This window comes from Genypterus blacodes, unplaced genomic scaffold, assembly GCF_046128005.1.
Source record: "Genypterus blacodes isolate CSIRO-AG114 ecotype Tasmania unplaced genomic scaffold, CSIRO-AGI_Gbla_v1 ptg000120l_1, whole genome shotgun sequence".
NCBI classification, from domain to species: Eukaryota; Metazoa; Chordata; class Actinopteri; order Ophidiiformes; family Ophidiidae; genus Genypterus; species Genypterus blacodes.
The window spans coordinates 2,232,892-2,357,500 of NW_027466923.1; the positions used below are offsets into that span (position 1 = coordinate 2,232,892).

Genomic DNA, 124,609 nt, shown 5'->3' on the forward strand with positions numbered 1-124,609 from the left:
CCTGGCGTCCTGCCGCTGCTGATGTCGAAGATTTCAGCGCTCTAGCTCTTAAATTGACCGAGATACGGGCATTTGAAAGAGACCAACAATTTGGTCCATGGTTACACTGTTTTTCTTTGAAAATTGGACCAAAAATGAAATTTTCCCCAAACTTACAGAACATGATCCTTGCGTCCTGCCGCTGCTGATGTCGAAGATTTCAGCGCTCTAGCTCTTAAATTGACCGAGATATGGGCATTTGAAAGAGACCAACAATTTGGTCCATGGTTACACTGTTTTTCTTTGAAAATTGGACCAAAAATGAAATTTTCCCCAAACTTACAGAACATGATCCTGGCGTCCTGCCGCTGCTGATGTCAAAGATTTCAGCGCTCTAGCTCTTAAATTGACCGAGATACGGGCTTTTGAAAGAGACCAAGAATTTGGTCCATGGTTACACTGTTTTTCTTTGAAAATTGGACCAAAAATGAAATTTTCCCCAAACTTACAGAACATGATCCTGGCGCCCTGCCGCTGCTGATGTCGAAGAATTCAGCGCTCTAGCTCTTAAATTGACCGAGATATGGGCATTTGAAAGAGACCAAGAATTTGGTCCATGGTTACACTGTTTTTCTTTGAAAATTGGACCAAAAATGAAATTTTCCCCAAACTTACAGAACATGATCCTGGCGCCCTGCCGCTGCTGATGTCGAAGAATTCAGCGCTCTAGCTCTTAAATTGACCGAGATATGGGCATTTGAAAGAGACCAAGAATTTGGTCCATGGTTACACTGTTTTTCTTTGAAAATTGGACCAAAAATGAAATTTTCCCCAAACTTACAGAACATGATCCTGGCGTCCTGCCGCTGCTGATGTCGAAGATTTCAGTGCTCTAGCTCTTAAATTGACCGAGATACGGGCTTTTGAAAGAGACCAAGAATTTGGTCCATGGTTACACTGTTTTTCTTTGAAAATTGGACCAAAAATGAAATTTTCCGCAAACTTACAGAACATGATCCTGGCGTCCTGCCGCTGCTGATGTCGAAGATTTCAGCGCTCTAGCTCTTAAATTGACCGACATATGGGCATTTGAAAGAGACCAACAATTTGGTCCATGGTTACACTGTTTTTCTTTGAAAATTGGACCAAAAATGAAATTTTCCCCAAACTTACAGAACATGATCCTGGCGTCCTGCCGCTGCTGATGTCGAAGAATTCAGCGCTCTAGCTCTTAAATTGACCGAGATACGGGCATTTGAAAGAGACCAAGAATTTGGTCCATGGTTACACTGTTTTTCTTTGAAAATTGGACCAAAAATGAAATTTTCCCCAAACTTACAGAACATGATCCTGGCGTCCTGCCGCTGCTGATGTCGAAGAATTCAGCGCTCTAGCTCTTAAATTGACCGAGATACGGGCATTTGAAAGAGACCAAGAATTTGGTCCATGGTTACACTGTTTTTCTTTGAAAATTGGACCAAAAATGAAATTTTCCCCAAACTTACAGAACATGATCCTGGCGCCCTGCCGCTGCTGATGTCGAAGATTTCAGCGCTCTAGCTCTTAAATTGACCGAGATACGGGCTTTTGAAAGAGACCAAGAATTTGGTCCATGGTTACACTGTTTTTCTTTGAAAATTGGACCAAAAATGAAATTTTCCCCAAACTTACAGAACATGATCCTGGCGTCCTGCCGCTGCTGATGTCGAAGATTTCAGTGCTCTAGCTCTTAAATTGACCGAGATACGGGCTTTTGAAAGAGACCAAGAATTTGGTCCATGGTTACACTGTTTTTCTTTGAAAATTGGACCAAAAATGAAATTTTCCCCAAACTTACAGAACATGATCCTGGCGTCCTGCCGCTGCTGATGTCGAAGATTTCAGTGCTCTAGCTCTTAAATTGACCGAGATACGGGCTTTTGAAAGAGACCAAGAATTTGGTCCATGGTTACACTGTTTTTCTTTGAAAATTGGACCAAAAATGAAATTTTCCCCAAACTTACAGAACATGATCCTGGCGTCCTGCCGCTGCTGATGTCGAAGATTTCAGCGCTCTAGCTCTTAAATTGACCGAGATATGGGCATTTGAAAGAGACCAACAATTTGGTCCATGGTTACACTGTTTTTCTTTGAAAATTGGACCAAAAATGAAATTTTCATTTCGAAGAATTCAGCGCTCTAGCTCTTAAATTGACCGAAAATGGACCAAGAATTTGGTCCATGGTTACACTGTTTTTCTTTGAAAATTGGACCAAAAATGAAATTTTCCCCAAACTTACAGAACATGATCCTGGCGTCCTGCCGCTGCTGATGTCGAAGATTTCAGTGCTCTAGCTTGACTAAATTGACCGAGATACGGGCTTTTGAAAGAGACCAAGAATTTGGTCCATGGTTACACTGTTTTTCTTTGAAAATTGGACCAAAAATGAAATTTTCCCCAAACTTACAGAACATGATCCTGGCGTCCTGCCGCTGCTGATGTCGAAGATTTCAGCGCTCTAGCTCTTAAATTGACCGAGATATGGGCATTTGAAAGAGACCAACAATTTGGTCCATGGTTACACTGTTTTTCTTTGAAAATTGGACCAAAAATGAAATTTTCCCCAAACTTACAGAACATGATCCTGGCGTCCTGCCGCTGCTGATGTCGAAGATTTCAGCGCTCTAGCTCTTAAATTGACCGAGATACGGGCTTTTGAAAGAGACCAAGAATTTGGTCCATGGTTACACTGTTTTTCTTTGAAAATTGGACCAAAAATGAAATTTTCCCCAAACATACAGAACATGATCCTGGCGTCCTGCCGCTGCTGATGTCGAAGATTTCAGTGCTCTAGCTCTTAAATTGACCGAGATACGGGCTTTTGAAAGAGACCAAGAATTTGGTCCATGGTTACACTGTTTTTCTTTGAAAATTGGACCAAAAATGAAATTTTCCCCAAACTTACAGAACATGATCCTGGCGTCCTGCCGCTGCTGATGTCGAAGATTTCAGCGCTCTAGCTCTTAAATTGACCGAGATATGGGCATTTGAAAGAGACCAACAATTTGGTCCATGGTTACACTGTTTTTCTTTGAAAATTGGACCAAAAATGAAATTTTCATTTCGAAGAATTCAGCGCTCTAGCTCTTAAATTGACCGAAAATGGACCAAGAATTTGGTCCATGGTTACACTGTTTTTCTTTGAAAATTGGACCAAAAATGAAATTTTCCCCAAACTTACAGAACATGATCCTGGCGTCCTGCCGCTGCTGATGTCGAAGATTTCAGTGCTCTAGCTTGACTAAATTGACCGAGATACGGGCTTTTGAAAGAGACCAAGAATTTGGTCCATGGTTACACTGTTTTTCTTTGAAAATTGGACCAAAAATGAAATTTTCCCCAAACTTACAGAACATGATCCTGGCGTCCTGCCGCTGCTGATGTCGAAGATTTCAGCGCTCTAGCTCTTAAATTGACCGAGATATGGGCATTTGAAAGAGACCAACAATTTGGTCCATGGTTACACTGTTTTTCTTTGAAAATTGGACCAAAAATGAAATTTTCCCCAAACTTACAGAACATGATCCTGGCGTCCTGCCGCTGCTGATGTCGAAGATTTCAGCGCTCTAGCTCTTAAATTGACCGAGATACGGGCTTTTGAAAGAGACCAAGAATTTGGTCCATGGTTACACTGTTTTTCTTTGAAAATTGGACCAAAAATGAAATTTTCCCCAAACATACAGAACATGATCCTGGCGTCCTGCCGCTGCTGATGTCGAAGAATTCAGCGCTCTAGCTCTTAAATTGACCGAGATACGGGCATTTGAAAGAGACCAAGAATTTGGTCCATGGTTACACTGTTTTTCTTTGAAAATTGGACCAAAAATGAAATTTTCCCCAAACTTACAGAACATGATCCTGGCGTCCTGCCGCTGCTGATGTCGAAGATTTCAGCGCTCTAGCTCTTAAATTGACCGAGATACGGGCTTTTGAAAGAGACCAACAATTTGGTCCATGGTTACACTGTTTTTCTTTGAAAATTGGACCAAAAATGAAATTTTCCCCAAACTTACAGAACATGATCCTGGCGTCCTGCCGCTGCTGATGTCGAAGAATTCAGCGCTCTAGCTCTTAAATTGACCGAGATACGGGCATTTGAAAGAGACCAAGAATTTGGTCCATGGTTACACTGTTTTTCTTTGAAAATTGGACCAAAAATGAAATTTTCCCCAAACTTACAGAACATGATCCTGGCGCCCTGCCGCTGCTGATGTCGAAGATTTCAGTGCTCTAGCTCTTAAATTGACCGAGATATGGGCATTTGAAAGAGACCAAGAATTTGGTCCATGGTTACACTGTTTTTCTTTGAAAATTGGACCAAAAATGAAATTTTCCCCAAACTTACAGAACATGATCCTGGCGTCCTGCCGCTGCTGATGTCGAAGATTTCAGTGCTCTAGCTCTTAAATTGACCGAGATACGGGCTTTTGAAAGAGACCAAGAATTTGGTCCATGGTTACACTGTTTTTCTTTGAAAATTGGACCAAAAATGAAATTTTCCCCAAACTTACAGAACATGATCCTGGCGTCCTGCCGCTGCTGATGTCGAAGATTTCAGCGCTCTTGCTCTTAAATTGACCGAGATATGGGCATTTGAAAGAGACCAACAATTTGGTCCATGGTTACACTGTTTTTCTTTGAAAATTGGACCAAAAATGAAATTTTCCCCAAACTTACAGAACATGATCCTGGCGTCCTGCCGCTGCTGATGTCGAAGATTTCAGCGCTCTAGCTCTTAAATTGACCGAGATACGGGCTTTTGAAAGAGACCAAGAATTTGGTCCATGGTTACACTGTTTTTCTTTGAAAATTGGACCAAAAATGAAATTTTCCCCAAACTTACAGAACATGATCCTGGCGTCCTGCCGCTGCTGATGTCGAAGAATTCAGCGCTCTAGCTCTTAAATTGACCGAGATACGGGCATTTGAAAGAGACCAAGAATTTGGTCCATGGTTACACTGTTTTTCTTTGAAAATTGGACCAAAAATTAAATTTTCCCCAAACTTACAGAACATGATCCTGGCGCCCTGCCGCTGCTGATGTCGAAGATTTCAGCGCTCTAGCTCTTAAATTGACCGAGATACGGGCTTTTGAAAGAGACCAAGAATTTGGTCCATGGTTACACTGTTTTTCTTTGAAAATTGGACCAAAAATGAAATGTTCCCCAAACTTACAGAACATGATCCTGGCGTCCTGCCGCTGCTGATGTCGAAGATTTCAGTGCTCTAGCTCTTAAATTGACCGAGATACGGGCTTTTGAAAGAGACCAAGAATTTGGTCCATGGTTACACTGTTTTTCTTTGAAAATTGGACCAAAAATGAAATTTTCCCCAAACTTACAGAACATGATCCTGGCGTCCTGCCGCTGCTGATGTCGAAGATTTCAGCGCTCTAGCTCTTAAATTGACCGAGATACGAGCTTTTGAAAGAGACCAAGAATTTGGTCCATGGTTACACTGTTTTTCTTTGAAAATTGGACCAAAAATGAAATTTTCCCCAAACTTACAGAACATGATCCTGGCGTCCTGCCGCTGCTGATGTCGAAGATTTCAGTGCTCTAGCTCTTAAATTGACCGAGATACGGGCTTTTGAAAGAGACCAAGAATTTGGTCCATGGTTACACTGTTTTTCTTTGAAAATTGGACCAAAAATGAAATTTCCCCCAAACTTACAGAACATGATCCTGGCGTCCTGCCGCTGCTGATGTCGAAGATTTCAGCGCTCTAGCTCTTAAATTGACCGAGATATGGGCATTTGAAAGAGACCAACAATTTGGTCCATGGTTACACTGTTTTTCTTTGAAAATTGGACCAAAAATGAAATTTTCCCCAAACTTACAGAACATGATCCTGGCGTCCTGCCGCTGCTGATGTCGAAGATTTCAGCGCTCTAGCTCTTAAATTGACCGAGATACGGGCTTTTGAAAGAGACCAAGAATTTGGTCCATGGTTACACTGTTTTTCTTTGAAAATTGGACCAAAAATGAAATTTTCCCCAAACTTACAGAACATGATCCTGGCGTCCTGCCGCTGCTGATGTCGAAGATTTCAGTGCTCTAGCTCTTAAATTGACCGAGATACGGGCTTTTGAAAGAGACCAAGAATTTGGTCCATGGTTACACTGTTTTTCTTTGAAAATTGGACCAAAAATGAAATTTTCCCCAAACTTACAGAACATGATCCTGGCGTCCTGCCGCTGCTGATGTCGAAGATTTCAGCGCTCTAGCTCTTAAATTGACCGAGATATGGGCATTTGAAAGAGACCAAGAATTTGGTCCATGGTTACACTGTTTTTCTTTGAAAATTGGACCAAAAATTAAATTTTCCCCAAACTTACAGAACATGATCCTGGCGTCCTGCCGCTGCTGATGTCGAAGATTTCAGTGCTCTAGCTCTTAAATTGACCGAGATATGGGCATTTGAAAGAGACCAACAATTTGGTCCATGGTTACACTGTTTTTCTTTGAAAATTGGACCAAAAATGAAATTTTCCCCAAACTTACAGAACATGATCCTGGCGTCCTGCCGCTGCTGATGTCGAAGATTTCAGCGCTCTAGCTCTTAAATTGACCGAGATACGGGCTTTTGAAAGAGACCAAGAATTTGGTCCATGGTTACACTGTTTTTCTTTGAAAATTGGACCAAAAATGAAATTTTCCCCAAACTTACAGAACATGATCCTGGCGTCCTGCCGCTGCTGATGTCGAAGATTTCAGCGCTCTAGCTCTTAAATTGACCGAGATACGGGCTTTTGAAAGAGACCAAGAATTTGGTCCATGGTTACACTGTTTTTCTTTGAAAATTGGACCAAAAATGAAATTTTCCCCAAACTTACAGAACATGATCCTGGCGTCCTGCCGCTGCTGATGTCGAAGAATTCAGCGCTCTAGCTCTTAAATTGACCGAGATACGGGCATTTGAAAGAGACCAAGAATTTGGTCCATGGTTACACTGTTTTTCTTTGAAAATTGGACCAAAAATGAAATTTTCCCCAAACTTACAGAACATGATCCTGGCGCCCTGCCGCTGCTGATGTCGAAGATTTCAGCGCTCTAGCTCTTAAATTGACCGAGATACGGGCTTTTGAAAGAGACCAAGAATTTGGTCCATGGTTACACTGTTTTTCTTTGAAAATTGGACCAAAAATGAAATTTTCCCCAAACTTACAGAACATGATCCTGGCGTCCTGCCGCTGCTGATGTCGAAGATTTCAGTGCTCTAGCTCTTAAATTGACCGAGATACGGGCTTTTGAAAGAGACCAAGAATTTGGTCCATGGTTACACTGTTTTTCTTTGAAAATTGGACCAAAAATGAAATTTTCCCCAAACTTACAGAACATGATCCTGGCGTCCTGCCGCTGCTGATGTCGAAGATTTCAGCGCTCTAGCTCTTAAATTGACCGAGATATGGGCATTTGAAAGAGACCAAGAATTTGGTCCATGGTTACACTGTTTTTCTTTGAAAATTGGACCAAAAATTAAATTTTCCCCAAACTTACAGAACATGATCCTGGCGTCCTGCCGCTGCTGATGTCGAAGATTTCAGCGCTCTAGCTCTTAAATTGACCGAGATACGGGCTTTTGAAAGAGACCAAGAATTTGGTCCATGGTTACACTGTTTTTCTTTGAAAATTGGACCAAAAATGAAATTTTCCCCAAACTTACAGAACATGATCCTGGCGTCCTGCCGCTGCTGATGTCGAAGAATTCAGCGCTCTAGCTCTTAAATTGACCGAGATACGGGCATTTGAAAGAGACCAAGAATTTGGTCCATGGTTACACTGTTTTTCTTTGAAAATTGGACCAAAAATGAAATTTTCCCCAAACTTACAGAACATGATCCTGGCGTCCTGCCGCTGCTGATGTCGAAGATTTCAGCGCTCTAGCTCTTAAATTGACCGAGATACGGGCTTTTGAAAGAGACCAAGAATTTGGTCCATGGTTACACTGTTTTTCTTTGAAAATTGGACCAAAAATGAAATTTTCCCCAAACTTACAGAACATGATCCTGGCGTCCTGCCGCTGCTGATGTCGAAGATTTCAGCGCTCTAGCTCTTAAATTGACCGAGATACGGGCTTTTGAAAGAGACCAACAATTTGGTCCATGGTTACACTGTTTTTCTTTGAAAATTGGACCAAAAATGAAATTTTCCCCAAACTTACAGAACATGATCCTGGCGTCCTGCCGCTGCTGATGTCGAAGAATTCAGCGCTCTAGCTCTTAAATTGACCGAGATACGGGCATTTGAAAGAGACCAAGAATTTGGTCCATGGTTACACTGTTTTTCTTTGAAAATTGGACCAAAAATGAAATTTTCCCCAAACTTACAGAACATGATCCTGGCGTCCTGCCGCTGCTGATGTCGAAGATTTCAGCGCTCTAGCTCTTAAATTGACCGAGATACGGGCTTTTGAAAGAGACCAACAATTTGGTCCATGGTTACACTGTTTTTCTTTGAAAATTGGACCAAAAATGAAATTTTCCCCAAACTTACAGAACATGATCCTGGCGTCCTGCCGCTGCTGATGTCGAAGAATTCAGCGCTCTAGCTCTTAAATTGACCGAGATACGGGCATTTGAAAGAGACCAAGAATTTGGTCCATGGTTACACTGTTTTTCTTTGAAAATTGGACCAAAAATGAAATTTTCCCCAAACTTACAGAACATGATCCTGGCGCCCTGCCGCTGCTGATGTCGAAGATTTCAGCGCTCTAGCTCTTAAATTGACCGAGATATGGGCATTTGAAAGAGACCAAGAATTTGGTCCATGGTTACACTGTTTTTCTTTGAAAATTGGACCAAAAATGAAATTTTCCCCAAACTTACAGAACATGATCCTGGCGTCCTGCCGCTGCTGATGTCGAAGATTTCAGTGCTCTAGCTCTTAAATTGACCGAGATACGGGCTTTTGAAAGAGACCAAGAATTTGGTCCATGGTTACACTGTTTTTCTTTGAAAATTGGACCAAAAATGAAATTTTCCCCAAACTTACAGAACATGATCCTGGCGTCCTGCCGCTGCTGATGTCGAAGATTTCAGCGCTCTTGCTCTTAAATTGACCGAGATATGGGCATTTGAAAGAGACCAACAATTTGGTCCATGGTTACACTGTTTTTCTTTGAAAATTGGACCAAAAATGAAATTTTCCCCAAACTTACAGAACATGATCCTGGCGTCCTGCCGCTGCTGATGTCGAAGATTTCAGCGCTCTAGCTCTTAAATTGACCGAGATACGGGCTTTTGAAAGAGACCAAGAATTTGGTCCATGGTTACACTGTTTTTCTTTGAAAATTGGACCAAAAATGAAATTTTCCCCAAACTTACAGAACATGATCCTGGCGTCCTGCCGCTGCTGATGTCGAAGAATTCAGCGCTCTAGCTCTTAAATTGACCGAGATACGGGCATTTGAAAGAGACCAAGAATTTGGTCCATGGTTACACTGTTTTTCTTTGAAAATTGGACCAAAAATGAAATTTTCCCCAAACTTACAGAACATGATCCTGGCGCCCTGCCGCTGCTGATGTCGAAGATTTCAGCGCTCTAGCTCTTAAATTGACCGAGATACGGGCTTTTGAAAGAGACCAAGAATTTGGTCCATGGTTACACTGTTTTTCTTTGAAAATTGGACCAAAAATGAAATTTTCCCCAAACTTACAGAACATGATCCTGGCGTCCTGCCGCTGCTGATGTCGAAGATTTCAGTGCTCTAGCTCTTAAATTGACCGAGATACGGGCTTTTGAAAGAGACCAAGAATTTGGTCCATGGTTACACTGTTTTTCTTTGAAAATTGGACCAAAAATGAAATTTTCCCCAAACTTACAGAACATGATCCTGGCGTCCTGCCGCTGCTGATGTCGAAGATTTCAGCGCTCTAGCTCTTAAATTGACCGAGATACGAGCTTTTGAAAGAGACCAAGAATTTGGTCCATGGTTACACTGTTTTTCTTTGAAAATTGGACCAAAAATGAAATTTTCCCCAAACTTACAGAACATGATCCTGGCGTCCTGCCGCTGCTGATGTCGAAGATTTCAGTGCTCTAGCTCTTAAATTGACCGAGATACGGGCTTTTGAAAGAGACCAAGAATTTGGTCCATGGTTACACTGTTTTTCTTTGAAAATTGGACCAAAAATGAAATTTTCCCCAAACTTACAGAACATGATCCTGGCGTCCTGCCGCTGCTGATGTCGAAGATTTCAGCGCTCTAGCTCTTAAATTGACCGAGATACGGGCTTTTGAAAGAGACCAACAATTTGGTCCATGGTTACACTGTTTTTCTTTGAAAATTGGACCAAAAATGAAATTTTCCCCAAACTTACAGAACATGATCCTGGCGTCCTGCCGCTGCTGATGTCGAAGAATTCAGCGCTCTAGCTCTTAAATTGACCGAGATACGGGCATTTGAAAGAGACCAAGAATTTGGTCCATGGTTACACTGTTTTTCTTTGAAAATTGGACCAAAAATTAAATTTTCCCCAAACTTACAGAACATGATCCTGGCGCCCTGCCGCTGCTGATGTCGAAGATTTCAGCGCTCTAGCTCTTAAATTGACCGAGATATGGGCATTTGAAAGAGACCAAGAATTTGGTCCATGGTTACACTGTTTTTCTTTGAAAATTGGACCAAAAATGAAATTTTCCCCAAACTTACAGAACATGATCCTGGCGTCCTGCCGCTGCTGATGTCGAAGATTTCAGTGCTCTAGCTCTTAAATTGACCGAGATACGGGCTTTTGAAAGAGACCAAGAATTTGGTCCATGGTTACACTGTTTTTCTTTGAAAATTGGACCAAAAATGAAATTTTCCCCAAACTTACAGAACATGATCCTGGCGTCCTGCCGCTGCTGATGTCGAAGATTTCAGCGCTCTTGCTCTTAAATTGACCGAGATATGGGCATTTGAAAGAGACCAACAATTTGGTCCATGGTTACACTGTTTTTCTTTGAAAATTGGACCAAAAATGAAATTTTCCCCAAACTTACAGAACATGATCCTGGCGTCCTGCCGCTGCTGATGTCGAAGATTTCAGCGCTCTAGCTCTTAAATTGACCGAGATACGGGCTTTTGAAAGAGACCAAGAATTTGGTCCATGGTTACACTGTTTTTCTTTGAAAATTGGACCAAAAATGAAATTTTCCCCAAACTTACAGAACATGATCCTGGCGTCCTGCCGCTGCTGATGTCGAAGAATTCAGCGCTCTAGCTCTTAAATTGACCGAGATACGGGCATTTGAAAGAGACCAAGAATTTGGTCCATGGTTACACTGTTTTTCTTTGAAAATTGGACCAAAAATGAAATTTTCCCCAAACTTACAGAACATGATCCTGGCGCCCTGCCGCTGCTGATGTCGAAGATTTCAGCGCTCTAGCTCTTAAATTGACCGAGATACGGGCTTTTGAAAGAGACCAAGAATTTGGTCCATGGTTACACTGTTTTTCTTTGAAAATTGGACCAAAAATGAAATTTTCCCCAAACTTACAGAACATGATCCTGGCGTCCTGCCGCTGCTGATGTCGAAGATTTCAGTGCTCTAGCTCTTAAATTGACCGAGATACGGGCTTTTGAAAGAGACCAAGAATTTGGTCCATGGTTACACTGTTTTTCTTTGAAAATTGGACCAAAAATGAAATTTTCCCCAAACTTACAGAACATGATCCTGGCGTCCTGCCGCTGCTGATGTCGAAGATTTCAGCGCTCTAGCTCTTAAATTGACCGAGATACGAGCTTTTGAAAGAGACCAAGAATTTGGTCCATGGTTACACTGTTTTTCTTTGAAAATTGGACCAAAAATGAAATTTTCCCCAAACTTACAGAACATGATCCTGGCGTCCTGCCGCTGCTGATGTCGAAGATTTCAGCGCTCTAGCTCTTAAATTGACCGAGATACGGGCTTTTGAAAGAGACCAACAATTTGGTCCATGGTTACACTGTTTTTCTTTGAAAATTGGACCAAAAATGAAATTTTCCCCAAACTTACAGAACATGATCCTGGCGTCCTGCCGCTGCTGATGTCGAAGATTTCAGTGCTCTAGCTCTTAAATTGACCGAGATACGGGCTTTTGAAAGAGACCAAGAATTTGGTCCATGGTTACACTGTTTTTCTTTGAAAATTGGACCAAAAATGAAATTTTCCCCAAACTTACAGAACATGATCCTGGCGTCCTGCCGCTGCTGATGTCGAAGATTTCAGCGCTCTAGCTCTTAAATTGACCGAGATACGGGCTTTTGAAAGAGACCAAGAATTTGGTCCATGGTTACACTGTTTTTCTTTGAAAATTGGACCAAAAATGAAATTTTCCCCAAACTTACAGAACATGATCCTGGCGTCCTGCCGCTGCTGATGTCGAAGAATTCAGCGCTCTAGCTCTTAAATTGACCGAGATACGGGCATTTGAAAGAGACCAAGAATTTGGTCCATGGTTACACTGTTTTTCTTTGAAAATTGGACCAAAAATGAAATTTTCCCCAAACTTACAGAACATGATCCTGGCGTCCTGCCGCTGCTGATGTCGAAGATTTCAGCGCTCTAGCTCTTAAATTGACCGAGATATGGGCATTTGAAAGAGACCAACAATTTGGTCCATGGTTACACTGTTTTTCTTTGAAAATTGGACCAAAAATGAAATTTTCCCCAAACTTACAGAACATGATCCTGGCGTCCTGCCGCTGCTGATGTCGAAGATTTCAGCGCTCTAGCTCTTAAATTGACCGAGATACGGGCTTTTGAAAGAGACCAAGAATTTGGTCCATGGTTACACTGTTTTTCTTTGAAAATTGGACCAAAAATGAAATTTTCCCCAAACTTACAGAACATGATCCTGGCGTCCTGCCGCTGCTGATGTCGAAGATTTCAGCGCTCTAGCTCTTAAATTGACCGAGATACGGGCATTTGAAAGAGACCAACAATTTGGTCCATGGTTACACTGTTTTTCTTTGAAAATTGGACCAAAAATGAAATTTTCCCCAAACTTACAGAACATGATCCTGGCGTCCTGCCGCTGCTGATGTCGAAGATTTCAGCGCTCTAGCTCTTAAATTGACCGAGATACGGGCTTTTGAAAGAGACCAAGAATTTGGTCCATGGTTACACTGTTTTTCTTTGAAAATTGGACCAAAAATGAAATTTTCCCCAAACTTACAGAACATGATCCTGGCGTCCTGCCGCTGCTGATGTCGAAGATTTCAGTGCTCTAGCTCTTAAATTGACCGAGATACGGGCTTTTGAAAGAGACCAAGAATTTGGTCCATGGTTACACTGTTTTTCTTTGAAAATTGGACCAAAAATGAAATTTTCCCCAAACTTACAGAACATGATCCTGGCGTCCTGCCGCTGCTGATGTCGAAGATTTCAGCGCTCTAGCTCTTAAATTGACCGAGATATGGGCATTTGAAAGAGACCAACAATTTGGTCCATGGTTACACTGTTTTTCTTTGAAAATTGGACCAAAAATGAAATTTTCCCCAAACTTACAGAACATGATCCTGGCGTCCTGCCGCTGCTGATGTCGAAGAATTCAGCGCTCTAGCTCTTAAATTGACCGAGATATGGGCATTTGAAAGAGACCAAGAATTTGGTCCATGGTTACACTGTTTTTCTTTGAAAATTGGACCAAAAATGAAATTTTCCCCAAACTTACAGAACATGATCCTGGCGTCCTGCCGCTGCTGATGTCGAAGATTTCAGCGCTCTAGCTCTTAAATTGACCGAGATACGGGCTTTTGAAAGAGACCAAGAATTTGGTCCATGGTTACACTGTTTTTCTTTGAAAATTGGACCAAAAATGAAATTTTCCCCAAACTTACAGAACATGATCCTGGCGTCCTGCCGCTGCTGATGTCGAAGAATTCAGCGCTCTAGCTCTTAAATTGACCGAGATACGGGCATTTGAAAGAGACCAAGAATTTGGTCCATGGTTACACTGTTTTTCTTTGAAAATTGGACCAAAAATGAAATTTTCCCCAAACTTACAGAACATGATCCTGGCGCCCTGCCGCTGCTGATGTCGAAGATTTCAGCGCTCTAGCTCTTAAATTGACCGAGATACGGGCTTTTGAAAGAGACCAAGAATTTGGTCCATGGTTACACTGTTTTTCTTTGAAAATTGGACCAAAAATGAAATTTTCCCCAAACTTACAGAACATGATCCTGGCGTCCTGCCGCTGCTGATGTCGAAGAATTCAGCGCTCTAGCTCTTAAATTGACCGAGATACGGGCTTTTGAAAGAGACCAAGAATTTGGTCCATGGTTACACTGTTTTTCTTTGAAAATTGGACCAAAAATGAAATTTTCCCCAAACTTACAGAACATGATCCTGGCGTCCTGCCGCTGCTGATGTCGAAGATTTCAGCGCTCTAGCTCTTAAATTGACCGAGATACGGGCTTTTGAAAGAGACCAAGAATTTGGTCCATGGTTACACTGTTTTTCTTTGAAAATTGGACCAAAAATGAAATTTTCCCCAAACTTACAGAACATGATCCTGGCGTCCTGCCGCTGCTGATGTCGAAGATTTCAGCGCTCTAGCTCTTAAATTGACCGAGATATGGGCATTTGAAAGAGACCAACAATTTGGTCCATGGTTACACTGTTTTTCTTTGAAAATTGGACCAAAAATGAAATTTTCCCCAAACTTACAGAACATGATCCTGGCGTCCTGCCGCTGCTGATGTCGAAGATTTCAGCGCTCTAGCTCTTAAATTGACCGAGATACGGGCTTTTGAAAGAGACCAAGAATTTGGTCCATGGTTACACTGTTTTTCTTTGAAAATTGGACCAAAAATGAAATTTTCCCCAAACTTACAGAACATGATCCTGGCGTCCTGCCGCTGCTGATGTCGAAGATTTAAGCGCTCTAGCTCTTAAATTGCCCGAGATATGGGCATTTGAAAGAGACCAACAATTTGGTCCATGGTTACACTGTTTTTCTTTGAAAATTGGACCAAAAATGAAATTTTCCCCAAACTTACAGAACATGATCCTGGCGTCCTGCCGCTGCTGATGTCGAAGATTTCAGCGCTCTAGCTCTTAAATTGACCGAGATACGGGCATTTGAAAGAGACCAAGAATTTGGTCCATGGTTACACTGTTTTTCTTTGAAAATTGGACCAAAAATGAAATTTTCCCCAAACTTACAGAACATGATCCTGGCGCCCTGCCGCTGCTGATGTCGAAGATTTCAGCGCTCTAGCTCTTAAATTGACCGAGATACGGGCTTTTGAAAGAGACCAAGAATTTGGTCCATGGTTACACTGTTTTTCTTTGAAAATTGGACCAAAAATGAAATTTTCCCCAAACTTACAGAACATGATCCTGGCGCCCTGCCGCTGCTGATGTCGAAGATTTCAGCGCTCTAGCTCTTAAATTGACCGAGATACGGGCTTTTGAAAGAGACCAAGAATTTGGTCCATGGTTACACTGTTTTTCTTTGAAAATTGGACCAAAAATGAAATTTTCCCCAAACTTACAGAACATGATCCTGGCGTCCTGCCGCTGCTGATGTCGAAGATTTCAGTGCTCTAGCTCTTAAATTGACCGAGATACGGGCTTTTGAAAGAGACCAAGAATTTGGTCCATGGTTACACTGTTTTTCTTTGAAAATTGGACCAAAAATGAAATTTTCCCCAAACTTACAGAACATGATCCTGGCGTCCTGCCGCTGCTGATGTCGAAGATTTCAGCGCTCTAGCTCTTAAATTGACCGAGATATGGGCATTTGAAAGAGACCAACAATTTGGTCCATGGTTACACTGTTTTTCTTTGAAAATTGGACCAAAAATGAAATTTTCCCCAAACTTACAGAACATGATCCTGGCGTCCTGCCGCTGCTGATGTCGAAGATTTCAGTGCTCTAGCTCTTAAATTGACCGAGATACGGGCTTTTGAAAGAGACCAAGAATTTGGTCCATGGTTACACTGTTTTTCTTTGAAAATTGGACCAAAAATGAAATTTTCCCCAAACTTACAGAACATGATCCTGGCGTCCTGCCGCTGCTGATGTCGAAGATTTCAGCGCTCTAGCTCTTAAATTGACCGAGATACGAGCTTTTGAAAGAGACCAAGAATTTGGTCCATGGTTACACTGTTTTTCTTTGAAAATTGGACCAAAAATGAAATTTTCCCCAAACTTACAGAACATGATCCTGGCGTCCTGCCGCTGCTGATGTCGAAGATTTCAGTGCTCTAGCTCTTAAATTGACCGAGATACGGGCTTTTGAAAGAGACCAACAATTTGGTCCATGGTTACACTGTTTTTCTTTGAAAATTGGACCAAAAATGAAATTTTCCCCAAACTTACAGAACATGATCCTGGCGTCCTGCCGCTGCTGATGTCGAAGATTTCAGTGCTCTAGCTCTTAAATTGACCGAGATACGGGCTTTTGAAAGAGACCAACAATTTGGTCCATGGTTACACTGTTTTTCTTTGAAAATTGGACCAAAAATGAAATTTTCCCCAAACTTACAGAACATGATCCTGGCGTCCTGCCGCTGCTGATGTCGAAGATTTCAGCGCTCTAGCTCTTAAATTGACCGAGATATGGGCATTTGAAAGAGACCAACAATTTGGTCCATGGTTACACTGTTTTTCTTTGAAAATTGGACCAAAAATGAAATTTTCCCCAAACTTACAGAACATGATCCTGGCGTCCTGCCGCTGCTGATGTCGAAGATTTCAGCGCTCTAGCTCTTAAATTGACCGAGATACGGGCTTTTGAAAGAGACCAAGAATTTGGTCCATGGTTACACTGTTTTTCTTTGAAAATTGGACCAAAAATGAAATTTTCCCCAAACTTACAGAACATGATCCTGGCGTCCTGCCGCTGCTGATGTCGAAGAATTCAGCGCTCTAGCTCTTAAATTGACCGAGATACGGGCATTTGAAAGAGACCAAGAATTTGGTCCATGGTTACACTGTTTTTCTTTGAAAATTGGACCAAAAATGAAATTTTCCCCAAACTTACAGAACATGATCCTGGCGCCCTGCCGCTGCTGATGTCGAAGATTTCAGCGCTCTAGCTCTTAAATTGACCGAGATACGGGCTTTTGAAAGAGACCAAGAATTTGGTCCATGGTTACACTGTTTTTCTTTGAAAATTGGACCAAAAATGAAATTTTCCCCAAACTTACAGAACATGATCCTGGCGTCCTGCCGCTGCTGATGTCGAAGATTTCAGCGCTCTAGCTCTTAAATTGACCGAGATACGGGCTTTTGAAAGAGACCAAGAATTTGGTCCATGGTTACACTATTTTTCTTTGAAAATTGTACCAAAAATGAAATTTTCCCCACACTGACAGATCATGATCCTGGCGTCCTGCCGCTGCTGATGTTGAAGATTTCAGAACTCTAGCTCTTAAATTGACCGAGATACGGGCTTTTGAAAGAGACCAAGAATTTGGTCCATGGTTACACTGTTTTTCTTTGAAAATTGGACCAAAAATGAAATTTTCCCCAAACTTACAGAACATGATCCTGGCGTCCTGCCGCTGCTGATGTCGAAGATTTCAGTGCTCTAGCTCTTAAATTGACCGAGATACGGGCTTTTGAAAGAGACCAAGAATTTGGTCCATGGTTACACTGTTTTTCTTTGAAAATTGGACCAAAAATTAAATTTTCCCCAAACTTACAGAACATGATCCTGGCGTCCTGCCGCTGCTGATGTCGAAGATTTCAGCGCTCTAGCTCTTAAATTGACCGAGATATGGGCATTTGAAAGAGACCAACAATTTGGTCCATGGTTACACTGTTTTTCTTTGAAAATTGGACCAAAAATGAAATTTTCCCCAAACTTACAGAACATGATCCTGGCGTCCTGCCGCTGCTGATGTCGAAGAATTCAGCGCTCTAGCTCTTAAATTGACCGAGATACGGGCATTTGAAAGAGACCAAGAATTTGGTCCATGGTTACACTGTTTTTCTTTGAAAATTGGACCAAAAATGAAATTTTCCCCAAACTTACAGAACATGATCCTGGCGCCCTGCCGCTGCTGATGTCGAAGATTTCAGCGCTCTAGCTCTTAAATTGACCGAGATATGGGCATTTGAAAGAGACCAACAATTTGGTCCATGGTTACACTGTTTTTCTTTGAAAATTGGACCAAAAATGAAATTTTCCCCAAACTTACAGAACATGATCCTGGCGTCCTGCCGCTGCTGATGTCGAAGATTTCAGCGCTCTAGCTCTTAAATTGACCGAGATACGGGCTTTTGAAAGAGACCAAGAATTTGGTCCATGGTTACACTGTTTTTCTTTGAAAATTGGACCAAAAATGAAATTTTCCCCAAACTTACAGAACATGATCCTGGCGTCCTGCCGCTGCTGATGTCGAAGAATTCAGCGCTCTAGCTCTTAAATTGACCAAGATACGGGCTTTTGAAAGAGACCAAGAATTTGGTCCATGGTTACACTGTTTTTCTTTGAAAATTGGACCAAAAATGAAATTTTCCCCAAACTTACAGAACATGATCCTGGCGTCCTGCCGCTGCTGATGTCGAAGATTTCAGCGCTCTAGCTCTTAAATTGACCGAGATATGGGCATTTGAAAGAGACCAACAATTTGGTCCATGGTTACACTGTTTTTCTTTGAAAATTGGACCAAAAATGAAATTTTCCCCAAACTTACAGAACATGATCCTGGCGTCCTGCCGCTGCTGATGTCGAAGATTTCAGCGCTCTAGCTCTTAAATTGACCGAGATACGGGCTTTTGAAAGAGACCAAGAATTTGGTCCATGGTTACACTGTTTTTCTTTGAAAATTGGACCAAAAATGAAATTTTCCCCAAACTTACAGAACATGATCCTGGCGTCCTGCCGCTGCTGATGTCGAAGATTTCAGCGCTCTAGCTCTTAAATTGACCGAGATACGGGCTTTTGAAAGAGACCAAGAATTTGGTCCATGGTTACACTGTTTTTCTTTGAAAATTGGACCAAAAATGAAATTTTCCCCAAACTTACAGAACATGATCCTGGCGTCCTGCCGCTGCTGATGTCGAAGAATTCAGCGCTCTAGCTCTTAAATTGACCGAGATACGGGCATTTGAAAGAGACCAAGAATTTGGTCCATGGTTACACTGTTTTTCTTTGAAAATTGGACCAAAAATGAAATTTTCCCCAAACTTACAGAACATGATCCTGGCGTCCTGCCGCTGCTGATGTCGAAGATTTCAGCGCTCTAGCTCTTAAATTGACCGAGATACGGGCTTTTGAAAGAGACCAACAATTTGGTCCATGGTTACACTGTTTTTCTTTGAAAATTGGACCAAAAATGAAATTTTCCCCAAACTTACAGAACATGATCCTGGCGCCCTGCCGCTGCTGATGTCGAAGATTTCAGCGCTCTAGCTCTTAAATTGACCGAGATACGGGCTTTTGAAAGAGACCAAGAATTTGGTCCATGGTTACACTGTTTTTCTTTGAAAATTGGACCAAAAATGAAATTTTCCCCAAACTTACAGAACATGATCCTGGCGTCCTGCCGCTGCTGATGTCGAAGAATTCAGCGCTCTAGCTCTTAAATTGACCGAGATACGGGCATTTGAAAGAGACCAAGAATTTGGTCCATGGTTACACTGTTTTTCTTTGAAAATTGGACCAAAAATGAAATTTTCCCCAAACTTACAGAACATGATCCTGGCGCCCTGCCGCTGCTGATGTCGAAGATTTCAGCGCTCTAGCTCTTAAATTGACCGAGATATGGGCATTTGAAAGAGACCAACAATTTGGTCCATGGTTACACTGTTTTTCTTTGAAAATTGGACCAAAAATGAAATTTTCCCCAAACTTACAGAACATGATCCTGGCGTCCTGCCGCTGCTGATGTCGAAGATTTCAGCGCTCTAGCTCTTAAATTGACCGAGATACGGGCTTTTGAAAGAGACCAAGAATTTGGTCCATGGTTACACTGTTTTTCTTTGAAAATTGGACCAAAAATGAAATTTTCCCCAAACTTACAGAACATGATCCTGGCGTCCTGCCGCTGCTGATGTCGAAGAATTCAGCGCTCTAGCTCTTAAATTGACCGAGATACGGGCATTTGAAAGAGACCAAGAATTTGGTCCATGGTTACACTGTTTTTCTTTGAAAATTGGACCAAAAATGAAATTTTCCCCAAACTTACAGAACATGATCCTGGCGTCCTGCCGCTGCTGATGTCGAAGAATTCAGCGCTCTAGCTCTTAAATTGACCGAGATACGGGCATTTGAAAGAGACCAAGAATTTGGTCCATGGTTACACTGTTTTTCTTTGAAAATTGGACCAAAAATGAAATTTTCCCCAAACTTACAGAACATGATCCTGGCGTCCTGCCGCTGCTGATGTCGAAGATTTCAGCGCTCTAGCTCTTAAATTGACCGAGATACGGGCTTTTGAAAGAGACCAACAATTTGGTCCATGGTTACACTGTTTTTCTTTGAAAATTGGACCAAAAATGAAATTTTCCCCAAACTTACAGAACATGATCCTGGCGTCCTGCCGCTGCTGATGTCGAAGAATTCAGCGCTCTAGCTCTTAAATTGACCGAGATACGGGCATTTGAAAGAGACCAAGAATTTGGTCCATGGTTACACTGTTTTTCTTTGAAAATTGGACCAAAAATGAAATTTTCCCCAAACTTACAGAACATGATCCTGGCGTCCTGCCGCTGCTGATGTCGAAGATTTCAGCGCTCTAGCTCTTAAATTGACCGAGATACGAGCTTTTGAAAGAGACCAAGAATTTGGTCCATGGTTACACTGTTTTTCTTTGAAAATTGGACCAAAAATGAAATTTTCCCCAAACTTACAGAACATGATCCTGGCGTCCTGCCGCTGCTGATGTCGAAGATTTCAGCGCTCTAGCTCTTAAATTGACCGAGATATGGGCATTTGAAAGAGACCAACAATTTGGTCCATGGTTACACTGTTTTTCTTTGAAAATTGGACCAAAAATGAAATTTTCCCCAAACTTACAGAACATGATCCTGGCGTCCTGCCGCTGCTGATGTCGAAGATTTCAGCGCTCTAGCTCTTAAATTGACCGAGATACGGGCTTTTGAAAGAGACCAAGAATTTGGTCCATGGTTACACTGTTTTTCTTTGAAAATTGGACCAAAAATGAAATTTTCCCCAAACTTACAGAACATGATCCTGGCGTCCTGCCGCTGCTGATGTCGAAGATTTCAGCGCTCTAGCTCTTAAATTGACCGAGATACGGGCTTTTGAAAGAGACCAACAATTTGGTCCATGGTTACACTGTTTTTCTTTGAAAATTGGACCAAAAATTAAATTTTCCCCAAACTTACAGAACATGATCCTGGCGTCCTGCCGCTGCTGATGTCGAAGATTTCAGCGCTCTAGCTCTTAAATTGACCGAGATATGGGCATTTGAAAGAGACCAACAATTTGGTCCATGGTTACACTGTTTTTCTTTGAAAATTGGACCAAAAATGAAATTTTCCCCAAACTTACAGAACATGATCCTGGCGTCCTGCCGCTGCTGATGTCGAAGAATTCAGCGCTCTAGCTCTTAAATTGACCGAGATACGGGCATTTGAAAGAGACCAAGAATTTGGTCCATGGTTACACTGTTTTTCTTTGAAAATTGGACCAAAAATGAAATTTTCCCCAAACTTACAGAACATGATCCTGGCGTCCTGCCGCTGCTGATGTCGAAGATTTCAGCGCTCTAGCTCTTAAATTGACCGAGATACGGGCTTTTGAAAGAGACCAAGAATTTGGTCCATGGTTACACTGTTTTTCTTTGAAAATTGGACCAAAAATGAAATTTTCCCCAAACTTACAGAACATGATCCTGGCGTCCTGCCGCTGCTGATGTCGAAGAATTCAGCGCTCTAGCTCTTAAATTGACCGAGATACGGGCATTTGAAAGAGACCAAGAATTTGGTCCATGGTTACACTGTTTTTCTTTGAAAATTGGACCAAAAATGAAATTTTCCCCAAACTTACAGAACATGATCCTGGCGCCCTGCCGCTGCTGATGTCGAAGATTTCAGCGCTCTAGCTCTTAAATTGACCGAGATAAGGGCATTTGAAAGAGACCAACAATTTGGTCCATGGTTACACTGTTTTTCTTTGAAAATTGGACCAAAAATGAAATTTTCCCCAAACTTACAGAACATGATCCTGGCGTCCTGCCGCTGCTGATGTCGAAGATTTCAGCGCTCTAGCTCTTAAATTGACCGAGATACGGGCTTTTGAAAGAGACCAAGAATTTGGTCCATGGTTACACTGTTTTTCTTTGAAAATTGGACCAAAAATGAAATTTTCCCCAAACTTACAGAACATGATCCTGGCGTCCTGCCGCTGCTGATGTCGAAGAATTCAGCGCTCTAGCTCTTAAATTGACCGAGATACGGGCATTTGAAAGAGACCAAGAATTTGGTCCATGGTTACACTGTTTTTCTTTGAAAATTGGACCAAAAATGAAATTTTCCCCAAACTTACAGAACATGATCCTGGCGTCCTGCCGCTGCTGATGTCGAAGAATTCAGCGCTCTAGCTCTTAAATTGACCGAGATACGGGCATTTGAAAGAGACCAAGAATTTGGTCCATGGTTACACTGTTTTTCTTTGAAAATTGGACCAAAAATGAAATTTTCCCCAAACTTACAGAACATGATCCTGGCGTCCTGCCGCTGCTGATGTCGAAGATTTCAGCGCTCTAGCTCTTAAATTGACCGAGATACGGGCTTTTGAAAGAGACCAACAATTTGGTCCATGGTTACACTGTTTTTCTTTGAAAATTGGACCAAAAATGAAATTTTCCCCAAACTTACAGAACATGATCCTGGCGTCCTGCCGCTGCTGATGTCGAAGAATTCAGCGCTCTAGCTCTTAAATTGACCGAGATACGGGCATTTGAAAGAGACCAAGAATTTGGTCCATGGTTACACTGTTTTTCTTTGAAAATTGGACCAAAAATGAAATTTTCCCCAAACTTACAGAACATGATCCTGGCGTCCTGCCGCTGCTGATGTCGAAGATTTCAGCGCTCTAGCTCTGAAATTGACCGAGATACGGGCTTTTGAAAGAGACCAAGAATTTGGTCCATGGTTACACTGTTTTTCTTTGAAAATTGGACCAAAAATGAAATTTTCCCCAAACTTACAGAACATGATCCTGGCGTCCTGCCGCTGCTAATGTCGAAGATTTCAGTGCTCTAGCTCTTAAATTGACCGAGATACGGGCTTTTGAAAGAGACCAAGAATTTGGTCCATGGTTACACTGTTTTTCTTTGAAAATTGGACCAAAAATGAAATTTTCCCCAAACTTACAGAACATGATCCTGGCGTCCTGCCGCTGCTGATGTCGAAGATTTCAGCGCTCTAGCTCTTAAATTGACCGAGATATGGGCATTTGAAAGAGACCAACAATTTGGTCCATGGTTACACTGTTTTTCTTTGAAAATTGGACCAAAAATGAAATTTTCCCCAAACTTACAGAACATGATCCTGGCGTCCTGCCGCTGCTGATGTCGAAGATTTCAGCGCTCTAGCTCTTAAATTGACCGAGATACGGGCTTTTGAAAGAGACCAAGAATTTGGTCCATGGTTACACTGTTTTTCTTTGAAAATTGGACCAAAAATGAAATTTTCCCCAAACTTACAGAACATGATCCTGGCGTCCTGCCGCTGCTGATGTCGAAGATTTCAGTGCTCTAGCTCTTAAATTGACCGAGATACGGGCTTTTGAAAGAGACCAAGAATTTGGTCCATGGTTACACTGTTTTTCTTTGAAAATTGGACCAAAAATGAAATTTTCCCCAAACTTACAGAACATGATCCTGGCGTCCTGCCGCTGCTGATGTCGAAGATTTCAGCGCTCTAGCTCTTAAATTGACCGAGATACGGGCCTTTGAAAGAGACCAAGAATTTGGTCCATGGTTACACTGTTTTTCTTTGAAAATTGGACCAAAAATGAAATTTTCCCCAAACTTACAGAACATGATCCTGGCGTCCTGCCGCTGCTGATGTCGAAGATTTCAGCGCTCTAGCTCTTAAATTGACCGAGATACGGGCTTTTGAAAGAGACCAAGAATTTGGTCCATGGTTACACTGTTTTTCTTTGAAAATTGGACCAAAAATGAAATTTTCCCCAAACTTACAGAACATGATCCTGGCGTCCTGCCGCTGCTGATGTCGAAGATTTCAGCGCTCTAGCTCTTAAATTGACCGAGATACGGGCTTTTGAAAGAGACCAAGAATTTGGTCCATGGTTACACTGTTTTTCTTTGAAAATTGGACCAAAAATGAAATTTTCCCCAAACTTACAGAACATGATCCTGGCGTCCTGCCGCTGCTGATGTCGAAGAATTCAGTGCTCTAGCTCTTAAATTGACCGAGATACGGGCTTTTGAAAGAGACCAAGAATTTGGTCCATGGTTACACTGTTTTTCTTTGAAAATTGGACCAAAAATGAAATTTTCCCCAAACTTACAGAACATGATCCTGGCGTCCTGCCGCTGCTGATGTCGAAGATTTCAGCGCTCTAGCTCTTAAATTGACCGAGATACGGGCTTTTGAAAGAGACCAACAATTTGGTCCATGGTTACAAAGTTTTTCTTTGAAAATTGCACCAAAAATGAAAGTTTCCCCAAACTTACAGAACATGATCCTGGCGTCCTGCCGCTGCTGATGTCGAAGATTTCAGCGCTCTAGCTCTTAAATTGACCGAGATACGGGCATTTGAAAGAGACCAACAATTTGGTCCATGGTTACAAAGTTTTTCTTTGAAAATTGGACCAAAAATGAAATTTTCCCCAAACTTACAGAACATGATCCTGGCGTCCTGCCGCTGCTGATGTCGAAGATTTCAGTGCTCTAGCTCTTAAATTGACCGAGATACGGGCATTTGAAAGAGACCAACAATTTGGTCCATGGTTACACTGTTTTTCTTTGAAAATTGGACCAAAAATGAAATTTTCCCCAAACTTACAGAACATGATCCTGGCGTCCTGCCGCTGCTGATGTCGAAGATTTCAGCGCTCTAGCTCTTAAATTGACCGAGATACGGGCATTTGAAAGAGACCAAGAATTTGGTCCATGGTTACACTGTTTTTCTTTGAAAATTGGACCAAAAATGAAATTTTCCCCAAACTTACAGAACATGATCCTGGCGTCCTGCCGCTGCTGATGTCGAAGATTTCAGCGCTCTAGCTCTTAAATTGACCGAGATATGGGCATTTGAAAGAGACCAACAATTTGGTCCATGGTTACACTGTTTTTCTTTGAAAATTGGACCAAAAATGAAATTTTCCCCAAACTTACAGAACATGATCCCTGCGTCCTGCCGCTGCTGATGTCGAAGATTTCAGTGCTCTAGCTCTTAAATTGACCGAGATACGGGCTTTTGAAAGAGACCAAGAATTTGGTCCATGGTTACACTGTTTTTCTTTGAAAATTGGACCAAAAATGAAATTTTCCCCAAACTTACAGAACATGATCCTGGCGTCCTGCCGCTGCTGATGTCGAAGATTTCAGCGCTCTAGCTCTTAAATTGACGGAGATACGGGCTTTTGAAAGAGACCAACAATTTGGTCCATGGTTACACTGTTTTTCTTTGAAAATTGGACCAAAAATGAAATTTTCCCCAAACTTACAGAACATGATCCTGGCGTCCTGCCGCTGCTGATGTCGAAGATTTCAGCGCTCTAGCTCTTAAATTGACCGAGATACGGGCTTTTGAAAGAGACCAACAATTTGGTCCATGGTTACAAAGTTTTTCTTTGAAAATTGGACCAAAAATGAAAGTTTCCCCAAACTTACAGAACATGATCCTGGCGTCCTGCCGCTGCTGATGTCGAAGATTTCAGCGCTCTAGCTCTTAAATTGACCGAGATACGGGCATTTGAAAGAGACCAACAATTTGGTCCATGGTTACAAAGTTTTTCTTTGAAAATTGGACCAAAAATGAAATTTTCCCCAAACTTACAGAACATGATCCTGGCGTCCTGCCGCTGCTGATGTCGAAGATTTCAGCGCTCTAGCTCTTAAATTGACCGAGATACGGGCATTTGAAAGAGACCAAGAATTTGGTCCATGGTTACACTGTTTTTCTTTGAAAATTGGACCAAAAATGAAATTTTCCCCAAACTTACAGAACATGATCCTGGCGTCCTGCCGCTGCTGATGTCGAAGATTTCAGCGCTCTAGCTCTTAAATTGACCGAGATACGGGCATTTGAAAGAGACCAAGAATTTGGTCCATGGTTACACTGTTTTTCTTTGAAAATTGGACCAAAAATGAAATTTTCCCCAAACTTACAGAACATGATCCTGGCGTCCTGCCGCTGCTGATGTCGAAGATTTCAGCGCTCTAGCTCTTAAATTGACCGAGATACGGGCATTTGAAAGAGACCAAGAATTTGGTCCATGGTTACACTGTTTTTCTTTGAAAATTGGACCAAAAATGAAATTTTCCCCAAACTTACAGAACATGATCCTGGCGTCCTGCCGCTGCTGATGTCGAAGATTTCAGCGCTCTAGCTCTTAAATTGACCGAGATACGGGCATTTGAAAGAGACCAACAATTTGGTCCATGGTTACAAAGTTTTTCTTTGAAAATTGGACCAAAAATGAAATTTTCCCCAAACTTACAGAACATGATCCTGGCGTCCTGCCGCTGCTGATGTCGAAGATTTCAGCGCTCTAGCTCTTAAATTGACCGAGATACGGGCATTTGAAAGAGACCAACAATTTGGTCCATGGTTACAAAGTTTTTTCTTTGAAAATTGGACCAAAAATGAAATTTTCCCCAAACTTACAGAACATGATCCTGGCGTCCTGCCGCTGCTGATGTCGAAGATTTCAGCGCTCTAGCTCTTAAATTGACCGAGATATGGGCATTTGAAAGAGACCAACAATTTGGTCCATGGTTACAAAGTTTTTCTTTGAAAATTGGACCAAAAATGAAATTTTCCCCAAACTTACAGAACATGATCCTGGCGTCCTGCCGCTGCTGATGTCGAAGATTTCAGCGCTCTAGCTCTTAAATTGACCGAGATATGGGCATTTGAAAGAGACCAACAATTTGGTCCATGGTTACACTGTTTTTCTTTGAAAATTGGACCAAAAATGAAATTTTCCCCAAACTTACAGAACATGATCCTGGCGTCCTGCCGCTGCTGATGTCGAAGATTTCAGCGCTCTAGCTCTTAAATTGACCGAGATACGGGCTTTTGAAAGAGACCAAGAATTTGGTCCATGGTTACACTGTTTTTCTTTGAAAATTGGACCAAAAATGAAATTTTCCCCAAACTTACAGAACATGATCCTGGCGTCCTGCCGCTGCTGATGTCGAAGATTTCAGCGCTCTAGCTCTTAAATTGACCGAGATACGGGCTTTTGAAAGAGACCAACAATTTGGTCCATGGTTACACTGTTTTTCTTTGAAAATTGGACCAAAAATGAAATTTTCCCCAAACTTACAGAACATGAACCTGGCGTCCTGCCGCTGCTGATGTCGAAGATTTCAGCGCTCTAGCTCTTAAATTGACCGAGATACGGGCTTTTGAAAGAGACCAAGAATTTGGTCCATGGTTACACTGTTTTTCTTTGAAAATTGGACCAAAAATGAAATTTTCCCCAAACTTACAGAACATGATCCTGGCGTCCTGCCGCTGCTGATGTCGAAGATTTCAGCGCTCTAGCTCTTAAATTGACCGAGATACGGGCATTTGAAAGAGACCAACAATTTGGTCCATGGTTACAAAGTTTTTCTTTGAAAATTGGACCAAAAATGAAATTTTCCCCAAACTTACAGAACATGATCCTGGCGTCCTGCCGCTGCTGATGTCGAAGATTTCAGCGCTCTAGCTCTTAAATTGACCGAGATACGGGCATTTGAAAGAGACCAAGAATTTGGTCCATGGTTACACTGTTTTTCTTTGAAAATTGGACCAAAAATGAAATTTTCCCCACACTTACAGAACATGATCCTGGCGTCCTGCCGCTGCTGATGTCGAAGATTTCAGCGCTCTAGCTCTTAAATTGACCGAGATACGGGTTTTTGAAAGAGACCAACAATTTGGTCCATGGTTACACTGTTTTTCTTTGAAAATTGGACCAAAAATGAAATTTTCCCCAAACTTACAGAACATGATCCTGGCGTCCTGCCGCTGCTGATGTCGAAGATTTCAGCGCTCTAGCTCTTAAATTGACCGAGATACGGGCATTTGAAAGAGACCAACAATTTGGTCCATGGTTACAAAGTTTTTCTTTGAAAATTGGACCAAAAATGAAATTTTCCCCAAACTTACAGAACATGATCCTGGCGTCCTGCCGCTGCTGATGTCGAAGATTTCAGCGCTCTAGCTCTTAAATTCACCGAGATACGGGCTTTTGAAAGAGACCAAGAATTTGGTCCATGGTTACACTGTTTTTCTTTGAAAATTGGACCAAAAATGAAATTTTCCCCAAACTTACAGAACATGATCCTGGCGTCCTGCCGCTGCTGATGTCGAAGATTTCAGCGCTCTAGCTCTTAAATTGACCGAGATACGGGCATTTGAAAGAGACCAACAATTTGGTCCATGGTTACAAAGTTTTTTCTTTGAAAATTGGACCAAAAATGAAATTTTCCCCAAACTTACAGAACATGATCCTGGCGTCCTGCCGCTGCTGATGTCGAAGATTTCAGCGCTCTAGCTCTTAAATTGACCGAGATATGGGCATTTGAAAGAGACCAACAATTTGGTCCATGGTTACACTGTTTTTCTTTGAAAATTGGACCAAAAATGAAATTTTCCCCAAACTTACAGAACATGATCCTGGCGCCCTGCCGCTGCTGATGTCGAAGATTTCAGCGCTCTAGCTCTTAAATTGACCGAGATAAGGGCATTTGAAAGAGACCAACAATTTGGTCCATGGTTACACTGTTTTTCTTTGAAAATTGGACCAAAAATGAAATTTTCCCCAAACTTACAGAACATGATCCTGGCGTCCTGCCGCTGCTGATGTCGAAGATTTCAGCGCTCTAGCTCTTAAATTGACCGAGATACGGGCTTTTGAAAGAGACCAAGAATTTGGTCCATGGTTACACTGTTTTTCTTTGAAAATTGGACCAAAAATGAAATTTTCCCCAAACTTACAGAACATGATCCTGGCGTCCTGCCGCTGCTGATGTCGAAGAATTCAGCGCTCTAGCTCTTAAATTGACCGAGATACGGGCATTTGAAAGAGACCAAGAATTTGGTCCATGGTTACACTGTTTTTCTTTGAAAATTGGACCAAAAATGAAATTTTCCCCAAACTTACAGAACATGATCCTGGCGTCCTGCCGCTGCTGATGTCGAAGAATTCAGCGCTCTAGCTCTTAAATTGACCGAGATACGGGCATTTGAAAGAGACCAAGAATTTGGTCCATGGTTACACTGTTTTTCTTTGAAAATTGGACCAAAAATGAAATTTTCCCCAAACTTACAGAACATGATCCTGGCGTCCTGCCGCTGCTGATGTCGAAGATTTCAGCGCTCTAGCTCTTAAATTGACCGAGATACGGGCTTTTGAAAGAGACCAACAATTTGGTCCATGGTTACACTGTTTTTCTTTGAAAATTGGACCAAAAATGAAATTTTCCCCAAACTTACAGAACATGATCCTGGCGTCCTGCCGCTGCTGATGTCGAAGAATTCAGCGCTCTAGCTCTTAAATTGACCGAGATACGGGCATTTGAAAGAGACCAAGAATTTGGTCCATGGTTACACTGTTTTTCTTTGAAAATTGGACCAAAAATGAAATTTTCCCCAAACTTACAGAACATGATCCTGGCGTCCTGCCGCTGCTGATGTCGAAGATTTCAGCGCTCTAGCTCTGAAATTGACCGAGATACGGGCTTTTGAAAGAGACCAAGAATTTGGTCCATGGTTACACTGTTTTTCTTTGAAAATTGGACCAAAAATGAAATTTTCCCCAAACTTACAGAACATGATCCTGGCGTCCTGCCGCTGCTAATGTCGAAGATTTCAGTGCTCTAGCTCTTAAATTGACCGAGATACGGGCTTTTGAAAGAGACCAAGAATTTGGTCCATGGTTACACTGTTTTTCTTTGAAAATTGGACCAAAAATGAAATTTTCCCCAAACTTACAGAACATGATCCTGGCGTCCTGCCGCTGCTGATGTCGAAGATTTCAGCGCTCTAGCTCTTAAATTGACCGAGATATGGGCATTTGAAAGAGACCAACAATTTGGTCCATGGTTACACTGTTTTTCTTTGAAAATTGGACCAAAAATGAAATTTTCCCCAAACTTACAGAACATGATCCTGGCGTCCTGCCGCTGCTGATGTCGAAGATTTCAGCGCTCTAGCTCTTAAATTGACCGAGATACGGGCTTTTGAAAGAGACCAAGAATTTGGTCCATGGTTACACTGTTTTTCTTTGAAAATTGGACCAAAAATGAAATTTTCCCCAAACTTACAGAACATGATCCTGGCGTCCTGCCGCTGCTGATGTCGAAGATTTCAGTGCTCTAGCTCTTAAATTGACCGAGATACGGGCTTTTGAAAGAGACCAAGAATTTGGTCCATGGTTACACTGTTTTTCTTTGAAAATTGGACCAAAAATGAAATTTTCCCCAAACTTACAGAACATGATCCTGGCGTCCTGCCGCTGCTGATGTCGAAGATTTCAGCGCTCTAGCTCTTAAATTGACCGAGATACGGGCCTTTGAAAGAGACCAAGAATTTGGTCCATGGTTACACTGTTTTTCTTTGAAAATTGGACCAAAAATGAAATTTTCCCCAAACTTACAGAACATGATCCTGGCGTCCTGCCGCTGCTGATGTCGAAGATTTCAGCGCTCTAGCTCTTAAATTGACCGAGATACGGGCTTTTGAAAGAGACCAAGAATTTGGTCCATGGTTACACTGTTTTTCTTTGAAAATTGGACCAAAAATGAAATTTTCCCCAAACTTACAGAACATGATCCTGGCGTCCTGCCGCTGCTGATGTCGAAGATTTCAGCGCTCTAGCTCTTAAATTGACCGAGATACGGGCTTTTGAAAGAGACCAAGAATTTGGTCCATGGTTACACTGTTTTTCTTTGAAAATTGGACCAAAAATGAAATTTTCCCCAAACTTACAGAACATGATCCTGGCGTCCTGCCGCTGCTGATGTCGAAGAATTCAGTGCTCTAGCTCTTAAATTGACCGAGATACGGGCTTTTGAAAGAGACCAAGAATTTGGTCCATGGTTACACTGTTTTTCTTTGAAAATTGGACCAAAAATTAAATTTTCCCCAAACTTACAGAACATGATCCTGGCGTCCTGCCGCTGCTGATGTCGAAGATTTCAGCGCTCTAGCTCTTAAATTGACCGAGATACGGGCTTTTGAAAGAGACCAACAATTTGGTCCATGGTTACAAAGTTTTTCTTTGAAAATTGCACCAAAAATGAAAGTTTCCCCAAACTTACAGAACATGATCCTGGCGTCCTGCCGCTGCTGATGTCGAAGATTTCAGCGCTCTAGCTCTTAAATTGACCGAGATACGGGCATTTGAAAGAGACCAACAATTTGGTCCATGGTTACAAAGTTTTTCTTTGAAAATTGGACCAAAAATGAAATTTTCCCCAAACTTACAGAACATGATCCTGGCGTCCTGCCGCTGCTGATGTCGAAGATTTCAGTGCTCTAGCTCTTAAATTGACCGAGATACGGGCATTTGAAAGAGACCAACAATTTGGTCCATGGTTACACTGTTTTTCTTTGAAAATTGGACCAAAAATGAAATTTTCCCCAAACTTACAGAACATGATCCTGGCGTCCTGCCGCTGCTGATGTCGAAGATTTCAGCGCTCTAGCTCTTAAATTGACCGAGATACGGGCATTTGAAAGAGACCAACAATTTGGTCCATGGTTACACTGTTTTTCTTTGAAAATTGGACCAAAAATGAAATTTTCCCCAAACTTACAGAACATGATCCTGGCGTCCTGCCGCTGCTGATGTCGAAGATTTCAGCGCTCTAGCTCTTAAATTGACCGAGATATGGGCATTTGAAAGAGACCAACAATTTGGTCCATGGTTACACTGTTTTTCTTTGAAAATTGGACCAAAAATGAAATTTTCCCCAAACTTACAGAACATGATCCCTGCGTCCTGCCGCTGCTGATGTCGAAGATTTCAGTGCTCTAGCTCTTAAATTGACCGAGATACGGGCTTTTGAAAGAGACCAAGAATTTGGTCCATGGTTACACTGTTTTTCTTTGAAAATTGGACCAAAAATGAAATTTTCCCCAAACTTACAGAACATGATCCTGGCGTCCTGCCGCTGCTGATGTCGAAGATTTCAGCGCTCTAGCTCTTAAATTGACGGAGATACGGGCTTTTGAAAGAGACCAACAATTTGGTCCATGGTTACACTGTTTTTCTTTGAAAATTGGACCAAAAATGAAATTTTCCCCAAACTTACAGAACATGATCCTGGCGTCCTGCCGCTGCTGATGTCGAAGATTTCAGCGCTCTAGCTCTTAAATTGACCGAGATACGGGCTTTTGAAAGAGACCAACAATTTGGTCCATGGTTACAAAGTTTTTCTTTGAAAATTGGACCAAAAATGAAAGTTTCCCCAAACTTACAGAACATGATCCTGGCGTCCTGCCGCTGCTGATGTCGAAGATTTCAGCGCTCTAGCTCTTAAATTGACCGAGATACGGGCATTTGAAAGAGACCAACAATTTGGTCCATGGTTACAAAGTTTTTCTTTGAAAATTGGACCAAAAATGAAATTTTCCCCAAACTTACAGAACATGATCCTGGCGTCCTGCCGCTGCTGATGTCGAAGATTTCAGCGCTCTAGCTCTTAAATTGACCGAGATACGGGCATTTGAAAGAGACCAAGAATTTGGTCCATGGTTACACTGTTTTTCTTTGAAAATTGGACCAAAAATGAAATTTTCCCCAAACTTACAGAACATGATCCTGGCGTCCTGCCGCTGCTGATGTCGAAGATTTCAGCGCTCTAGCTCTTAAATTGACCGAGATACGGGCATTTGAAAGAGACCAAGAATTTGGTCCATGGTTACACTGTTTTTCTTTGAAAATTGGACCAAAAATGAAATTTTCCCCAAACTTACAGAACATGATCCTGGCGTCCTGCCGCTGCTGATGTCGAAGATTTCAGCGCTCTAGCTCTTAAATTGACCGAGATACGGGCATTTGAAAGAGACCAAGAATTTGGTCCATGGTTACACTGTTTTTCTTTGAAAATTGGACCAAAAATGAAATTTTCCCCAAACTTACAGAACATGATCCTGGCGTCCTGCCGCTGCTGATGTCGAAGATTTCAGCGCTCTAGCTCTTAAATTGACCGAGATACGGGCATTTGAAAGAGACCAACAATTTGGTCCATGGTTACAAAGTTTTTCTTTGAAAATTGGACCAAAAATGAAATTTTCCCCAAACTTACAGAACATGATCCTGGCGTCCTGCCGCTGCTGATGTCGAAGATTTCAGCGCTCTAGCTCTTAAATTGACCGAGATACGGGCATTTGAAAGAGACCAACAATTTGGTCCATGGTTACAAAGTTTTTTCTTTGAAAATTGGACCAAAAATGAAATTTTCCCCAAACTTACAGAACATGATCCTGGCGTCCTGCCGCTGCTGATGTCGAAGATTTCAGCGCTCTAGCTCTTAAATTGACCGAGATATGGGCATTTGAAAGAGACCAACAATTTGGTCCATGGTTACAAAGTTTTTCTTTGAAAATTGGACCAAAAATGAAATTTTCCCCAAACTTACAGAACATGATCCTGGCGTCCTGCCGCTGCTGATGTCGAAGATTTCAGCGCTCTAGCTCTTAAATTGACCGAGATATGGGCATTTGAAAGAGACCAACAATTTGGTCCATGGTTACACTGTTTTTCTTTGAAAATTGGACCAAAAATGAAATTTTCCCCAAACTTACAGAACATGATCCTGGCGTCCTGCCGCTGCTGATGTCGAAGATTTCAGCGCTCTAGCTCTTAAATTGACCGAGATACGGGCTTTTGAAAGAGACCAAGAATTTGGTCCATGGTTACACTGTTTTTCTTTGAAAATTGGACCAAAAATGAAATTTTCCCCAAACTTACAGAACATGATCCTGGCGTCCTGCCGCTGCTGATGTCGAAGATTTCAGCGCTCTAGCTCTTAAATTGACCGAGATACGGGCTTTTGAAAGAGACCAACAATTTGGTCCATGGTTACACTGTTTTTCTTTGAAAATTGGACCAAAAATGAAATTTTCCCCAAACTTACAGAACATGAACCTGGCGTCCTGCCGCTGCTGATGTCGAAGATTTCAGCGCTCTAGCTCTTAAATTGACCGAGATACGGGCTTTTGAAAGAGACCAAGAATTTGGTCCATGGTTACACTGTTTTTCTTTGAAAATTGGACCAAAAATGAAATTTTCCCCAAACTTACAGAACATGATCCTGGCGTCCTGCCGCTGCTGATGTCGAAGATTTCAGCGCTCTAGCTCTTAAATTGACCGAGATACGGGCATTTGAAAGAGACCAACAATTTGGTCCATGGTTACAAAGTTTTTCTTTGAAAATTGGACCAAAAATGAAATTTTCCCCAAACTTACAGAACATGATCCTGGCGTCCTGCCGCTGCTGATGTCGAAGATTTCAGCGCTCTAGCTCTTAAATTGACCGAGATACGGGCTTTTGAAAGAGACCAAGAATTTGGTCCATGGTTACACTGTTTTTCTTTGAAAATTGGACCAAAAATGAAATTTTCCCCACACTTACAGAACATGATCCTGGCGTCCTGCCGCTGCTGATGTCGAAGATTTCAGCGCTCTAGCTCTTAAATTGACCGAGATACGGGTTTTTGAAAGAGACCAACAATTTGGTCCATGGTTACACTGTTTTTCTTTGAAAATTGGACCAAAAATGAAATTTTCCCCAAACTTACAGAACATGATCCTGGCGTCCTGCCGCTGCTGATGTCGAAGATTTCAGCGCTCTAGCTCTTAAATTCACCGAGATACGGGCTTTTGAAAGAGACCAAGAATTTGGTCCATGGTTACACTGTTTTTCTTTGAAAATTGGACCAAAAATGAAATTTTCCCCAAACTTACAGAACATGATCCTGGCGTCCTGCCGCTGCTGATGTCGAAGATTTCAGCGCTCTAGCTCTTAAATTGACCGAGATACGGGCATTTGAAAGAGACCAACAATTTGGTCCATGGTTACAAAGTTTTTTCTTTGAAAATTGGACCAAAAATGAAATTTTCCCCAAACTTACAGAACATGATCCTGGCGTCCTGCCGCTGCTGATGTCGAAGATTTCAGCGCTCTAGCTCTTAAATTGACCGAGATATGGGCATTTGAAAGAGACCAACAATTTGGTCCATGGTTACAAAGTTTTTCTTTGAAAATTGGACCAAAAATGAAATTTTCCCCAAACTTACAGAACATGATCCTGGCGTCCTGCCGCTGCTGATGTCGAAGATTTCAGCGCTCTAGCTCTTAAATTGACCGAGATACGGGCATTTGAAAGAGACCAAGAATTTGGTCCATGGTTACACTGTTTTTCTTTGAAAATTGGACCAAAAATGAAATTTTCCCCAAACTTACAGAACATGATCCTGGCGTCCTGCCGCTGCTGATGTCGAAGATTTCAGCGCTCTAGCTCTTAAATTGACCGAGATACGGGCTTTTGAAAGAGACCAAGAATTTGGTCCATGGTTACACTGTTTTTCTTTGAAAATTGGACCAAAAATGAAATTTTCCCCAAACTTACAGAACATGATCCTGGCGTCCTGCCGCTGCTGATGTCGAAGATTTCAGCGCTCTAGCTCTTAAATTGACCAAGATACGGGCTTTTGAAAGAGACCAACAATTTGGTCCATGGTTACACTGTTTTTTTTTGAAAATTGGACCAAAAATGAAATTTTCCCCACACTTACAGAACATGATCCTGGCGTCCTGCCGCTGCTGATGTCGAAGATTTCAGCGCTCTAGCTCTTAAATTGACCGAGATACGGGTTTTTGAAAGAGACCAACAATTTGGTCCATGGTTACACTGTTTTTCTTTGAAAATTGGACCAAAAATGAAATTTTCCCCAAACTTACAGAACATGATCCTGGCGTCCTGCCGCTGCTGATGTCGAAGATTTCAGCGCTCTAGCTCTTAAATTGACCGAGATACGGGCATTTGAAAGAGACCAACAATTTGGTCCATGGTTACAAAGTTTTTTCTTTGAAAATTGGACCAAAAATGAAATTTTCCCCAAACTTACAGAACATGATCCTGGCGTCCTGCCGCTGCTGATGTCGAAGATTTCAGCGCTCTAGCTCTTAAATTGACCGAGATACGGGCATTTGAAAGAGACCAACAATTTGGTCCATGGTTACAAAGTTTTTTCTTTGAAAATTGGACCAAAAATGAAATTTTCCCCAAACTTACAGAACATGATCCTGGCGTCCTGCCGCTGCTGATGTCGAAGATTTCAGCGCTCTAGCTCTTAAATTGACCGAGATATGGGCATTTGAAAGAGACCAAGAATTTGGTCCATGGTTACACTGTTTTTCTTTGAAAATTGGACCAAAAATGAAATTTTCCCCAAACTTACAGAACATGATCCTGGCGTCCTGCCGCTGCTGATGTCGAAGATTTCAGCGCTCTAGCTCTTAAATTGACCGAGATACGGGCTTTTGAAAGAGACCAAGAATTTGGTCCATGGTTACACTGTTTTTCTTTGAAAATTGGACCAAAAATGAAATTTTCCCCAAACTTACAGAACATGATCCTGGCGTCCTGCCGCTGCTGATGTCGAAGATTTCAGCGCTCTAGCTCTTAAATTGACCGAGATATGGGCATTTGAAAGAGACCAACAATTTGGTCCATGGTTACACTGTTTTTCTTTGAAAATTGGACCAAAAATGAAATTTTCCCCAAACTTACAGAACATGATCCTGGCGTCCTGCCGCTGCTGATGTCGAAGATTTCAGCGCTCTAGCTCTTAAATTGACCGAGATACGGGCATTTGAAAGAGACCAAGAATTTGGTCCATGATTACACTGTTTTTCTTTGAAAATTGGACCAAAAATGAAATTTTCCCCAAACTTACAGAACATGATCCTGGCGTCCTGCCGCTGCTGATGTCGAAGATTTCAGCGCTCTAGCTCTTAAATTGACGGAGATACGGGCTTTTGAAAGAGACCAACAATTTGGTCCATGGTTACACTGTTTTTCTTTGAAAATTGGACCAAAAAAGAAATTTTCCCCAAACTTACAGAACATGATCCTGGCGTCCTGCCGCTGCTGATGTCGAAGATTTCAGCGCTCTAGCTCTTAAATTGACCGAGATACGGGCATTTGAAAGAGACCAAGAATTTGGTCCATGGTTACAAAGTTTTTCTTTGAAAATTGGACCAAAAATGAAATTTACCCCAAACTTACAGAACATGATCCTGGCGTCCTGCCGCTGCGGATGTCGAAGATTTCAGCGCTCTAGCTCTTAAATTGACCGAGATACGGGCTTTTGAAAGAGACCAAGAATTTAGTCCATGGTTACACTGTTTTTCTTTGAAAATTGGACCAAAAATGAAATTTTCCCCAAACTTACAGAACATGATCCTGGCGCCCTGCCGCTGCTGATGTCGAAGATTTCAGCGCTCTAGCTCTTAAATTGACCGAGATACGGGCTTTTGAAAGAGACCAAGAATTTGGTCCATGGTTACACTGTTTTTCTTTGAAAATTGGACCAAAAATGAAATTTTCCCCAAACTTACAGAACATGATCCTGGCGTCCTGCCGCTGCTGATGTCGAAGATTTCAGCGCTCTAGCTCTTAAATTGACCGAGATATGGGCATTTGAAAGAGACCAACAATTTGGTCCATGGTTACACTGTTTTTCTTTGAAAATTGGACCAAAAATGAAATTTTCCCCAAACTTACAGAACATGATCCTGGCGTCCTGCCGCTGCTGATGTCGAAGATTTCAGCGCTCTAGCTCTTAAATTGACCGAGATACGGGCATTTGAAAGAGACCAAGAATTTGGTCCATGGTTACACTGTTTTTCTTTGAAAATTGGACCAAAAATGAAATTTTCCCCAAACTTACAGAACATGATCCTGGCGTCCTGCCGCTGCTGATGTCGAAGATTTCAGCGCTCTAGCTCTTAAATTGACCGAGATACGGGCTTTTGAAAGAGACCAAGAATTTGGTCCATGGTTACACTGTTTTTCTTTGAAAATTGGACCAAAAATGAAATTTTCCCCAAACTTACAGAACATGATCCTGGCGTCCTGCCGCTGCTGATGTCGAAGATTTCAGCGCTCTAGCTCTTAAATTGACCGAGATATGGGCATTTGAAAGAGACCAACAATTTGGTCCATGGTTACACTGTTTTTCTTTGAAAATTGGACCAAAAATGAAATTTTCCCCAAACTTACAGAACATGATCCTGGCGTCCTGCCGCTGCTGATGTCGAAGATTTCAGCGCTCTAGCTCTTAAATTGACCGAGATACGGGCATTTGAAAGAGACCAAGAATTTGGTCCATGATTACACTGTTTTTCTTTGAAAATTGGACCAAAAATGAAATTTTCCCCAAACTTACAGAACATGATCCTGGCGTCCTGCCGCTGCTGATGTCGAAGATTTCAGCGCTCTAGCTCTTAAATTGACGGAGATACGGGCTTTTGAAAGAGACCAACAATTTGGTCCATGGTTACACTGTTTTTCTTTGAAAATTGGACCAAAAAAGAAATTTTCCCCAAACTTACAGAACATGATCCTGGCGTCCTGCCGCTGCTGATGTCGAAGATTTCAGCGCTCTAGCTCTTAAATTGACCGAGATACGGGCATTTGAAAGAGACCAAGAATTTGGTCCATGGTTACAAAGTTTTTCTTTGAAAATTGGACCAAAAATGAAATTTACCCCAAACTTACAGAACATGATCCTGGCGTCCTGCCGCTGCGGATGTCGAAGATTTCAGCGCTCTAGCTCTTAAATTGACCGAGATACGGGCTTTTGAAAGAGACCAAGAATTTAGTCCATGGTTACACTGTTTTTCTTTGAAAATTGGACCAAAAATGAAATTTTCCCCAAACTTACAGAACATGATCCTGGCGTCCTGCCGCTGCTGATGTCGAAGATTTCAGCGCTCTAGCTCTTAAATTGACCGAGATACGGGCTTTTGAAAGAGACCAAGAATTTGGTCCATGGTTACACTGTTTTTCTTTGAAAATTGGACCAAAAATGAAATTTTCCCCAAACTTACAGAACATGATCCTGGCGTCCTGCCGCTGCTGATGTCGAAGATTTCAGCGCTCTAGCTCTTAAATTGACCGAGATACGGGCATTTGAAAGAGACCAACAATTTGGTCCATGGTTACAAAGTTTTTTCTTTGAAAATTGGACCAAAAATGAAATTTTCCCCAAACTTACAGAACATGATCCTGGCGTCCTGCCGCTGCTGATGTCGAAGATTTCAGCGCTCTAGCTCTTAAATTGACCGAGATACGGGCATTTGAAAGAGACCAAGAATTTGGTCCATGGTTACACTGTTTTTCTTTGAAAATTGGACCAAAAATGAAATTTTCCCCAAACTTACAGAACATGATCCTGGCGTCCTGCCGCTGCTGATGTTGAAGATTTCAGAGCTCTAGCTCTGAAATTGACCGAGATACGGGCTTTTGAAAGAGACCAAGAATTTGGTCCATGGTTACACTGTTTTTCTTTGAAAATTGGACCAAATATGAAATTTTCCCCAAACTTACAGAACATGATCCTCGCGTCCTGCCGCTGCTGATGTCGAAGATTTCAGCGCTCTAGCTCTTAAATTGACCGAGATACGGGCTTTTGAAAGAGACCAACAATTTGGTCCATGGTTACAAAGTTTTTCTTTGAAAATTGGACCAAAAATGAAAGTTTCCCCAAACTTACAGAACATGATCCTGGCGTCCTGCCGCTGCTGATGTCGAAGATTTCAGCGCTCTAGCTCTTAAATTGACCGAGATACGGGCATTTGAAAGAGACCAACAATTTGGTCCATGGTTACAAAGTTTTTCTTTGAAAATTGGACCAAAAATGAAATTTTCCCCAAACTTACAGAACATGATCCTGGCGTCCTGCCGCTGCTGATGTCGAAGATTTCAGCGCTCTAGCTCTTAAATTGACCGAGATACGGGCATTTGAAAGAGACCAAGAATTTGGTCCATGGTTACACTGTTTTTCTTTGAAAATTGGACCAAAAATGAAATTTTCCCCAAACTTACAGAACATGATCCTGGCGTCCTGCCGCTGCTGATGTCGAAGATTTCAGCGCTCTAGCTCTTAAATTGACCGAGATACGGGCATTTGAAAGAGACCAAGAATTTGGTCCATGGTTACACTGTTTTTCTTTGAAAATTGGACCAAAAATGAAATTTTCCCCAAACTTACAGAACATGATCCTGGCGTCCTGCCGCTGCTGATGTCGAAGATTTCAGCGCTCTAGCTCTTAAATTGACCGAGATACGGGCATTTGAAAGAGACCAAGAATTTGGTCCATGGTTACACTGTTTTTCTTTGAAAATTGGACCAAAAATGAAATTTTCCCCAAACTTACAGAACATGATCCTGGCGTCCTGCCGCTGCTGATGTCGAAGATTTCAGCGCTCTAGCTCTTAAATTGACCGAGATACGGGCATTTGAAAGAGACCAACAATTTGGTCCATGGTTACAAAGTTTTTCTTTAAAAATTGGACCAAAAATGAAATTTTCCCCAAACTTACAGAACATGATCCTGGCGTCCTGCCGCTGCTGATGTCGAAGATTTCAGCGCTCTAGCTCTTAAATTCACCGAGATACGGGCTTTTGAAAGAGACCAAGAATTTGGTCCATGGTTACACTGTTTTTCTTTGAAAATTGGACCAAAAATGAAATTTTCCCCAAACTTACAGAACATGATCCTGGCGTCCTGCCGCTGCTGATGTCGAAGATTTCAGCGCTCTAGCTCTTAAATTGACCGAGATACGGGCATTTGAAAGAGACCAACAATTTGGTCCATGGTTACAAAGTTTTTTCTTTGAAAATTGGACCAAAAATGAAATTTTCCCCAAACTTACAGAACATGATCCTGGCGTCCTGCCGCTGCTGATGTCGAAGATTTCAGCGCTCTAGCTCTTAAATTGACCGAGATATGGGCATTTGAAAGAGACCAACAATTTGGTCCATGGTTACAAAGTTTTTCTTTGAAAATTGGACCAAAAATGAAATTTTCCCCAAACTTACAGAACATGATCCTGGCGTCCTGCCGCTGCTGATGTCGAAGATTTCAGCGCTCTAGCTCTTAAATTGACCGAGATATGGGCATTTGAAAGAGACCAACAATTTGGTCCATGGTTACACTGTTTTTCTTTGAAAATTGGACCAAAAATGAAATTTTCCCCAAACTTACAGAACATGATCCTGGCGTCCTGCCGCTGCTGATGTCGAAGATTTCAGCGCTCTAGCTCTTAAATTGACCGAGATACGGGCTTTTGAAAGAGACCAAGAATTTGGTCCATGGTTACACTGTTTTTCTTTGAAAATTGGACCAAAAATGAAATTTTCCCCAAACTTACAGAACATGATCCTGGCGTCCTGCCGCTGCTGATGTCGAAGATTTCAGCGCTCTAGCTCTTAAATTGACCGAGATACGGGCTTTTGAAAGAGACCAACAATTTGGTCCATGGTTACACTGTTTTTCTTTGAAAATTGGACCAAAAATGAAATTTTCCCCAAACTTACAGAACATGATCCTGGCGTCCTGCCGCTGCTGATGTCGAAGATTTCAGCGCTCTAGCTCTTAAATTGACCGAGATACGGGCTTTTGAAAGAGACCAAGAATTTGGTCCATGGTTACACTGTTTTTCTTTGAAAATTGGACCAAAAATGAAATTTTCCCCAAACTTACAGAACATGATCCTGGCGTCCTGCCGCTGCTGATGTCGAAGATTTCAGCGCTCTAGCTCTTAAATTGACCGAGATACGGGCATTTGAAAGAGACCAACAATTTGGTCCATGGTTACAAAGTTTTTCTTTGAAAATTGGACCAAAAATGAAATTTTCCCCAAACTTACAGAACATGATCCTGGCGTCCTGCCGCTGCTGATGTCGAAGATTTCAGCGCTCTAGCTCTTAAATTGACCGAGATACGGGCATTTGAAAGAGACCAAGAATTTGGTCCATGGTTACACTGTTTTTCTTTGAAAATTGGACCAAAAATGAAATTTTCCCCAAACTTACAGAACATGATCCTGGCGTCCTGCCGCTGCTGATGTCGAAGATTTCAGCGCTCTAGCTCTTAAATTGACCGAGATACGGGCTTTTGAAAGAGACCAAGAATTTGGTCCATGGTTACACTGTTTTTCTTTGAAAATTGGACCAAAAATGAAATTTTCCCCAAACTTACAGAACATGATCCTGGCGTCCTGCCGCTGCTGATGTCGAAGATTTCAGCGCTCTAGCTCTTAAATTGACCGAGATACGGGCTTTTGAAAGAGACCAACAATTTGGTCCATGGTTACACTGTTTTTCTTTGAAAATTGGACCAAAAATGAAATTTTCCCCACACTTACAGAACATGATCCTGGCGTCCTGCCGCTGCTGATGTCGAAGATTTCAGCGCTCTAGCTCTTAAATTGACCGAGATACGGGTTTTTGAAAGAGACCAACAATTTGGTCCATGGTTACACTGTTTTTCTTTGAAAATTGGACCAAAAATGAAATTTTCCCCAAACTTACAGAACATGATCCTGGCGTCCTGCCGCTGCTGATGTCGAAGATTTCAGCGCTCTAGCTCTTAAATTGACCGAGATACGGGCATTTGAAAGAGACCAACAATTTGGTCCATGGTTACAAAGTTTTTCTTTGAAAATTGGACCAAAAATGAAATTTTCCCCAAACTTACAGAACATGATCCTGGCGTCCTGCCGCTGCTGATGTCGAAGATTTCAGCGCTCTAGCTCTTAAATTCACCGAGATACGGGCTTTTGAAAGAGACCAAGAATTTGGTCCATGGTTACACTGTTTTTCTTTGAAAATTGGACCAAAAATGAAATTTTCCCCAAACTTACAGAACATGATCCTGGCGTCCTGCCGCTGCTGATGTCGAAGATTTCAGCGCTCTAGCTCTTAAATTGACCGAGATACGGGCTTTTGAAAGAGACCAAGAATTTGGTCCATGGTTACACTGTTTTTCTTTGAAAATTGGACCAAAAATGAAATTTTCCCCAAACTTACAGAACATGATCCTGGCGTCCTGCCGCTGCTGATGTCGAAGATTTCAGCGCTCTAGCTCTTAAATTGACCGAGATATGGGCATTTGAAAGAGACCAACAATTTGGTCCATGGTTACACTGTTTTTCTTTGAAAATTGGACCAAAAATGAAATTTTCCCCAAACTTACAGAACATGATCCTGGCGTCCTGCCGCTGCTGATGTCGAAGATTTCAGCGCTCTAGCTCTTAAATTGACCGAGATACGGGCATTTGAAAGAGACCAAGAATTTGGTCCATGATTACACTGTTTTTCTTTGAAAATTGGACCAAAAATGAAATTTTCCCCAAACTTACAGAACATGATCCTGGCGTCCTGCCGCTGCTGATGTCGAAGATTTCAGCGCTCTAGCTCTTAAATTGACGGAGATACGGGCTTTTGAAAGAGACCAACAATTTGGTCCATGGTTACACTGTTTTTCTTTGAAAATTGGACCAAAAAAGAAATTTTCCCCAAACTTACAGAACATGATCCTGGCGTCCTGCCGCTGCTGATGTCGAAGATTTCAGCGCTCTAGCTCTTAAATTGACCGAGATACGGGCATTTGAAAGAGACCAAGAATTTGGTCCATGGTTACAAAGTTTTTCTTTGAAAATTGGACCAAAAATGAAATTTACCCCAAACTTACAGAACATGATCCTGGCGTCCTGCCGCTGCGGATGTCGAAGATTTCAGCGCTCTAGCTCTTAAATTGACCGAGATACGGGCTTTTGAAAGAGACCAAGAATTTAGTCCATGGTTACACTGTTTTTCTTTGAAAATTGGACCAAAAATGAAATTTTCCCCAAACTTACAGAACATGATCCTGGCGCCCTGCCGCTGCTGATGTCGAAGATTTCAGCGCTCTAGCTCTTAAATTGACCGAGATACGGGCTTTTGAAAGAGACCAAGAATTTGGTCCATGGTTACACTGTTTTTCTTTGAAAATTGGACCAAAAATGAAATTTTCCCCAAACTTACAGAACATGATCCTGGCGTCCTGCCGCTGCTGATGTCGAAGATTTCAGCGCTCTAGCTCTTAAATTGACCGAGATATGGGCATTTGAAAGAGACCAACAATTTGGTCCATGGTTACACTGTTTTTCTTTGAAAATTGGACCAAAAATGAAATTTTCCCCAAACTTACAGAACATGATCCTGGCGTCCTGCCGCTGCTGATGTCGAAGATTTCAGCGCTCTAGCTCTTAAATTGACCGAGATACGGGCATTTGAAAGAGACCAAGAATTTGGTCCATGGTTACACTGTTTTTCTTTGAAAATTGGACCAAAAATGAAATTTTCCCCAAACTTACAGAACATGATCCTGGCGTCCTGCCGCTGCTGATGTCGAAGATTTCAGCGCTCTAGCTCTTAAATTGACCGAGATACGGGCTTTTGAAAGAGACCAAGAATTTGGTCCATGGTTACACTGTTTTTCTTTGAAAATTGGACCAAAAATGAAATTTTCCCCAAACTTACAGAACATGATCCTGGCGTCCTGCCGCTGCTGATGTCGAAGATTTCAGCGCTCTAGCTCTTAAATTGACCGAGATATGGGCATTTGAAAGAGACCAACAATTTGGTCCATGGTTACACTGTTTTTCTTTGAAAATTGGACCAAAAATGAAATTTTCCCCAAACTTACAGAACATGATCCTGGCGTCCTGCCGCTGCTGATGTCGAAGATTTCAGCGCTCTAGCTCTTAAATTGACCGAGATACGGGCATTTGAAAGAGACCAAGAATTTGGTCCATGGTTACACTGTTTTTCTTTGAAAATTGGACCAAAAATGAAATTTTCCCCAAACTTACAGAACATGATCCTGGCGTCCTGCCGCTGCTGATGTCGAAGATTTCAGCGCTCTAGCTCTTAAATTGACCGAGATACGGGCTTTTGAAAGAGACCAAGAATTTGGTCCATGGTTACACTGTTTTTCTTTGAAAATTGGACCAAAAATGAAATTTTCCCCAAACTTACAGAACATGATCCTGGCGTCCTGCCGCTGCTGATGTCGAAGATTTCAGCGCTCTAGCTCTTAAATTGACCGAGATATGGGCATTTGAAAGAGACCAACAATTTGGTCCATGGTTACACTGTTTTTCTTTGAAAATTGGACCAAAAATGAAATTTTCCCCAAACTTACAGAACATGATCCTGGCGTCCTGCCGCTGCTGATGTCGAAGATTTCAGCGCTCTAGCTCTTAAATTGACCGAGATACGGGCATTTGAAAGAGACCAAGAATTTGGTCCATGATTACACTGTTTTTCTTTGAAAATTGGACCAAAAATGAAATTTTCCCCAAACTTACAGAACATGATCCTGGCGTCCTGCCGCTGCTGATGTCGAAGATTTCAGCGCTCTAGCTCTTAAATTGACGGAGATACGGGCTTTTGAAAGAGACCAACAATTTGGTCCATGGTTACACTGTTTTTCTTTGAAAATTGGACCAAAAAAGAAATTTTCCCCAAACTTACAGAACATGATCCTGGCGTCCTGCCGCTGCTGATGTCGAAGATTTCAGCGCTCTAGCTCTTAAATTGACCGAGATACGGGCATTTGAAAGAGACCAAGAATTTGGTCCATGGTTACAAAGTTTTTCTTTGAAAATTGGACCAAAAATGAAATTTACCCCAAACTTACAGAACATGATCCTGGCGTCCTGCCGCTGCGGATGTCGAAGATTTCAGCGCTCTAGCTCTTAAATTGACCGAGATACGGGCTTTTGAAAGAGACCAAGAATTTAGTCCATGGTTACACTGTTTTTCTTTGAAAATTGGACCAAAAATGAAATTTTCCCCAAACTTACAGAACATGATCCTGGCGTCCTGCCGCTGCTGATGTCGAAGATTTCAGCGCTCTAGCTCTTAAATTGACCGAGATACGGGCTTTTGAAAGAGACCAAGAATTTGGTCCATGGTTACACTGTTTTTCTTTGAAAATTGGACCAAAAATGAAATTTTCCCCAAACTTACAGAACATGATCCTGGCGTCCTGCCGCTGCTGATGTCGAAGATTTCAGCGCTCTAGCTCTTAAATTGACCGAGATACGGGCATTTGAAAGAGACCAACAATTTGGTCCATGGTTACAAAGTTTTTTCTTTGAAAATTGGACCAAAAATGAAATTTTCCCCAAACTTACAGAACATGATCCTGGCGTCCTGCCGCTGCTGATGTCGAAGATTTCAGCGCTCTAGCTCTTAAATTGACCGAGATACGGGCATTTGAAAGAGACCAAGAATTTGGTCCATGGTTACACTGTTTTTCTTTGAAAATTGGACCAAAAATGAAATTTTCCCCAAACTTACAGAACATGATCCTGGCGTCCTGCCGCTGCTGATGTTGAAGATTTCAGAGCTCTAGCTCTGAAATTGACCGAGATACGGGCTTTTGAAAGAGACCAAGAATTTGGTCCATGGTTACACTGTTTTTCTTTGAAAATTGGACCAAATATGAAATTTTCCCCAAACTTACAGAACATGATCCTCGCGTCCTGCCGCTGCTGATGTCGAAGATTTCAGCGCTCTAGCTCTTAAATTGACCGAGATACGGGCTTTTGAAAGAGACCAACAATTTGGTCCATGGTTACAAAGTTTTTCTTTGAAAATTGGACCAAAAATGAAAGTTTCCCCAAACTTACAGAACATGATCCTGGCGTCCTGCCGCTGCTGATGTCGAAGATTTCAGCGCTCTAGCTCTTAAATTGACCGAGATACGGGCATTTGAAAGAGACCAACAATTTGGTCCATGGTTACAAAGTTTTTCTTTGAAAATTGGACCAAAAATGAAATTTTCCCCAAACTTACAGAACATGATCCTGGCGTCCTGCCGCTGCTGATGTCGAAGATTTCAGCGCTCTAGCTCTTAAATTGACCGAGATACGGGCATTTGAAAGAGACCAAGAATTTGGTCCATGGTTACACTGTTTTTCTTTGAAAATTGGACCAAAAATGAAATTTTCCCCAAACTTACAGAACATGATCCTGGCGTCCTGCCGCTGCTGATGTCGAAGATTTCAGCGCTCTAGCTCTTAAATTGACCGAGATACGGGCATTTGAAAGAGACCAAGAATTTGGTCCATGGTTACACTGTTTTTCTTTGAAAATTGGACCAAAAATGAAATTTTCCCCAAACTTACAGAACATGATCCTGGCGTCCTGCCGCTGCTGATGTCGAAGATTTCAGCGCTCTAGCTCTTAAATTGACCGAGATACGGGCATTTGAAAGAGACCAAGAATTTGGTCCATGGTTACACTGTTTTTCTTTGAAAATTGGACCAAAAATGAAATTTTCCCCAAACTTACAGAACATGATCCTGGCGTCCTGCCGCTGCTGATGTCGAAGATTTCAGCGCTCTAGCTCTTAAATTGACCGAGATACGGGCATTTGAAAGAGACCAACAATTTGGTCCATGGTTACAAAGTTTTTCTTTAAAAATTGGACCAAAAATGAAATTTTCCCCAAACTTACAGAACATGATCCTGGCGTCCTGCCGCTGCTGATGTCGAAGATTTCAGCGCTCTAGCTCTTAAATTCACCGAGATACGGGCTTTTGAAAGAGACCAAGAATTTGGTCCATGGTTACACTGTTTTTCTTTGAAAATTGGACCAAAAATGAAATTTTCCCCAAACTTACAGAACATGATCCTGGCGTCCTGCCGCTGCTGATGTCGAAGATTTCAGCGCTCTAGCTCTTAAATTGACCGAGATACGGGCATTTGAAAGAGACCAACAATTTGGTCCATGGTTACAAAGTTTTTTCTTTGAAAATTGGACCAAAAATGAAATTTTCCCCAAACTTACAGAACATGATCCTGGCGTCCTGCCGCTGCTGATGTCGAAGATTTCAGCGCTCTAGCTCTTAAATTGACCGAGATATGGGCATTTGAAAGAGACCAACAATTTGGTCCATGGTTACAAAGTTTTTCTTTGAAAATTGGACCAAAAATGAAATTTTCCCCAAACTTACAGAACATGATCCTGGCGTCCTGCCGCTGCTGATGTCGAAGATTTCAGCGCTCTAGCTCTTAAATTGACCGAGATATGGGCATTTGAAAGAGACCAACAATTTGGTCCATGGTTACACTGTTTTTCTTTGAAAATTGGACCAAAAATGAAATTTTCCCCAAACTTACAGAACATGATCCTGGCGTCCTGCCGCTGCTGATGTCGAAGATTTCAGCGCTCTAGCTCTTAAATTGACCGAGATACGGGCTTTTGAAAGAGACCAAGAATTTGGTCCATGGTTACACTGTTTTTCTTTGAAAATTGGACCAAAAATGAAATTTTCCCCAAACTTACAGAACATGATCCTGGCGTCCTGCCGCTGCTGATGTCGAAGATTTCAGCGCTCTAGCTCTTAAATTGACCGAGATACGGGCTTTTGAAAGAGACCAACAATTTGGTCCATGGTTACACTGTTTTTCTTTGAAAATTGGACCAAAAATGAAATTTTCCCCAAACTTACAGAACATGATCCTGGCGTCCTGCCGCTGCTGATGTCGAAGATTTCAGCGCTCTAGCTCTTAAATTGACCGAGATACGGGCTTTTGAAAGAGACCAAGAATTTGGTCCATGGTTACACTGTTTTTCTTTGAAAATTGGACCAAAAATGAAATTTTCCCCAAACTTACAGAACATGATCCTGGCGTCCTGCCGCTGCTGATGTCGAAGATTTCAGCGCTCTAGCTCTTAAATTGACCGAGATACGGGCATTTGAAAGAGACCAACAATTTGGTCCATGGTTACAAAGTTTTTCTTTGAAAATTGGACCAAAAATGAAATTTTCCCCAAACTTACAGAACATGATCCTGGCGTCCTGCCGCTGCTGATGTCGAAGATTTCAGCGCTCTAGCTCTTAAATTGACCGAGATACGGGCATTTGAAAGAGACCAAGAATTTGGTCCATGGTTACACTGTTTTTCTTTGAAAATTGGACCAAAAATGAAATTTTCCCCAAACTTACAGAACATGATCCTGGCGTCCTGCCGCTGCTGATGTCGAAGATTTCAGCGCTCTAGCTCTTAAATTGACCGAGATACGGGCTTTTGAAAGAGACCAAGAATTTGGTCCATGGTTACACTGTTTTTCTTTGAAAATTGGACCAAAAATGAAATTTTCCCCAAACTTACAGAACATGATCCTGGCGTCCTGCCGCTGCTGATGTCGAAGATTTCAGCGCTCTAGCTCTTAAATTGACCGAGATACGGGCTTTTGAAAGAGACCAACAATTTGGTCCATGGTTACACTGTTTTTCTTTGAAAATTGGACCAAAAATGAAATTTTCCCCACACTTACAGAACATGATCCTGGCGTCCTGCCGCTGCTGATGTCGAAGATTTCAGCGCTCTAGCTCTTAAATTGACCGAGATACGGGTTTTTGAAAGAGACCAACAATTTGGTCCATGGTTACACTGTTTTTCTTTGAAAATTGGACCAAAAATGAAATTTTCCCCAAACTTACAGAACATGATCCTGGCGTCCTGCCGCTGCTGATGTCGAAGATTTCAGCGCTCTAGCTCTTAAATTGACCGAGATACGGGCATTTGAAAGAGACCAACAATTTGGTCCATGGTTACAAAGTTTTTCTTTGAAAATTGGACCAAAAATGAAATTTTCCCCAAACTTACAGAACATGATCCTGGCGTCCTGCCGCTGCTGATGTCGAAGATTTCAGCGCTCTAGCTCTTAAATTCACCGAGATACGGGCTTTTGAAAGAGACCAAGAATTTGGTCCATGGTTACACTGTTTTTCTTTGAAAATTGGACCAAAAATGAAATTTTCCCCAAACTTACAGAACATGATCCTGGCGTCCTGCCGCTGCTGATGTCGAAGATTTCAGCGCTCTAGCTCTTAAATTGACCGAGATACGGGCTTTTGAAAGAGACCAAGAATTTGGTCCATGGTTACACTGTTTTTCTTTGAAAATTGGACCAAAAATGAAATTTTCCCCAAACTTACAGAACATGATCCTGGCGTCCTGCCGCTGCTGATGTCGAAGATTTCAGCGCTCTAGCTCTTAAATTGACCGAGATATGGGCATTTGAAAGAGACCAACAATTTGGTCCATGGTTACACTGTTTTTCTTTGAAAATTGGACCAAAAATGAAATTTTCCCCAAACTTACAGAACATGATCCTGGCGTCCTGCCGCTGCTGATGTCGAAGATTTCAGCGCTCTAGCTCTTAAATTGACCGAGATACGGGCATTTGAAAGAGACCAAGAATTTGGTCCATGATTACACTGTTTTTCTTTGAAAATTGGACCAAAAATGAAATTTTCCCCAAACTTACAGAACATGATCCTGGCGTCCTGCCGCTGCTGATGTCGAAGATTTCAGCGCTCTAGCTCTTAAATTGACGGAGATACGGGCTTTTGAAAGAGACCAACAATTTGGTCCATGGTTACACTGTTTTTCTTTGAAAATTGGACCAAAAAAGAAATTTTCCCCAAACTTACAGAACATGATCCTGGCGTCCTGCCGCTGCTGATGTCGAAGATTTCAGCGCTCTAGCTCTTAAATTGACCGAGATACGGGCATTTGAAAGAGACCAAGAATTTGGTCCATGGTTACAAAGTTTTTCTTTGAAAATTGGACCAAAAATGAAATTTACCCCAAACTTACAGAACATGATCCTGGCGTCCTGCCGCTGCGGATGTCGAAGATTTCAGCGCTCTAGCTCTTAAATTGACCGAGATACGGGCTTTTGAAAGAGACCAAGAATTTAGTCCATGGTTACACTGTTTTTCTTTGAAAATTGGACCAAAAATGAAATTTTCCCCAAACTTACAGAACATGATCCTGGCGCCCTGCCGCTGCTGATGTCGAAGATTTCAGCGCTCTAGCTCTTAAATTGACCGAGATACGGGCTTTTGAAAGAGACCAAGAATTTGGTCCATGGTTACACTGTTTTTCTTTGAAAATTGGACCAAAAATGAAATTTTCCCCAAACTTACAGAACATGATCCTGGCGTCCTGCCGCTGCTGATGTCGAAGATTTCAGCGCTCTAGCTCTTAAATTGACCGAGATATGGGCATTTGAAAGAGACCAACAATTTGGTCCATGGTTACACTGTTTTTCTTTGAAAATTGGACCAAAAATGAAATTTTCCCCAAACTTACAGAACATGATCCTGGCGTCCTGCCGCTGCTGATGTCGAAGATTTCAGCGCTCTAGCTCTTAAATTGACCGAGATACGGGCATTTGAAAGAGACCAAGAATTTGGTCCATGGTTACACTGTTTTTCTTTGAAAATTGGACCAAAAATGAAATTTTCCCCAAACTTACAGAACATGATCCTGGCGTCCTGCCGCTGCTGATGTCGAAGATTTCAGCGCTCTAGCTCTTAAATTGACCGAGATACGGGCTTTTGAAAGAGACCAAGAATTTGGTCCATGGTTACACTGTTTTTCTTTGAAAATTGGACCAAAAATGAAATTTTCCCCAAACTTACAGAACATGATCCTGGCGTCCTGCCGCTGCTGATGTCGAAGATTTCAGCGCTCTAGCTCTTAAATTGACCGAGATATGGGCATTTGAAAGAGACCAACAATTTGGTCCATGGTTACACTGTTTTTCTTTGAAAATTGGACCAAAAATGAAATTTTCCCCAAACTTACAGAACATGATCCTGGCGTCCTGCCGCTGCTGATGTCGAAGATTTCAGCGCTCTAGCTCTTAAATTGACCGAGATACGGGCATTTGAAAGAGACCAAGAATTTGGTCCATGATTACACTGTTTTTCTTTGAAAATTGGACCAAAAATGAAATTTTCCCCAAACTTACAGAACATGATCCTGGCGTCCTGCCGCTGCTGATGTTGAAGATTTCAGAGCTCTAGCTCTTAAATTGACCCAGATACGGGCTTTTGAAAGAGACCAAGAATTTGGTCCATGGTTACACTGTTTTTCTTTGAAAATTGGACCAAAAATGAAATTTTCCCCAAACTTACAGAACATGATCCTCGCGTCCTAACTCTGCTGATGTTGAAGATTTCAGAGCTCTAGCTCTTAAATTGACCGAGATACGGGCTTTTGAAAGAGACCAAGAATTGGGTCCATGGTTACACTGTTTTTCTTTGAAAATTGGACCAAAAATGAAATTTTCCCCAAACTTACAGAACATGATCCTGGCGTCCTGCCGCTGCTGATGTTGAAGATTTCAGAGCTCTAGCTCTTAAATTGACCCAGATACGGGCTTTTGAAAGAGACCAAGAATTTGGTCCATGGTTACACTGTTTTTCTTTGAAAATTGGACCAAAAATGAAATTTTCCCCAAACTTACAGAACATGATCCTCGCGTCCTGCCGCTGCTGATGTCGAAGATTTCAGCGCTCTAGCTCTTAAATTGACCGAGATACGGGCTTTTGAAAGAGACCAACAATTTGGTCCATGGTTACAAAGATTTTCCTTGAAAATTGGACCAAAAATGAAATTTTCCCCAAACTTACAGAACATGATCCTGGCGTCCTGCCGCTGCTGATGTTGAAGATTTCAGCGCTCTAGCTCTTAAATTGACCGAGATACGGGCTTTTGAAAGAGACCAAGAATTTGGTCCATGGTTACAGAGCTCTAGCTTTTGAATTGACCGAGATACGGGCTTTTGAAAGAGACCAAGAATTGGGTCCATGGTTATCCTGTTTTTTTTGAAAATTGGACCAAAAATGAAATTTTCCCCAAACTTACAGAACATGATCCTGGCGTCCTGCCGCTGCTGATGTTGAAGATTTCAGAGCTCTAGCTCTGAAATTGACCGAGATACGGGCTTTTGAAAGAGACCAAGAATTTGGTCCATGGTTACACTGTTTTTCTTTGAAAATTGGACCAAAAATGTAATTTTCCCCAAACTTACAGAACATGATCCTGGCGTCCTGCCGCTGCTGATGTTGAAGATTTCAGAGCTCTAGCTCTTAAATTGACCGAGATACGGGCTTTTGAAAGAGACCAAGAATTGGGTCCATGGTTACACTGTTTTTCTTTGAAAATTGGACCAAAAATGTAATTTTCCCCAAACTTACAGAACATGATCCTGGCGTCCTGCCGCTGCTGATGTTGAAGATTTCAGAGCTCTAGCTCTTAAATTGACCGAGATACGGGCTTTTGAAAGAGACCAAGAATTGGGTCCATGGTTACACTGTTTTTCTTTGAAAATTGGACCAAAAATGAAATTTTCCCCAAACTTACAGAACATGATCCTGGCGTCCTGCCGCTGCTGATGTTGAAGATTTCAGAGCTCTAGCTCTTAAATTGACCGAGATACGGGCTTTTGAAAGAGACCAAGAATTGGGTCCATGGTTACACTGTTTTTCTTTGAAAATTGGACCAAAAATGAAATTTTCCCCAAACTTACAGAACATGATCCTGGCGTCCTGCCGCTGCTGATGTTGAAGATTTCAGAGCTCTAGCTCTTAAATTGACCGAGATACGGGCTTTTGAAAGAGACCAAGAATTGGGTCCATGGTTACACTGTTTTTCTTTGAAAATTGGACCAAAAATGAAATTTTCCCCAAACTTACAGAACATGATCCTGGCGTCCTGCCGCTGCTGATGTTGAAGATTTCAGAGCTCTAGCTCTTAAATTGACCGAGATACTGGCTTTTGAAAGAGACCAAGAATTTGGTCCATGGTTACAGAGCTCTAGCTCTTAAATTGACCGAGATACGGGCTTTTGAAAGAGACCAAGAATTGGGTCCATGGTTACACTGTTTTTCTTTGAAAATTGGACCAAAAATGAAATTTTCCCCAAACTTACAGAACATGATCCTGGCGTCCTGCCGCTGCTGATGTTGAAGATTTCAGAGCTCTAGCTCTTAAATTGACCGAGATACGGGCTTTTGAAAGAGACCAAGAATTGGGTCCATGGTTACACTGTTTTTCTTTGAAAATTGGACCAAAAATGAAATTTTCCCCAAACTTACAGAACATGATCCTGGCGTCCTGCCGCTGCTGATGTTGAAGATTTCAGAGCTCTAGCTCTTAAATTGACCGAGATACTGGCTTTTGAAAGAGACCAAGAATTTGGTCCATGGTTACAGAGCTCTAGCTCTTAAATTGACCGAGATACGGGCTTTTGAAAGAGACCAAGAATTTGGTCCATGGTTACACTATTTTTCTTTGAAAATTGTACCAAAAATGAAATTTTCCCCACACTTACAGATCATGATCCTGGCGTCCTGCCGCTGCTGATGTTGAAGATTTCAGAACTCTAGCTCTTAAATTGACCGAGATACGGGCTTTTGAAAGAGACCAAGAATTTGGTCCATGGTTACACTGTTTTTCTTTGAAAATTGGACCAAAAATGAAATTTTCCCCAAACTTACAGAACATGATCCTGGCGTCCTGCCGCTGCTGATGTTGAAGATTTCAGAGCTCTAGCTCTGAAATTGACCGAGATACTGGCTTTTGAAAGAGACCAAGAATTTGGTCCATGGTTACAGAGCTCTAGCTCTTAAATTGACCGAGATACGGGCTTTTGAAAGAGACCAAGAATTTGGTCCATGGTTACACTATTTTTCTTTGAAAATTGTACCAAAAATGAAATTTTCCCCACACTGACAGATCATGATCCTGGCGTCCTGCCGCTGCTGATGTTGAAGATTTCAGAACTCTAGCTCTTAAATTGACCGAGATACGGGCTTTTGAAAGAGACCAAGAATTTGGTCCATGGTTACACTGTTTTTCTTTGAAAATTGGACCAAAAAGGAAATTTTCCCCAAACTTACAGAACATGATCCTGGCGTCCTGCCGCTGCTGATGTTGAAGATTTCAGAGCTCTAGCTCTGAAATTGACCGAGATACGGGCTTTTGAAAGAGACCAAGAATTTGGTCCATGGTTACACTGTTTTTCTTTGAAAATTGGACCAAAAATGAAATTTTCCCCAAACTTACAGAACATGATCCTGGCGTCCTGCCGCTGCTGATGTTGAAGATTTCAGAGCTCTAGCTCTTAAATTGACCGAGATACGGGCTTTTGAAAGAGACCAAGAATTTGGTCCATGGTTACACTGTTTTTCTTTGAAAATTGGACCAAAAATGAAATTTTCCCCAAACTTACAGAACATGATCCTGGCGTCCTGCCGCTGTCGATTTCAGAGCTCTAGCTCTTAAATTGACCGAGATACGGGCTTTTGAAAGAGACCAAGAATTTGGTCCATGGTTACACTGTTTTTCTTTGAAAATTGGACCAAAAATGAAATTTTCCCCAAACTTACAGAACATGATCCTGGCGTCCTGCCGCTGCTGATGTTGAAGATTTCAGAGCTCTAGCTCTTAAATTGACCGAGATACGGGCTTTCGAAAGAGACCAAGAATTTGGTCCATGGTTACACTGTTTTTCTTTGAAAATTGGACCAAAAATGAAATTTTCCCCAAACTTACAGAACATGATCCTCACGTCCTGCCGCTGCTGACGTTGAAGATTTCAGAGCTCTAGCTCTGAAATTGACCGAGATACGGGCTTTTGAAAGAGACCAAGAATTTGGTCCATGGTTACACTGTTTTTCTTTGAAAATTGGACCAAAAATGAAATTTTCCCCAAACTTACAGAACATGATCCTGGTGTCCTGCCACTGCTGATGTTGAAGATTTCAGAGCTCTAGCTCTTAAATTGACCGAGATACGGGCTTTTGAAAGAGACCAAGAATTTGGTCCATGGTTACACTGTTTTTCTGTGAAAATTGGACCAAAAATGAAATTTTCAAAGAAAAACAGTGTAACCATGGACCAAATTGTTGGTCTCTTGAGGTACCATTTTTCTCCTTCAGTTCCTTCAGCACATACCTCTTCAACGTCACCCCTCTCAATGATGTCCTTCATGTAGTTCACATAATCATTCTTGTACCTTTCATTTGCAATGAACTTTCTTTTCAGGTCATTGAGTCTCACGACAGCAAGCTGTTTGTTATCCAGTAAGCATGGCCCTTCTTTAAATGGGAGTGGCATTCCATAATGTCCATCTTTGTTTTTCTTTATGTTTTCTTTTAATTTGTCGAGAAAGATCAAATCAGCTTGAGAGACTGTTGTGTCATCTCCCTGAGTGTCGAGAATTCTGATGGCATCCAAGGGGGTCGCTGCAGGTAGCTCTTTCACGGTTACTCTGTGGCAGTGACCGGTTGACAGCTGTGAATTAGAGTGGGGTCCTGAACAGCCGACAATACCCCACTCCAAGTCTGTGGGTGAAGAAACTGTACAGGGCGATGTGCTTTTGGAGTAGAGTGAGTGATTCGTGAGCAGGCAGAGTCTCGGTCAGGAGACTCGTTGGGATGGAGTGAGGTCAAGGAGAAGACAGGTTATGATGCAACAACAGCTTTTATTGTTCTTGTTCTTTGGCTTTTAGCTCTATGCTCGTGTGAGCTGCATCAAAGAGAGAAAGACATAAACTGGTAATAAATCTCCAACAATAAACAAATCATAAACTTAACCCACCAAAACCAATATACAACATTCACTAGTCAGATAAATGTACACAATAACCATCAATTGCTAGTGAACAAATCAGTACAAACAATTCCCATGGCACATGTCCGGAAACAAAGGGCATTCCAGTTAGCAGCAACATGCCAATTCTTACTGACGTTAACTGTGAAGACGCACACAGGAGACACAGGACTCGGGTATGCCGCATGAAGGTGAACAAATGGGTGAACAAAGGTTGGCAAGGGTGAAGTGGGTGTGGTTTGGTGGCTTGCTGTCTGGAGTCTGTTGGAGTCTTTTCAGTGAGTATGGCAAATGATTCGGCCTTCCCTGCTACTACTACCGTCTGGGTACGAGTCTTCTTGGACAATTGTAGCCGATGAGCAAACCCACTTCGCAACTAAGAAGCGGTGGCAATCGGTCTGCAATTGTGGTGAAATGACCTTTTTGTGTGTTGGAATATGCTCCCTGTTCACAGGTATACATTACATTACAGCCGATGAGCAAACCCACTTCGCAACTAAGAAGCGGTGGCAATCGGTCTGCAATTGTGGTGAAATGACCTTTTTGTGTGTTGGAATATGCTCCCTGTTCACAGGTATACATTACATTACATTATGATCATTTGGCAGACGCTTTTATCCAAAGCAACTTAAATTACATCACCACAGAGGGGGGAGCAATTGAGGGTTCAGTGCCTTGCTCAGGGGCACCTGGGCAGGGACTCGAACCGGGGACCCTCCGGCTCCCAAGCGGAAGCTCTACCGACTGAGCTACTGCCTCCCTCAGTCTTTGGCGTAAGCAGGGGGCAGGTTAATGTGCACTGTGGAATTGAAGCCTCTCACACGTGGACCAGATGCTCTTTCACTTTTCAGGACCATATCTTCTCCTATCATAGTGGTGAGTTTCAGTTTAACTGGAAATTCGGTCAGCTGCAGTTCATTACTTAAGTCTTGTTCAACAAAAGTTGTGTCACTTTGTGTATCCAGCAAGGCATACACACGTTTCTCTCTGGAGGGATCCTTGTTGTTCGAGACCCACACCGGCACTATCATGGTGGTATTTCCTGACTGACCTTGGCTGGTGACGTTGAGGGATAGAGCAGTTGTTGGTTCCGTTTCACTGTGTTGTGCTGGATTTCCTTGGTTGCCTCTCTGTAGCTGCCGTCGTGAAGACAGGTCGGATGCCGTCCTTTACATGAGTCACGTGTGTGGCGATGTCGGCATTCCTTTGCGTTGTGACCGGGTTTTAGGCATCCATAACACAGTCTGTTGTCTTTCACATAGGACCTTCTGTAATCCAATGTTCCTTGTTTCTGGATCAACTTCTGATTTTCCTCACAGTCATTTAATATGGATAAGCCTTGTACATGGGGCATGGCCTCCAAACAAGCATTTAAGAAATCCGATAAGTTTCTCAGTCCTTCAGCATCCTTTGACTGGATTCTGGGCCAGTTGGATAACCTTTTCCTAAAAGCCCTTTGGATGGTAAACGGCTGTCCACACCTCTGGTTGAGCTTGTTCCAAGCATTGCTGTATGCTTCATTGTCACTGCGATAGAAAGTCCCTTCTAAGCTTTTGTGAGCTGTGCCACCTACATAACGCTTAAGGTAGTGCAGTTTGTGAGCGGTGGAAATGTTCTTTCTATCTCTGAGTGACATAAATGAGGCTTTCCACTCAATAAAGTCAACTGGATTGCCTATATACACAGTGGGCTCGGGCATTGGAATTCGATTGATAGCAATGCTGTCCTGAATAGCTCGCGCTAGGCAAGTCACATCGATGGAAGATGGAGTGATGGCAGTGTGAAGATGCGTTGTGGCTGGAATATGGCTGGGTGGCATAGGGTCATGAAAGGACTGAAAGGATTGGGCGTCAGACTCCCTTTTTTTTTCTTTGTTGAAGGCTACAAGTCTGGCTTGAGCGGCCTTTAAGTCTCTTTCGGCTTGTAAGTGTTTCAATTCAGCCTTGTGCTTTTCCAATTCTCTCATGCTTCTCTCTCTTATTTTCTCCCTTTGTCTCTTTTCTTCAAGAAACGTGTTATATTCAGCCTCCTTTGCAGCTACTTCTGCCGCCGCTTCTGCCCGCCTTGCTGCAACACTTGAGTCCTTCGAATGACGACTGGTCAGTTCGGAGGCAGAACCATAAATGGATCGAGCATAGTCAGGCTCGAGCAGCTCCCGTAAATACCGTCCTTCAAGTTCTGCATCATATTCGCCATTTACGCCGGTCAGTCTTTCATTTACGATTTTTAGGATGTCACTTGTTGCTGCAACACAAGCATCAACCTTTCGCCTGAGCTCCACATCCAGTGTGCCTTGCACTCTCAGTTCGCCATAAAGTTTCATCATGTGATCTCTCCCATTTTCCAGTTCTTCTGCAAGGAACGCCAGGTGCTTTTCTGTTAGCTCAGATTTTAATTCTTGCCGTGTTGTACGAGCTTGGCCTTTCCATTGTTCATAAAGGCTAGCAAATCCTTTTTCCTTATTGCTCTGTTCTACTCTAAGATATGCTAACATTTTTTTAGTCGGATTTCGTGTCCGCCCATGATGCTTACGTAAATCTAAATCATCTTCATCATCATTTAACAGTTCGGCAAGAATTTTCTGCTAATATTATAATGTCTCTTTTAGTTTTTGGATGACAGCACCTTGTTCTATCATTTCCTTGCATTCTTCATTTACCTTTCTCAGAATAGCGATCTGCTCCTGCTTATCTGTCGTTAGCCTCCATGCTTTCTTCGATCGGGCCCTCGTCCTCCTCTCCCATTAGCTCCTGGTCAGCGGACTGGGGGAAAACCCCATCCGCCGCCGTGTCCAGGTCCAGTGAGGACTCTCCGGCAAGAACCTCTTCCTCCAGCGCGGCATGCAGGCGGTCCATCCGATCGGCCACCAGCCCCTTGTCCGAAAGATTACGTTTCTTCAGCTCGCCCCTCAGCTCATTCACTTTGTTTGTTCACGTTAATTGCGCTCATGGTGATTTGGATGCATTTTAACAATTGTGACAGCATAAAGGCAGAATGCAGAATTTGCAGAATGAAGCTGTCATGTCGAGCAGGGTGCACAAAAAACCTTCACAGACATGAGAACTGTGCATCCAACAGGTCAGTTGGAAGAAGAAAGAAGTTCCACCCAGGCTCTAAATCCAGTGTATTTTAATTCCTCATGAAACTCACTAACATCAGAACAGACTGAATGCATGTGAAGCACAGATGAGATGGGAACTACAGGGAATTCCCTGAATTACAGGGAATGTGAAGGGAAGTTGTGACAGTGATATGTGGACAGATAGAAAATGAGAAATATGAAAGGTATAGTTTTGGTAAAATGGTAAAATAAGTAATAACATTGTTTTGTTTTTTTACGAGATTAATATGATGTGAATTCATTAGTGTGGGCTGAAAATGTATACAGAAAAAAAACAAGCTCATGGTGCTGAATTAGAGTGTATTTTGATACAAAATGTGAGAGTTGGATATCAACATTTTGTAACTGTTCACACAAAAGACGCTAATTCAGCTGGTTTGGGTGGAGGAGACGGTTGGAGACCCCTGGTTTAACACGATGTAGTAATAAGTAATTACCATGATTATTGCTGATCGCAGTGCAAATTGTGAAGCGGCTCTTAAGGAGATACATTTAGAAACATTTGTCTTTTTTGGCTCTGTCAGTTAAAAAGGTTGCCGATCCCTGGACTAACCGCTTCCGTTGTCCTTTTCCTCCGGAGAAGCGTTCCTTTTTATCCGTTGAAGTCGTCCTTTCCCAGAAGTCGTTAGCTGCAGCAGGTTAGCCGGAGAGGTGAAGCTCTTACTGTAAAGGATCCCCGTAATGCGTGATGGCAATGATCTTTGACTGTTGGTGAAGTTCAACGTTTATTTTCTTTCACAAGATACATTACAAATAAACTGGTAAACTTCTTTTTCTTGCGCATGAGCTCAAGCGCTCTATTGACCTAATCAGTGCACAGGTGGGTACCGGAACATAAACCAACTGCGCTTGACTTTTACCAAAATAAAAGCATACCTGTCAACATTCAAAACACTAACATCAGCAATAATCAATTTTCACTTCCTTGCGTCATTGATTATTCACTGAGCGATCGTATAATTTGTTGAAAGGAACATCAGGCTTACAGGTTATTGAGAGGAAGAGCCCCTGATAAGAGCGCTGCACATTGTTTCCGCTATTTCATTATTACCGTTGGCCATTAGGACTTAACAGTGATATCTAGTGGTCATTTATAGTTACTACATGTCCCCATCGCTCTTTCTAAGGAGAGAGAGAGAGAGCGAGAGAGAGAGAGAGAGAGAGAGAGAGACAGAGCGAGAGAGAGAGAGAGAGAGAGAGAGAGAGAGAGAGGGAGAGAGAGAGAGAGAGAGAGAGAGAGAGACAGACAGACAGAGAGAGAGAGACAGAGCGAGAGAGAGAGAGAACAATAATTTGAGCGGGCGGGTCCCTTTGCATCGCCACTCCTGATTGGCTACGCTGTTGAACACTCTAGACGCTGTCGCCAACGCGCGCGCGTGATTGGTCGATCGCGGCGCGCCAAAATACACGTGATCCCGTTTTCGCGCGAAACTGTGCCGCAAAGTGTGTTCTCCCGCGAGCTGTGTGGAGAGGAGAGCCTGTTGCTGTGTCCCTGTCAACCATTTTCAGCTTTTTGTGTTCCACTTTCACTGATTTCAAGCATGGACGTCGCTGCTGCCAACGCGGAAAATGCCGGGGAGACGGTCAAAGACGAGCTGGCTGAGAAATGCCAGAAGTTATTCCAGGCTTTCTTGGAAGAGTAAGTCTCGAAATACCACGCTTTGTTTTCCAGACACACGGAAAGCAGTTCCATGCCTTGTATTGTGTCATGTTGTGTGTTATGTGTTGTTAATCTGTTGTCTGCGGCGGTGTGCAGGTTCCAGGGAGAGGACGGGGAGGTGAAGTATGTCCGGGAGGCTGAGGAGCTGATCAGGCCTGAGAGGAACACTCTGCTGGTGAGCTTTACGGACCTGGAGGGCTTCAACCAGGAACTGGCAACCACTATCCAGGAGGAATTCTATAGGTAAAGAACTTATTTAAAAGTATTCAAGTGTCGATTTAAACGAACTGCTATTGTTGTGATGCAGCTGTGGTTTATTATCTCTAAACTGGAGCCAGCAGCACATGGAGACTGGGCCTCTGGAATAAAGACATAAGGGTTCACATACATGTTAGGATCTCTTTTTATGTTTCAATACGAAGCCAGTAATTGCGTGTTCTTAGAAATGCAGATGCTGATTAATAACACTAGCTTCACCACAACTGGATTGATAGCAATGTTGTTATACTGGATTCTACAGTTGTATCTAATAAGGGGCCACTGAGTGTATTTACAACATACCTGCTTATGACCTAGAGTATGTTGTTGTCCGGCATCCGAAGGTTCTCTGCAGTGCCTCATCCAGTTATGTCTCAAACTGGGAGCATAACTGGATGAGAATAGTGTTTCATAAAACTTGTTCTCTGCTGTTGTTGCTGAGCTTTGTTCCTGTTCTCCCCTCAGAGTGTATCCGTTCCTCTGTCGAGCCGTGCGAAACTTTGCTCGGGATCACGGGAACGTTCCCCTCAACAAAGAGTTCTACGTTTCCTTACAGGATCTGCCCACCAGACACAAGTAAGACAAAAAACCAATGCAATCTAATACTGAAAATCAAACTGTAATCTCTGTTACATATGAATCACACATGTGTATTTTAGGATCCGTGAGCTGTCATCCATGCGTATCGGCACACTGGTGAGGATCAGTGGTCAGGTGGTGAGGACACACCCTGTGCATCCTGAACTGGTATGACTTTATACGCATGTGAAGAGAAATACGGACACTTCTTGGTCACAGAGACGTTAAACAGTGTGTTTATTGTTTCATGGCTGCAGGTGAGTGGCACGTTCCTGTGCATGGACTGCCAGGCTCTGATCAAAGATGTGCCTCAGCAGTTCAAATACTCTCCACCAACCATCTGCAGAAACCCCGTCTGCAGCAACCGTGCCCGCTTCCACCTCGACACCCACAAATCCAAGTTCATCGACTTCCAGAAGGTAAACTTGGTGTATATTTGTGTAATCGATACAAAGCCAACACGTCTCTGTGTGATGAATCTGAAGTTCTGATTTACCTTTTCTGTCTGGGACGAAAGGTCCGTATCCAGGAGACCCAGGCCGAGCTACCCCGCGGGTCGATCCCTCGCTCTCTGGAGATCATCCTGAGGGCCGAGGCTGTAGAGACAGCACAGGCCGGCGACCGCTGCGACTTCACCGGGACCCTCATAGTGGTGCCAGACGTCTCTCAGCTCACCACTCCGGGTACGACTGTCTGCGCTGTTCTTACCCAGAGGCATCCAATATGTGAATGTCTAGTGTCTTACTGTGTGTCCTTGTGTCCTCTGTGCAGGTGTGCGGGCGGAGACCAGCTCCCGTGTAACCGGAGGGGGCCAAGGGTTTGAGTCGGAGGGCTTGAGGGGCCTGAAAGCTCTGGGAGTCAGGGAGCTGTCATACAGACTGGCCTTCTTGGCCTGCAACGTGGCCCCGACTAACCCACGAGTAAGAAACACACATCATTTTATACCTGAGAACTTAAAACAGCATTTTAGAGCAAATGGTTAAGTTGTTGTTGTTGTTTTTGCACTTGTAGTTTGGTGGTAAGGAGATCAGTGAGGAGGAGCAAACTGCAGAAAGCATCAAGAGCCAGATGACTGAGAAAGAGTGGGAGAAAGTGTTTGAGATGAGCCAAGACAAGAACCTTTACCACAACCTGTGCACCAGCCTCTTCCCCACCATCCATGGTCAGTGCCTGTCTAACTCTCACTGAGTCTGTCCTGGGGAGCTTCTGTCGCTCAACCTAAAGGCATCTACATAGTGGATCTCTAACACGCTTGCGTTGGTTATGCAGGCAACGATGAGGTGAAGCGCGGCATCCTGCTCATGCTGTTTGGAGGCGTTCCCAAGACGACCATGGAGGGAATCTCACTGAGAGGAGACGTCAACGTCTGCATTGTGGGAGACCCCAGCACAGCTAAGAGCCAGTTCCTCAAGTATGTGAATCATGCGAGTCATGCTTCATAATGGAGCCAACAAACCTGACCTGAATTGTCTGCTGTGAATGTTTTGGATTGGAAGTCACGGGTTTTGGTCAGTTTTATAGTGAAGAATGTGTGTGTTTCTGTGTGCACAGGCACGTGGAGGAGTTCAGTCCCCGAGCAGTTTACACGAGCGGCAAAGCCAGCACGGCCGCAGGTCTGACAGCCGCCGTGGTCCGAGACGAAGAGTCGCACGAATTTGTCATCGAGGCTGGAGCTCTGATGCTGGCTGACAATGTGAGTTTGAGTCTTTGAGCCTGTGACACACACCCACACCCACACCACTCCAAATGATCCGTTTCAGTGTTTGGTTGCGCTGGTGTGTGGAGAACACACTTTTAGCACACAACATAATCCAAGAGTGGATATTAAATGAGGGAAGTCTTGACCTCCAGTTCCTCTTCAGTTGTCTCTATTGGGTGTTAATAACAGGCTTTGTCTCCAGGGTGTGTGTTGCATTGATGAGTTTGACAAGATGGATGTGAAGGACCAGGTGGCCATTCATGAAGCCATGGAGCAGCAGACCATCAGCATCACCAAGGCTGGAGTCAAGGTAACGGCTCATCCAGCCTTATTTCTATTACACTATTCTCACTTAAAAAGCCATTGAGACCACAACAAATAAAGAAAGAATAAATTAAAATACTGTCTGATTAACATCTCTCTCTCTCTCTCTCTCTCTAGGCCACTCTGAATGCTCGCACGTCCATCCTGGCTGCAGCTAACCCCGTCAGCGGGCGCTACGACCGCAGCAAGAGCCTGAAGCAGAACGTCAACCTGACGGCGCCCATCATGAGCCGCTTCGACCTCTTCTTCATCCTGGTGGACGACTGCAATGAGGTACGGCTAATGACCTGTTATTCCCATTTAATCCATCTCAGACATTTGTTTTATGATCTGCTGTTAAAAAAGGGACACTTCAAATGAATTTCTTCTTGATGAATCTTGTAGGTTACAGATTACGCCATCGCCAGACGCATTGTGGACCTGCACACCCGTGTGGAGGAGTCAGTGGACCGGTTGTACTCTCTGGATGAGATCCGCAGATATCTGCTCTTTGCCAGGCAATTCAAACCGAAGGTGTGTGTGTGCCCACTGTGTATATGTGGGAGTGAACTGAACGATCGCCATGAGTATAAACTGTTGAGCGTCTCCTGCTCTAGATCTCCAGCGAATCAGAGGAGTTTATCGTGGAGCAGTACAAGCATCTTCGTCAGCGCGACGGCTCCGGCGGTGTCTCCAAGTCAGCCTGGCGAATCACGGTGCGGCAGCTGGAGAGCATGATCCGCCTCTCTGAGGGGATGGCACGTATGCACTGCTGTGACGAGGTACACACACACACACACACACACCAAAGTTGCTGATGTTCTGTCTTTAAACTTCGATTCTGGAAGGTAACATGATTTTTGTCTTTCCGTCTCCAGGTGCAGCCCAAACACGTGAAGGAAGCTTTCCGTCTCCTGAACAAGTCCATCATCAGAGTGGAGACGCCGGACGTCAACCTGGAGCCTGAGGACGAGATGGAGGAGGATCAGCCGGAGGAAGGTACTATTCATTCACACACACACACACACACACACACACACACACACACACACACACACACACACACACACACACACACACACACACACACACACACACACACACACACACACACACACACACACACACACACACACACACACACACACACTGCTTTGTACATGATGTCTGAGGTCGGCGATGCACAGATGGATCATAAAAACTATAATGGAATAAAATCTACTGCCCAACCGTGCAAATCATCTGGCATCATTATCATATTGTGAACCGTCTTTGCAGAGCACAACGTTCCTAATGGAGTAAACGGAGTCAACGGCCACGGTGACGGCGACGGGACCAACGGTGTGAACGGCCACGCGGAGCCTAGCAGCCAATCCAAGCCGTCCCTCCGCCTGTCTTTCAACGAGTACAGACGCGTCTCCAACCTGCTGGTTCTGCACCTGCGCAAGGCGGAGGAGGGTACGAGTCCATCCCAACCAGAGAAGCATTTCAGGCCACTCGGTTCTGCTTCCGTTCTGTAATTTGTGCTCTGCCTTTGTCACAGCTGAAGAAGAGGAGGAGCTGAAGAAGAGCGCGGTGGTGAACTGGTATCTGAAGGAGATCGAGTCCGAGATCGACTCTGAGGAGGAGCTGGTCAATAAGAAGGGTCTGATCGAGAAAGTCATCCACAGGCTGGTGCACTACGTGAGTCCACCTTTTTGTTAAACATTTACCCACAATGCCCTCTGCTTTACATGTCCAAACCCTCTGCTCTGCTGAGCGGCTACAGTCACTCATCTCCATCTTTGTTTTCCCAGGATCACATCCTCATCGAGCTCTCTCAGACGGGGCTGAAGGGCTCAGAGTCCGCCAGCACAGAAGAGGAAGTGGTTTTGGTCGTCAACCCCAACTACAACCTGGAAGACTGAACACGTCCCTCCATCTGTTTGGTTTTCGCGACTTCAAAACGTCCTTGGTTGCAGACATGACGCTCACAGCTATGATGTCTCTGAATGCTCATATGTAGGAGCTACATAACAGCAGCATTTGGAACGTTGTTACACTTGAGTTTACGTCTCTACTGTACAGAGAATTCAGGCCCTTGTAGTCAAACTTTGATGTATGTAAATATGCTGCTTTCCTTCCATTTCCTTGCTGTCTTTTGTTTGGCTCTGGGTCATTGGACCAGCTTTGACATGCATAATCACTCTTATTGTGTCCTTTATTGTTCAATAGAGGCACAAAGGTCTGCTTTCAGGGCGTTTGTTGTGTAAAAATAGATCACTTTGTAAAATTTTGATGAAGCGTAAATGAAAATGTTGGTTCAGTGAATAAAATGTTAATGTTCTCACACACCTGGCTCATGTTTGGCACAACTTGCTTATTTCTGACATCAGGGAACACTGCAATCATTGTTGTAAAACAATTTATATACCTAACTGAATGGCTTATTGTTACAATCACATTCAAATAGAAATGAATACCTAACAATTTCTCTACATGGGGAATATGAAAGACAGCACTGTCCCATAATAGGGCCACATGCATGAACCCCAAGATAGCCCCACCCTCCACATTAACTTTTTCTCAAATGTGTACGCATACATTTATATTTAAAAATGAGAATACTGTCAGACAAATTTTGTTTTCTATTATCAACTTGCTTCATAACCAACATTTCTTACAGATGAATAATGCAATGTGACAAACAAGCTTATCAATGCACGTGTGTATTTATAACGATAGGTCTACATTTATCCACTAGATGGCAGCAGCAACAGTTTTGAAAAGTAGACCACTGCGCATGTGCAATCCAGCCTGACAGTCACAATCCCAAACAAACATGGCGGCGTCCTACGTGAGAACTCTAAGGACAGTGATTAAAGGTAAACTCCAGAGTTAAAATGACGCCTCCTTCTAAAACACTGTCACCTCTAATGGATTCGCTAATTTATACAATTCCGTCTCCTGTCCCGTCGGGAGTTGTGTTTGTTCCCTTCTGTCATAACTTGCTGATGTTTTGCTTCTCCAGGCGTCAGTTTCGTTCGGAGCCGCTGGTTCGGCACGCAGAGCCCGGCACTGAGCGCGTGTGTGCGGCCACAGGCTGCTCTGTGCCGGCCGCTACATGTCTCCATGTTCAGCTCTAAGACGGAGAGCCGGAGGGACGAGAAGAGACTCGAGGAGGACGAGGGCCCTGAGTACATCCCGAGGAGGAAGGCCAAGAACCCCATGATTAAGATTGGCTATGCATGGTGAGCTTCCTCTCTTCTCTTCTCTCTGCAACTTGGGTTTAGGAAAAAGATGAATTGTTGTATGTTAAGTGCCTTCAGATAACCTTTGTTGCTGTATAAATAAAGTTGAATTGAATTGTTGTGTTATTAAGATGACTACGTAGGACCCTGGCTGTTTTACGTTAGAATGACGACGTCATTATTTTACCATCCTCAGTGTTTTAAACTCTGTGGTTCTGACCCTGATACAATTCAACTTTATTTATATAGTGCCAAATTACAACAAACATTATCCAGAGGCACAGATATTAAAGAGAAATCCAACATTTCCCCCATGAGCAATCACTTGGAAAAACTCCCCTTTAATGGGAAGAGTTCAGTTTGTTATCTGCAGAGCGGAGGGAGTGGCAGTGAGTGCGAGGGTGGAGGTGGTCAGTGAGTCACTTTGACAGAATGACGCAGATAAATGCCTCTATTAAAAGATTGTTCCATAACTCTTCCATCCTCCTTTAGATCCATTGATCAGCCTTTCCCCCACGCAGCCATTTAAGTTGTATATCTGTGTTTGTCCCCTCCTGCAGGATGATTGGCATGCCCACAGGTATAATCGGCTTCATCCTGGCCAAGCGACAGGTGGACAAAAACCGACTGAAGCAGCTGAGGATTCGACAGAGAATGAAAACATCAAATGAGGGAGACTATGAAGGGAGTCGATACCGCAATAAAATGCAGGATGTTAAACTGGACCGGTAATATGAGAGGCATGATGGATGGACCATACCACAACATTGCTGCAGAGGATTGACAGAAGCTTATGGAGCCTCTAACACCCAGAAACTTGAGATGATTCAGCCAAATCGGCACCTTTTCAAATCAGCACCTTCTTCTTATAAAGGATGACACCATGAATGGAGGGTCATGTTAAGGGACTTCACTGCTTTATTGGTAATGTGAATCACTGTTCAATATGTGTGCAACAACACTTTTGTTGGTGTTGAAATGTTTGCCAAACTACAACCGACCTTTATGACATCACAGAGGTCACTTTATTTATTTAATCTGTTGAAATCGTCCATCAAATGTAAAGCTCAGGCTCCATCATGCGACCTCAGAGTCCTCCAGTCTAGGACAAACTATTCTTCAGAGATTAATTTTGACTTCTTCGCAAACAATAATGAGCCTTATTGACGTCTCTTCTTGTGAGGTTTATGTGAGGATGATCTTGTGGTGGGCAAAGGTTTGGTGTAGATTTGTTGTAAGTAATGCAGCCTATTGTGTCTTTTCCTGATTTAGCCTAGACTACATCTACCTGCATACTTGAGAACCAGAATTTAACTTTAATCCATCGATACAGTCTCATGCTGCTTTGCACTGATTTGGATCACGTTTATTCTGCAATATTAAATCAGTGGAGTCCTCTTTCATGGGAAGACAAATGTATTTGTTTTGATGCCTTATCTGCATAAATGACAAACACAAAATCGTGTGAAGTAAACAATTGTACATAGACCACATCACAACTCACAGATAAAACTTTATTTGTTATGAAAATGCAGTAGCTATATGTATTTCTACAAGTGATTGTTCTACACCAGGGGTGTTCAATGTTTTTCAGGCCAAGGACCCCCAAACTGATGGAGAGATGGAGTAGGGACCCCCTCCTATATAATTCATATTGTGTTTTATATCAAACTGGGCCTAGTGCCATGTATAAACACAGCTAACCTGTTATTGTGCATTCAATTCTGAGCTATTCAGTGACGTGCGGTGAGGTTCGTGGCTGGAGAGGCGCTGACTCTTACAAAGTCACATTTACAAATATATGAATTCAGCAGAGAGAAATGAGCTCTCTCAAATTTGCAGCAACTTGCAACAAATGAGCCTAGTGCTATAAAGATGATGTGTTTGGAATATTGGAGCTCTCGCATTTTCCTTCTACAAATGACCCATTTGGTCCATGGTTATAATCATGTTTCCCGAATTTGATCAAAATTTTAATTTGCCCCAAACTTGCAACAAATGATCCTAGTGCCATCTACATGACGCCATTGCAGCCTGGAGGCTATGTCTGAAATTTTAGCTCTCTAGCTCCTTCCTTGTCGAAGATATTGGCTTTTCTGGTTTTCTCTAGTTTTACAAAACGATGACCGCGGGGTCAATTCTTTCAGAATTTTGTCAATATTCCCCAATTTGTCCCATGTTGGGTTCATGTTAACGTGTATTCAGACATTTAAATTTGATGGGAAAAAATTTATTTGAAAGAAAAATTTTAAATAAAAAAAATTGTCTTAACCACAAATTTCGTGACCCCCCTATTGAAGACCTCTGTTCTACACTGATTGATTGTCAACTTCAAATACAAAACATCTGCTGTGTGAAAGACGCCACACGAGCAAGAACTTTTGAACTTTCGAGACCTGACTCCAAACAGACTCAAGTGGCCACTCCGTGTTTGGCCCAAAGCTGCTCGTCTCATGAGACCTGGAGTGCTCATCTAGAGTCTAACTGTTGCAAAAAAGGACAAATGTAACGGTGCTATAAAAGCTTAAAGACTATAATCCTGTACATCTCAAAAAATAATCTCAGAAACATCTTTGTAGTAGGACACTAGTTTGTGCAAATAGTAACTTGATGTATTCAAACCTCCTGAGACCCGGATATTTAATTTGTAGGCCTTTTCAATTTCTCTTAGATATTTGGGATTAGTGGGACCTGATAAGTATTAAAAAAAGTGAAGTGTGTGTGATCATATGTGTACTTAATATGAACACAAAGGGTATAACAAGTTTCCTCCTGTCTGTTTTCTAGTGACCCAATGTGGTATTCAAACCTATAGTGGGGAGCAAAAAATGACCAGACATGAGGACATCAGGTTTAAGTCAAGTACAATATTGTATATGGGGTAGGGAAGGAAAAATGTAATGTCCTCATATGAGGACACAGGGTCTCAGGAGGTTAGAGACCATCGGGCCGGTAGCTGAAGCCAGGAAATGTTCCAAGATCTGAGGCATGATTATGTTGTGGCAGTATGACGTCCAATCATTCATACCAGCATTTCCCCCCCATCAGTTTTGGGCTTTCACTTAACAAAAACGTTTGCCCTTTCAATCCCGTTATATAGAGATGGAAACAAGCTTACATTTAAAGAAGAATGGATGACATTAGCTGAAGGTGAGTACATGTTAAAGCTGCCATTCCAGTGTCTATAGATATTGTACATTTGTTTATATTACTGATAATCTAATTGCATAATGTATAAATGTAGATTTGAGGAGAAAGTGCATATTATGTGCATAGGAATGACCAATACTTCCACAAGTTCTGAATCTGAGCCCTTTGGTTGTTTCATAAAGGGTTGGGTGACGTGACAGTTTGACATTACAAGTGAGAGACTTTGCTTTAGCCTTTACACAGAAGAAGCTCTGCCACAAACACGTCTGCTGTGCTGGAGTGCTGTGATCATGTTTGTCTGTACACACCGTGAATGCAAAGCCAATGAATTAACTCCAAATGTTGTGGTGTTTCTGCAGTGCATTGTTGTTCACCAGAAACAGGAAAGACATTTCCGGTAATAACTACCTGAGCTGACTTTGTGTGCGTTTGTCACAGTCTCAGCTTAGTTCAGAAGATCTAAACGCTTGCTTCTAAACAACAGTCAGTGTGCATGGTGGTGGGAACAGAATCCTGTGGACAGTAGAGCAGAAAGAAGAAATCAGCAAATCAGCTATGCGTCCACTAGAGATCATACCACCCACCAAGCAGAATAAGAGTTTAAGTGGCCGAATATTGAAATACTCTTAAAAAGCCTTAAAACAGCACAGTAGGCCAGAATGTCCTCTCTCTCTCTCTCTACCAACACCTGATGAACTGTCAGTATCCATATCGCCCAACCCTAATATCAATGTAATGTTTGACTTCTGACATGAATTGACACCAAAATGATGGACAACACTGAATCCTGGTCTTTGTGTACCACAGCACTGGTTATGTTCCGTCTCTCCCTGCAAAGATCAAGGGTTGGTACCTCCCAGACCATCAGACTGTGTTGTGGTACTGGAGGAGCAGGATTCACAACGTAAAGCTACACCTATACATCTATTGTTACAATTTATGTCTGCTAATTCAAGGCAAGTCTGACAGTGAAATTGTCTAAACTAACATCAGTAACTGGGCAGAGGACAGATCGGACTCCTCTGGCAAAAACAGAAAACCAACAACAAAGCGAAAGGTTTGACAAAGATCATGGAACGGTCTTGCCCCCCGTTCACCCAGGTGGAGTGTGGACTGTGTCTCCCATTTATTTGGACGAGGCGCCGATGATCTGCAGCAGGAAGAGGAAGATCTGTATGATGTCGACGTAGATGGAGAGCGCGGCGAACACGTACTCCTCGGGACTGATGGAGTACTTCCTGTTTCCTATCAGCAGCTGTGTGTGGTACGCCAGGAACTACAGGGCGAACAGAAGAGTTCAAACGGATTAAGGCGAGTATGTGTGCAAGACAGAATGAATAGGAATATACGTGACACATTGTGTAATATGAGTACAAGGGGAGTGTGGGTGGAGGTGTCTTATTCTAAATCTTAAACCTCTGTCTTAAATAAATCAACTTCCAATTGCATAATCTAAGAATGATGTGGAGTAGCACTACAGTGTACACGGGACACTTGAATCTGTACCTCTTTAATCCACATGCTAATGTACTAATTTACTTAATTTTGTGGTACACCCTAATTCTTCTGCCCACTATTTTTTAAATTCTTTAAATACAGTTTGCAGTTTTGCCATTCTTAAGCAGCTCAGTAAAATACTCACCAGGGTGAAGCCTATGGCTCCCAGGGCTGCATACAGCATGTGAAGCCAATAAATCTACAAAAACACACACTCATCATCAGCATGACAGGAGCAGTTAAGTGTGCGTAACAGCAGTGACGAACCAAATGTGTTTGCACTCACATATTTGAAAGACAGCACAATGGTTGTGATGATACCCGTCACAAATATTACAATCCCCAGTATACAGAACAGGCCGTGGCACTTAGTGAGGTCGACCTAGAAAGAAGGAACGGACAAACACACACAGGCATACCATTTGAATACACGTGACAACGCCCACTTCCTCACACTGGCCATTTTAAGCTGATAAGCAGTTGCACACACTCTACCTTTGTCTGGAAGCAGAAGACGGTGACGGCGATGCAGACAACAGCAGTGATACCCAGAGCCAGAAACACAGCTTTGGTATCGTAGTAACTAAAAATATACCGACACACAGTTAGTACTGACACACACACTGCAGGTAAAGAGCTGAGGTAAGTTTGTTACTTACCTGGATATGGTTCCAGTCATAAAGGACAAAGCCAGAGTCTGGAAAAATAAAGAAACAACTGACCAATACATCAATCAATCAATGTATGTTTCTGTAGAACCTTTCAAATGATGGCTGATTGTAAAAAAGAGAAAATATCAGATAAAAGAAGAATGTGGAGAGCAAAGAGTATGATAAATGACAAAATCAGGAATAATATAATACATTAAAAAAATAATATAATACAAGTAAGAATTAAAATATGATGAGTTAGGAAATTAAATAAGTCAATAATAAAGTTAAAATAAATCAAATAAAAGGTAAAATAAATGATATATTATTGAAGATAAATTAATACCAGACTAATATGAAAAAACAGTATTCAAAAAAGAAAAGTGGTATTTTTCACTTTTGGATATGTTTTGTAACTTTACTGGCAAAAAAACTGAAACCCTGACAATTTGCTTACACCCAACATTTTCCAGAGCTAAACCATGTTGTACAAGTGTGACCTCCAGACTGACAAACTACTAGACCATCACGATGTATGTGATGGCTGCTGGCCACGGTTTAAATTCCTCCCCTCAGACATCTTCCTGAACATGGAAAATGCTTAAGCTGGAATCTGTTTGATCTCAGCTTTGTAGGAGTTTTGGACAGTGAAGGAACAGAATCCAGTGAAAGTGAACTCTATGCTCGACTCAGAAGTTATCCATCAACCCTCATACTGCAGCACAGATCTCCACTGAGAGAGCTATTTTAGTCCAGGATCAGACTTGACTGAGGAAACTGGATGGCTGGTCTCCATTTCTAAGTCACCCATTTGTTATCGTTAACTTACAAATATGAACAGCAGGATGACATTCCATGGGAACTTCCTCCTAAAGAGCGAGAGATTGAAAAATTCATTGCAGGCTCTACAGAAGTTCACTTAATGTTGTGCAATCAAATGATGAAAATAAAAAAATCTAAATCCCACTCACCGGGGGCCCTTACAGCAGACCAGCACAATGTGGACCACAAAGTACACAGCACTGAAATGACACACACATGTATATGACTATCATTTGAATTTGGATTCGGATAAATGATGTGAAATTTAGAGAGACATGGGAAGTAACAGTGTCAAACTCACTATGATGTCCAGTAGACAGCTGGGTTTCGTTGCACAAAGTGTGTGACAGGTTTGCTATCAGAGAGAGAATCAAAATAACAGGATGATACACATGGACAAGTATACAAAAAGACACACACATTCACTTTAGATAATAATAACTCTGTTTTATATTAATGTAAACCAAATCACATTGAAATCGGTCTGAATCGATGCTGGTGTATCAGATCAATTTAATCAAACAACTAAACTTTGCATGGAATAGAGGGGCTGGACCTGAGAAGTGTATTTGCTGTTCTTTCAAACAAGCATTCAAAAGCTTGTCCAACAAAACTGATACATTGTTTACCAATAATCATCAGTCACAGTCGCTACAGTTTCCAAGAGTCAGTGGGTTTACTTGTCCTGATAAGAGGTGAGATGCAATAGGCTTTGAAACACCTCTATCAAATGGAGCTTGCAGCCAATAACGCGTCATTTCCAACATGTCAGAGTTGTTGCCCTGGAGGCAGACTGACACAGATAAGGCCATTGTAGGACCTCCATGACGAGTTACAACCAAGTATTCCAACACTCACAGAGGAGGAGCCAGCGCTAGTATTTAGTGAACAAAGGAAACCCATTCATGCTTACTGTATATACTCGCCACCTTGTTGCCTAAATCCTAGTACAGACAAAACATGCATAGTGTGCATGTAAGCATGATGAAGGACAGTATACTCACACAAATGTGAAAACGGCAACAATAGCTGCTGTGACAATGAGCTGAGATGCCAAAACCAAATACACCTGAAACACACACAAACAAACAGGAAGACGTCACACTTCATCCTACTCATTATTCATCATACTGACCTAGGGCGTTGTGTATTTCTGTAAGCTTGTGACAAAGTTAGGCGCTATACCTTCCTGATGAAGGCGTGTCGAATGCTCACACTGTCCCAACCGCTTCCACTCGCTGCGAACTCCTCATCACCTGTCGCATTGGCAGAGCAAAAAAATGAACACGTCAACACCAACAGCAGCACGGCACACACAGCTCATCTGTACTGAGGTTTACACAGCAGCGCAACCATGACGACGAATGAAAAGAGCTTCAGTAAGTGCTGTGTGTCGCCCCTCATGAATAACGCAGGAAATGCTTCAGCCAATCAGTAACAGATCATACCTCAAACCGTTAATGCTCAAGTTGTTTTTTGAATATTATAATTCGATCAGAATCTGACTTTTATTTGCTGCCTAAAAAGCTGCACTGCAAAAATATCCCCATCTGAACAGGACGACAACTTTGGCTTGTAAAATATTGACATTTCTGGGGTGCCTTTAAACAACAAACGAGGCCTTGTTTGCTGTAATGGAGTCAAGTCTGCAAGAATATTCTATAAATAGAACTAAAATCAGATTCATAAGACTTTTTTTTCAAGATTTGCCACGTAGCATTATTTTTCAATACGTCAACAACAAGTATGTTTTTGCTTCCCACAGTTCTGTCTGTTCCTATTGTATTCCAGTAGTCTGTTGTTTCAATTGCTTCAATAGTTATAAAGTCGGGACCGCTAACTAAGTTCCATCAAACGTGATTCTACCTAGATATGTTGGTCGTTACAAACACCGTTTAGCAAACACTGATCTGCTTTAACCCACCAAAGACCCCCAGACTTACCTGAGCTCAGAACATCTGACGGTATGGTTGGCGGGATGATGGGGGGCATGGGAGGGGGACTGGGGTAGCCATGTCCTGGAGCCCCAGCGGGATAAGGCTGTCCTGGGTACCCCCCTGGCTGTCCTGGGTAACCCCCTGGCTGGTTTGGGTAGCCCCCTGGCTGGTTAGGGTACCCCGCTGGCTGGTTTGGGTACCCCCCTGGCTGGTTTGGGTATAGAGGGGTGTTGGGCCCAGCAGGGTAGGGAGCAGACGGCTGGCCTGGCTGGGATCCACCAAAGCCGGGGAAGCCATAGGCGGGGGGAGGGTAATTCCCACCCTGAGGGCCGTACATTGGGGGAAGGGAGTCATCGTACCCCGGTGGGTAGTCTGACCTGGACATGTCACCTGGGAGAGGAGGCAAAGAGGAGCATCCATGTTAAAACTATTGGATTTAGAAACAGAAAATGTGGTTCCATCTGTTCCAAAGCACAGAGAACCAACAAAGACTTTTACACTCACGTAATAATGATAATACACATTATTCCTTTCCAGACTTACATTGTTAAAGTGCTTTACAATAAAGTGCAATGACTATAATGCAGACCACAAGCCAACCACAAACACACCCACACAATTCCAAATTTGCACACACAAAAAAATGCACAAACCAGCTGTCATCAATCAAGAAAGACCAGAAACCTTTATTTGTTTTATTGTATGCTTGTGTGTGCTGTTGTTGGTGTGTGTTTTGCAGGATTTGCGTTGAGTAATAATCATACTTGCATACTGTTTGTGTGTGTGTGTGTGTCAGGTTTCAGTGAATAAAAAGGGTCTGCTTAGCGATGCAGTTTATCAACACCAGAAGAGGAAGTTACTATTAATACACACACGCACATACCCATGCCACACTGTCAAAACATTTTTACTGCATTTTAACCCTTTGTGGTCCTCAACAAGGAAAACATTATGCTTTATAATAATAACATATAACAATCGTGTTGAAGGAGCAGCTTGTCGCCCAGCAGAAGCACTGAAGGGCAGCGATGCATTTTCTTGTGTAACATGTGACAATTAACGATGTGGTGTGATCCGAAACTAAAACAAAGCATCACAACCAGCTTACAGTTGCCCCATTGCTCATTCAAGGGCCCAGAAACTGTTTTATAGAAATATTTACAATGACAACAAGGTGGCAACAAGGTGGCAACAGGGTGGCAACAGGGTGGCAATTTCACAGTGTTGATCATAGACCTTTGCCCTGGATACAATGATTTATTTTCATCCTCTTTCTGGATTGGTATCGGACATTGAGCCTTCACTCTTTACTTACAGGGGAGGGTCTCAATGTTTATGCTGTGATTTCATGCTGACCGCTGTTGAAAAGCATGTGGAAAGAGCCATGGGTGGAAATGCCTCTAACTTGATGAGGAAAGGCTTGATTTACACAAGAATTGATAGATTGTCAGAACTCCTAAATGGAACTTTTTGTGTTAAAAATCTATTAATCACTAGTATAAATTACTGTACAAAAGAAAGATTTAAATGAGTTTGGAAAATGTGTTTCTGGGATAGTTTCTGGCTCCTTTAAATATGCTTGTAGAACAGTGACCGAAAAAATGAACTTGATTGAAATCTCCTGAACAAAAGATACATTGTGTTTAATACAAAATTTCTGATTGAACTCAGTATGACAAGATCTATGCAGGTTAAATCTAAATACTAGTGCCAATTACAGATCTCTCAGGGTAAACATGTCACTTCCTGAATGGCGTATAATGCAGGCTAAAGCAAAGGGCCCCACCCCAACTGTACCCATCAGTCGTGTGTGTGGGTATATCAACTGTGATATCATTCATCAGGTCATTACAACTGGCACGCCTGCCCTGACCCTCCTTTGTTGTCTCCATTGACAACTGTGATCGTCATCTATACTATAAATAATATAAACTATAATTTGTTAAACGCCCTATGCACATCTTGGACCCATGAACAATGTTTCTGCCAAGGAGGCGATTGGAGCAATTATAGTATTAAGATGAGATAAACTTTTGAGTTCACTCATTGACCTATAAAATAAACGATACATGTAGTGTGTTAGTAAGTAAGTAATCAGATTCCTTTTACTCTGTTGTTTAGAAAATGCAAAACGTCTTCTGAGCTGAATTTCCATGGGGACATTTAGGGGAATACACCCATGCACAGTGAAGGAATTCAAGAGCTGGCTCCACCTCACGCTGCCATTACATCATCTCCCCAGCACTAAGCAACAGGAGGGAAAACACAAAATGGAAAATGTGTTTCAGAGTTTCTGTAGTGAAACAGTGACAGAATGACCCACAGATCTGATCACTTCTCTATTCATTCTAAGGCTAAGTGAGCCGATAAGAGGGTGAACGGTAGGTGTGTGTGTTTGACTAAAGGGATGTGAGCACTAGCAGAAGTCAAAAGCCACCGCGCAACATACACAAACATCTGATTATGGCTTCTGTAATGTTTTCACCAAGTCATCGCAAGGCTGAGTCAGTGTGATAAATAACTGACTTTGACGATCGGCCAAACAAAAGCAGAAGAAGACCCTCAGATATCTGCTCCACTGGCACAGAGGCCACGTTCTCACATCTCAAGCCTGTCAGTAGGTGGACACGAGCAGAAACACCCAACAAAACAATACAATCAAAAACATCTGGGAGAGGCTCGAGATGTTTGCTTATTTTCCTGAGACTTGATTGAGCCTGTGGTTTGTACTGTTAATAAGTAAATGAGTGAAAAAGTGAAAGTCAACTGCAGTGATCTGTTATACTGTTTTCCTCTATGTGGCCTTTATTATTTAATTTTAATTTCTCCTCCTGAATTCTTAAACATTATTCTCAACTTCTTTAAGGCTTCATAACAGTCAGCCTTGTTTGGATGTAGCAGTAGAAAGCCTACAAAAAAGAACTGTGACACACCTGAGTGGAATGCAGCGAAAATAAACAAGTTAAAAGAAAGACGCAAGATATGTAATGAAAGTAAAACTAAATGAGGACAGAAAACGGGATCAGCTGCATTGCTTTCACCTGCACAGGTGCAACAATGTTTACAGTGCCTACAGTCCTAAAGGGGTTGCTCAAAAGCACGAGGGAAGCTGAGAATGTCAAATGTGCATTATCGGGTTCTAACCTTTAGAGTTTAGAGTTGAATAAAGGCTGGGTGGGGCCAATTTCCTCACTGATTCTGTAATTTGTGTATGATAACTACATCAATTTGCAGGTGTGTACTGGTCTACTGCAGTGTACTAAGGTCTGCACACTGCAATAAAATAAAATAATCTTTGCAAGCAGGACAGTGTGAATGTGCTGTATGGAGTGAAAATAATGATTTATGGGATCATTGATTAAGCTATCTTGGAATTGATTTTATGGATTAGTTTAGAGTATCTTAACCTGTGGTATGAGTACCACCTGTGGTACTTGAAGCATCCCCTGGTGGCACAGTAGCTCACTAGGGAAACATCAGCAGAGAATCCAAATATGTGAAATATATGGAAGTTCGATTACTGTGTCAATTGATTTGTTACGCTTTTAGAAGTTAATGTATTATTCTCTTATATCATTACGAATTACATGCCCAGATTATTAGGCTTGAACATGATCTACTTCCATTCAATGTTACTTTTTGATTTACTTGTGGTGTATTAAATACATAAATACGAGATCAAACACACAGTATAACCTTTGTTGTCAATTTGCTTTGTCTGTAATTAATATTTTTCAACAGTCAGACGTTATCAAAGCTACTGCCTGACATTAGGAGGATAACTTGAGTGTCTCATAGCAACTAGCTAGTTATGAGATCAACCAATGAGTCTCCCGGCGCTGCTTCTACCCTGAAGCTGACAACATTACGATTATATGGAAATGTATTTCCATGAGTTTTCCAAAACTTTTATCTCGTCACATTACAAATGATCCCATTTTCAAACTCTGTGAACTATAAGCTTTACAAAACGACTGAAACACGGGCCTAAAGCCAGAGAAATGACCAATACAGTTTCAAAAGAGTTCGTTATATCCAATATCACAAAAAGCCTTTTCAGGTTCAGGTTAACTGCAGCACACACACGCACGCACACACACCCTGGCCACCATCAACGTGATCACACGAACACATAACTAATGAGACGAACCGTGGAAATGTTTGCGGTAAACATTAAACTAGTTCAGGCTGTAATATGAAGATCAACCCTTAAACAAACCGAACTTACCGGATCAGAGAGTCCAAACAGAGGAGCGGTCCGCCCGGAATGTTTCCAACTGGGACTAACGAGGAAAAATATCAGGATTCACGCCGTGTTCTGCCCACAAAACGCTCCAAAGTACCGCACAGATCCGCTAAAACGGTTTCTTGTGGATTTCCTGCGTGTTTCCAGACCGACGCGAGTTTGAACGTGACGGCGTGTGAGTGTGTGTGATAATCGGCATACGTGAAGCTTCAGGTTGCAGAGGGAACATTTCCTGTTCGAGTGAAGTGGAGAGCAGGGTGGAGTCCAGCGGAATCTGCCTGAGAGCCTCACACAGCTGACTCACTGTACTGACACACACCAGAGGTTCACACAACACACAACACACATTTGTTTACTCTCTAAAAAAACGTATGGAAAATAAAATCATCCTTCTAAACTATGTAGTAGTCTAAATGTTATTATTGATTTAATTATCAAAGTAAATGTAATTAAATTATTTCTAATTGTTTTTGTTGGTTTAAACATGTTTTATCTGTACTCGTTTTGCTGTTGATCTTATCTAATATTTTATGTTTGACTAATGTTGACATTACTGCCCCCTTTGATTTCTCTTGGTATTGCACGTAGTGCATTTCTTGAGGATGCACACACGCACACACTTGACAGCTGTGGCAGGGCCAGTCAGTCAGTCACTCTTGGTTAAGCCTTGCAAACTGTCTTCCAAAAAGCATTTGAGACAACGTAACCTCCTTTTGATTGTTTATTTTGGAAATTATCACGTTAAAAGCACCATATTCTAATTCTAATGTACATCCAAATGTGCTGTCGCTTCTAATGTTGCTGACTTCAGTATCAGACACTAGAGCTCCTCAAATAAACAATGTTGGCATCAGTCTAGGAGTGATGTTATCTAAGATACAACAATGATGTCCTATTAATACATAACTGTGAAGCCAAAAAGAGGCCTAGAAATGAGTTTTCGTTCCACCACCTCAGAACTACTTGCTCTTTGTGGTTTTCTAATCTTAAATATGTCCTAAACCATGGGTAAAAAGTTCTCCGTGTGAATCCTACCCGGTTTTGAGAAATCAAAGACAATAAATGAAGTTTTGAGGGAAAAACGTCAAAATTTGGCCTTGGAGCACTTTTCACGCCCTCATAAAATTCTCATTTTTGGACTTACAACCATGATTTTTTGGATTTCATCAGCCATTACAACTTGCAGCAAATGTGCAAAGTATCAATACTTTTCATTGTTCTGTTGTAAAAAATATGTTAAAGTGAAAATGGTACTTTCTGTGATTACAACATTTGTCACTTAGCACAAGTAATTCTTCAATTCTCTTTTGCTTTTCTGTCCAATTCTTATATTATGAAGAATTTAATGTCCATGCAGGTGTAATGTATATTTAGACAGACCTTAAAATGGCATATACCAAATATATAATGTATCTATATACAATAATAGGCCAAATCTAAAACCAATTTTAATGCTTCAAAGAAAACATTAAGGACATTCTAGTGAATTTCAAATACAACCTTTTATTTAACAGAAATGAATTAATAATCGGCATCACTTTCATCGGTTTCACTGTCTGACAGGTCATCTATGCCATCTGAGGTCTGCAGAGACACTTCATCAAGGGTAACAACACAGTTCTCACAGTTCACACATTTGCTGGAGAATGAACAAGACACTTTTGCTTTTAGACAAGAGCATTTACCCTGAGAACAGTTTCCAACTTTGCAAGAACAACGAGACAAATGTAAAACCAAATCTGGAGCAGCAGCTAGAGTCATCCATTTCACAGACAATACTCCATCCAATAAGATCCAGCCATGGCTCTCTGGTGAAGGAGCACAGATCTGTGGCTCAAGTGATCTCCGGTGAATAGCTGCTTGATAATTCGCTCGTAAGCTGTGCTGATACAGGGCATCTTTTGTAGGAGGCAAGAGCTTCTCTGATGGCGTTGATACACAAAATAAGTTGTATCGGGCTTCATTGACACTTGATCCTTCCTGACCGTACAAATGACAAACAAATCTTTCCAACTCAGAAAACTCTGTCAAATCAAAGCTCTGGCCTAGCTTAATGTAAGCATCACAGAAACAGTCTTTTTTGGTCAATAATTCAAATGCTTTCTTTTTACCCTTATCAAAGAAAGCGCTGACTGAGTCACAGCCTGTAAATACATGAAGCCCTATAAATGCTTCACTCATCTTCGCACCAAGAAAAGCAGTAACTCTTCCAATATCAATCATGCGAGTGCATTGTTGGGTACCAGTAAGAAAGAACAGCTTCAAGTCTTCTGGCAAGCAAGATTTTAGTGAGATGGTAGAGTACTGCTACGTCTGTATCAGGATTGCTGATAATGATGGAGCTAAACGTCTCAGCAGCATCCTTCGCATGAAGTATCAGTCAGGTGTCTGCTTCTTGGTGGTCACATGAAGTCAACTCTGGTACAACAGACAAACAGACTTTACCACCCATAATTGTCAAGAGATGGCATTCCTTTCCATGAGTCACAAATATGGCAATGTCCTGTTTTAGTGAACTGAAATCAGCATCCTTACATGCAGAGAAGAGGAATTCTACAAGGGCCTCTTTATTGTCACCATCTGAAAGGAATTTATTCCACTGTTTGGGAGTCTTCTGATCTTTACTGTAGATGCTTATCTTTTGGGTCCCCAAAGAACTACGACGTGATCGCTCAACGTTTTTTTTGTTGTGGATCTCAACTTTTTGGGAGATGATGGCACAGTAGAGGATGTACACTCGTGGTCAGATGCTCCACTGTCATCATCACAGGCAGTAAATTTTGAAGCATTTTTCTCAGCACTTGTAATTCGTTTCGAGTCAATAAAACGTCTATAGACCCTTTTTATTGACAAAGAACACAGAAACAGAATTTGATTGGATACTATCAAGGCCTTCCATACATTCAAAAACAGGCATGTGTCCATATAAGGAAATCGCATGTCTACACACTGTGATCAACACATACTATCTTCACTCTGGACACGTGTTAAGGGGGCGACTGAGCCTCAAACCTCTGCTTCCATCAGAGGACAGCCAGAGCCCCCCATTCCCTAAACAATGGGCTCTGAACTGATACAGAAGAGGACAGATTAAATAATAAAACCAAGTATTAAACGTACTTGACTTTTACAAGGCCATGGGTTAGGGTTAGGTCACACACACTTCCCAGCTGTGTGTGAGCTTTTGTAACAGTGAACTAAACTTTTTTTTCACAGCTCAAAGGACACACCCATAAATGCGCATGTGTATCTGTTTGTGGTTCATTTATCATTTAGAAATATCAGTTTTAGCATTTCTGCTGAATCTTACTGAGCATTTCACAACTTTCCTCTTCCTTTCTGTCTCATCATGTGGCCCAAATGTCAATGCAACTTTTTTTAAATGTTTTTTTCTCACCATTTCAGTGTCGACCACAGCACATTAACAGCTGCGATGTAATAGTTTTTGTATATTGAGTCCGGTAAATGATGTAAAAGAAGCTTGAAGATCTGGAAATGTTTGAAATGCCAGGAATAAAACACTAACATTTGAATAAAATAGTTTTAATAACAGTGGTAAACCAAACTGCTTATCAAAACAGAAAGTAATACAAAAAGCAACCACTGCTGATCTGCAGAGGTGATAGAGATGAGTCAAACACCTCAGAACAGGATGTTTTTGCAGGAATGTGTTATCTATAAACCTTAGCGGAAAAAGAATAAGCTAAACATCAGCTTTACCATCATTGCTACAGAATTCAAAAGTAGTTTTAAAAGTATAATGACTCATTTTATAAAACACAATGATTATTAAACGTTTCGTATTCAAACATGGACAAAAAAATCGCAAAAGATGATCTATGATTTGTTTTACATTTATAATATTATAATTCAAATTTAGATGAATGCTTATACTCATTAGCTAGGTTAAGGGACCCAAGTAAATGTCCACCTTTGCTGAAACTCATTTCATTTCACTGACACCGTCACATTCAGTTGAGTATCAGTAAATCGTAAAGGAAAACAGTCCAAATAGAGTGGAATTAGAACAGGTTTCATTTGTGGTGGTCAAAGCTCTGAAATTCAACATCTGAGAGCATATTGCAAACACTGCATGGATATATAAATGTATAAGAGAGACATACCTTGTGAAATTTGACTGATGTTTTTTGCTGTATATGACCTTCATGTGCTAATGATCAATACATTTGAATGGTTACCAGTGGAGGCTTTGTTGTTTGCCCTGGTAATACAATTTAAGTACATATACACTCTTGATGTTCATTAGAGATGAGAGGTTTGGTGGTCAGGTGTTTGGTGTGTTGTTCAAAAGGTTTTCAATCCACTGCTGTCAGTAGATTATGAGAAACAAAGGTTTCCCACTACCAGTCTTGAATCTAATTTGGCGTATATTTTGTGGTGCTTCTACTAGTTTGGCTGACAGAAATGAACTTACTTATCTGAGGGAAGCGTTTCACCAGCAGCTGTCCAAAGTGGTTCTGGAACTTTTTCCCAACAAATGTGTAGAAGAGGGGACAGATGCAGAAGTAAATGTAGGCAAAGCTACGGGTTATTTGAAGCACTTGAGCCATTGTCTGCCTCTCCTGACATGTGGCCATGCCACCACGGTGAATCAGTAACACAATGTTGTACGGGGCCCAGCACACAAAAAACAGCAGAACGATGACACATATCAGTCTGACTGTTTTGAACTTGGACACTATCTTTGATAACAGAACAGTGATGGCGATCCTGATGTAGCAGTATATGATTACAACCAGAGGGAAGAGAAAGAACAGGAAAATCTGAATGTAAAAGTCAGCTGATCTCAGGACGGACAAATTGATTGAATTGAAATATGCAGTACTCAAAGTAAACTCTTCACAGTACACTGCACTGTCAAGATAAGTGAAAGTGGTGTAGAGCATGATTGGTTTCATACATGCCAAGATACTGACCAGCCACACGCAAACACAGGATGCGACTGCGTAACTTTTGCTCCTCATACGAAATGCAGCTAAGGAGTAAACAACTGCAAGGTGGCGGTCAAAGGTCAGGAGAGTCAGGAAAAGGACAGAAGTGTACGATCCCAGGAAGTACGCGCTACCTACAAACTTGCACAAAAATTTGCCAAAAATCCACTCGCCCAGTTGCTGGTAGACTGCCCAGAAGGGAAGGCTGCACGAGAAGATCAGGCAGGACACCACCAGGTTCAGCAGGAAGATGTTGGTCACAGTGGTCAGTTTCTCAAACCTAAACAGAAAAATGTCATGGTAACCATGGACAAAATGCGTAATTTTGTAAAAAGACCATAATTTGGCAGTGGAAAAGTCTGAGCGCAATGATTGAAACAGAAATAGCGAAAATTGCTCAGTTGGGAGAGCGTTAGACTGAAGATCTACATGTCCCTGGTTCAATCCTAGGTTTCAGCAGAAATCATCCTTGTCACAAAAATGTCAGTGTAACCATGGATCAAATAGGTCATTTTGGTCCGTATCTTGGACAAGGTAAGAGCGAGACCTCTAGAAATTCAACCACATCATCTAGATGGAGCTAGGATCATTTGCTGCAAGTCTGGGGCAAATTTAAATTTTGATCTTAGTCTGGAAAAATGTCATAGTAACCGTGGACCAAATGTGTCATTTTTGTAAAAGGCCAATATCTTGGACAAGAAAAGAGCTAGAGCTCCAGAATTTCAACCACATCATATAGATGGCACCAAGATCATTTGCTGCAAGTTTGGGGCAAATTCAACCACATCATCTACTGTAGATGTGGTTGAAGCTTCAACCACATCTAGATTCAACCACATCATCTAGATGTGGAGAGCGCATTTCTCTCTGTTGAATTCATATATTTGTAAATCTGACTTTGAAAGAGTACATGCCTCTCCAGCCACGAACCTCACCGCACGTCACTGAATAGCTTAGAATTGCATGGACCATAACAGCGTAGCTATGTTTATACATGACACTGGGCCCAGTTTGATATAAAACACAATTTTATACAATATATAAAGTAGGGCGTCCCTGCTCCATCTCTCCATCAGTTTGGGGGTCCTTGGCCTGAAAAACGTTGAAGACCCCTGCTCTAGATCATGTTGTGACCAGATTAATAGATTCATTGCATAATGGTTTTTAGACCCTAAGTTCAGGTGAGATCATTTAATCTTTATTTGTTTTTCATGTTTGCTCTCTTCCTCCATGTCACAAGGGGGGCCAGGACAATGAGAACTCTGAGCCGTTATCTGTTCTGTTTATGAAATTCAGTTGACGGTGTGGTCTTTTCTCATTAAAAAGCAAGTATTTTTCTGGCCTGAAATATTACAAACGAATGAACAGAACTTTTTACATGTATGGTTTTTATTTATTAGTTTTAACTCCTGCCTGCAGTGTTTGAGTTTAGGCAGTTGGGCTTGTACTCACCGGTAGATGATGAGCAGGACCAATCCATTGCTGAAAAGGCTGAAGAGAAACATCCCATAATATAGGGGGGCCAGATGAGCTCCAAGGTTGTTTTCCCCATCGACATCACATGGAGACACTGGAGTGTAGTTAGATTCGTCACAGTCGTAACAATCTGTCATGTTTAATGACATTGTGATATCTGTCAAAAACACAAGTGTAGCTGTCATGCATTGCATTGATAATCACAACATGATTCAGTCAGGATAGATGTGTATAAGTACGTGTATTATTATAATAATCAGTCCATAATGAGAAAGAGCTAAAGCAAATAAAAACCAAAACAAATATGAAGACATGAAACATAAAGAGATGAAAAAAAATGAAAGAGTATAGAGCAAAGTTGATCAAACTTACAGTCTGGCTGTCTGAGGACTGCTGCTTGTTGTCCAACACTGAAGGTCAAAGCTGTCTGACTCACGGTGAGCTCAAGTCACTCAATGATAAGTCAGACCACGAGAAGGAAGTAGCAGTGTGTGTCGTATGTCGTGTGTGTGTGTGTGTGTGTGTGCCTGTGAGTGTGTAGGACGAGACTGAACTTGATGGTCATGCAATAATGCAGCACACCCTTTGGCACTGCAACTCCCAAAGCCTAATTGACGTCATTGTTTTATATGTTGATCGCACCAACAACCAGAAAAAATCCTTTTAAGTGTAAACTTAATTGGCAATAAAAGCTTTTCTGATTCTGATTCTGATTGTAATTCCAGGTTATCATATTAGACAAGTTTCCCATATTCCAAGTATTAGCAACAGCGCAACACACGTAACATGCACAGCAGCTTGTTGCGCAACATTTCCATTGTATTATGAGTTCTCTCCAGTTCTCTTCAGAAGGCTTCAAGTGTTTAAGTGTTAAACTGCTTTACTGTAACTTCACTGTAACAAATAACAAAGACACTCATCCAAACATTGTTGACGCAATTATATTGGCTTTAATATTTCTCTCAATGACTCAATGGAATATTTACAGGTAATTAAACAATTTTTGGACAAATTACTTGATTGAAGTTGATTGTGACACATATTGTTTGGATTGAGACATCAGCTCCTCGACCCAACAGGAAAAACATTGATAAAGTTAATCATAATCATCAATAATCATAAATTCATGCATCGTTAATCTTTAAAGACACACTGTCACACCCTCAGCTAAAGTTGTGGTACCACTGATCCATTGTCCCGTCAGCTCAGACGTGCTTCAGGACCAGTTTCTTGGTGAGGGTGTATTTCGGCTCCGGCATCTGCTTGCAATTCAGATAAACTCCTCTGCTCACTTCCCTGTTCACACGTGTCAAAACTGTAAGAATATCATCCGGCGCCGAGCTGCAGAACACAATCAAACACAGGGAAACATTAGACTGGGACATGATGCACATTACTATATGAATCTGACAAAGTCTGATTGAAAAGTTCTGAGCTTGACGTGAAAAAGGAAGTAAGAAAGGGCTGTGTTTGTTGGATATGACTCCATTTTTACTCTTTGGGTGCATTGCTTTGAGCTCTGTGAGATAAGCAAATGCCTCGCCTGCACACATACTGTATCATGTACTCATAGCTGCTCCGATTGTGGCTTTGACCAAGCTCAGCACTCACATGCATTTGTGGGAACCTCGGCCTTTCACCATTTCCCAAACATGAAAATGTCTGTATCAGGAACTGCTCGGCTTCTCTCTTACACACAAGAGCAGCACTGTGCCAGCCAATCGCCTCTTACCTTCCAGCTGACTTCTCCAGCTGCCTGCACAGCTCCTGGATGTAGATGGATCCTGTGGAAGTGTTTCGAAACGACTTGTATTCTTGCACAGTGGCCATGCCAAGCAGGAAGTCTGCGTCAAATGGCACCGTCTCACCCTGGATAGGCCCCGCGTCTTCCTCCAGGCCGCTCTGTCTGTCCCCCTCCCCCCCAGCTGGGTTTGGAGGACATGGGAATGCACCTTTCTGGGACTGTTTGCCCTGACACGCCTGGATGAAGAACAGCTTGGGCTTTCCTGCCAAGGTGTGGGCCTTCTCACTGGTGAACAGCTTAGTCAGTTCTCGCAGCAAAACTTCTTTGCCATCTATCCCAAAGACACATCCTACTTCCCCATGAGACAGCACGCAGACCACCTACAAACAGAGGGTTGGCATCTGTGATTATTAGGTACCAATTATAGGGGAGTCTGGCTTCTATAGTAGCTGGTTTATCTTCTTCCCATCTATGTATGCAGTGTACTACACAAATACACATTTTTTGAAGATGCTGAAGACACACACACACACAGAAGCCAGAGCTGTGTGAAACTACACTGAATGCTTCTCTGTGACTCTCCTCACCAAGGCGTCATGCTGCAAAAAATTCTGTCTGCTTAACTCTGCCACTTCTTTGCGCATAGCCGCAGCGGTCAGATCTCTGCGTATCTCCACCTTAAAGCCGAGCGAGGAGAAGACTTCACGCAGAATCACTGTGTGACAAAACAGAAGTATCTCATTTTCACTTCACATGGGTGATGCAATTTAGGAGCGGTCAGTCAAAGCAAATCCTGAGAAGCAGAGTCCCAGCTTTTAGGGGGCAACATGGCCAAAGCCTGGAAAAGACACACAAAAACCAGAGACACTTACTCTCATCCTCTTTAGTCCCCGGTCGATTTCTCAGCTCAGGTCCTACGAATGTCTCATTGCTGATGATCATACACACACCACGAGGATTATGAGTGAGACTGTAGTAGTCCTAAAAGACATTTGCACACAGATACAGAAAACATAAACACAACAGTCTTAATAAACACAGAATGAGAGGTGTCGGTGCTTATGTGAAGCCTTACTGGGTCATGAGGGGGGGCCAGCTCTGGGTTTGAGCTCGCATCCGGGTATAGACTCTGTCCCTCCTCCACTAAACCAAAACAGCACAGAATTAGAGAGGGAGGGAGAGGGGGAGGAGGGGTCACAGTAGAGAGAGGGACTTACAGTTTGGTTGAGTTTCTATTACAGACAAAGAAGTTTTTAGCGATGGACGTGTGTTGAAATCTCTCTGTTGGAAGAGACAATGTGATCAGAGTCAGTTAACTGGCTTTTTGCTTTATTACATGATTAGACACACACACACACACACACACACACACACACACACACACACACACACACACACACACACACACACACACACACACACACACACACACACACACACACACACACACACACACACACACACACACACACACACACCTGTTGATCTAAGGTGAAATTGGGGGCTGATCCTGGTGGGGCTGATCCTGGTGGATTCCATGAGGGACAGGCGCCTACAAAGACAACCCACATTTGATCAGTATTGCACTGATACAAGACATATACTCTATGTGAATGTGTGTGTGTGTGTGTGTGTGTGTGTGTGTGTGTAATACCGTCTATGTAGCTCTGTACTTTCAATGCCAGTGGACGATCACACTCCTCCAGTAGTATACGTAGCCGCTCTAGGTTGGTGTTGGAGAGTAAACAAGCCTTCTCCATTTCAGCAAACATGTCCAAAGCTGTCTGCAGTAAACACAGACGACAGGTTAGCTTTAGGAAACACACTGTGCTAATCTGCACTTAATGTCTTACATCTCTGTATGAAAATGTGTCTACTGCCTCAGGGAGGCAGTAGTCGAGTGGGTAGAGCTTCCGCTTGAAGAACCGGAGGGTTGCCGGTTCGAGTCCCTGCCGAGCAAGGCACCGAACCCTCAATTGCACCCCCCTCTGCGAAGGGTGGTAATATAATGTAATGTAAGTCGCTTTGGATAAAAGCGTCTGCCAAATGATCGTAATGTAATGTCATGTAATGTAACAGTCCGATATAAGCTAAATGTTTGGGTGTGTGTGTGTATTCTCACCCTACAATTCTCTGTTTGTCTTCTTCCCAGATCTTCTTTCAAGAGAAACTTCAGCTTGTCAACATTCATCTCAGTCAGATCTTCATAGATTTCGTACAGCATTACCCTGAGAGACCAGCAGAGGGGGGGGAAAGGGAAACACTCAAACTGATTTGACTGTCAATCAATCAAACCAGTCCAAACCTTCGATTGCTTGTACCTGTAATCGGACAGAATAGGAGATGAATCCACTTGTGGGCCGGCACTTTCCTCTGGACATCTGCTGTCGGCCTCCAAGATGTAGAGTAAATCCGCTCGACGGATCGTGCGAAGCAGCTGGGAAAGGAAGACGTTGTTGTCCAGCAGGCCTCTCTCCTCTAGTCTCAGGAACAGATCTCTCCCACTGCGTACCTGCATGAAAAAAAAAAAGAAAATTGAGAAACTCACACACACTTGTTCTGGATCTGACTCAATGCAACCTCAATGCAAAGTCAACTCTGTGAGGGCTCACCGTCGCCAAGCGTTTCCTGTTGAGTACGTCGCAGCACAGGAAGCAGAGAGCAGCCACTTCAGAGGATACCAGCTCCTCGTCTATGTGGGACAATCTGCGCAAATCCATGATGTCCTGTCCAGCCTGCAGAGAGGGAGAGACACCAGCAAAACAACAGCAACAGATGAGATCAAATGGAATGGTTTGTCTGTGTGATGTTTGCCATAGAGCAAAACAAGCCAAGTTTTAGTTTAGTTGTAGTTTCGTTTCTACCTAGGTACAGCACTACTATGCACACCGAGTGAAAAAAGTGAACACTTCAGGTTCCTTTCTGCTGTTCTGAACACTGACATGGCAGCCGAGGTCTCACACACTACCACAGTACTCTGTGTGTGTCTAATCAAGTGTGCAAGTGAACACAGGTGGGTACAGAAGTAAACAACCAATCAAAGCAAACTTTCAGCTTTTTGGACCAGGACATTTCTCTTATCATGACAAAGTTCTTGCTCTTACTGGATGAATTTCTGTAGCCTTTTGACAGATTGACAATGCTCAACAAAAACTCCACCTTTCACTTTCTAAACTCAGAGTATTTCAAGAATAAATAAAAATGTTATGTAACACGGAAGGGCAGCTTAAAAATATATACTCATTTACACCACAGCGGGTTCTTACGTTTGTTTACCAATTATAACAGCTCTTAACGTATCGTTTAATAAGCTCTAAGTTCTTTCAACGGCGTATTTATTTAGCCAGAATACAAAACTTATATATTTTAATACAGTAAAATAGTCAACTTTTACACTGAGACTTCAAAATACGTTCAAACTTACCTCAGTTAAAATAGCTTTTGGACTTGTGGCCAACAAGTCGAACAGCGATTGCTATAACAAGTGACAAATTTCACAAAAGCAAAAATACATTTAAAAAGGTTAAGCTCTAAAAGTTCGGCGTCTTCAATTCGCTCCAGTCTAAACTTTCACTTGGGGAGGAAATGACGAAGACACGACGCGACTGCAACAGCTGACACTTCCGCTTACCATGTTCGAAGAATTCCCCTCAAGAATAGAAAATGTTTCGTTTTTTTTTATGTTTAATTTATTTTTTACTGTTACTACACTCATTTATTTAATAATTTTCGACGGAGAATTTCACAATTTTGAGCTAGAGAGTTCTACCAAAGGAGTTCTGATGAACGCATAAAGGTTTTAATGGAACCAGTTACCATCACTTAACATTTTTCATGTCGTAAATACCATTGATAGCGGTGGTTTGTTAAAGTGAAAGACCCAGCACAAGATAATTGGGTATAGAGAATTGATGGATGATAATCATATATCACGGCAAATGTAACTTTTTTTTTAACGTTTTGAAACATCAAACAGCATAACAATGAGTGTATTTAATATCGTGATTTTGCGATGTTATTGACTCCTCCTGGATGAAAATACAGGAATTTACACCCAAACTGTGCAACGTTAGTTTGGTTCCTGGAGTTCTCGCTGTAGCAGTTACATACATTTGACCGATAGAGGCCACCAATCTGTCGTATTGAGCTTTTCGAAAAAAATTAAACAGTGAACAATGTGTCTGCCAAGTTCGAAGGCTATTAGAGGAATGATGCTTATTGTAACTCATAATAAACACGTTGTTAACACCCACAGCCTCAAAAAGCATGATCATCTAGCATTAATGCATTAATGAACCAAACAAACACTGGGTTGGAAACAAACACTTTATTTCATACTAGACCAAATATATTCCCACTATCACACCCTTCTCTGCACCCTTTGAGGCCACAAATTATCTCATTATCTAACTAATTCGTTTCAATGTCTTTTTCATAATTGAAACAATAAAATCTGCCCAAACTGTAACTTTAAAAAGATTAAAACTGCTCCTGACATGCACTGTGATATAGTAGTGTGTGTGTCAATGACGTCATTAACAACTGTGACATCATTCATATTGATGTCATCCATTCACGTCTACCATCTCCTACTACTATCATTTGCATTGCTACAATTTGTATATTGCATCTAAAACATGTTTAAAAATGTAAACAATGTTAATAAGATGAAAAGCAGCCTATGCACATACCAGACCCCTGAACATACATCATTTTCTGAAGCAAGCTGAAGCTTTTTCTGATGAGCAGGATAAGTGATAGATATGATGTACATATCCAGTAATGGCCACGTATTAATACCAACCAAACACAAACACTGTGTCGGAAACAAACACTATTTCATATTACACCAAACTTTTTTCCACTATCACACATCAGCGGTGAGTCTCTGTCCGTTCATTCTCCACATTCTTTGATACCAGTAAGTATCTAACCTCAAAAGACGAAAACAAAAGGCTAAGCAAAATATTCTTTTGTCTTAATTTAAAGTAAAAAGTTAAGAAGTTAGTTGAAGTTTCAAGTAATTAAAACGTGTGTGCTTTTAGAGTGAGGGGCTTGTTTCTGGAATCTGATGGGAGACATAGGGGAGGAAGTACTCTTGAGCAAACTGGAAGACATCATCAGGTTTCTTCAGCAGTAAGAACTGCAGGAAGTCAGCAACAAGGGCACGGATCTCTGGATGCCGTCTCAGGTATGAGGCATGTTCTGCCTTCAGCTCCTCCTGACACAGGAATACAATAAAAATGGTTGATTGATAAGTTCTGAGCCCAACATCAGAAGCTATAACTCAGCAGTGTTTAAGTTGTTCATTAGTCATCATAATCTCCCACCAACTAAAGACAATACTGGAGGCATTGTTTCAACAGTTTCGTAGGTGTCCTTAAGTTGGCCTTCCAAAAAAAATCTGTGACAGCACGTATAATTTCCATGCAAGGGAAATGCTAATAGGTTCTACATGATGTCCCTTTCATAACTGGAAAGTGGTGAAGGTCTGCGGGTCCAAATCAGATGATTAAGGTGAATACGGAACTACTTCAAAGCCACAATCATAGAAACCATCAATTCCAAAACTGTACTGCAAAAACACGAAGAGAACTACATGCTTTGCTCACTTCTCCAGGTTCAGAACGTATCAGTCAACCCACATACACACATACATATTCTGCACAGATTAGGTTAAATGCATGGTTGGATATTGGTGTAGTCAGCAGCAGTCCAGGCTGAGATGAATACACACCAGTTATTAATTCAGCTGCTTTAACACATATTTTGATTACCTTTCTGTCCAGGAACTTTGAGCGCAACTGCATATCTTCTGTCCACACCAGTGAAGTCTTCTCAAAGCCTAACACACACAGATCCATCAGTCATTATCATTGACTTTGATACATATCACACTGTATTTGTGTGTGTTAGAGAGTGACCTTTCTCCTGCTCCTGCTGGAATGAAAGCTGCAGAAGCCTCATTGTGACCGGTGATCCCAGCTGCACCCTGCTGGCCAAGTGCCTGATGGGACAAAATCAGCTCTTTATACAAAAGTTGCATAAACAGTCCATTTGTCACCATCTGTCAATCTGAAAGTGTATATACTGAGCTTACCCATCAGACAGGAAGTAGCAGTGCCAGGTAGTGGGACTGTCCTCCACAGAATGAACTGTTCTCTCCACCCCAAACACCTCCAACATCTCTCCCCCCACATCAAGCTGCTTCAGACCCAACTGGCTCTGACCACAGACACACAGATAACGTGGACTTAGCATCCAAATAGGACACTTAGAGATCTAAGACAGAGACAAAATACTAACATAGGTGGTGCTGATGATATGTGAATCCTTGTCGAAGGAGATGAAGGTCATGTTTTCTGACACCTCCTTCCTCAAAGCAATCAGACGCATCAACAGTAAGCCGGACCCCTCAGTCACCAGCCCTCGTAGGTCCGACATGGGATAAGAAACACTCTCCTTTGTCACGTCCTGCATAAACATATACACAGACAAACAAATGGAAATGTAAATGGATACCAGCTCACTCGACTTATCTGTCTGAAGAGCAGCACCCACTTCTTTCTCACCCGTGGGAGCGGTCATGCTCGTGGGAGAGTCGGAAATTAGCAGCAACAATTGTTCCTATAACTCGCCTTGCTGCTACCAGCGAGGTTATGTTATGACCACGTGTGTCAAGGTGTGAAAGTAACTTCTCTCTCAAGCTCAAGCTCTTTCTTTCCAACACATGAAGTGTTTTCACTCCATTCTCCAGTCTGCACATTCAGAAACTGTATAAACATGGTTAACCTCTGCCTAGGACCAACCAACTTGGATGGGCAGCATCAGATGAAGACTGCAGCCTCTGGCCAGTCTAGCAGTTTCTCCTCTCACCTCGCCTACTGTGGTCACTTTCTCGATCAATAGCTCCCCGTCATGCTGCACCATGTGACACCTCTTGTCCAAACTGTGGCCCTCAAGCTGAAGAAGAGATTGCATAGTGTTAAGGGAGGGAAGTGTTGAATGAAACCAAGATGTGATGGAAGAATGCCGTGCAAAATGTTGTCATAAAGTGCAGTACTATACGTTTAAGTGAAATGACATGGAAGAGTCATGAGGTACCTTGACGTACTCGCGGTGGTCTTCCTCCAACACCTCCAGTTCTGCTGACAGGTAAGCTTACATACACAATGGAGATAGAATAAAGTCAAATACTATATCTAACAATAGATTAAACAAAGCATGTGAAAGTGTTCCAGCCCATGCCTCCATCACCTGTCACCGCTGTTCCACAGGGACAATCATCGATGGCTCCCTGGCTGTGGGCTCGCAGCAAAATACAGGGCAGCTGAAACCGTCGGGTGAACTCCACCGTCATGGTGAACTCCCCCAGGTCTCGCCCACCTTCTGACATGGTGACCAGAGAGTCGGATAGCACACACTTCTGCAGCTCTGTGGGCTCTGAGAGGGTAGGGTGAGGTGAGACAGACAGACAGACAGGCAGACAGTGTGATGGAAGAAAAAAAATACTACTGTTTTTCCAGAAAACAGTATTGTTAATGTTTGAGGGGCAAAACTGCTACATTCTTAATCAATAACAACTCACAACAACAACAACTCACAACATTAGTATTTACAATATGTCAGCTGTTTCTATAGGCTAAAGTCTGATTTTTCGACACAAGAGGCTGCCTCACTTCTGATCGCACTGTCGCCATGGTAATTTATGCTCCACAGTAATATGCTGGAGTTTTAGTTGGACCAATCACCTCTTTTCGAAAAAACCCCAAAACAAACAAACATCAGCGTTCATGCAGGATCCCCTTGAAATATCTTAAGGGATTGTCTGATGTTGTTTTTTCCATGTAAGATCAGAAATAAAATAGGTTGCTAAAGTAAAATCACAACTGAAATAATTCTGTGTTATGGCTCCCAGGAGCACCAGATATTAGACGTAGCCCTGAAAATCTGCCAAAACCAGATGCTTCGCTTTTCTGAACGACTTTAGCTTAAAGAACACTTACCGATGCTGGCCATGAAACACAGAGCTTCATCCGAGGCTTTCTGCTGCTCTCCGCGGACCTTCGACTCCTCAGCCACCTCCATCACGGACTACTGTCACACACACACGCACGCACACTGAGGGGTTTGAATTAAACTCAAGTTTAAGTCGGACTAAAATGTGACAGGAAACGCTTCTAGCAATATGGCTATAAGCTCTTTCGCTATTCTTCTACGTACAGATCCTTTCTGGACACGGAAAACAAACACGACCGCACCGTCGTTGTCTTAGCAACGATGCTGGACTACCGTAAATATGACTGTATTTGCGCCACACCATGATTTTTTCACAAACTTTATTTGTACAATACCAACTTTATTTATACAAAGACGTTCATGACGATAAACATATTTTGAACAAAAAATATGTTATTCTCAGACATATCTAACAGTATAAAAGGCAATAATAAAATAAAACAATCAATAATAATTAAAACTCAAAAGGATCATGATTTGTTTAGCTTAGCTTGTTTTCATTTCTGTGGAAAGGAATATTGGCAACGGGAATGATAGGAAACACGGCATCAGCTTCTAATCTTTCATTAGTTTCATGAGTTGTAAAACGTAGCGTGTTTGCCTTATTTGTTGTGACGACGCGTCATGTGTGGTGTGGTGAAAAGACGAGTCTCTTCCTCAGGGTGACCTTGATTTCAGGCATCTGCTTCTTTGCACCAGGGTTCCGTTTGGATCCCTCTTTCTGGCTTACTTCACTGTTTACCCGACGGAGGATGTCCATGATATCGTCTCCTCTATGACAAAACAAACATAGTTTAATACAAATACATAAACAGAAAAAGACTCTCAGCCCAAAGTCTGAGCAGATGTACCTGGGGCAGCCCTCCTGCAGCTGCTGGCACACAGCCTGAATGAACCAGCTCCCATCGCTTGTGTCTCTGAATGACACGTAATCTTCTACGGTGGACATGGCGACCAGGAAATCGGCTTTCACAGGGATGTGAAGAGGACTTCCATCAGCTTCCAGATGGAAATCAGGCGGCACCACTCCAAGCTGTTTGTCCTTTCCCTGGCAGGCCTGGATGAAGAACACTTTGGGCTTGCTGATGAGTTTGGAGCATTTGCTACCGTTGAACGTTGTCATTACTTCTTTAATGGAAAGGGGCTTCCCGTCAGTCCCTTTGACCGCTCCCTTCTCTCCGTGACTCAGAATACAGCAGATGAAGGCGTCACCATGCTGAGGAACCTCTTCCAGCTCACTGAATCCCCCGCTAGACCACACCTGAATGTTGAATTCACGCAGTTGAGAGAGGTGCTGAGGAGAGGCAAAGAATTTCAGTGCCCGATCCATCTGGTCCTTGGTTTGGTCTTTACACATCAGCACTCTGAAGCCCAGCCAGCTGAACACCACTGCCATGCTTTCTATAAGAGAGGAAGAGAAATATTATATCCTGGCCACAAACAAAATAGGTCCACAGTGGTCTAGACTCTACTCCATTGACACACCTGCATCTTTGTTGGTTCCAGCTCGCATTGAGCCATCCTCAAACATCTCATTGTTCATGATCACACAGAGACCAGTAGGGCGGCTGGCCAACAGGTACTGCTCATCCTGAAAGAGCAGACACAGAGCAATGGTGATACAACACACTTTCTCTGACTGAAAACTTTGAACACAGCTTTTAGGACGTCATTACAAATGTGTTAATGCAATACACATGTGTCTGAGCTGACAATGAAGGACAGGAACATTTGTATATATGTGAGCACAATTAGATCCATGAGCTGGGAATCTGTCTTACTAATCAAACAATTAGTGTCACATTAAGAGGCATACTTCACCTTCTTTTGCTTCTTGCTCTCTGGTGGCAGATCATCTGAGCAAATCAGAGCAAAACAGAATTACACCTCCAAACATAAACCTTATGAGAAACACACATGGCAGCAAGCAGTGTGTGAGGAATGGTCGGTGTACCTGAAGTTACACAAGCTGCCGTACTAGGATCACAAAGAGTCGCGTCAACGCTGGTTTGAATGGGGAAGGATAAGAGACTTCCAGAGAAAGGCCCTTCCCACTGTACATCCTTCAGCAGAGGGAACGTAGCTGTGACATCTTCGTCCCTTTGCAGAAGGTTCAGGAAGTGTTGACAGGTGCCCTCTCCTTTATTCATGAGCTTATCCACGAGCCGAGTACAGTGGCCCCCCACATCTTCTCTGGAGATGCTGTTTAGGTTGTTGTACTCGCGCTGAGTAATTAAGTCGCACTCGTGAACTTTGTGAAGTATGAATTGGTACTCTGAGTATCCTGTAGACAGAATGTCCAGAATGGCTGTTTTATTGAGTCTCAGTGTGTTTTTGGCTGCCATTTTATAATCTGAGAGAGAGGGAGAGAGAGAGAGAGAGAGAGAGGGGGGGGGGGGGGGGGGGGGGAGAGCTGATCAAACCGTTTTTTCTTTTGTGCTAAATAACTTCATAATCATTTACATCACATGTTTAGATCAGATATGTGGAGTCCCATCAACATACTACAAGCACAATTGTCTGGATCAGTGTTGTGGAGTTCAGCCACATGACTTACTCAGCTTAGCCTCAACAAACACATGTGCTTACTTGACTTAATAACACACATAATCACAGACCCACAGACAAAGACCTGCAACTCGAGTTTCACTTTGATGCCGCTGGCGCTGACTTGTGGCTTCACATTTACTTGAGCCTTTTGTGTTGAGTTGACTCGCTCCCCAAACAAAAGATGATAGCGACTTTACTGTTACGTTTACCTACGTTTATCTGGCTTCATTTGTATTTTCGTAAATTCGCGGAGTTAACTGTGGTATAGTGTGCATATGGGACCTGCGACTTAAACTTTGGACTTTAAGCTAAGTTGTCTTGATGAAGGACATGTAGCTATCGCGGAATGAGGTGCCTTCTACCACAGCGTCTCTTCTTTAGACACAGCACAGTATAAGCATCATGCAGTTAGTATGTTATCTTAAATGTACTTTAACACCATGCAGACAGAACTATTTAATAGTTTTGCAACAAACAATGACGAACTTACCGAAGGCGCAAGATTCTCCCTCCAGAATGAGCCTAATGTGGTAACGTAATGACTGTGATAATCACTACTTTCGTTTTGATATCAGAGCCCGACAGAGGCGGACTATATTCTGTCACATTAGGGGGACGCTATCAGTTTCCCTGGTGGTCTAGTGGTTAGGATTCGGCGCTCTCACCGCCGCGGCCCGGGTTCGATTCCCGGTCAGGGAACACATCTTTTGTGAGCTTAAGAAATTTACAGATATTCTTTGATCTCAGGACGTGTGTATAAAAAGAAACAAAAGAACCCAGTTCACCGGTGTAAATGTCTGAGAGCACGCCTTCATCAGAAATTATACCAATTTCTCATATACTGTTCCAGTAACTGTGTAGATGTTGACATTATCCCTCCCCTAATATAGTAAAAAGAACTGTACCCTTTATCAAACTGTTTTGATTGGCAGTTTTAGTGTAAGGGAAAGAAAAAAAGCTCTGGTTTCCTGAAGGTCTGTGACATCATGCTTCTTCTTTCCCCTGAAGTGTGTCACAGACTCTAGTCAGCGAGCGCGACAGAAGAGCGACACATTTGAAGACAACGGGAGGTAAATATTCATTGTTGATGTTAATCAAAATACTTATATTGTTGCCAGTAGCTTCATAATAATGTTTACAGCTAGAATAGACAGTTGATTATGGATATACTCCATTTAGCTTTTTCAGACATGTATATGTATGAATTGTTAGTATGTGTAGTATAGTATAGTAGTAGTAGTATAGTATATGATTCTGTGTAATACAATAAGGTTTAACACTGTGTTCTTGAATACTTTTTTAGCTCTTCTCTTAATCTAAGGTGTTGTACAAATACTCTGGTTTTATGGTTAAAAATCTTAAGGACTTAAAAAGGGAAATGAAAGTCAGTAAAGATACTTCCTGTGGAACAATTCAGCGACTTGTTGATGTATACTGTACTAGATCTATTAATAGTGTGTGTGTGTGTGTGTGTGTCATACATTCTTATGTTTATCACCCCTTATGTAGCTATGAAGCTGTCTACTGCACATCACATACTTTGGTCCAGTTTGCTGCTTCTTTGGGCTTTTGGTGAGTTACTTGATGAAAGGCGACTCACACTAGTTTGTTGCCAGTTTGAACTGAAAACACTGATAATACTGCTGTGTGTGTGTGTTGCTTATGACATGTTGATGATGATATAAAAGCACATAATCTCTGTCTGTGTCTAAATGTAATTGGATTAATGCTAATTTCAGCCTGGTGTTGACATAATGTTTGAAAAATTACATATATGTCCTTAATTGGAGTATAATCAAGGTTTTAACGTGCTAGTAAATGTACTGACTGAGTGTTGGCTTTAAATATAAGTGTGTTTCCTTCTGTTGCTAGATACCACTGATGACGTACGCTTGGCGTTTAGTGCCACCGCCATGAAACTACTGGCCTGTGTGTGTGTGTCTTTGTCATTAATGATCCATGGCTACTGCTTTCTCTTGTTCTATTAACAGAAACCCAGGCCAATGATTCAGATCCCTGCCAGGATAAAGACGTGCAGACTGACACTGTGAGAGGCACAACACACCTCCTCACACTAAATGATCATCAATTGCTTTTCATTTAGTATCTGCTCTTTATCTGCCTCTTTGTATCTCTAATTCTTAACTATTTCAGTTAATTATAAAGGACTCTTCAGGACAAGATGATGAGGTGGGGGAGAATGTAGACGTTTCCTGCTTCCTTTACCCAACAAATATATTCAACTGCTCCATCTCACTCACTCCTCCAGAAAATGAATTTCAGGTTTCCGCTTCAGTCAGGTAAATTCAGAGTGATTCCTCATAACATCCTCAAGAGTGCATCAATTGTTATGAGTACATATTTACTGTGTGTTTCATCCTTTTATCCAGTATTTGTGAGAAGGCCAAAATTTGCACTCTGAACTATTCATCTGAGGACTTCAGTCCGCCAGAGCCTGTGGTCCTGTGTCCAAACTGCATAGATTACCAAAAATTATATATAATCATCCTTTACAACGTGTCCCTGCACAACAAATGGACAGTGTACGCAAACAAATACAAGACTGCAAAGTTAGGTAACACACCAGCATTATTGTAATTGTATTCTTATTGTTGTTATTTACAGCGTGTGTATATTATTATTAATTTTGTGGTGTGTGTCTCTGTGTGTGTGTGTGTGTGTGTGTGTGTGTGAGACAGAGGTCCTATCTGCACCCCCTAACATTACTGCATGGTTCAGAGATGGAGGCCTGTTGGTGACATGGAGTCAGCCTGACTGCCGTGTTCCCACTACAGCTTCATGCTTTAACTACGAGCTGGACATTGGTGATCAGGTACAGAACAAACAAACAAACAAACAAACAAACAAACAGGATATTCACTCAGTTCTTCCACTCAGACTGTGATATACTTTGATTATACAAAATACAATGATTAATTTATTAATAACCAGTCCAATCCTCTCTCTCTTTTCAAACCAGGAGACGCCCAAGAGTTTGAAGAGTCAGCTGTCTTACACAGAGCCGAATGTAGATCCCAGCCGCCCCATCAGAGTGAGGATGAGGACGAGGAAACGACCTCACTGCCATGGATCTAATGAATGGAGTGAATGGAGTGACGCTGTCAGTGAGTGATGGCTGTTAAAGTCAACCGAGAGAGTGATTTAGCCTTATGAAAAGTTTGCATGATTTTCCCCAAGCCCTTTAAGCAGATTGTGGATAGAATTTCAATCTAGATCTGAAAATCATCAACACATCATCATCAATACTTTTGACCCCTCAGTTTTTAACACAATCAAGACTGTCCACGTCACATCTTACAAGTTCATGTGCATGTCTGTGTGCCTGTGTGTGTGTGTGTGTGTAGCGGTGACCCCGACTAAGTCAATTTACAAAGTCAACACTCTGGTGATCGTCACGATTTCACTTGGAATACCCATGATGCTCCTGGCTGTGCTGCTGCTGGTCCGCTCTCAGAGGTGCATTCCTCCTGCTTCACCCTCCCTCTACTGTCTGTCTGTCAAAGGTCATCTCAGTGGTGACACACACATACATTCCATTCATAAATATGCACAGTTTGAGAGTCCTGCTCACCTTTTCAATTAGGATAAATTCTGTCTGGTCTGATGTTTTTGCGAGTGTCCCTTTGTTTGTTTGAGCTAAATTACTCAAAAAAATAGCCACATGGCTGATTCACAATTGGAACGTCACCATTTCAAACATCAAGCTGTTGAATTGATTAAGAAAATATTTCAGTAAAACGAGACCAATGTGAGATTGTTCAGCCTTGGCGGAGGTGTGAGTTCTAATGCGTGGCCCGTCTAGTATCAAATGTGACACTGAGCGATTGACAGCTCCACATTAAGATGCAGAAACAGCGTGGTGAAGTGAGAAAATTGTACGGAAAGCAGAAGTGAAAGGAACGTCTGGAGGTTTTGTCTGTTTTAGCCTGAAAAACATCCACCACAAACCGCCTTCAGGTGCAAACAGAAGCTTCTTATCTCTTCTCTACAGAAAAACAAAGAACAATTTAGAATAATATACATCAATGCATGAGTACAAGGAGCCTTACTTTATGTAAATCGACTGGCCTGACGTGAATTCTGACCGTGTTTCTTTGTTGCATCTTTCCTTTTTTTGAAATAAATGTATATCTTTCTATATTCTTATGTATAGATTTGGATTTACATTTGCAGAAAAGCGTACACATATACTACTATATATTCCTGTTGCAATTGAAGGGTACCAGTGGCGGTCAGCGTGGCCGTTACTTTTGGTTTAAAGTTTTCAAAAAAGCTGTGAATTTCTTTGTTGTAAACTGTATTGCAAATTATCGCAAACGCTGAACTGCTAAATTGGTTTCTCTGATTTACTTGACTAGATTAATGGAAACAAGTCTTACTCGTTGTGTATCTTTGTTTATTTGTGTATGTGTGTGTGTGTGTTTCAGGGTCTCTAAGGTTCTGTTTCCTCCCATTCCTGGCCCTCCCAGGGCTTACAAGCACTTTCTGCAGACAAATGACATGTTCATTGTAAGGCGTGCATGTCGTATTACCCATTATTTGGATTGCAGGATATTTATCTGTATGTTTACTGCATTTTACTTGTGTGTGTTTTCAGGCTCGCGATCCTGTTCTGCCACTCAAACATGAAGAAGTGATCACAGAGGTTGAAGACACGGAACAAAATCCCCTAACACACACGGCTGATAGACCAAGCGTCTCCGCAGTCCAAAGTCTGTACCGTTCACACCGTTAGTTGTTCACAAATGAGAAGTGTTAAGTGTGAAGTGTGAAGCGACACGTACAGTATAGCGGTCAAAGGTCAGACGAGAGGAAAACCACAGGAACTAACAGATGAAAAGCAGACACATGACTCCCACGCTCACTCTGACACCAAATTTCAGAGCTTTTCTGTAATTTTGTACTCGAGTCAAAGTAATGGGGTCTAACTTCAAAGGGTTTTTGATTAACTTGTACAAACACTCCTTTATTATTAACTTGTGTGACACAGCATTGTCTCATATACAAGAGCTGGAACCCAAATAACAGTCAGAACTGGGCTAAATACATGCAAATACCTTGAAATTAATGTACACAGAAACAGAAACACCATAAACTGTGACAGACAAAACACAGGAAACACAAGGAAAGTGAAAACAGAACAAATAATTTATATATACTGATATATGTCTTGTGTTATCTTATTATAGGAGAGCATGTGTGTGTGTGCATGTCTTGAGTTTCAAGCACCATTCCTCCAATTGTCTCCAAACTTGGCAGAAGCATTGTTGCCAAGTCCTGCATGTACATAGGGTGCTTTTCACATCATTTAACCTCAGTGGATCCCTCTGCCATCTGCTAAAGCCCTTTAAAACATTGTTTAGACAATGTGATATTGGGCTAGAGAAATACAGTTGTTGTTGTAAACTTGTCTTGTCTATTTTTTATTTTATATGGTATTTGCAAACAATATATATAACCAAGACCGATAGAATATATTTTATGCAACATCTACACAAATACTGTAAATAGCCGTACTTTCTTCAGCATATTGATTCATTTGGACATCTCATTTTAATAATAAGGATAATATGTATTTAAGGTTGCATGTTTTCGATCAGCTGCAGTTTGTGCTCAAGACATAATACCATGCACAGGTGCTGCTGCACACCAGGTTCACATCTCCATGTAGACAGATTCTGCTGAGGAGACAAATGAAACTGGATCAGAGTTCAGGCATGGAGTATGACCCAAAAAGAATGTATAAAGCATAAAACATATTTGAAGATGTGTTTGTGTGTGTGTGTGTATGTGTGTGTGTGTGTGTGTGTGTGTGTGTGTGTGTGTGTATCATACCATGTCCTAAGTCTCCAAGCTGGGTTTTGTCCAGTGGATGTGTGAGTGGAGCTAAACTGACATCAGTGGCTAGGCCTCGACTGTAGCTCTCTATCAGTGTTTCCAGACTCATGAAACTCATGCCATTTCCTGCAGCAAGCTACAGACACACAGACACACACACACACACACACACACACACACGCTTTCATTTACATATCATATTTGAATTTAATTAATTAATATAAATTTACATTTATATATATTCATACATAAGTATAGTAAGTGCAAGTCATCAACTTAATGTGAAAGTGATTGAGTATTAGTAGAACACAGAAATAGAAGTAGAATTCGTACAACCACAACAATCGCAGTTCACAGTTGCGTTGAAGTGCCCATTGAATTTCCTGTATTTTTGCATTTGTAACACATTCTGCATGAAAACATTCACAGCGCTGTCTGGTAGAAGTATGTGAACCTTGTGAAGTCTTTTCTAGCGGGCCAAAGCCCGGACTTCAGACATTCTTCAGCCTCAAACATGAAGCCAGAAGCTGATTTGATGAGTAATTTATTCATTTACGTGTAGTTAATTCCAAAAGGTTTACAAACTTTTTATTGTTAATCAATTCCCTTTGTTGCAGTATGTTAATGTATCCTTAGCGTGTGTGCATGGGGACATGTGCGGTCAAAAGCAGATGAAGACTCACCTGAACAGACCAGCCAGCAGTGGAGTGTTGAAGCCTGTACGTGTGCACAAATGGAGTTTTCCTGTCAAATAACAGAATCAGAAATGTAAAAAGCTTTAAGATAAACACATTTAAAAAGTGAACTGTTTTTGTGAATCCCAAATTCAAAAGAGAAACTGCACGTAAAGCTCAAACAATAATCAAGTTGTTTATTTTCTGTGTCACAAAACTTCCATCCATTAATTACTGGTTTTTATTTTTATTTTTATTTCATCTTTTACTTTTTGCTATTGTTTTCATTATATTATTTTGTATTTACTTATTTGAGTGGAGAGGAAATTATCCACTGGAGAAGCACAAGGTGTTTTATAAAAGATCGTGGTGCCTAAATCAATCAAACTGATATTAAAAGGTTAGAAGTTAAAGGTTAAAAGCTAAAATAATAGATGAACAAAACGCAATTAATGCAGTTTTACTGATATCGCCTGGATACTTAGAAGTTTATGACATTACTGATGACGTGTCTCTGCACAGATGCACACACTCACCTCACACACAGACAGTAGGCCCCCTGCACCGTCTCACTGTCTCTCAGCAGAAAGCTTCCTTCTCGTCCATACGTCTCCAGCAGTCTCTCAGTAGCCCTACCTCCTATGTTGCCATAATAAATACAGCTGACCAGCAGACCCTCGCCGTCCATGCTGCCTCACCAGCAGGCAGACATGTGCCTTAGCGGAGAGCAGCAGATGTATGGCAGCAGATGAGTGTGAGAGCTTGAGCTTGAGGCAGGAAAAGCTTTTTGTTTTGGGTTTCACACCTTTTCATATTGCAGCTGCAGCTCTTGCGTCAGCTTCATTTTCAAGAGCAAAAGCCTTTATTGTTGAAAAGTGAAAGTATAGTTTTGTTAGATTGGCATTGTTGTTTTTTTTTCACCAGTTCCTGTTGTGCCCAATTCAAAAGCAGGATATAATTCATACAGAACAAGCCCAAAGAAGCAAAATACAATGACATACAGGAACAGAACTTCATGTGTGAAGAGTGTCAGTGCATACACAAAGAGTAGACAAACAACATTACACAAGATAAACAAATATTGGTGCAAAAAAAACACAAAGTTAAGCTTAAAATGCTTAAAAGGTTGAAGGAAGTGAAAGTCTGTGCCATGGTGCATTATGTGGCACAAGCAGCCAAAACCCGATCCACTCAAGAGTTGAAAGAATAGTATTTGAAAGATAACTTCAAGGAAACTAAATATTCAAATTGTTTTTGCTCCTCAGGTTCTCACGTAGCTTGTCGGGTTTCGGAGCATCATTAAAAAAAAGGTAATGACATGAATTTGAAAGCCTCATTTATTTATTTATTTTCCTTTATTTAACCAGGAAGTCCCATTGAGATTCAGAATCTCTTTTTCAAGAGAGACCTGGCCAAGGTAGCAGCCAAACCACACAACAAATGCATACATAATAAACAACAAGTTACATTTTCATTATAAAAGAAGTACAAAATGTTAAAAACACAATGAGCCTCTCAAGAAAAACAAGAGCATGTCTCCATCACTACATTCTTTACAGTAGTTTTAAATTCATTTATAGACATGAGGGCTTCTAACTCATATTCCATGACTTTTTAGAACCATAGAAACGCTGGACACTGAGGGAGTAAGCTGGGATCATAGGCCAGGGCCAGGAAGAGGTCGGTCCCTGCCAGAACTTAAAGCTGGGATCTGGTCCACAATCTATCCCTATGTGTTCATCATGCTTCCAGGACATCTTCTGTCTTTCTAATTGGACTCTATAGAACTGAAGCAGTTGTTTGTGTCTTGCCTTCAGGATGTGGTGCACGTTCCAAAATACTCTACTGGTTCGTAACCACAGAAAGAGCAATGTCCTCAGATAGAAAATCATTAAAGTTTTAATTAAAACACAGACAAATACACAGCAAGTAAGAGCAGAAAGCATTTTCTTTCAATCAAGTTTTTATTCAGTGAAAATGGATTGAGAAGCCGAGTGGAACTTCATTGGTCAGACAAACACTGTGTCTGTAGGAACGTATGACCCAAAGGTCTTTGCTACCTGAATCGTCTTCTTCAGCAAAACTCAACAGTCATTATAAGTGCTCTTCATCTTTGAGAGAAAGATTAAATGCTGTGACATGATTTGACTACAGTTACAAAGCTATCAAACGCTCTTAAAGCATACAAAGGATTCATTTTGATTACATCATTTGTGAAATTAGCAAGATTTCCTGGGCTGAGGGAACATAGGGCCTAATTTTTGAAACAAATCGTAGAAATGAGGGCACATAGGGCCTAACTTTGAAACAAATCTTAGAAATGAGGGAACATAGGGCCTAATTTTGAAAACAATCTTAGAAATGAGGGAACATAGGGCTGTGGGAACATAGGGCTGAGGGAACATAGGCATGCTCCCCTAACTTTAGCTAGCTAGTAAGCAAATGGGTTTGTAGGAGTTAAAGAGCTTTTAACTCCTCTTTTGAAGGCACATTTAGTCTTGTATGAGTAATGATCCAAAATTGAAACCACATCCACATCATCGGCAGTAGCTGAGTCTGCTGGGTCGACAGCTGGGAACCGGAGGGCCGCCGGTTCGAGTCCCGTGTGGACCAAGTAAGCAGACTAGTAGCTGGTGAGTTGCCAGTTTGCCTCCAGAGCACTGCCGAGGTGCACATGAGCAAGGCACCCAACCCCCAACTGCTCCATGGGCGATCGAAAAATGTAAAATGTAATGCATGTGTTTGTGTGTGTGATATGTAAGAAGGGGTGCAAGAAAAATTTCAATTGCATGTAATCTGTACGTGAATTGCATGCAACCTGATAAATAAACTATCTTTAAAAATCTGACAAAGCCTCACTTAGGGGCATGTTCTGACATATTTTTAGCTGCAGTCATAGCAGATGCTGCTATGAAACTGTACATATTTGACAGCTTCCGAAATACAGGTTTGTTCTTCTCTTCCTCCTCCTCATCTGAATCCAAGGCTTTACAGAGACTCTCGCCAACAGCCTGAGACGGAAATGAACAAGTCAATTTTATTAGTATAGCCTGATATCGCATACAATGTCTCAAAGGTCTTTACAGACATCACAACATTAGGAAAATTCCCGCCCCCGCCCAAAGCTCTCTAGGAAGAAGAGAAAAATACTCCAGAGAAAACCTTAACTTTATAAGGAAAGAGGAAGAAACCTTAGGAGAGGCAGTTCCAGGAGAGATTCGCTCTCCACGAATGGCTGGGTGTCTAATAGGAACTTCCAGAGGGCAAGGCAGTACACACAAACAGTCATGCAATAGGAAATAATATGCAAGACAGATACGAGGGAGAGAGAGACCGGCAGAGAGAGAGAGAGAGAGAGAGATAAAGAGAATGATAAAGCACAATACAGTGCAGTCCAATTGTATGAGAGTCTGTCTCCTGGAGCAGCAGTTCATGCAGGTAGTTCGGGGAGCAGTCTGGGTATGCAGGAAAGCTTGGTGAGTACTTGGGGGTGAGAAAACTGGCAGGGTGGGAAGGAAGCAAGGACATTCACTTGTCTACACGTACAAACATATTGCTGTTATAAAATAAACATTTTAAATACATACATATGTCTTAGCGAAGAAATCAATCAAGCAATCCTCCGCCTTCGAAGTCTTTTGTTTGGTTTGTGGCAAAGCCAGCTCTCTGCTAGGAGACTGTTGGCTGTGATGAGCTTCCTCTGCCCTCTGTGAAGCCAGTCAACACACAAACACACAGTGCTTAGCAGGGTTGGAAAGAAAGAAATCTTATTGAATGCACATATATCTTACCTGATGCATATTCCCGGATGGATCTCGGACCTCATCAATCCTTCTCATCAGCCTTGTCTTATTCATCATCAAGTAGTCCATGGTGTGATCAGCTGTTTCCTCTGTGTCAGCGGCAGCAGCAGCCTGATGGAAATACACAAGTCAATGCAGAGGTTGGAAATCTAAGAACTGGGAGTAGCAGTACATTTTCAAGCTACAAGCTACTCATGAGCATCATGTAGCTGAGCTACTCTTAATTTCGTAGTTAGCTACATTACAGATTGTGGAGAAAAAGTCGCTCTGTACACTGGAGCTGCTTCAAGGGGCAAGACTGGATATTTCAATATTCTGTGATACAATCATGTGCTTGTTTCTTACACCATGCCAAACATCATCCTGATGTTGGGGCTGTGGAGGGCTTTCTCTCCTCAGGGAAGCAGGGTTAGTATCACCAACTCTGCTCTTCTGCACAGCGGCCTAACAAAGTATTACAAAGCCCATACACAGAATTAGCATGTTTGAAAAGAAAAAATAAACACATTTTCTTTTTTTTAAAGTATGAATTGCGAGTCTTACGAAAATAAAACTTTCGATTTCTTCATCAGTCATGAATCCCCTCAGGTCGTTCAGTAATTTCATGGTGCCACATTCATCACTGCCACCCATAGCAGCCTCCCTGCTCATAGGGGATTCCAATGTGAAGTCCCTGTTCCGGATCTGAAGACAGCCAAGCAGAGTGAAGAATTTCATTCTTATGCCAGTTTCATCATGAATGATGTTAGTGACGTGTCAGACAGAAGGAACGTGTCTGACTGCTACCGGCACACGATCAGTTTTCATTCAGCAATTTTTTACTAGGCAGGTAACACACACACACACACACACACACACACACACACACACACACACACACACACACACACACACACACACACACACACACACACACACACACACACACACACACACACACACACACACACACACACACACACACACACACACACACACACACACACACACACACACACACACACACACACACACACACACACACACGATTTGCTGATTTCGAGCATCAAATACTCTCTGCTGCTTCATTAAGTCGTACAATGTTGATTAAGACAATCATGAATCTTTGTATGCTACGTTTCTAAGTTGATCCTGAAACAAAATCCCTGAAATTACATTACTCCAGCATTACAAATTGACTGAATGTAAACTGAAGATTGGCAACTAAACTCAGAATGAAACTCAGCTACTTAAATAATCTATGGCCAATGTTGAGGTCACCATGTGCTTGAGCCAACAAAGTCATGGAGGTGGTCACGTCCTTTCCACTGGCCAATTTATTTTGCGAAGGAAGGGCAACATTTCTCAAGCTTTTTCAAGTTTCCTGTCTAACACTTACCAACACAGAGAAGTGAAAGTGAAGAGTATCATCCCATTTTACTTCTGACTGTCTGCAATGGACTTAAATGTATAGTAAAATTAAAAAAACATGGTTTGCATAGTTCCTGTGCATGAAACAATGCAGAAACACACACCTCATCGATGTCTTTAGACAATTTGCAAAACTCTTTGAAATCTTCTTTTAGCTTTTCACCCAGGTCTTTGATTCGATTCAGGTAGTCATTTAATTCCTCCTGCTCCAGTTCGTAATCTGGAGAATGCATGACCTCGTTCCGGGCATTGACAACCTGTAGAAAAGCACAAATCTTGAATGTAAAAATGCAAAACACCAATTTCAAACCCAAACTCTGATGAGTGCACCTACTGAAAGCCTATCATGGGGTGACGAGTAACACGTCAGTGCATCTTGATTATCAGCTTATTATCAACATTTATCAACAGTTTCCTTTCACTGCCACACCAGATGTCAATGCAACTGTGAGTGACCTGTCAAAATAAAAGTCCAACTACATGTAAACCTGCTTTCAGCCTAAATATAGTAGAGGCTTAAAAAATGTGCTGAAAACTGCTGTTTTACTTAAGTATTATTTCTCCTGATTATTCTCCTTATATATAGTACTATGTACAATTACTACAATTACAACTGCATTTAAATATACGGTTGCATCAAGGTTAACTTATTTCTTGCAAATTTTCTTGTAAACACCTCATCCCACAACAAAATCCCACTCAATCACGCACAAATAGACATTTACCTTATCACAAAATGATTTAAGGTCATATTCTTCAAAGTGTTGGCAGTTGGACATGAAACCTAGAAGGGCCGGGATGTCAAACTCGCGGACTAACTTGTGCTTCTTATGGCCTCTTGGCATGTACACCTGTGAACAAAAGATTTTTTAAATTTTAAAATGATATCTGGGCCTATTTTAAGGGTTCTGTCCTAGTCTCTGATTCTACCACTTTTATTCCCTGGGAGAGATGTGTTCCAATACACTTGTGTGATGACATTGAACAATCAAGATTACAACCATAAGGTACTTAATGATGCAACATTTGTTAACTAAACACTGCTATTAACAGTTAAAATGACTAAACCTTTCTCGCCATTCACACCCATACAGTAACACTTAAACACTGTACAATTAAGGTGTTTCTTGTATTTTGTCTGACCCAAGCACATGGAAATTTAATGCAAACAACACTTTTCAATGGAATGTTGTTAAAAGTATCTGGATTTGTAATGTTTATACAATTAATCATTAAGGTATTGATGTTGATGAATGGAGTTAGAAGTTCAAACATGTAAAGAACACCAGAAAACCTTCCAACTACCAATTTAAGGACGTACCTTAGCCACCTCCCATTTATCTTTGAACCACAAGCAGGGTTCACTGTTGACCCAGAACACGCTTCCTTTTTGGCACTTGATGTGATCCCATATTATATCCCTCCAAGGAGTACACACCTCACAATTTATTGAAGGCTTCTGTACAAATGGAGAATTAAAGAGAGCAAAAAATAAACATGTTATTCTGCCTCTAAATGCATCTACAGTTATAGAATATATCTAAACAATGGGATATCGGCATCTTAATTTAGTTTCTGAAGACACACTCCATGATTTTTCTGTGCCAATGAACCTAATCGGCAGAATTAACTGTGATCTAATAAAGCTCTTTAATGGTAGTACAGCAAAACTATTTAAAAAAGGCTGTCTAGATAAAATCAAGGTAGAGAAGAACACATGCCGAGGGTCTGGTCAGGCTAAGGGCCATGGTGCATTTCCGAATCTGAAACAGGAAATGGCTGCTTACACTGCACGTTCTTTAGTCTATTTGTTAGACCGTTGTAATCAGACTACGAAATTAACTTTGAGCCAGAAACCTGTCTGCTATAAACACTATGATGTGGCATTAAAACCAACAAAATCATATACCTGATTATGTTCCAATGATAAAATGTGCATTAGCAGTAAAAAGTTGTTAAAATCGATTTTGACGCGAACACAATGTAAAGGTAATTTCCTTTCACTTTCAATTTTCAAAAACAAGCATTTACCGTTATTAAACAAAGCATCTCTCTCTACTCCACTACTAATGAGAACGTCTATAACCTGTTGATCATGTAGTGCATGATTAAAACGCCATAATGATGGATGTTGTATACAGTTAGAGTGACCTAAAGTTACCTGGTTAGGAGTGGGTTTCCACTGCGCAAAACTGCAGTTGTTAGCGCACTCCTTGGGACCCAACTTCAGTGTTCTCCTCAGGACGCGGTGGAAAAACTCAGCTTCCCGGTCGGCGAACGGATCCAAGTAATTCTTCAGACACTTGAGTCCATAAACTGACCTCAGCCAGTTCTTGTGCTTCTCTTCATCGATACCCAGCGGGTCCAGCGAGTAACTCATGATGTCGTCCGACAGCGTGTTGACTGATACTACTAGAATGTCAAGCGGAAGTCTCATCAGCAGTCGTTCCGACGAAAAGGATGTGACGTCGCTTTCACGTATTTACCGACATTGAACTCACGCCTCAGTTTTGCACGTCACTCCTAAATGTTTAATATTTGAGAAAATTCATATAAGTTCTTCTGTAATAGTTCTTCCGCCTGCCTTTACACTTTTCTCTTTTCCTTTGTCTGGGTACGGATTGGATTTGTTTCAAGCGTTTACGTCAGGAGGAAGTATCATTTCGAGGGCGATGAAGGTCATGACATGAGATGATGAAACACTTTACTTAATCTGTAATTTGAAAAAAAATCACGTAAAACTGGATAAAAGATAATCCAAACTTTGGACACTTTGAGTGAGGTCAGACAATATGGCACCACTTTAAATGGACTTAGACACAGAAAAGCACAAAAAACACTATTTTCTTCAAGCTTTGCAACTCATCATACAGTCTTGCATGATGGAAATGTTCTTTTATTTATTATATTTTTAATACTGAAACGTGACTGAACGTTATGTTAATAGTTTAAAGTGGTGACAAAAGACAAAGACAACTGATAAAGAACAGTTTAATAGAAAATACCATAAATGATGCCTTAAGTGATAAGAAATATCAAAATAAAAGCTTTCATGAGCTGTTCTACCTTCAGAGGGAAATTGTTTACTTTAAGAAATCCCTTCGTTCAAACTCTTAAAGTTGTCCGATAATCTGCAAAAGGTTACATCATCTCTTATTGCTGCTTCTTAATTTGATAATCTTTTATTAACGACTCAAAAGATAATATTGTGCAAATTTTAAAATCCAAGTTTCAAAGAACACGACAACACTTAATACACATACATATAGTTTTGGATAGTGGTCTGTTGCAGCAACTAATGCACAATAAAAGTAAAAGAATAATGCAATAAGTATCCCATATTACGTTAAATCAAATAATATGATGGGAATGGACGGATCCAGGTCAGACGTCCGGTCTCAGGGCTGAGGACCTGCACGGCATGAGAAAGGCAGCAGAAAAGGGAAAGAGCCACCACAACTATCGTAGAACTCATGGGTTGTCAGTTGGTGATCACTGTCCTTCTGCTTGTGTGTCCATTCATGTACGTAAACTCCTCATACTTTGACTAGCAGTGAGTTAATAGCTTGGAGCTCTGTAGAAAACTGCTCACCCAGATCTCTGTTGGCCTGCAGGAAACCACCTAAACTCATCAACTGCTGAGAGAGAGAGAGAGAGAGAGAGAGAGAGAGAGAGAGAGAGGGAGGGATGAAAGGGAGGTCGTAGGGGGTAGGAGGAGGAGTGTTAGTGGACGTCATGTAATATTTTTCCTTTTCTAAATATTTATCTCTCTGTAAGTACACAAGAATTGCATACTGTGTTTCGTCTTCGCACCACTGCCTCTGTATCGTCATCATCACTGCTCAGCAGGTCCTGCAGACTCTCTCGGAGCAGCTCGGCTTCCCATTGGCTGATTGAGTCAGTGCCGACCTCCCAGTGCATGACAGAATCCGTCTGTAATCCTTCCAATCTAGCAGCATCCGTATGGTCCAAGCCAGAGATGCATATTGACCATTTCACAGTCAGCATCTGGACAACCACGCACACAAACACAACGCCGTCATCATGGCTGAACAGGTTTCATCCGCAAACAGTGACACACACAGCAAACCTACCAAACACAAAACTACTGACCTTGTTTATCTGTTGGGCAGCCATTGCCATCTCAGGTATGTGGCTGAACTGTTTCATCAGGTTTTCCAAAATCATCCGGTAGTGTTTCATCCACGCGTCTGTAACACGCAACTCACAGGAGTGCATCAGCTCATTTCTGCATCGGATCACCTGGAGCCACACACATAAGCCACAAATAAGAATATACTTTACATTAACAGCTCATCCATTCCGGCAATATGAAAGTAAAGAAGGCTTTTAAGACCAAATAAGGGCTTATTCTAAGTTTTCATTGCTCATACAAACACCTGGCTAAAAGCAGTGTCATAAGGCTGTGGTTGGGATTTTGTGTTTGAGTCTTACCTCTCTCACAAATTTCTGATTTACAACGAAGAAATTATCACAATGGTTGATTAAGTTGAGAAGGGCGGAAGCGTCACACTGATCTGCCCCCTTAACCTTCACCTGACCTCGAGGCATGTAAGCCTGCAGAGAGAGAGAGAGATTAACTTGTATATATACAAACAATTCTGACCATCATTGTGTGTATGTCCTATATAAACATATAGGACATCATACACAGATCAGTATCTGGACCAGAGCTAAACTGCACCTGTTGACAGACTATGATAGCACACACACGTCTGTCATTATTGCGTCAGAATTTGACAAACTGCAAACTCAAAACACTTCAGAAGCATGTTCAAGGTCGAGTGTGCTACCTTGGCAACTTCCCAGTGGTTCACTCTCCAGGAGGGGGGAAAACAGTTGTCCCAGTTCACAGTGGCATCAGACTGTCTGTGGTGTTTCAGGATGACTCTCTGCCACAGTGAACATGCTTCACAAGGGTACGACAACTGGAAACACACACACACACACACACACACACACACACACACACACACACACACACACACACACACACACACACACACAATTACAGAATATAAGTGAAATGTAAACCTGCAAAAGCTAAAAAAGTTAATAATTATTGATGATGACTGAGCACATTTACTGCATATTACTATAATATATTGTTATTGTATATCACATTACTGCATTGGACTTTAAGAGGGACAAATATTTCTGGACAACTTGTGCTACTAGCGAACTTTGAAGAAAAAAAACAAATAAATTAAATACCAGCTCGTTTTTCAGTTGTTTCCATAGAGACGTCACTCGTGTGTGGAGTACAAATACGCTTTAAAATGATGTATGAAACTTTTGTTTATCTGTGGAAAACAAATTCAATTCTTCTTCCTCGCCCACAATTTGTACTGCTGCTGGGCATCACTGCGCTTAGTGCTTCCCCTGGCGGCCGGAAGCGATATTACTTGGTTTGCTAAGAGTTCGCACAATAGTTTCAATGTTAAAAACACACAACCTTAATTGTCAGAAAGCGTTCAAACAAACGATTGGAACAAAGACGGGATCGTGATACTGATCGGTAGTGTGACGACCCAGCATTAGGAAGCTACAGGGTTCGTCTTGTCAAGATTGTGAAACGTGGAGATCTGTAACTATCTGAGCCAAACCTTGTTTCCTTTGGGCCGGCATGAAACCTGACAAAGTTTCCGCAGAAGAGGGTTTTGATTGATCAGATCGCCATGGAAGGCTCTCATCTGGTGGTCGATGTAGGGATGCAGGCCTTCCTTCAGTAAGAGCAGACATCGCCCCGCTTTCAGCCAGTTTGTGTACCCGTTGTCGTTCAGACGGACCACCAGCTCCTCATGTTCCATCTCGACTTGACTTCTACACAACAACAACAATGAAGCAAGTCCAGACTAAGAGCCTACATTCGAGCTCCACCCAGTCGGTGCAATTACGATACTGACCACTAGATGGCCCCATCTGCTTGGGAAAGACAGGGATGAGGTCATTACTTTACTGCAGCTTGAGGCGCTGGGGGACAAAAACGCTGTTAGGTATGATACAGTAGTTCATGCATATATAAATACATTATCATCTTCAACCGAGAGGTTTGTCCTTAAATGGTCTGCCAGATTGAGAAGTATTTTAAGAATATTAAAACGGTTAATATCCCTAAAATCTGCATAACCCAAGCCAAGGCTATACAAATCAATAAACCATAATAATCGGAAAAATCAAGACATGACTGAGAACCTTCACAGAAAAACATGAACAAATGTTTTCACACCCAAAGTTATTAATTTGTACGTTTTTATTTTATTTTGTTTTAGGGTTCTGCTCATTTATGTAAGCAGAGTGCAATAAGGCATTCTTTGTTTTGTTTGTAACATCATCATGTTCACTTTTGGGAGTCATCATCACCCCTCATCAGCCCACAATGGTAAATCTAAACTCTAAAACCGCTTTGTTTGTTCACATTTCCTCACCAGTGATACTCAAAAATGAATCTTTTCTCATAAACACGAATAACTGACCAATGTGCAGCTTCCTCTGCTTTGCATCTGTTCCCCTGTTGTCTTCTAAAGAATCGTCAGGGTGATATACATCATGTAGTGAAGCTCTATGATACTTACCCTTATACACCCATGGCCAATATACTACTCAGGTGTTAATGGCTGCATCACATTGAATGGGAAAGTTGTATGTGTTGAACCTGAGTCATGTTTGTTGGAAACTTTAGATATACACTTGAATTTAATATAATATTCTGCATCTGTATGTTAGCACCACTGGTGGCCTCAGTTGTGGGTTGAAACAGTTGTATTGCCATCTTGCTCCTTAGTTCCACTGAAGGTAAAATCAGACCAAATGAAAGCTATAAAGACTGGTTTCCTTAGTTTAAAGTGAAAGAATTGGACTGGCCTGCACCGATCCCCGACCTCAACCTCTGCTTGGGGCATTCATGAGTAGATATCATCATTTTTTCTGATTCCAATTTATACCTTTAATTTAACAACAGGACTATGTGATAATGGTCCAAATGCAAAGTTACCTCAAATCTACAGCTTTAGCTTAAAACCGTGCTGGTCCTAATGGAAAACACCAGAAGTCAGTCAATCAGATTTAGTTGTTGTCCAATCAACTTCCAATCATGTATTTTTATTTTTAATCCCAGATCTATGTTGTTCAAATCTCTTAGGAAAAGACAACACAAAGGCTGTAATAACTATGTTTGCCTTGGATCCACAAGTCTGCCTGTGCTGACACCACTGGGCTGAACCTGAGCGCAGAGCGTGACTCAGGCCTTCATCATCCAACATCTATGGCTGACCTCACAGCTGCTCCAGTGCTTCAATGGAAGCAAATCCCTTTGACAATGCTGATGGAAATGCCGGACCATTTTCATCAGCCACACATTCTTTTCGACGTGTGGACATAGGGACCTTCATTTCTCTTTGAGCAGGTTTATTGTTTGGATTGGATTCTTTAGGTCGCATCCTTGGCTGAAGGTTGCTGCCTTTCACCTTCTTGTCCTGGAGCAGGTTCAGCACTCATAGGTGGATGAGAGTGAAACCACTGGAGGATGAAGTTAACATAACACATACAGCTATGAACTGTGTAAACACTGACACAGCAGTAGCACTGGCAGGTATGATGTAATGCACCGTCGAATGCTCATCTTTTAAATCATAAATATAACCAACAAGCCTTATCGTTGCCTGTTAAAAAGGGGGGAGTGATATCTGTGCTCTAATTAACAAGATGATCCAGTTATCCATTCATAAATACTGCAAACTATTTCAGAAAACAACAATATCAAATGCTTTCCTCTCTTTGTTCCACCATCCACATTTTGAGCGTCTGTTGTTATGTTTCACCTCAGGCCGTCCTCACTGTGGATCTAAGGTTCTTTGAGCTCCATCGCTCCACTTCAAATGATTTGATTTCTTTGCGTGTTTGTCTATCCACAAAGTTGAAATTCAAAGATATAGTATATGCATATGTATACTCAAATATTATGGCTAAAAGCAGTAATTTGCCCCTTTGGAAATCTCCTGTCATAATACGTACGAGGCTATACGTTGGTTTAAATGTCAAGTATACACCTCTGCATTGAAGCTCCAATTAAGTACGACGCCTCTAAACTTGATTATGCTGTTGTAAATGGATTTATTCAGGCATGTAAAAGTTTTAATCTGAGTTTGCCAACTCCATGTGCATTTACCTCAGTTTGATTGACTGGCCTCATACTGTGATTATGCAACGCGTCGTGTTCTTTCAAAAGAGCGTGCATACGGCTTAATTGCATTTTTGCCTTCAATCACAGTAAGGACAAATAATTAGAGTATGTACGCATAGTGACTGTAACCTTTATAAAAATGGATTTCCTGTTTTGTATATACAACTTATCTGATGTAGCTGTTGTCAGGGAGATGAAGAAGCGTTTCATTTGCATCTTTTTATACCGTTGTTGTAATGAAATGTCAATTAGCAGCATTTTCTGTCTGCATAAAGTATAAATGTTTAACACCGTCTTCTTAATTAATTCAATTTCAGCTCCTGTTTGCTTCTGATAGTAGTTTGTTCATCTAGAGACATATACAAGCAACACACCTTGAAATTCCCAGACATGAATTTCATCATTTGTTCAGCTTTCTCGTTATTGTCTCTCTTCTGCCCCAATGCATGCTGGGAAAGGCTCTGCCCCCATGAACCTAGACTTGGAATAATGACGTCTGGAGGAATAAAAGGTGAGTTGAGTAACGAGTAAGTTGTCACATATATTCACGTTTTTGTGACTCACACGAGGAGGGAAACAGGAGTGGAGAAGCAGCAGCAGCAGAAACGCAGCAGAAAAAGCCCCACATTAAAACATATACAAGCGAGAGAGAGCAATTATGAAAATGAAAAGACATTTGTGTTGTATCAAATAATTTCATCTTTACATGAAAATTTAATTAGTCTTTTAGGATGCGCAGAGAAAAACAAATATCCCTCTATCTTTGTAATTGGATCTCCACGGATTTGAAGATAGTTAAAGTAGATTAGATGCCTGAGAGTGTGTGTTTGTGATTCTGAGTGAATATCTGGATGTGTGTGTATGTGTGTGTCTGTGTGCATAAATGAGCTTTGTTCAGCCGTCTGCTGAGGGAGACATGATATTTTCTGTGTGTCCTAGTTTTTTTGTTCTGTGTACTTTTGTTTGTGCATTTACATGTGCACCCATCTATATGCATGTATACGTCAATGTACACGTATGTATAAATACATATATTCATTTGTGTGTGTCTGTGCGTGTGTGTGTGTGTGTGCCTCCACTCCCAGCAGGGTGTTTTTTTAAGCAGAGGAGATCAAAGAGACATTAGTATTCTGAAATAAATCACATGCTCTGGCCTCGCTGTGTGGGTCCCCAAACGCATACACAGGAGACACACGCACACACACACACACGCGCACACACACACTCTCTCTCTCTCTGTCTGCCTCTCTCTCTCTCTCTCTTTCTCTCTGTCTCTCTCATTTTTCCTTCCCTCATTCTCTCCATCTCCCCCCTTTCCCTTCCCTCCTAGCATCTCTCTCTCTCGCTCTCTCTCTCTTGCTCTCTCTCTTCAAAAGACACCACCAGCTCATACCTCTACACACACACACACACACACACACACACACACACACACACGCACACATGCACGCACGCACGCACGCACGCACGCACGCACGCACGCCCCCCCCCGGCCCCCCAACGGCCTTCAGAGCTATCTGCTTACTGGCTCTGAATCCTTTGTTGCCTCCTTTCAGTTTCTCACGTTCCAACTTGAGTCCCGTCTCCTCCCCCCGTCTGCAAATAAGCAAGAAAATGCTTTGTCAGAGAAAACTGTTGTTCATCGCCGAAAAAGTCAAAAACGCAAAGTAGGGGTTTTTGACAAGTATATCCTTAGGGAGAGACCTTTCATTCTCTCTCTCTCACTCTCTCTCTCTCTCTCTCTCTCTCGCTCTCTCTCTCTCTCTCTCTCTCTCTCTCTCTCTCTCTCTCTCTCTCTCTCTCTCTCCATCTTTCCCTCTTACTTCCCCTGTTTCCCCTCCAAACCCCCTTTTCACTCTCTTCTCTCACTCTGCCTCTATGTTTCCCCAACTTTCTCCTCTGAGCTCAGCACACAGAAACAGAGCACCAGTGGAGTTTATTTTTTATTTTTTTTAGAAAATTGTTTGCACTACTAAGACTAAGCAATGTTACTCCTATGTTGCACTCAGAAGTTATAGGAGTGTGTGGTGAGTAATGAGATGAGAGCGTCTGTACCGGGCGGCCTGCATCACTTTACATTTGACTTTTCTCTCTGAATCGTGGTCACTTGCTCTCACCAGTGGGAGAACGAAGGACACGGAGGGAGAGGAAGTGGAGGGAAAGAGGAGAGAAGTGATTGACATGGTAACTGGGGAAGGAAGCAGCTCATTTTTATCCATAGAATTAGAGTGAGTAGAGCATAAATGCCCCCTGTAGCTCTCTGACAGTTACAATATCCGTGAGATTGAGGGTTTCTTTTTGCTTTGTTGTGTGTGTCTGCATTAGCATGTGTGTGCACGTGTGTGTGTGTGTGTGTGTGTGTGTGGATGTGTATAGGTGAATGTGTACATGCATGTACTTAAACATGTGTGGATGTGTGTGTCATTTTGATAGCCACCCACATGAATATGCAGATCAGTTTTAGAGAGCGTATGTGCTCAGCATTAAAGCCCACTCTCTCTCCACCACTGACCCAATTTCACACTGCAGTGTGTGTCTGTGCGCACACGTGCACTTGCTTATCAGTGCGTTTCACCACGCTTGGAGGAAGCCTGTGATGAAGATGTGGTAGTGGTGTGTGTGTGTGTATGTATAGGGGTCGTTAATAAACAAATGAGAGCAGCAGTCAGTCTAACGTAACACACATACAATTAAAAGTAACACAATCCACAATAATACACACTGACCAAAACATGAACTGCAATGTGGTTTGTTCTGGTTCTTTCTTTCTTTCTTTCTTTCTTTCTTTCTTTCTTTCTTTCTCTCCAACTTCCTTCCGTCTCTCGCCCTCTCTCCCTCCCTCTCCCTCCCTCAGCCCCCTCTCTCTTTCTGTATGTGTCTACATGTGTCTCATTCTCTCACCCCCCTCTCTCTCTCCCCTCTCTCTCTCCCTCCTCTCTCCCCTCTCCTCCCCTTCTCTCCCTCATTAACAGTTTGAGTGCTGCACAGACTCTCAGACATTGTTCACAAACATTCCTCCATCCATGTTTCCTCTGTGTATCATGATCTGGGTCACAGAGGCAGCATGCTAAGCAAAACATCCCAAATGTTCCTTTCCTGGCCATACTGTCCCACTCATAGGGTTCCTGAGACGTTCCCAGATGGGACACACACACACACATACACACCTACACAATGTTTTCTGGGTTTGCCACGTGGTCTGCACCTGTGAAGCTGTATTTTTTGATGATATTGCAATAGAAGTCATACTTTGGTAAGGTCTCTTTGTTTGCCTTCCACCAGGTTGTGTCAGTTTATGGTTTATTAACCTAACAAATACTGGATGCTATTGATTGACTGGGAAATTCAGAAGGTTTGTGCAGGTTTGTATGGAAAGGATCAGGAGTGGCATGGGATTTGAACCAGGCTTACTGTGAGGCATTTCATATAAAGTAACAGAGGTCATAGCATGAAAGACGTCCGATAAAGAAAGAACTCATGAGTGTTTCCCTTTGTGATATGGACATTTTAGTGACCCAGCCTTTGTTATTATGCTGAACAAACCACAATACCTCCATATTCATCAGTAATTGCTCCACTTGTGCCTGTAAATGTGTTAACACAAGCTAAATCGTTGACAAGGTGTTTTGGTGTTAAATGAGATTTGTGTACTTTGCCGTTTTTTGGTGTTTATAGCCAGAAATCAAATTAGCGCATCTCCACACTGTCAACTCAGCAGTGCCAGTCAGCACTCACACACAGTCTGTGGAGCCGCCGGTAGATGGAGCCGCAGAGAGGCGGGAGGCCCCGTGGCAGAGCTGAGGTAATGGCGCTCTGCTCTATTGTTCCAGAGCGCCTCTTCCTCCTCCACCCACCCTCCTCACCCTCTCGGTCTCCCGCTCTCAACTCCCCCTCCTGGACTTCAAAGGAAAGGAAGGAAATAGCAAATAAGGTGAATTAATTTGCTCCTTGCCTTCATGTTACAGCGGATATGCTTTTTAATTACCTGTGCTAAATACACACGCTATTTCCCCCAGTCCTTTACAAATTCCTTTAAATGATGATCTGTGAGGAATATATGCAAATGCTGGAATCCTTTGTAAAACATTGGAATTAGCTCTCAGGGAAAAGCACCTTGAAAGCAGTTGGCATCGGCGTAAGACAGTGTAAAAATGGATTCTAACTGTTTTATAGCTTAATAAGTTGGGATATCCGGAGCTGGAAACTCTGACAGACATTCCTCAGCATCTTTAACCCTCCACCCAGAATCCTCAGCGCAGACTAAACTCTGTGAAGTAGATCAATGGGAGGATTATCGCAGGGCCAAGATGCCAGTTACAGAGCTGCTCTGTGCTGCCTCAGTGAGGGGAGAAGATTCAGAGGCTTTCCTTTGATCTGCTGCTGCTGCTGCTGCTGCTGCATCTGAGAGGGGCAGCGAGCGAGCCGCCTGATGATAATGATGCTGAGGCCCAAAGCTGAGCGTTCCTACACACAGGCCATGTTAAAGGCTGGAGGATGGAGGCCTGGGTGGGACAAACACATTTAAACACATTCATGGGAATTTGATACAAGGGAATGTTGAAAAGGAATGATGATTATTGATGTGTGTGAGTGTGTGTGTGTGTGTGTGTGTGTGTGTGTGTGAGAGAGTGAGTTTGCATGCGCGTGCCTGTGTGCGTGTGCTCCAGTCGTTCCACACACACATCCAGCCGAACACCTCTGTCCTCTCTCAAGGACACCCCTCCCTCCTCCACATCGCCGTCCCTCAGCTCCTCTCTCTCTCTCTCTCTCTCTCTCTCTCTCTCTCTCTCGCAAGCTTCACACACACACACGCTTCACACACACACACACACGCTTCACGCACACACATACTTGCTTCCGCTCTCACTCTCCGTGACAGGCTACAGTGCTGAGATGTCTCCTGACATTCTGGACAGTAAAAGGCTTAAGATGGAGGGTGTGTATGTGTGTGTGTGTCAATGGCAGAGGGAAGAAACACACAATTCCCTCCTCAGTGTATCTCAGCATCTTATCTGAGTGAGTACTCTTGTCACACTCTGAGCCTCTAACATCGCAGCTGCGGTGGCTCCTGCTGGGTGACTGCTGATGTCATTTTATGGACTCCCTTTTCCGGTTCGACCGCGTGCCGAACTCTGATGATTATGATAATAGGATACGAGGCCAATAATCTCTTAATTAGTGCTAAATGGGGATTAGATTAAGTGTTTGTTCATTTGACAAACAGCTCCAGTTAACCAGATTAGGGGAGCGTGGTTGAAGATGAGGATGAGGATGAAGCTGCAGAGGTCAGAGAGGGAGAAGGCCTGCTGGCACACTGGCCTCAGGTCACAGCCACGCTCAGCACCTCGCTACTTCCTATTGGCCACCGGGCCGGTGCGATCACATGTGAGAGGACGGCCTATTGGCTACTGAGCAGGGACAACAGAGTGTGATTGGCGGCAGCTTCACTCACAGGTTTGTTCCTTTTGTTTCCTTTTAGGCTGACAAAATGTTTTTCACCTCCACTGTTGCTGTGCTGAAGCAGGTGTGCAACATAATAACTATATAATAATAAGTATTATTATGATTGTTATTATTAACAACAAAAAGAATCTCTCTCTCTCTCTGTCACTGTGTGTGGTGATGGCAGAAGCGTTCCTCTCACACCTCTGTCACACATTGCTGCTCTTTTCTCTCCTCTGATGTTGTTATTCCTATTCTCTCTCTCTCTCTCTCTCTCTCTCTCTCTCTCTCTCTCTCTCTCTCTCATCCCTCAGCTCCTAAAGAGCTTTTCTGTCCCACTGACCTCATGCTCACTTCATCAGACGGGCCCCACTAAGTGGACTTCATCTCTCTCCCGATATCCCTCGTCTTCCTTCTGCTTTCCTTTCCTCTTTCTCTCTCTCTCTCCCTCTCTCTCATCCTCATCACCTCCTTCCTTCCCTGACTCCCGCCCCTCCCCCGTCTATTCTGTGGCCCAGCGTGGGTGGCTGAGTTTAATGAATTCTCTTTTCTCTCTGCAGCCAGGTGCTGATTTCTGATTGTGAAGAAGTGCGTGTGCGTGTATGTGTGTGTACATTAACTGTATGTGTGTGTCTGTGATTAAGTGCCATGTGCTATGCC

General features: G+C 42.1%; 11 protein-coding genes and 1 non-coding gene across 15 annotated transcripts; 4 read left to right on the forward strand and 8 right to left on the reverse strand.

Annotated features, from left to right (window-relative positions):
- Positions 1 to 61,235: 61,235 nt before the first annotated feature.
- Positions 61,236 to 66,610, forward strand: mcm6 (minichromosome maintenance complex component 6). The gene is made up of 18 exons (XM_076162090.1): positions 61,236 to 61,425; positions 61,543 to 61,689; positions 62,170 to 62,280; positions 62,364 to 62,451; positions 62,541 to 62,702; positions 62,801 to 62,966; positions 63,055 to 63,203; positions 63,295 to 63,445; positions 63,553 to 63,694; positions 63,835 to 63,976; positions 64,185 to 64,292; positions 64,424 to 64,579; positions 64,691 to 64,819; positions 64,903 to 65,067; positions 65,164 to 65,284; positions 65,564 to 65,743; positions 65,829 to 65,968; positions 66,082 to 66,610. Exons 1-18 carry the CDS (start codon positions 61,328 to 61,330, stop codon positions 66,190 to 66,192), a joined length of 2,466 nt encoding a protein of 821 aa, XP_076018205.1. The 5' UTR covers positions 61,236 to 61,327; the 3' UTR covers positions 66,193 to 66,610.
- Positions 66,611 to 67,087: 477 nt separating this feature from the next.
- On the forward strand, positions 67,088 to 69,025 carry LOC143010061 (uncharacterized). The gene is made up of 3 exons (XM_076162204.1): positions 67,088 to 67,149; positions 67,296 to 67,515; positions 68,076 to 69,025. Exons 1-3 carry the CDS (start codon positions 67,107 to 67,109, stop codon positions 68,245 to 68,247), a joined length of 435 nt encoding a protein of 144 aa, XP_076018319.1. The 5' UTR covers positions 67,088 to 67,106; the 3' UTR covers positions 68,248 to 69,025.
- On the reverse strand, positions 69,011 to 80,121 carry tmbim1a (transmembrane BAX inhibitor motif containing 1a). The gene is made up of 12 exons (XM_076162203.1): positions 79,800 to 80,121; positions 75,578 to 75,961; positions 74,820 to 74,890; positions 74,639 to 74,703; positions 73,936 to 73,989; positions 73,784 to 73,834; positions 73,642 to 73,681; positions 72,822 to 72,859; positions 72,658 to 72,745; positions 72,449 to 72,544; positions 72,308 to 72,361; positions 69,011 to 71,941 (listed from the first exon to the last, which is right to left on the reverse strand). Exons 2-12 carry the CDS (start codon positions 75,954 to 75,956, stop codon positions 71,792 to 71,794), a joined length of 1,086 nt encoding a protein of 361 aa, XP_076018318.1. The 5' UTR covers positions 75,957 to 75,961; positions 79,800 to 80,121; the 3' UTR covers positions 69,011 to 71,791.
- A 2,090-nt stretch (positions 80,122 to 82,211) lies between these two features.
- On the reverse strand, positions 82,212 to 86,755 carry LOC143009994 (C-C chemokine receptor type 3-like). 2 transcript variants are annotated; one of them, XM_076162100.1, is made up of 3 exons: positions 86,618 to 86,755; positions 86,222 to 86,402; positions 82,212 to 85,049 (listed from the first exon to the last, which is right to left on the reverse strand). In XM_076162100.1, the coding sequence occupies exons 2-3, from the start codon at positions 86,392 to 86,394 to the stop codon at positions 84,194 to 84,196; spliced, it is 1,029 nt and encodes a 342-aa protein (XP_076018215.1). In that variant the 5' UTR covers positions 86,395 to 86,402; positions 86,618 to 86,755; the 3' UTR covers positions 82,212 to 84,193. The 2 variants fall into 2 exon arrangements, with proteins under 2 accessions (XP_076018215.1, XP_076018216.1); XM_076162101.1 differs by having other exon boundaries at positions 86,222 to 86,375; positions 86,618 to 86,724.
- A 417-nt stretch (positions 86,756 to 87,172) lies between these two features.
- casp8 (caspase 8, apoptosis-related cysteine peptidase) lies at positions 87,173 to 91,574 on the reverse strand. The gene is made up of 12 exons (XM_076162270.1): positions 91,414 to 91,574; positions 90,602 to 90,724; positions 90,311 to 90,501; positions 90,112 to 90,217; positions 89,644 to 89,773; positions 89,468 to 89,541; positions 89,207 to 89,270; positions 89,065 to 89,132; positions 88,862 to 88,970; positions 88,577 to 88,704; positions 87,978 to 88,369; positions 87,173 to 87,586 (listed from the first exon to the last, which is right to left on the reverse strand). The coding sequence occupies exons 2-12, from the start codon at positions 90,707 to 90,709 to the stop codon at positions 87,451 to 87,453; spliced, it is 1,506 nt and encodes a 501-aa protein (XP_076018385.1). The 5' UTR covers positions 90,710 to 90,724; positions 91,414 to 91,574; the 3' UTR covers positions 87,173 to 87,450.
- A 1,031-nt stretch (positions 91,575 to 92,605) lies between these two features.
- catip (ciliogenesis associated TTC17 interacting protein) lies at positions 92,606 to 96,236 on the reverse strand. The gene is made up of 9 exons (XM_076162272.1): positions 95,996 to 96,236; positions 95,247 to 95,432; positions 95,094 to 95,149; positions 94,866 to 94,952; positions 94,296 to 94,463; positions 94,090 to 94,214; positions 93,914 to 93,996; positions 93,767 to 93,834; positions 92,606 to 93,210 (listed from the first exon to the last, which is right to left on the reverse strand). Exons 1-9 carry the CDS (start codon positions 96,075 to 96,077, stop codon positions 93,031 to 93,033), a joined length of 1,035 nt encoding a protein of 344 aa, XP_076018387.1. The 5' UTR covers positions 96,078 to 96,236; the 3' UTR covers positions 92,606 to 93,030.
- Positions 96,237 to 96,394: 158 nt separating this feature from the next.
- On the reverse strand, positions 96,395 to 99,164 carry LOC143010093 (caspase-7-like). Its single transcript, XM_076162271.1, has 6 exons — positions 99,049 to 99,164; positions 97,963 to 98,361; positions 97,830 to 97,864; positions 97,494 to 97,599; positions 96,860 to 97,409; positions 96,395 to 96,781 (listed from the first exon to the last, which is right to left on the reverse strand). The coding sequence occupies exons 2-6, from the start codon at positions 98,351 to 98,353 to the stop codon at positions 96,631 to 96,633; spliced, it is 1,233 nt and encodes a 410-aa protein (XP_076018386.1). The 5' UTR covers positions 98,354 to 98,361; positions 99,049 to 99,164; the 3' UTR covers positions 96,395 to 96,630.
- A 21-nt stretch (positions 99,165 to 99,185) lies between these two features.
- trnae-cuc (transfer RNA glutamic acid (anticodon CUC)) lies at positions 99,186 to 99,257 on the forward strand. The gene has a single exon. It is a non-coding gene; the product is annotated as a tRNA-Glu (tRNA).
- A 265-nt stretch (positions 99,258 to 99,522) lies between these two features.
- LOC143010050 (uncharacterized) lies at positions 99,523 to 104,348 on the forward strand. Its single transcript, XM_076162185.1, has 10 exons — positions 99,523 to 99,628; positions 100,068 to 100,130; positions 100,550 to 100,605; positions 100,713 to 100,858; positions 100,949 to 101,133; positions 101,258 to 101,391; positions 101,539 to 101,683; positions 101,924 to 102,035; positions 103,007 to 103,088; positions 103,177 to 104,348. Exons 2-10 carry the CDS (start codon positions 100,070 to 100,072, stop codon positions 103,312 to 103,314), a joined length of 1,059 nt encoding a protein of 352 aa, XP_076018300.1. The 5' UTR covers positions 99,523 to 99,628; positions 100,068 to 100,069; the 3' UTR covers positions 103,315 to 104,348.
- LOC143010051 (SH2 domain-containing protein 1A-like) lies at positions 104,169 to 105,943 on the reverse strand. 2 transcript variants are annotated; one of them, XM_076162188.1, is made up of 4 exons: positions 105,628 to 105,943; positions 105,101 to 105,161; positions 104,415 to 104,553; positions 104,169 to 104,257 (listed from the first exon to the last, which is right to left on the reverse strand). In XM_076162188.1, exons 1-4 carry the CDS (start codon positions 105,777 to 105,779, stop codon positions 104,235 to 104,237), a joined length of 375 nt encoding a protein of 124 aa, XP_076018303.1. In that variant the 5' UTR covers positions 105,780 to 105,943; the 3' UTR covers positions 104,169 to 104,234. The 2 variants fall into 2 exon arrangements, with proteins under 2 accessions (XP_076018303.1, XP_076018302.1); XM_076162187.1 differs by having other exon boundaries at positions 104,169 to 104,260; positions 105,628 to 105,940.
- A 1,078-nt stretch (positions 105,944 to 107,021) lies between these two features.
- On the reverse strand, positions 107,022 to 112,896 carry LOC143010049 (uncharacterized). The gene is made up of 9 exons (XM_076162184.1): positions 112,466 to 112,896; positions 111,626 to 111,763; positions 111,030 to 111,155; positions 110,409 to 110,561; positions 109,438 to 109,578; positions 109,240 to 109,338; positions 108,883 to 109,005; positions 108,679 to 108,798; positions 107,022 to 108,102 (listed from the first exon to the last, which is right to left on the reverse strand). The coding sequence occupies exons 1-9, from the start codon at positions 112,739 to 112,741 to the stop codon at positions 107,947 to 107,949; spliced, it is 1,332 nt and encodes a 443-aa protein (XP_076018299.1). The 5' UTR covers positions 112,742 to 112,896; the 3' UTR covers positions 107,022 to 107,946.
- A 345-nt stretch (positions 112,897 to 113,241) lies between these two features.
- Positions 113,242 to 116,203, reverse strand: LOC143009977 (uncharacterized protein CXorf38). 2 transcript variants are annotated; one of them, XM_076162079.1, is made up of 6 exons: positions 115,932 to 116,203; positions 115,119 to 115,253; positions 114,760 to 114,882; positions 114,418 to 114,567; positions 114,100 to 114,312; positions 113,242 to 113,939 (listed from the first exon to the last, which is right to left on the reverse strand). In XM_076162079.1, exons 1-6 carry the CDS (start codon positions 116,133 to 116,135, stop codon positions 113,841 to 113,843), a joined length of 924 nt encoding a protein of 307 aa, XP_076018194.1. In that variant the 5' UTR covers positions 116,136 to 116,203; the 3' UTR covers positions 113,242 to 113,840. The 2 variants fall into 2 exon arrangements, with proteins under 2 accessions (XP_076018194.1, XP_076018193.1); XM_076162078.1 differs by having other exon boundaries at positions 113,243 to 113,942.
- Positions 116,204 to 124,609: the final 8,406 nt, after the last annotated feature.

What these genes read in the sequence shown, in the direction of transcription:
- mcm6 (XM_076162090.1), top strand. Translation starts at nt 61,328, where the DNA reads ATGGACGTCGCTGCTGCCAACGCGGAAAATGCCGGGGAGACGGTCAAA. An exon ending in GATCTGCCCACCAGACACAA is followed by an intron (nt 62,281 to 62,363) that starts GTAAGACAAAAA and finishes TGTGTATTTTAG; the next exon opens with GATCCGTGAGCTGTCATCCA. An exon ending in CCAGGCAATTCAAACCGAAG is followed by an intron (nt 64,820 to 64,902) that starts GTGTGTGTGTGC and finishes CTCCTGCTCTAG; the next exon opens with ATCTCCAGCGAATCAGAGGA.
- LOC143010061 (XM_076162204.1), top strand. Translation starts at nt 67,107, where the DNA reads ATGGCGGCGTCCTACGTGAGAACTCTAAGGACAGTGATTAAAG. An exon ending in TCTAAGGACAGTGATTAAAG is followed by an intron (nt 67,150 to 67,295) that starts GTAAACTCCAGA and finishes TTGCTTCTCCAG; the next exon opens with GCGTCAGTTTCGTTCGGAGC. An exon ending in ATTAAGATTGGCTATGCATG is followed by an intron (nt 67,516 to 68,075) that starts GTGAGCTTCCTC and finishes CCCCTCCTGCAG; the next exon opens with GATGATTGGCATGCCCACAG.
- tmbim1a (XM_076162203.1), bottom strand. Translation starts at nt 75,956, where the DNA reads ATGTCCAGGTCAGACTACCCACCGGGGTACGATGACTCCCTTCCCCCA. An exon ending in GTCAGATGTTCTGAGCTCAG is followed by an intron (nt 74,891 to 75,577) that starts GTAAGTCTGGGG and finishes CCAATGCGACAG; the next exon opens with GTGATGAGGAGTTCGCAGCG. An exon ending in GCTGTCTACTGGACATCATA is followed by an intron (nt 73,835 to 73,935) that starts GTGAGTTTGACA and finishes GTGTCATTTCAG; the next exon opens with TGCTGTGTACTTTGTGGTCC.
- LOC143009994 (XM_076162100.1), bottom strand. Translation starts at nt 86,394, where the DNA reads ATGTCATTAAACATGACAGATTGTTACGACTGTGACGAATCTAACTAC. An exon ending in GTCCTGCTCATCATCTACCG is followed by an intron (nt 85,050 to 86,221) that starts GTGAGTACAAGC and finishes TTTTCTGTTTAG; the next exon opens with GTTTGAGAAACTGACCACTG.
- casp8 (XM_076162270.1), bottom strand. Translation starts at nt 90,709, where the DNA reads ATGGATTTGCGCAGATTGTCCCACATAGACGAGGAGCTGGTATCCTCT. An exon ending in ACAGGAAACGCTTGGCGACG is followed by an intron (nt 90,502 to 90,601) that starts GTGAGCCCTCAC and finishes TTTTTCATGCAG; the next exon opens with GTACGCAGTGGGAGAGATCT. An exon ending in ATTTCACCTTAGATCAACAG is followed by an intron (nt 89,271 to 89,467) that starts GTGTGTGTGTGT and finishes CTCTTCCAACAG; the next exon opens with AGAGATTTCAACACACGTCC.
- catip (XM_076162272.1), bottom strand. Translation starts at nt 96,077, where the DNA reads ATGGAGGTGGCTGAGGAGTCGAAGGTCCGCGGAGAGCAGCAGAAAGCC. An exon ending in ATATCATCAGCACCACCTAT is followed by an intron (nt 94,215 to 94,295) that starts GTTAGTATTTTG and finishes GTCTGTGGTCAG; the next exon opens with AGCCAGTTGGGTCTGAAGCA. An exon ending in CAAAGTTCCTGGACAGAAAG is followed by an intron (nt 93,211 to 93,766) that starts GTAATCAAAATA and finishes TTCCTGTGTCAG; the next exon opens with GAGGAGCTGAAGGCAGAACA.
- LOC143010093 (XM_076162271.1), bottom strand. Translation starts at nt 98,353, where the DNA reads ATGGCAGCCAAAAACACACTGAGACTCAATAAAACAGCCATTCTGGAC. An exon ending in AGAGCAAGAAGCAAAAGAAG is followed by an intron (nt 97,600 to 97,829) that starts GTGAAGTATGCC and finishes CTGCTCTTTCAG; the next exon opens with GATGAGCAGTACCTGTTGGC. An exon ending in CTGCAGGAGGGCTGCCCCAG is followed by an intron (nt 96,782 to 96,859) that starts GTACATCTGCTC and finishes GTTTTGTCATAG; the next exon opens with AGGAGACGATATCATGGACA.
- LOC143010050 (XM_076162185.1), top strand. Translation starts at nt 100,070, where the DNA reads ATGAAGCTGTCTACTGCACATCACATACTTTGGTCCAGTTTGCTGCTT. An exon ending in GCTGCTTCTTTGGGCTTTTG is followed by an intron (nt 100,131 to 100,549) that starts GTGAGTTACTTG and finishes TTCTATTAACAG; the next exon opens with AAACCCAGGCCAATGATTCA. An exon ending in CTGCTGGTCCGCTCTCAGAG is followed by an intron (nt 102,036 to 103,006) that starts GTGCATTCCTCC and finishes TGTGTGTTTCAG; the next exon opens with GGTCTCTAAGGTTCTGTTTC.
- LOC143010051 (XM_076162187.1), bottom strand. Translation starts at nt 105,779, where the DNA reads ATGGACGGCGAGGGTCTGCTGGTCAGCTGTATTTATTATGGCAACATA. An exon ending in GCCTACTGTCTGTGTGTGAG is followed by an intron (nt 105,162 to 105,627) that starts GTGAGTGTGTGC and finishes GTTATTTGACAG; the next exon opens with GAAAACTCCATTTGTGCACA. An exon ending in CTGCTGGCTGGTCTGTTCAG is followed by an intron (nt 104,554 to 105,100) that starts GTGAGTCTTCAT and finishes GTGTGTCTGTAG; the next exon opens with CTTGCTGCAGGAAATGGCAT.
- LOC143010049 (XM_076162184.1), bottom strand. Translation starts at nt 112,741, where the DNA reads ATGAGACTTCCGCTTGACATTCTAGTAGTATCAGTCAACACGCTGTCG. An exon ending in AGGATGATGTTTGGCATGGT is followed by an intron (nt 109,006 to 109,239) that starts GTAAGAAACAAG and finishes TATTTCCATCAG; the next exon opens with GCTGCTGCTGCCGCTGACAC. An exon ending in ATTTCTTCGCTAAGACATAT is followed by an intron (nt 108,103 to 108,678) that starts GTATGTATTTAA and finishes TTTCCGTCTCAG; the next exon opens with GCTGTTGGCGAGAGTCTCTG.
- LOC143009977 (XM_076162078.1), bottom strand. Translation starts at nt 116,135, where the DNA reads ATGGAACATGAGGAGCTGGTGGTCCGTCTGAACGACAACGGGTACACA. An exon ending in GCCGGCCCAAAGGAAACAAG is followed by an intron (nt 115,254 to 115,931) that starts GTTTGGCTCAGA and finishes GTGTGTTTCCAG; the next exon opens with TTGTCGTACCCTTGTGAAGC. An exon ending in ACCACTGGGAAGTTGCCAAG is followed by an intron (nt 114,883 to 115,118) that starts GTAGCACACTCG and finishes CTCTCTCTGCAG; the next exon opens with GCTTACATGCCTCGAGGTCA.